This window comes from Pelophylax lessonae, assembly GCF_965119305.1.
Source record: "Pelophylax lessonae genome assembly, chromosome: 9".
NCBI lineage: Eukaryota > Metazoa > Chordata > Amphibia > Anura > Ranidae > Pelophylax > Pelophylax lessonae.
Genome location: NC_138776.1, coordinates 272044858 through 272147150, shown reverse-complemented (window position 1 = coordinate 272147150; position 102293 = coordinate 272044858). Strand labels below are relative to the sequence as shown.

Here is a 102293-nt window from a genome sequence, read left to right as displayed (position 1 = left end):
TTGTGGGTTTCTGATGGCGTTGCTCCCACTGGGCTTGATGATGGGAGTTCAGGTGCCTTCTTAAGACGGTCATCCCTAGGTGAGTGTTGGGCTTACCGCGACTTATGCGCTGACTGCAAAGGCTGCAGATGCAACACTGTTGTCAGCAGAGAACACATTAAAAAAAGCCTACACTGCGGAGCCATGTGCCGGCGTCCTGGGAGCGCCAGATGTTACTGTACATGGTTGATGGCTCGCTCCTGATACATTTGCAGTCTGCTTTGTACCTCTAGTGCAATGCAAGTTCGGCCTGCCTCTCCTCCCTATCTGCTGGTCCGTCTCTCCCTCTGAACTCCCCTCCTCTTCCTCTCTTGTGGCCACCCACGTGACGTCCATAGACACGTCATCATCCACGTCACCTTCCCCACCACTAACATTCGAGATCTCGGTGTAGGCAGCAACAGCGGGGACCAACCTCCTTGGGCTGATCTGGGTACTGTCGTCAGACTGCTGAGTGGCGGCTGTTGCTACCTCCTCTTCCTGATCCGATGCCAACAATGGCTGCGCATCGCAAATGTCTTGTGATGGATCGGAAAATAATTCCAGTGACTCCAAGCGGAGGGTATATGGTGGTGGTGGTGTTGTGGTGGTGTATTTGGGGGTGCACACAGCAGAGAGTGAAGAGGGTGCAGATTGAGAGGATGAGGAGGGTGCAGAAGAGGAAGGCTGAGTGAGCCACTCAACCAAGTCTGGTGCGTCCTTTGACGTAATCGAATGCACCTTCTGAAACTTCACACTTTGGCTCCGGCCTACTGCTCCTGCCCTACCCCTACCACCCCTATATAGTGCACTGCACACCTATACCAAATAGCAGCCCTTAAAATGACTTTTGTGGACCTTAACAGAGCGATTTGTGTCACTGGCAATCTGTCCCTGGTGCACACAGCATACCTGTCCCTTCACTGAAAAGAGACTGTACACCTATACCAAATAACAGCCCTGAAAAGGACTTTTGTGGATCTTAACAGAGCTATTTGTGTCACTGGCAATCTGTCCCTGATACACTCGCCAACCTCTCCCTAGGCTGACAAAAAGCAGAATGTGAAATGGCCGCCAGCTCTGATCTATTTATAAGGTAGGGGGCATGTCCATGTGCTGAAATGTTTCAATTGGCTGTCCCATTCCACCTGACGGCTGTGTCATGGGTCAAAGTTCTCCCCAATGTAAACTAATATGGCCGCTGAGAACAACACCATGTGTTCGCAAGATTGCAAACAAGAAAAATTAGCCGCAAACCGACCGCCGGGTGAACCGCAGGGCCATCCCTAGTAGAGGGTGGAACCAAGGAATAGTACTGGGAGGTGGGTAGAGAGTGGAACCAAGGAATGGTGCTCGGAGGTGGGTAGAGAGTGGAACCAAGGAATGGTGCTCGGAGGTGGAACCAAGGAATGGTGCTCGGAGGTAGGTAGAGGGTGGAACCAAGGAATGGTGCTCGGAGGTGGGTAGAGGGAGAGAAAAGGTGAGTTCCTGTACCTATTCTCTGAGAAAACAAGCCCTGATAATGAGCCACCTATTTGCTTGTCGTGGTCTTCATGAGCTTAGCCATATGAGTTGTCATTGGAGCATGTGTGAGGTCAACCGGGAAATAAACACCAAACTGTTAATCTGAGGGGGGGATGAGCGTGTGATGGTATTAGGCAGTAATATACTTAGCCCCCCCCCCCCCCCCCCTGGTAGGAGTGGAGATAGCCCCATCTATAAAGATATACAGTACATACACACACAGCACAAGGCCGTGTTCACACTATGAGACGTTTCTCGGGGCTGCAGTTCCTCTGAGCTCCACAAGATGGTGATCTCACTTCTACCCAGACAGGAAGACAAGAAGTGATGTCAGGTATTAATAGGAAGCTCCGGGTGAAAGGTGAGTAAGGAGGAAATAGAGAGTAGATGTTGCTGGAGTGGCAGAAGAGGAGGTAATAAGATCTTATTCTCTATTTACATCCAGTAATCCCCCCCATCATGTCCGTCCTCTTCCTCCATAGTCACCGTGATGTCTTTTATCTCCAGCAGATGATACACACATATATAGTGTGGAAACCTAGATTAACCCCTTCAGGGTGAGAACATTCCTCTTACATACATATTTTTATCCTTACCTGTCTAGACAGAAACCTGTATAGATCGAGTGACAGAACGAATGAGGATGGAGGAGGACCGGAGTCACATGACTGAGAAGATACTAAACCTCACCCTGGAGATCATCTACCTGCTGACCGGAGAGGTGAGGAGGATTCTGGGAGGTCACATGACATCACTGTTATCTCTATTAATAAAACAAAGACCTGACCGGAGAGGTGAGGAGGATTCTGGGATTCTAACATGATATTCCTATTGGTTCTCCAATACAGAGATTTCCTCTGGTGAAGTCAGGTGATCATATGACCATCACAGTGCCTCCATGTGACTCCCTAAAACCTGAGAGACACAACATGCAGAAGATTCTAGAAGTCGCCAAGAAGATGATGGAGCTGCTGACAGGAGAGGTGAGCGGTGCTGGGAATTCTGGGACATTATCCAGTAACAGACAAGGGATGTGTCTGGATGGTGACTGTATCATTGTGTGTGTCAGGTTCCTATAAGGTGTCAGGATGTCACTGTCTATTTCTCCATGGAGGAGTGGGAGTATTTAGAAGGACACAAGGATCTCTACAAGGACGTCATGATGGAGAATCAGCCGCCCCTCACATCACCGGGTAAGAGGAGACTTTATTGTAAAGGAGAGAGCAATACAGAGGGTCCACCTAGATCCCCCATCATCTGATAAACACATAGAAACAATGTATTCAGTCAGGGTTGGGCTCCTGCCACTTAATGAGCAGCTTTTTTCTTTCAGAGCTCAGAAGTTGCTTAGCTGTTGGTAAATTACCAGCCGCTCGTTACCACAGTGACTCACCTGGTTACCTTTACCTACCTCATTAGTCCAGCCTACAGCCAGCCCCGTTTAGCTATTAAAGTAGCTTAGCTCATTTCCTCCTGGCCCTTGCGTGGTCTATGCTCTCCAGTGTGTTCCTGTGTATGACTTGCCGTGGCTGACTTCTCTTCCGAAACCTGTTCCTGATTTGTTTCGCCTGACTACATTGACTTATGGTTTCCTGATCCTTGCTCCTCTGATTACCTGTTCTGGCATCCAAACCCCGGCTTCTGTTTTTCACTACGTTCCTGAACTGTTATTTTTGCTATTTACTTAAAGGTGTGATTTTAACTGCACTTTCTGTTGAAGCACTCAATACCACTGCAGCCTCGTGCCTCCCCACTTACCATTGAGGCTTTTGATGGGAAACCTCTACAGCCTGCCCATGTGACCCATGAAACCACTCCATTGACCATGGCTGTAGGGGCTCTTCACCATGAAATAATTCGAATTCCTAGTGATTTCCTTACCTCATTACCCAGTTGTCATTGGTCATCCTTGGTTACAGAGGCCCAATCCCTCTTTTAATTGCCATAATGCTGAGGTTTTGTCATGGTCCCCACAATGCACTAATACATCTTTTTAGAGAGTGATTAAGATCATGTGCACGTCTTCAGTCTCTTTATTGCCAGAAGAGTACCATGAATTCTGTGATGTCTTTGACAAAGGTCAGGTCGCTACTTTGGCACATCGGCCTTTTGAGTGCACAGTTGACCTTCAACCCCGGTGCCATTCCTCCTCGTGGCCGGGTTTACCCTCTGTCTGTCTCAGAGGAGAAGGCAATGGAGAAGAATGTTGTGATTTAACTATCCCAGGGGTTCATCCGCAAATCCTCTTCTGCCGGTGCTGGCTTTTTATTTGTGAAAAATAAATGTGGTGAACTGAGTCTCTGTATCGATTATAGGGGGTCTTATTTACATTACTGTTAAAAATACTTATCCAATCCAATTGATAACGGAATTATTTGACTGCCTCAAGGGAACAACGGTCTTCACTAAGCTCGATTTGCGAGGGAAATACAATCTTGTGAGGATTAATGAGGGCCACGAATGGAAATTTAATACTAGGACCGGACACTGCGAATACCTCGTAATGCCCTTTGGTCTCTGCAACGCTCCTGCAGTTTTCCAGGATGATGTCCTCGGAGATATGCTGCCGTAATGTGTGGTAATTTACCTTGATGATATTCTCATATATTCTAAGTCCATAGAGAACCTCCACACAGATGTCTCTCCCGTGTGCTACAGAGGTTGAGAGAAAGCAACCTCTATTGCAAGTTGGAAAAATGCGAGTTCCATGAACAGGTTTAATTTTTGGGTTATGTAATTTGTGCTGCCAGGTTATCGATGGACCCAGAGAAGCCATCTGCAGTCTTAAAGTGGCTTCAGCCTATAGGTCTACGTGCACTAGAACATTTTCTTGGCTTTGCCAATTATTATCAGGAATTGGTAACTTCTCTTTTCTGGTCAAACCCCTTCATTGATACTGTATGACCAGAAAAGAGGGCAACCCACAGAATTGGTCCCTGGAATCCATTAAAGCCTTTAAATCCCTCAGGGCCACTTTTGCTGCAGTTCCAGTGCTGGAACATCCTGATCCCATGTTACCCGTCATTCTTGAAGTTGATGCGTCTGAGACTGGATTAGGCGCTTTCCTGTCTCAACCTCCTACCCCTGAGAGTTCTATCCATCCTTGTGGCTACTTTTCTAAAAAATTGTCTCTAGCAGAATGAAATTTGCAGTGAAGAGAGGCCTTGGATCCACTTGTCTATTGATTTTATTATGGATTTACGCAAGTCCCATAGCAACACAGTTATTCTTATGGCAGTTGACCGTTTTTCAAAATGTCACATTGCATTCCGCTAAAGAAGTTGCCTGTGTCCAAGGAACTGGCATCCATTTTCACTGGAGAGTTCTTTCAGTTACATGGGTTACCTAAAGTTATCATCTCGGACAGGGGTAGCCAGTTGGTGTCCAAGTTTTGGGGAGCCTTTTGTGCACAGTCGGGAGTTCCGCTTTCCTTCTCCTCTGGATATCACCCACAGTCCAATGGGGCTGCAGAATGGGCCGACCAAGCCTGGGAGCAGTTCTTACGTTGCAATATTTCTGACCCCTATAACACTGGTGGGACCTGTTACCTTGGGTGGAGTTTGCTCACAATAGCACAATAAATGCCGCCTCCTGATTATCTCAGTTTATGGTGAACTATGAGTTCCAGCCATCCATGTTGCCTGATACATCTGTTCCACAAGGAATTTCTGCGTTAGAGCAACATCTTCAGGAACTCTGTTCCACTTGGGTGCAGGTCCAGGAATCCTTGCAACACTCCAGAGAGAGTTACAAACCATGCTGGCCGCCGATGCCTACCTTCACCCTTCTACCAAGTGGGGGAGAGGGTCTGGCTGTATTCCCATTAACTCTGATTCTGTGTTCCCTCACTAAAACTGGCACCTCGGTATATCGGGCCTTTCCGCATACTCTATCAGGTTAACATGGTGGCCTACGCCTTAGATCTTCCTTCCAACGTTCGTATTTACAACGTATTCCATGTTTCCTTACGTGTTATTGCTATACCACCTCAGTACCACGCCTTCGCCCGATTAAGGTTGACAACCACGTGGAATATGAGATACAATCTATCATTGACTCCCGTAGGGTTAGTTGACACATAAGATATCCAGTTCACAGAGGGGTTACGGTCCAGGGGAACGCTCTTGGGTCTCATCCTCGGACATAAAAGTTCCTGCCCTGTTCCAGGCTTTCCATATACGTTTTTCCCTCAAGTCTGGTGCTCCCCGAAGGGGGAGGGATTGTTGGGGAAGAGGGTACTGTCAGGGCTGGGCTACTGATAGTTAGCGAGCTGCTCTTTTCTTTCAGTGTTCAGAAGCTGCTTAGCTGTCAGGTAACTACCAGCCGCTTGTTACCACAGTGACTCACCTGGTTACCATTTCCTGCCTCATTAGTCCAGCCTACAGCCAGCCCCTTTTTTGCTTTTGAAGCAGCTGAGCTCATTTCCTCCTTGCCCTTGCTTGGTCTATGATCTCCAGTGTGTTCCTGTGTGTTACTTGCCCTGGCTGACTTCTCTTCCTATTCCTGTTCCTGGTTTTTGCTTCAGACTATGCTGACTTCTGGTTTCTTGACCCTGGCTCCTCCGATTACCTGCTCTGGCATCCAAACCCCGGCTTCTGTTTTTGACTACATTCCTGAACTGTGTTATTTTTTTTCTATTTCATTAAAAGTGTCATTTTTTTTTTTAACTGTACTTTCTGTCTTCGCCTGGTTTATGGTCCCCGACAGTGTGTGTGTGTTTTCTACAGATGGATCCAGTAATGAGAACCCACCAGAGAGATGTCCCCATCCTCTGTATTCCCGGGATTCCACACAGGAAGGTCACACCATCCCTCACCATCATCAGGTAGATGAGGAACAATCACTGATAGTATCATTAGGATCTGTACATTATCTGCATTGTTACCATTGATGTCATTTTTATTATATATTCAGAGTGGAAACCTGAGAGATTCTAAAGATGAGGTTAAAGACAAAATAAAAGAGGAGGATGATGAGGATGGGGCCATAGAGGAAGTACACAAAGATCTGTACCAGGACACCATGGTGGAGTCATCCAGCTACAGAAACCCACCAGAGAGATGTCCCCGTCCTCTGTATTCCCGGGATTCCACACAGGAAGGTCACACCATCCCTCACTATTACAAGGTTGGTGGGATGGAGTATGTAGAACATGGACTTGTGGAGGGGATGTGTGTATTTTTTATGTAAGCTTATATCTTCCAGATGATATTCTCTCTCATTTTCTTGGTTTAGAGTGGAGATCCAATCGATATAGAATTTGAGCTTAAAGCAGAAGAAGAGACGTATGTGAGGGATGATCAGCAGTCTATGGAGGAGGATGGAATAATGAGGACATTTATAGAGGAGGACACTCCTACAGAGATCAGCACAGGTGGGTCATTAACACTAAATGCATTCCTCCACCCATACTGCTCACTGATTGGTCCAGAGTAGGGGGGGGGGGACTGGGTGATATCAGCCTGTAATCTCCTGGTCACTTTCCTGAGCTGTGTTCCCTGTCCTGTATTCCTGTATTTCTCTCGGATAATCTTCCTTCTCTGTGCTGCAGACACAATTTATGTCTCTAGACTGGGTTTATTGAGATTTTGGGGTTCAGCTGGTAGTAAAATGTTGATGTTCACCATAGATGTTGCTCAGCCTAGACCCCTGGGGTATGTACCTTGGGTCTTCTGCCCCATGTCCGGGTCTAGCAAGATCTCTGACAGAAGAATTCTCCCGGGGTTACTTGCTCTGTTATTTGCTGGCTGTGCCGGGTGGAGGGATATGTCTGTATAGTCTCACACCCAAGTCACTGAGTTCCTTTCATTTTATTGAGCCGTGTATATTCTATCTATACAATGCACACACTGTTACACATAAACACACAAAAACTTGAAGAAAAGACATGAAAAGACACGCACACTGGTGAACAGTCGCAAACAGTTTTACAATCCACAGTAAACATGAATGAGCCACAAATCCACCCTTCTGGTGTCACGGAGAATAAGCTGACAGTGCGCCACTCTGCAATTCCAGGTGTACTCTCACCTCTTCAGATGGACCCCATTGCTCCATACCAAGAGGACACACCCAGCATGAAATCACACACCTTCAGGTACATGTAGGCGGAGCCTCCTCTTTAGGTAGACAGCTCCTGCTACTAGAGATAAAGAGACTCCATAGTGCTCACTGTTATATTTATTACATGGATAAGAAAAGCACTCACAAGGTTAAAAAAGCATCCAGCATTGAATACACACAATCACTGCAGATTCCCCAAGCATCAGTCTCAGTGTAACTTGAGGGCACTCCGCCTAATGTGATGATGTCCTCAAACCACTCCCATCTGATGCGTTGCATCCTGATTGGACTTCCCCAGAGATATATACGGTCTTCAGGATCTGTCCAGTCTTCATCTTGGTTGTTCTCCCCCATCCTCACTCTCTGACCTCTGGTGGGGCTCAGCCCCGCTGTTATTCATGACTAAATCATGGACTAAATAAGGAAGTGCGGGACTTCTTGTGTTGGGAAGATGGCAATGAGTGATAGAGGGGGAGGGGACACTCGTCCTATAATCCCCTCATCACTGTCACTCCTATAAAAGACAGTTCTCGTTTTTTCCTCACTCTCTGACTAAAGTCCATGAATAAAGAAATGAACTGGTAGGAGATCAGAGGACCCATTTACTAGTTACCTTGAGGGGGGAATTGTAAGATCCTCAGACACAAAGCTGCCTGATGTGGGCGGAGTCCTGGTTTAGGGGAACCAATCTGCTGATGTCTAGTAATAATCTTTGTATTTCTATTTTAGTAGATGGACGGGAGATGAGGAAAACCTCAGAGGATTGTCTCACTTTGTCTCCAGACTGTAAAGTAGAAGATGAGGACATCACACAGTATAGTCTAGGAGAAAACCCGGCTACCTCAAATGTCCATTCAGCACTACACAGTGTAGATGGAGCATCGTATTCCTCTTATCCTGAGGAACCTCAGACCGTGAGGGACAGTGCCGGACCATCGTATTCCTCTTATCCTGAGGAACCTCAGACTGTGAGGGACAGTGCCCGACCATCGTATTCCTCTTATCCTGAGGAACCTAAGACTGTGAGGGACAGTGCCGGACCATCGTATTCCTCTTATCCTGAGGAACCTCAGACTGTGAGGGATGGTGCCGTCCTTACAACAGATAAGAGGTTCTCCTGTTCTGAATGCGGGAAGAGTTTCAGTGTGAAATGTAATCTTAATGTGCATAAAAGATCGCACACTGGTGAGAAGCCGTATTCCTGTTCTGAGTGCGGGAAATGTTTTGCACAGGCGTCCGCTCTTTCTGCACATCGGAGATCGCACACTGGTGAGAAGCCGCATTCCTGTCCTGAGTGCGGTAAATGTTTTTTAAATAAGTCCTATCTTTCCGCACATCAGAGATTGCACACGGGTGAGAAGCCGTATTCCTGTCCTGAGTGTGGGAAATGTTTTTCATTCAAGTCTGGTCTTTCCAAACATCAGAAATTTCACACAGGTGAGAATCTGTATTCCTGTCCTGAGTGCGGGAAATGTTTTGCACAGAAGTCCGATCTTTCCACACATCAGAGATCGCACACTGGTGAGAAGCCGTATTCCTGTCCTGAGTGCGGGAAATGTTTTTCACAGAAGTCCAGTCTTTCCACACATCAGAGATCGCACATGGGGGAAAAGCCGTATTCCTGTCCTGAGTGCGGGAAATGTTTTTCACAGAAGTCCAGTCTTTCCACACATCAGTGCGAGAAATGTTTTTCAGGCAAGTCTGCTCTTTCCAGGCATCAGAGATCGCACGCGGGGGAAAAGCCGTATTCCTGTCCTGAGTGCGGGAAATGTTTTTTACTGAAATCCTATCTTACCACACATCAGAGATCGCACACTGGTGAGAAGCCGTATTCCTGTCCTGAGTGCGGCAAATGTTTTACACAGAAGTCCGCTCTTTCCACACATCAGAGATTACACACTGGTGAGAAGCCGTATTCCTGTCCTGATTGCGGGAAATGTTTTGCACAGAAGTCCAATCTTTACACACATCAGAGATCGCACACAGGTGAGAAACCGTATTCCTGTCCTGAGTGTGGGAAATGTTTTTCAGTGAAGTCCAATCTTTCTACACATCAGAAATTGCACACGGGGGAGAAGCCGTATTCCTGGTCTGAGTGAGAGAAATGTTCCTGACTGAAGTCCTGTCTTCCTGTACATCAGGGGTCCCACACAACCCTGGAGGTGTATTAGTGCATTGAGTGCGGGAAATGTCTTGTATATGAATGCTGGTGGACATGTGGGGAAGAAGCACACCCTGGAATGAAAAACACCAAGGAATAAATGCAAAAGAAGAGCTGCGCTAAATTGATACAATGATATTCAAATCAAACAAAATATAATAATGACAATGAATTTGCTATTCAATTATACCATAATGTCCAATAAAAAATCATGGCAGTGAGACAATCAAACCATGTAATGTCCATAAAGTAAGAATTAGAAAAGTCCAAATAAATGGGTGCCAAGTGCAAGAAAGGAATCCTTCACCAAATATCGTGACTTCCTCCACAATCAGTGCTGCATGCTGAGGGCACACTAAATGCTTACCGGAGGGAAGGCAAAGGCAAGCATTAAATATAGAATGGAAGCTCCAACAGGATCCTGTATGTGGCGTGATTCCTCTCTCTACCACATCCAACAAGGAGCTGTGATCCTAAACCAGCCACCGCACTGAAAAAGTCCGGGTCCGACACTCCCCAATGGAATATGAAAGAAAGGGGCCACAGATAGTGTAGTACGTAGGGGATAGTTTATTTAACCACTTGCCTACAGTGCACTTTCACCCCCTTCCTGCCCAGACCGATTTTCAGCTTTCAGCGCTCTCACACTTTGACTGAGAATTACTCAGTCATGCAACTCTGTACCCATACAAAAATTGTGTCCTTTTTTTCACACAAATAGAGCTTTCTTTTGATGGTATTTGATCAATACTGGATTTTTTATTTTTTGTGCTATAAATAAAAAAAGACTGAAAATATCGTGAAAAAACGCATTTTTCTTTGTTTCTGTCATAAAATTTTGCAAATTAGTCATTTTTCTTCACAAATTTTGGCCAAAATTTATACTGCTACTTATCTTTGGTAAAAATAACCTAAGTTAGTGTATATTATTTGGTCTTTGTGAAAGTTATAGAGTCCACAAGCTATGGTGCGAATCATAGAAAATTGATCACACTTGCTCACACCTGATGTACTGAAGGCCTATCTAAATTCTTGAGACACTAAAAAGTCAGGAAAGTACAAATACCCCCCAAATGACCCCTTTTTGGAAAGTAGACATTCCAATGTATTTAATAAGGGGCATGGTGAGTTTTTTTCAGTTGTAATTTTTTCCCACAATGCTTTGCAAAATGAAGATTTTTTTTTTTTTTTTTTTTTTACAAATTGCCGTATTAACAGGTTATTTCTCTCACACAGCACATGTATACTTGCAACTACACCCCAAAACACATTCTACTACTCCTCCTGAGTATGGCGATACCACATGTGTGAGACTTTTTCACAGCCTGGCCACATACAGAGGCCTAACATCCAAGTAGCAGCGTCCGGCATTCTAGGAGCACAAATTACACATATAATTTCCTGACAACCTATCGCACTTTTGAAGGCCCTGGAGCACCAGGACAATGGAAACCCCCATAAAATGACCCCATTTTGGAAAGCAAACAGCCCAACGTATAATTTTTGAGGCATAATGAGTCTTTTGAATATGTCATTTTTTTCCACAAGTTTTTGGAAAATGTGGAAAGAAAATGAAAACACATTTTTTTTTACACAAAGCTGTCCATTTATGCAATATTTCTAACACATAGCATGTACATAGCAAAAATTGCACCCCAAAATACATTCTGCTATTCCTCCTGAGTATGGCGATACCACATGTGTAACACTTTTTCGCAGCCTGGCCACATACAGAGGCCTAACATCCAAGTTGCGCTTTACACAAAGTTGTCCATTTATCCACTTTAAGATTGGGCCTATTTTTGACACTTGGTGTTTACAAGCTAAAATCATTTTTTTTGCTAGAAAATTACTTGGAACCCCCAAACATTATATATTTTTTTTTAGCAGAGACCCTAGAGAATAAAATGGAGATCGTTGCAATATTTTTTATCACACCATATTTGCGCAGCAGTCTTCCAGATGCGATTTTTTTGAAAAAAATTCACTTTTTTTAACTAAAAAATAAGAAAACAGTAAATTTAGCACAATTTTTTTCCATAATGTGAAAGATAATGTTACGCCGAGTAATTAGATACCCAACATGTCATGCTTAAAAATTGCGCACGCTCACAGAATGGCGCCAAACATTGGTACTTAAAAATCCCCATAGGCAAGATTTTAAAAATTTCTGCAGGTTACTAGCTTAGAGTTACAGAGGAGGTCTAGGGCTCAAATTATTGCTCTCGCTCTAACGATCGCGGTGATACCTCACATGTATGGTTTGAACACCGTTTACATATGTGGGCGGGACTTGCGTATGCCTTTGCTTCTGCGCGCGAGCTAACTTATTTTTACACAGTTTAAAAAAAAAAAAAGTTTTGATCATTTTTATTCCTATTACAAGGAATGTAAACATCCCTTGTAATAGAAATAGGCATGACAGGTCCTCTTTATTGTGAGATCTGGGGTCAAAAAGACCTCACACCTACACTAAAAAAGAAAAGAAAAAAAAAAATTGTTGAAAGAGGAAAAAAAAAAAGAAAAAAAAAAAGCGGCCCTTTAAACCGGTTGCTAGGCAACGTCTTTTGACGTAGCTCCGGTCCTCCAAGACCATAGAGTCGAGTGAGGGCCATCTTGCCCTCACTCGACTTCCTGTCTCTGAGGATCCGGGACAGGATAGTTTTCCCCGCTGCCGGCGGGTCCGGTAAGCTGGGAAAACGTCTGGGACGCGGCAGGAGGGGGGGGCACCTCTTCCCCTGCACTGCGCTCACATGTGAACGTTATGGGTGTCAATTTCTGGGCACTGATGAGGTGACTGTTGGGTGACAGGTGACATTGGGGGGGGCTGAGGACTGTGTGGGGGGACCTTTATTAGTGTGATTTTACTTTTGCAGGTACACAGAGCAGTAACTCACTGTTTCTAGTTCTTCTCCCCTCATACTGGAAACTGTATGAGGAGAGAAGAGCTAGTAACACTGAGTTACTGCTCTTTGTTTACGTTTTCTGATCGGCTGTGAATGGATTCACAGCCGATCACTTAGTAAACAGTCACTGTCAGTGACTGTTTACTACCGCCGGTGACAGCTGTGTTCCTACGGAACACAGTGCCACCGACATGACCGCGCTGCGCGCTCCCGATCGCGCATGCGCGGTCATCTCCCGGCCGCCTCCATTGTGATCGGCTGTGTCATTGGAACACAGCCGATCACGTGGGAAACAGCCACGCCCAGTGGCTGTTTCCCCCCTGCCGGTGACCGGCTGTGTCCCGGGGACACGCCGACACCGGCAGTGCACGGCGGCGCGCCCGCGATCGCGCACCTGCCGTGCATTTCCTGCGGACGTCATATGACGTCCGCCCAGGATAATAGCCGCACCGTCCCGCCGTCATATGACGGCGGGCGGGCGGTAAGTGGTTAAAATAAGGTAAAACACTCACATGTAAAAGAAGAAAAATAGCGCTATAATCGGCAGAATCCAACAGAACACAGCCGCCCGACTTCCGGGTATCACGTGGTGACGTCAGCACTCCTTCCCAACGCGTTTCATCATAGATGACTTCTTTCTGGGGACACGGTGCTGACTCACCACTTCAGTACCCAGACGAACGAGCGTAACTCCTGCCCCCGTCCGAGTCAACCCGGAAGTGGCCAGCGCCATCTTTAACTAGGGAAAGATGCCAGTACCCATCGCTATTTGCCAGCAAACATTCTGACATAGAAAATCTAGGCTCCACCCCTGTCTGAGCCGCCCCAAATAGGGCCAATGCCATCATCGTTTATGGAAAATGACAATAACAATCGGCTACACCGATAAACAGAAAAAGGGTGGGTGTACAAATTAACTTGTAAAGCGTCACATCATTATTAAAAATGACCCAGCACCATCTATGTTATATAAAATAAAAACTATGAAATATGCGTACAATATAATTATAACTGCCTGTCTAAACAGACCAATAAAGTGCTGCAGAAATAAACAAGTACTGCACAAAGATGTGTATATATAAATAAATTCCAATTCAACGAGTCGAATGGAAAATAAATAAAAATATGTATTCAATAAATTGATTAATTAAGATATCTATTGTATCAGTTAAGCAATGAATATTAAATTCTAAATGAATTGTCTCATGTCCAATAAATATTATTAAAAACAATATATTTGATGAACCTATTCAAAAACCTTTTAAAAAACTGTCAATAAAATTAACCTTGGTCCTTATTGAGATGCAGTACATTTTGTGCGGGAAGATTTCACAAACACTTACAGGTCTGGTTGTTATAAATGTGTTGATGAAATGTGACCCACATCCCCCCAGTCATGGTGAATTGGGATTTCCTAAAATGGTCAGTTCCATCTAGTGGCCATAATGTGCTTTCCTGACAGATGTCCATAGCAGCATACGTTTGGGTAGCTCCGCCCTCGTTCCTGCCCCCATAAGACACCACCCCCAAAAATGTTCAGGATAAGCCAATGGCTGGGTTCCTTTTTTCTCCTCCTCACTTATAGGACCATTTTTGTATGAAGTTTTCCTACCTATTGGAAGTATTGGTGGGTGGGTCTGGTGCTGGGCAGCTGTGCGGGACGTCAGGAGCTTCCTTTGGTATCCAGGATGTCCCGAGTGGTCATTGAGTCCCCAGCTATCATCGGGGTGGTGTTATGGCACACATATGTAGAGGATCCATGCCTGGAGAGTGGGCCCTGCCATCGGCGGGCATTTGCATTGGCTGGGAGCCCAGCTGTTAGCGGGTGGCCCTTAAGTGTTAGACACGTGAAATTTGTTTCGGTGCGAATACAAATTCCGACAAATTTTTGGGTAATCCTAGATTCCGATGTATCCAAATCTCCAAATGAAATTGTAATGAATTTAGTTGAAATCTGTTAAAATTTGTTTTGTTTATTCATTTTCTAACGAATTCCAACTTTTCAGAACGATTCGAATTCGGATCAGTAAAAAAAAACGATCGACCGATGCAATTTCTGTGTAAAGAAATAGCTGGTTGTTAAGCAGCAATCCGGGAAACCTGCCACCTGCATCCTTACCAACCATGACTCATCAGCTGTCAGCGGGCTTCCCCACTGACAGATGAATGGAAAAAAAAGAATGCCGGCAATAGAAAAAAAAACGGCATGGTCCCCCTCCCCCCCCAGTCCATACCAGGCCCTTCAGGGGCCAAAATGTAAATAAAAAAAAAACAGCATGGGTTCTCCCCTAAAATCCATACCAGACCCTTTATCCCAGCATGCAGCCCAGCAGGTCAGGAAAGTGGGAGGGACAATTGAGGGTCCCCCCTCCTTAACCATACCAGGCCACATGCCAACAACATAGGTGGGTGCTTTGGGGAAGCTCTGACACTACCCCACCCCAAAGCACCTTGTCCCCATGTTGATGGGGACAAGGGCCTCTTCCCCACAACAGTGGCCTGTGCTTGTGGGGGTCTGCAGGCAAGGAACTTCTCGTAATCTGAAAGCCCCTTTTACCAAGGGGCCCTCAGATCCCGCCCCACCCCCCCATATAAATGAGCATCAGGAACATATTACCCGTACCTATTCACCAAAAATTAATAAAAACACACAATTTTTGAAAAACCCTTTAATAAAAAATAACTACTGCAGGCTCCTCCTCCGTTTGACATTTCTTACAAAGGTAAAGGGCGGTAAGTATATCCAAGAGATATACCTAACCTACAGGTAGGCTGAAACCTACATTATTAAAGATAAGAGTACACTAACTATGAGTCATAAACAAGATGGGCTTTGATCATATACCTAGGTGACCCCTATAGAGAGAGACACCCACATATTATGGGAGTATAAACTCCATCCGGTGTATACCAACCTGCTATCCTCATAAGGTGATTATCCTTCCTCCTTTCTGTATGAATAGATATAGAATAGAGAATGTAATTACTCCTCACACTATTACACATATATATTTTATCTTGTACCTAGGATCATCAGGACCGATACCTATATATACAACACATTTTGGTCCGATTTTTTCCCCCCTGTGTCCGCCCCAGGTCGGGTTAGTTTGTTGGGGGTTGGAAGGAAGGCCGTGTGCTAGTAAGCCATGTTTGTATTTATTATGATGTATATAAATACAGATTATGTTCTATGTTTATGAAACACTAATATCGAGTCTGTATATAAGAGAAAACTGTCTGTACATCTTCATGGTCCTGAAGAAGCCTTGTGCGAAACCCGTAGACCAGTAAACATAGGAAATATCTATACCTACACGAACCTTATGATATATACCAACTTATCCTTATATATGTATGATGTACATGAGTGAAATTAGTAGGAGACATTGATCTCCTGTGTACGAGCTGAGCTCAGTTTGGGGCCAGTTTTGTCATTTTATTGAGATCTGGTTTTAGATAAATCAATAAATGTTATTTTAGGATAAATCCATGTAGTTGTTATCTGTCTCATGCTGTGCCCTTAAAGTCCACACATATGACAGTGGTTCCTTGTGATCATCTGTAGTTTCGCATTTTTTTTGGATAAGAGAAGGGATTTAGTAGGATTCTCCAAATAACTGTTCACAGGTGAGGACAACTCTCTCAATAGAACTGTATCGCAGATCATCTGCAGGACCATAAAGCACCTGTATGGGATGAATAAGGCCCTTTGTAGCTGAAGGAACTCAGTGAACCTTACCTATTCAATACACTATCCAGTGTCTCCTTTAGCTTGCACCCAGTAACTGACTTCTAGCACCCAGAGGAGGATCTAACAGCACAAGTCCCAAGAATCCCCTGTGGGGGGGTCTATACTCACAAGGCTCCAGGAGCACACACAACAGCCTTCCTCAGTGGTACCAGACAGGATCCACAGACATCCTCCCTCAGTCAGCCCTCGTAAGAACCAATGGGGTTGCAACTTCAATGTTTTAGGCCCTCAGGTCGCCCACCAAAGGCTGCGTGGCAGCCTCTGCAAGGGAGAGGCAGCATCCCCCTCCCCACTTAGACCTCTCTCCCTAGAGGTAGACTGGACTGGACTACGAGCCCATGTGCTCTTCATATATAAATGCAGGTACCCAGCATGCCTTGGGGCACATCCCCTTCTAATTGGCCAGAGCTGTACAGACATCCATGCTCTCATCTGCCAGGACTCCACCCACTGGCCAATATACTCCATGGCTATTGGATCAGTGTGAAACATCAAGACAGCATGAGCTGTGTCCCTGTTAGGCAGAGAAACCAAAAACTATATCCACTCATTCTAGCACCTACCTAGGAGGGCTCTACATCTGTATGGCAGGGTCTGTTTGATTATTCACCTGCTGGGACGGTGCTCTGATGTGAGAAGCTGCAGTGTCAGTATTCCTTTAGCAGTAATTAACCCCTTACGGGTTTTTCTCTCCCACCAATCAAACAACTGTTACACTGTCTTTTTTGACAGCTTAGGAGACTTTAGCAGCCGTAGTTTGAATTGCGATTTTTTTTTTTAAAATAAATTACTACATAGCTAAGCAATTATATATGGTATAATATTTTTTTTCCTAACAATATGGAGTTCTCCCTTGCACTGTGTCTGTTTATCATGGATTTATTTCTTACTGTGACAGGTCTTTGTGCCGCTGCAGCCTAATCCCTCTATGATGTGGCTGCTCTATACAGGTTATAGCTGGAGGGGGCAGCGTCTTCCTTACTGATACTGTTCCTGGATTGTCAGCCCTTCTGCAGGCCTCATAAAGCTGGTGTATGGGAAGCTGACTAATGGACACTTTCTATTAAACCTCTCCAGATCTGCATGTACAAGGAGTCTCAACTCTGATGATGTCAAGCTTTTCCCTTGCAGAATCAGTCAAGTGACCAGTTTAATCATCTTCAAACAATTCCTAATAGGAAGATGAGGATGGTCTATAAGCAGGTTTTTGTACTTCTCTTCCTGCAGAGGTACCTGCAATGCAAGTATTTTTAGCACTTAAAAAGGAGTGCGTTGTATTTTTCCCTATGATGTTTAATCTAGAACCTCTTGCTAGAAGAGTGGTGCAAATTTAACAGAAGGACAGAGCAGCAGAATGTCTTAGTAGTCATCACCTTGCAGCACTGGGTTGCTCAGTTCAAACCCCAACCAGAACACTTCTACTTGTACTGCAGGATGTCAGATTAGGCACTTGAAGAGGTTTTCCAGCATAATGAGTCACCTAATTGGTTGACGTGGCCTTCATGAGCTTAGCCATATACATGGAGTTGCCATTGGGGGATGCTGTGTCCTTCAGGGGTATACTCATTAATGATGATTAGGTGGGTCCTTTGGGGGGTTTAGGGTCTTCTGGTGGTAACTTTGTGTTGGACTTGTCCATAAGGGGTATATCTGTCTGCAGTTGTAGCCTGTGAATCTGCCTTAACCCTTGCCTCTCTTCCAATGCAATGGAAGTTGGTATGAAGAATATTGATTCTATCCTAAAGAATAATTCTACAAGTTGGACATTCTTTTCTACATTGCAAGAGTTTAAACTGTATCCTTTAAGGGCTAGCCTCCTTTGATAGCAATGAGCTGCATTTAGTCCGGCCTCCTGCTTTAGAGTAAATGTCTGCCGAATGAAAGAAAACTGCAGTTCTAGAGTCAGTGTCTAATTCCAAAGAGGTTTGCTCCTGCAGTTCTGACTCGGAGTCCAGAAAGCATTGAAGAAAGAAAGAGAGTCCTCAGCCAAAAAGGCAGGAAAGAGCTTGAATTCTGGGGGAGAGATTGCTTACTGGTCTTTTTCTGATTGTGCCACCCATTCCTCCGAGGACCAAGGAATTAGTACTCAGAGGTGGGTAGAGGTTGGAAGCAAGGAATGGTGCTTGGAGGTAGGTAGGAGGTGGAACCAAGAAATGGTGCTCGGATGTGGGTAGAGGGTAGGGATGGACGAACATTGGCTGGGGCGGGAGGCGAACTTTAAAAACCTTTAGGTCATATTTGCAGCCACAAAAGACTTACTAGCTGCACATGGACAATGTCATAACAGCAGTATTGCAATTGGAAAAGTTGCCCTAAAAATTTTTTTTTTTTTCATAAATCAGCCAGAACTGACAGCAGCCAGTAAATACATGTCAAATACATACGGTATAGGGTCCATTCACACATCTGTAAAATGGGTCCGCATCCATTCCATAATTTAGCGGAACGTTTACAGACCCATTGATTTTCAATTCCAGTCTGAAAAATTAGGCATTCACACGATAAAGAAGTAAGTGTCGGCCAGTATAGGCCCCAAAAATTAGTCCACATGGGTTTACCTGACAGCAAAGAACATAGTATTTGGTGGCTGGAGGTACATTAGGCATTCACAGGATAAAAAAGTAAGTGTCGGCCAGTACAGGCCCGAAAAATTAGCCCACATGGGTTTACCTGACAGCAAAGAATGTTGTATTCTGTGACTGAAGGTTCATTAGGCATTGACAGAAAAAATAATTGTCGGCCATGAAAGGCCCCAAAAATTAGGCATTCAATGGACATGAAATGCCTTTTATGCCGCTGTATGTAGCGAAGCCAAGGACCAGGAATTGTTGTGGGTGGATGGAGGTCTGGCGGATATTTGTGGCCTGTCATGAGGAATTTCAATGAAACATGGTCTGCTGGTCACATGTGTTGAATTCCTCTGAGATCCATGCCTCATTCATTTTTATAAATGTGAGGTAGTCTACACTGTCATGAGCTAGGCGAGTGTGCTTATCAGACATGATCCCCCCTGCTGCACTGTGCGTCCTTTTGGACAGGACACTGGACGAGAGGCAAGCCAACAGTTACATTGCAAATTGTGCAAGCTCTGGCCAGAGGTCAAGCCCGCCCACTCAGTAGTCCAGGGGTTCATCACTCCTCAGAGTGTCCACATCGGCCGTTAAACCAATGTAGTCGGACACCTGTCGGTCTAGGCGTTCCCTGATGCTGGATCCGGAGTACAGCTGTCGATGGGTCGGCTTAAAGAAGGATCTCATATCTGAAGTGACCAAGACATCTTCAAACCGCCCTCTTCTTGCAGGCGCTGTTGGATTGCTACCCGCAACTGTCTCTCTGTGACTGGAAATTCCTCTGCCAGCGCACGGAAAAGCAGAATGCAGCATTTCTCGCAGCTAGGCCTGGAAGTGCTGCATTCTGACCGCCCTCTGTGATGGTGGTAACATTTCCGCCATTTTTTGTTTGTACCGGGGGGTCTAAGTATGTTGCCAGTCAGTACTGGTCCTTGCCCATTATGCTTTTTATACGGGTGTCCCCCTTAAAACACTGGAGCATGAATGCCCCCATTCGCACTAAACTGGAAGCGGTGTAGTGGCCTGGCTCCAGCTCATCATCCAGGATAATGTCGTTCTCGTTCTCCTCCACCATCCACGGATAACACCAGGGATCCCAGAAAGATTTAAAGCATGCTCTTCTTGCTCCTCCTCATCAACCCCGGCACCATCCTCCTCTGACTCTTCTTAAGACTCCTGTTGTTGACTTGTCTCAGATGGAGTAGCACCCCCTGGGAATTCATCCAACATTGCAACTTCCTCATCTTCCTGCTCCTGCTCCTCGACGGCTTGATCAATGACACCACGCAATGCACGCTCCAGAAAGAAGGCGTAAGGTACGATGTCACTGATGGCGCCCTTGCCGTGACTGACCAGTTTGGTGATCTCATCGAATGGCCGCAGAAGTCTGCATGCATCCTGCATGAGCAGCCACTGGCAAGGTGAAAAAAACCCAAGCTCCCCAGAACCTGTCCTGCCGCAGAGTTCGTACAGGTAGTCGTTAACTGCATGTTTCTGCTGGAGCAGCCTATCGAGCATATGCAATGTTGAGTTCCATCAGGTAGTCACAAATAAGATGCCTGACGGGCAGGTTGTGTCGCCGCTGAATGGCAGCAAGGCGAGCCATGGCTGTGTAAGATCTTCTGAAATGGTCCTGGTCCTGAGATTTTCCTGGCCTGCTGCAAGATGTCCTGGACCCAAGGGTATTTGGCAACGAATTACCAAGTTCAGGACATGTGCCATGCATGGCACGTGTGTTATTTTGCCCTGTTTCAGCGCGCTCAGCAGATTAGCGCCTTTGTCGCACACCAATTTACCTACTGTCAAATTCAGCGGTGTCAGACACTGATCTGCCTGTGAACACAAAGCTGAAAGGAGTGCAGGACCAGTGTGGCTCTTGGCTTCCAGGCACAACAGACACAGCACAGCATGGCAAAGTCTCGCCTGGCATGTGGAATAGGTTCTGGGGAACTTGGACGGCGCAGCGGAAGAGACGGTAGCAGCGGAAAAGGAGGAGTCAGCCGAGGAGGAGAGGGAGGATGGAGGAGGAGGAGGAGAAGAGGCAGGCCTGCATGCAATCCGTGGCGGTACAACTAAATCTACACGGGTGCCACAGGTTACATGCTTGACGGCCGTCAGAAGGTTCACCCACTGGGCAGTAAAAGTGATATAACTTCCCTGCCTGTGTTTGCTAGACCATGTGTCTGTGGTCAGATGTATCTTGGCATCAACACTGTGTGCCAGAGATACATTCACTTGCCGCTGAACACGGCCATACAGCTCTGGAATGCCCTTCTGCGAGAAATATTGCCTGGGACCTTCCATTGTGGTGTTCCAATGGCCACAAATTTACGAAAGGCCTCCAGGTCCACCAGTTGATATGGTAGTAGTTGGCGGGCTATCAGTTCCAACAAGCCAGCAGTCAAACGTTGGGCATGAGGGTTATCCAGCGTCATCATTTTTTCCTGCTCCAACATTTGGTCCACAGAAGCCTGCCTTTTTCCAGAACAACGTGACGACGACATCATGGAAGGTGGAGTGGAGGACAATTGTGAGGAGAAGGAGAAGAGGCTGGATGGTGAGAGCCTGGAGTTTGGCTTTGTGGGTTCTGACGGTGTTGCTCCCACTGGGCTTGATGATGGGAGTTCAGGTGCCTTCTTAAGACGGTCATCCCTAGGTGAGTGTTGGGCTTACCGCGACGTATGTGCTGACTGCAAAGGCTGCAGATGGCAACACTGTTGTCAGCAGCGAACACATTAAAAAAAGCACACACTGCGGAGCCATGTGTCGGCATCCTGGGAGCGCCCGATGTGACTGTACATGGTTGATGGCTCGCTCCTGATACATTTGCAGTCTGCTTTGTACCTCTAGTGCAATACAAGTTCCGCCTGCCTCTCCTCCCTATCCGCTGGTCTGTCTCTCCCTCTGAACTCCCCTCCTCTTCCTCTCTTGTGGCCACCCACGTGATGTCCATAGACACGTCATCATCCACGTCACCTTCTCCACCACTAACATTCGAGATCTCGGAGTAGGCAGCAACAGCGGGGACCAACCTCCTTGGTCTGATCTGGGAACTGTCGTCAGACTGCTGAGTGGCGGCTGTTGCTACCAACTCTTCCTGATCCGATGCCAACAATGGCTGCGCATCGCAAATGTCTTGTGATGGATCGGAAAAATATTCCAGTGACTCAAGCGGAGGGTATATGGTGGTGGTGGGGGTGTTTGTGGTGGTGTCTTTGGGGTGCACACAGCAGAGAGTGAAGAGGGTGCAGATAGAGAGGATGAGGAGGGTGCAGAAGAGGAAGGCTGAGTGAGCCACTCAACCAAGTCTGGTGCGTCCTTTGTCATAATTGAACGCATCTTCTGAAACTTCACACTTTGGCTCTGGCCTACTGCTCCTTCCCTACCCCTACCACCCCTGCGTAAGGGCCTGCCTCTTCCTCTGCCTGTCATTTTTTAAATTACCCTGTGACAAAAGTCTCTAGAGAATCGCAGTATATCTGGAAAAAAGTATATAACACCCCGCTTCAATCTGTGGTATTGGGGGGCCACAGGTTTATCACACCAGTTCTACAAAGAATTGGCCAGTAACTGTTGTCACTGTGTGTAGCACAGTTAACACAGCAAAAGAGGCCACATTTTTGCAGGACTACAATACACTCTTAGAAAAGTATACTGTTCAATAACACCCCACTTCAATATGTGGTATTGGGGGGCCACTGGTCTATCACACCAGTTATAATACATTAAAAGTGCTTTTGTCACTGTTTGTAGTATTGCTGCAGCAACGCTCAGTCACCACACCAGTCACAATGCTGCACAGTGCACAATACAAATCCACTATAATATGTTTTCTATATTACAAAGTATATTATACGTGGATTACACCCCTATATAGTGCACTGTACACCTATACCATATAGCAGCCCTTAAAATGACTTTTGTGGACCTTAACAGAGCGATTTGTGTCACTGACGATCTGTCCCTGGTGCACACAGCAAACCTCTCGCTACGCTGAAAAAAGACTGTACACCTATACCAAATACCAGCCCTGAAAAGGACTTTTGTGGATCTTAACAGAGCTATTTGTGTCACTGGCAATCTGACCCTGATGCACTCGCCAACCTCTCCCTACGCTGACAAAAAGCAGAATGTGAAATGGCCGCCAGCTCTGATCTATTTATATGGTAGGGTGCATGTCCATGTGCTGAAATGTTTCAATTGGCTGTCCCGTTCCACCTGACGGCTGTGTCATGGGTCAAAGTTCTCCCCAATGTAAACTAATATGGCTGCTGAGAACAACGCCATGTGTTCACAAAATTGGCGGACTGCGAACAAGAAAAATTAGCCGCAAACCGACCGCCGGGTGAACCGCAGGGCCATCCCTAGTAGAGGGTGGAACCAAGGAATGGTACTGGGAGGTGGGTGGAGAGTGGAACCAAGCAATGGTTCTCGGAGGTGGGTAGAGGTTGGAACCAAGGAATGGTGCTCGGAGGTGGAACCAAGGAATGGTGCTCGGAGGTGGGTAGGGGGTTGAACCGAAGAATGGTGCTCGGAGGTAGGTAGGGGGTGGAACCAAGGAATGGTACTGGGAGGTGGGTAGAGGGTGGAACCAAGGAATGGTGCTCGGAGGTGGAACCAAGAAATGGTGCTCAAAGGTGGGTAAAGAGTGGAAACAAGGAATGGTGCTAGGAGGTGGGTAGAGGGTGGAACCAAGGAATGGTGCTTGGAGGTGGAACCAAGGAATGGTGCTCGGAGGTAGGTAGGGGGTGGAACCAAGGAATGGTGCTCAGAGGTGGGTAGAGGGAGAGAAAGGGGGAGTTTCTGTACCTATTCTCTGAGAAAACAAACCCTGATAATGAGCCACCTATTTGCTTGTCGTAGTCTTCATGAGCTTAGCCATATGAGTTGTCATTGGAGCATGTGTGAGGTCAACCGGGAAATAAAAATCAAACTGTTAATCTGAGGGGGGGATGAGCGTGTGATGGCAATAGGCAGTAATATACTCCACCGCTTCCCCCCCCCCCGCCCCCCGCCCCCCTGGTGGGAGTGGAGATAGCCCCATCTATAAAGATATACAGTACAAACACACAGAGCACAAGGCCGTGTTCACACTATGAGACGTTTCTCGTGGCTGCAGTTCCTCTGAGCTCCACAAGATGGTGATCTCACTTCTACCCAGACAGGAAGTGATGTCAGGTATTAATAGGAAGTTCCGGGTGAAAGGTGAGTAAGGAGGAAATAGAGAGGAGAAGTTGCTGGAAGAGGCAGAAGATGAGGTAATAAGATCTTATTCTCTATTTACATCCAGTAACCCCCGTCCCCCCGTCATGTCCATCCTCTTCCTCCATAGTCACTGTGACCTCTTTTATCTCCAGCAGATGATGATACACACATATATAGTGTGGAAACCTAGATTAACCCATTCAGGGTCAGAAAATTCCTGCACTTACATATATATTTTTATCCTTACCTGTCTAGACAGAAACCTGTATAGATCGAGTGACAGAACGAATGAGGATGAAGGAGGTCCGGAGTCACATGACTGAGAAGATACTAAACCTCACCCTGGAGATCATCTACCTGCTGACCGGAGAGGTGAGGAGGATTCTGGGAGGTCACATGACATCACTCTTATCTCTATTAATAAAACACAGACCTGGCCTGAGAGATGAGGAGGATTCTGGGATTCTAACATGATATTCCTATTGGTTCTCCAATACAGAGATTTCCTCTTCTGAAGTCAGGTGATCATATGACCATCACAGTGCCTCCATGTGACTCCCTAAAACCTGAGAGACACAACATGGAGAAGATTCTAGAAGTCACCAAGAAGATGATGGAGCTGCTGACAGGAGAGGTGAGCGGTGCTGGGAATTCTGGGACATTATCCAGTAACAGACAAGGGATGTGTCTGGATGGTGACTGTATCATTGTGTGTGTCAGGTTCCTATAAGGTGTCAGGATGTCACTGTCTATTTCTCCATGGAGGAGTGGGAGTATTTAGAAGGACACAAGAATCTCTACAAGGACGTCATGATGGAGAATCAGCCGCCCCTCACATCACCGGGTAAGAGGAGACTTTATTGTAAAGGAGAGAGCAGTACGGAGGGTCCACCTAGATCCCCCATCATCTGACAAACACATAGAAACAATGTATTCAGTCAGTGTGTGTCAGGGCTGGGCTCCTGCAGCTCTTTTCTTTCAGAGCTCAGAACTTGCTTGGCTGTCGATTTAATTACCAGACGCTCATTACCACAGTGACTCACCTGGTTACCATTACCTGCTTCATTAGTCCAGCCTACAGCCAGCCCCGTTTTGCTATTTAAGTAGCTTAGCTCATTTCCTCCTTGCCCTTGCGTGGTCTATGCTCTCCAGTGTGTTCCTGTGTATGACTTGCCGTGGCTGACTTCTTTTCCGATACCTGTTCCTGATTTGTTTCGCCTGACTTCACTGACTTATGGTTTCCTGATCCTTGCTCCTCTGATTACCTGTTCTGGCATTCAAACCCCAGCTTCTGTTTTTGACTACGTTCCTGAACTACTTAAAGGTGTGATTTTAACTGCACTTTCTGTTGAAGCGCTCAATACCACTGCAGCCTCGTGCCTCCCCACTTACCATTGAGGATTTGATGGGAGACCTCTACAGCCTGCCCATGTGACCCATGAAACCACTCCATTGACCATGGGTGTAGGGGCTCTTCTCCATGAGATATTTCAAATTCCTAGTCATTTCCTTACCTCATTACCCAGTTGTCATTGGTTATCCTTGGTTACAGAGGCCCAATCCCTCTTTTAATTGCCGTAATGCTGAGGTTTTGTCATGGTCCCCACAATGCACTAATACATCTTTTTAGAAAGTGATTAAGATCATGTGCATGTCTTCAGTCTCTTTATTGCCAGAAGAGTACCATGAATTCTGTGATGTCTTTGACAAAGGTCAGGCCGCTATTTTGGCACATCGGCCTTTTGAGTGCACAGTTGACCTTCAACCCCGGTGCCATTCCTCTTCGTGGCCGGGTTTACCTGCTGTCTGTCTCAGAGGAGAAGGCAATGGAGAAGTATGCTGCGATTTAACTATCCCAGGGGTTTATCCTCAAATCCTCTTCTCCTTCCAGTGCCGACTTTTTCTTTGGGGGGAAAAAAAAGAGTGGTGAACTGAGTCTCTGTATCGATTATAGGCGTCTCATTCGCATTACTGTTAAAAATACTTATCCAATCCCATTGATAATGGAATTATTTGACTGCCTCAAGGGAACAACGGTCTTCACTAAGCTCGATTTGCGAGGGACATACAATCTTGTGAGGATTAATGAGGGCCACAAATGGAAATTTAATACTAGGACCGGACACTACGAATACCTCGTAATGCCTTTTTGGTCTCTGCAACGCTCCTGCAGTTTTCCAGGACTTTATTAACGATGTCCCCTGAGATATGCTGCCATAATGTGTGGTGGTTTACCTGGGTGATATTCTCATATATTCTAAATCCCTAGAGAACCTCCACACAGATGTCTCTTCCGTGTGCTACAGAGGTTGAGAGAAAGCAACCTCTATTGCAAGTTGGAAAAGTGCGAGTTCCATGAACAGGTTAAATGTTTGGGTTATGTCATTTGTGCTGCCAGGTTTTCGATGGACCTAGAGAAGCCATCTGCAGTCTTAAAGTGGCTTTGGCCTATAGGTCTACGTGCGCTACAACATTTTCTTGGCTTTGTCAATTATTATCAGAAATTTATGAGTAATTTCTCTTTTCTGGTCAAACCCCTTCATTGATACTGTATGACCAGAAAAGAGGGCAACCCACAGAATTGGTCCCCGGAATCCATTAAAGCCTTTGAATCCCTCAAGGCCACTTTTGCTGCAGTTCCAGTACTGGAACATCCCAATCCCATGTTACCCTTCATTCTTGAATTTGATGAATCTGAGACTGGAGTAGGCGCTTTCCTGTCTCAACCTCCTACTCCTGAGAGTTCTATCCATCCTTGTGGCTACTTTTCTTAAAAAATTGTCTCTAGCAGAATGAAATTCTGAAACTGGGGATAGAGAATTCTTAGCCATAATTTTAACTCTTAAAGAAGGGAGGCATCTCATCAAGGGTACTACTGTGCTGGTCCTCATTTTACATAGTTACATAGTAGTTGAGGTTGAATAAAGACAATAGTCCATCCAGTTCAACCTGTGTAGGTGTGTGTGGCCGTAATCATCTCACATTCCCCTGAATGTTCTGATCCTTGAGATGTACTTCTAAGAGTCTTTTGAAAGCCACCATACTTCTCGCAGAAACCACCTCTTGTGGTAGAGAATTCCACAATCTTGTAGCTCTAACAGTAAAGAACCCCCCTCGTTGCCTGAGGTTAAAACGCTTCTCCTCTAATTGCAATGTATGTCCTCGAGTCCTCATGCACACTTTACTACTGAATAGCTTTTTTTCTATGCTGAGATCACCATTGAGATATTTATAAATGGCTATCATGGCCCCCTTTCAGGCGTCTCTTCTCCAGGGAGAATAAATCAAGCGATTGCAGACGCTCTTCATAATTAAGGTCCTCCAATCCCCTAATCAGTTTAGTTGCCCTTCTCTGGATCCTCTCCAGCTCCAACACATCCCTCCTGAGGACTGGCTACCAGAACTGGACAGAATACTCCAGATGAGGTCGGACCAGAGTTTTATAAAGTGGAAGGATTATAGTCTTATCTCTGGGATACATCCCTTTCTTTATGCATGCTAATATTCTGCTGGCTTTGGCAGCTGCCGCTTGATATTGCATGCTATTGCCTAGTCTATCCTCTACCAAGACTCCCAGATCTTTCTCCATTTTTGATTCCCCCAAGGGTTCCCCCCCTAGCGTGTATTGTGCTTTTATGTTTTTAGTCCCCAAGTGCAAAACCTTACACTTCTCCACATTAAACCTCATTTGCCAAGTCGTTGCCCACTCTGTAATTTTGTCCAGGTCATTTTGTAGGATATCTGCTTCATGCTGTGCAGTTATTGCCCTGCCCAATTTTGTGTCATCTGGAAAAACTGATATAGAACTACTGATCCCGTCCTCAATGCTGTTTATGAATAAATCGAACAAGGTTGGTCCCAGGACTGAGCCTTGGGAGACCCCACTTACCACCTCAGACCAGTCTAAGTACAGTCTGAGTATGCGCTATTTATTACCACCCTTTGGACACGCCCTTTTAGCCAATTCCGTATCCAAGAGCAAACCCTGCGGTCGATACCTGCAGACCTTATTTTATTAATTAGGCGCTTGTGGGGAACTGTATCAAACGCCTTAGCAAAATCCAAGTACACCACATCCACTGGTCTGCCCCTATCTAGCTCACAGCTCACCTCCTCGTAGAATGTTAAGAGATTGGTTTGACAAGAACGCCCATTTGTAAACCCGTGCTGATTACTGCTGATGATGTTGTTGTCTTTAGCATACTCTACGATATAGTCCCTTATCATCCCCTCCAGAAGTTTACATACTATCGATGTCAGACTGACAGGCCTATAATTACCTGGGACATGCCTCTGCCCTTTTTGAATATCGGTATCACGTTAGCTTTCCTCCAATCCCCTGGTACATCTCCTGTCCTAATACTATCAGCAAAGATCAGGAACAGTGGTCTAGATATTTCCTTGAGTACTCTCGGATGTACGCCATCCGGGCCTGGTGATTTGTTTGTGTTCAGTTTATCCAGCCTTTCCCTGATTTCACCCTCTGTTAGCCATAGCGGCAAGTCCTGTGTATTACTACTAACCATACAGTCATGGTCAGTGTACCCCATACAGTCATGGTCAGTGTACCCCTCCTTTTTATGTGTAAAAACTGATGAGAAAAAAGCATTCAGCACGGTTGCTTTTTCAGTGTCCTCTGTAACCATCCTCCCATCTTCGTTAATTATGTGTGCAATATGCTCTGCCCTAGTTTTTTTGCTGTTGATATATTTAAAGAATTTCTTTGGGTTCTTTTTACTATCCTCCGCTATTTGTCTCTCAAAGTTGATTTTAGCCATTTTGATTTCGTATTTACTTTTCTTATTTGCCCTCTTGTATTGCTCGAAATCCGATACTGTGCCCTCTGATTTATATTTCTTGAAGGCCATTTAACGCTACGGTTTAGCCAACCAAGTATGGCTTTGTCTCTTCTAAATTTATTTCCCACAGGAATGCACTGCAGGATGCATTTGTTTAATATGTTCCTAAAGCATTCCCATTTTTCCTCTGTGGTCAGGGATCCCAGGGTTTGGTCCCAGTTTACCCTTTCCATCAATGAGTACAATTTTGGAAAGTTTGCCCTTCTGAAGTCTAGGGTTCTTATGTTCCCCACTTGCCTTGTTATATTGTTATTTATACTAAATGTGTTCATCCTGTGATCGCTAGAGCCCAGGTAGTCCTGGACTCCTACCTCCGAGATTAGGTCTGGGTCATTAGTAATCAATAGATCCAGGACTGCGTTTTCCCTAGTCGGAGAATCCACCAACTGTGACATGTAGTTGTCCTGTAAGGTTTCCATGAATAGACGGGCCTTCTGTGAGTGTGTAGTCCCCTCTTCCCAGTCAATGTCGGGATAATTGAAGTCCCCCAATATGATGACTGATCCCAGTTTTGACTGACCATAAGAATCTTTCATTCTTGTCTGAGGCTAGACGTTTATCTCCTGGAAGGGCTCAGTGGGACCTTTTTATGTCAAGCTTCAATTACATAGTCTCATTCTTACCTGATACAAAGAATATAAGAGCAGATGCCTTATTGCCACAGTTTTCCTCCTCTTCCAAAATGGAGTCTGTTCCCACTCCTGTGATACCTTCGGACTGCATTTTGTCTTTTTTTTTCTAGTCTCACTTCACCTTTGGGTGAGAGAATGATGCCCTCTCGGATCCATTTTCCTCCTGGAAAACCTCATGACTGCTGCTTTGTCCCCGAGAATCTCCGCACGATTTTCCTCCAGACCTACCATTCACCTAAGACAGCTGGGCACCCAGGAAAAAATCAATGGCGTATGGACATATTGTTGAGACCTAAGGCCTATGTCTCAACAATGCTGGTGGCCTAGTCTCCGTGCTCATGAAACCAGCTTTGTAGCCGCTTGTCCTGTGTGTGCTCAGAATAAAACACCACGACACCTTCCAGTGGGCCTCCTTCAACCCATACGCAGTGCAGAGAGGCCTTGGATCCACTTGTCTATTGATTTTATTATGGATTTACGCAACTCGCATAGCAACACAGTTATTCTTATGGTGGTTGACCGTTTTTTCAAAATGTCACATTGCATTCCGCTAAAGAAGTTGCCTGTGTCCAAGGAACTGGCATCCATTTTCACTGGAGAGTTCTTTCAGTTACATGGGTTACCTAAAGTTATCATCTCGGACAGGGGTAGCCAGATGGTGTCATGCAAGTTTTGGTGAGCCTTTTGTACACAGTTGGGAGTTCCGCTTTCCTTCTCCTCTGCATATCACCCACAGTCCAATGGGGTCGCAGAATGGGCCGACCAAGCCTGGGAGCAATTCTTACGTTGCTATATTTCTGACCACCATAACATCTGGTGGGACCTGTTACCTTGGGTGGAGTTTGCTCACAATAGCACAATCAATGCCGCCTCCTGATTATCTCAGTTTATGGTGAACTATGAGTTCCAGCCATCCATGTTGCCTGATACATCTGTTCCGCAAGGCATTTCTGCGTTAGAGCAACATCTTCAGGAACTCTGTTCCACTTGGGTGCAGGTCCAAGAATCCTTGCAACACTCCAGAGAGAGGTACAAACCATGCTGACCGCCTATGCCTACCTTCACCCTCCTACCAAGTGGGGGAGAGGGTCTGGCTGTCTTCCCATTACCTCTGATTCTGTGTTCCCTCACTAAAACTGGCACCTCGGTATATTGGGCTTTTCCGCATACTCTATAAGGTTAACATGGTGGCCTACGCATTCGATCTTCCTTCCAACGTTCGTATTTACAACGTATTCCATGTTTCCTTACGTGTTATTGCTATACCACCTCAGTACCACGCCTTCGCCCGATTAAGGTTGACAACTACGTGATGAGATACAATGTATCCTTGACTCCCGCAGGATTTGTGGACACATAGGATATCCAGTTCACAGAGGGGTTACGGTCCAGGGGAACGCTCTTGGGTTTCATCCTCGGACGTAAATGCTCCTGCCCTGCTCCAGGCTTTCCATATACGTTTTTCCTTCAAGTCTGGTGCTCCCCCAAGGGGGAGGGATTGTTGGGGAAGAGGGTACTGTCAGGGCTTGGCTCCTGCTAGTTAGCGAGCTGCTCTATTCTTTCAGTGTTCAGAAGCTGCTTAGCTGTCGGGTAACTACCAGCCACTTGTTACCACAATGACTCACCTGGTTACCATTTCCTGCCTCATTAGTCCAGCCTACAGCCAGCCCCTTTTTTTGCTTTTGAAGCAGCTGAGCTCATTTCCTCCTTGCCCTTTCTTGGTCTATGATCTCCAGTGTGTTCCTGTGTATTACTTGCCCTGGCTGACTTCTCTTCCTATTCCTGTTCCTGATTTTTGCTTCCGACTATGCAGACTTCTAGTTTCTTGACCCCGGCTCCTCTGATTACCTGCTCTGGAATCCAAATCCCGGCTTCTGTTTTTGACTACATTCCTGAACTGTTATTTTTTTCTATTTCATTAAAGGTGTGATTTTTTTTTTAACTGTATTTTCTGTCTTCACCTGGTTTATGGTCCCCGACAGTGTGTGTGTGTTTCCTACAGATGGTTCCAGTAATGGGAACCCACCAGAGAGATGTCCCCGTCCTCTGTATTCCCGGGATTCCACACAGGAAGGTCACACCATCCCTCACCATCATCAGGTAGATGAGGAACAATCACTGATAGTATCATTAGGATCTGTACTGCAGATCTGTACAGATCTGTACTGTTATGCATCTGTATCTGCATTGTTACCATTGATGTCATTTTTATTATATATTCAGAGTGGAAACCTGAGAGATTCTAAAGTTGAGGTTAAAGACGAAATAAAAGAGGAGGATGATGAGGATGGGGTCATAGAGGAAGTACACAAAGATCTGTATCAGGACACCATGGTGGAGTCATCCAGCTACAGAAACCCACCAGAGAGATGTCCCCGTCCTCTGTATTCCCAGGATTCCACACAGGAAGGTCACACCATCCCTCACCATCATCAGGTAGATGTCTGATAATTATTGGTATTTATGGTTTATAAGCAATCGTGTTTTTTTACAATTAATATTTTATTATATTTTTCAGAATGAAAACCCCAAGGATAATATTGTCGTAAAAGAAGAGTATAAAGAGGAGGATGAGGAGTATGGAGTGATGGAGGAGGTTTCAGAAGGACACAAGGATATGATGGAGACACCTAATACCAGGAACCCACCAGAGAGATGTCCCCGTCCTCTGTATTCCCGGGATTCCACACAGGAAGGTCACACCATCCCTCAGTGTTACAAGGTTGGTGGAACAGAGTATTTAGAGAATGGATTCATGGAGATGATGTGTGGATTTCTTATATTAAAGCTTATATTTTACAGATGATATTCTCTCTCATTCTCTTGGTTTAGGGTGAAGATCTGATAGATATAAAAGTTGAGGTTAAATCAGAAGAAGAAGAGACGTATGTGAGGGATGATCAGCAGTCTATGGAGGAGGATGGAATAACGGGGACATTTATAGAGGAGGACACTCCTACAGAGATCAGCACAGGTGGGTCATTAACACTAAATGCATTCCTGCACCCATACTGCTCACTGATTGGCCCAGAGTAGGGCGGGGATTGGGTGATATCAGCCTGTAATCCCCTGGTTACTTTCCTGAGCTGTGTCCCCGTCCTGTATTCCTGTATTTCTCTCGGATAATCTTCCTTCTCTGTGCTGCAGACACAATTTATGTCTCTAGACTGGATTTATGGAGATTCTGGGGTTCAGCTGGCAGTAAAATGTTGATGTTCACCATAGACGTTGCTCAGCCTAGACCCCTGGGGTATGTACCTTGGGTCTTCTGCCCCATGTCCGGGTCTAGCAAGATCTCTGACAGAAGAATTCTCCCGGGGTTACTTGCTCTGTTATTTGCTGGCTGTGCCGGGTGGAGGGATATGTCTGTATAGTCTCACACCCAAGTCACAGAGTTCCTTTCATTTTATTGAGCCGTGTATATTCTATCTATACAATGCACACACTGTTACACACAAACACACAAAAACTTGAAGAAAAGACATGAAAAGACACGCACACTGGTGAACAGTCGCAAACAGTTTTACAATCCACAGTAAACATGAATGAGCCACAAATCCACCCTTCTGGTGTCACGGAGAATAAGCTGACAGTGCGCCACTCTGCAATTCCAGGTGTACTCTCACCTCTTCAGATGGACCCCATTGCTCCATACCAAGAGGACACACCCAGCATGAAATCACACACCTTCAGGTACATGTAGGCGGAGCCTCCTCTTTAGGTAGCCAGCTCCTGCTACTAGAGATAAAGAGACTCCATAGTGCTCACTGTTATATTTATTACATGGATAAGAAAAGCACTCACAAGGTTAAAAAAGCAATCCAGCATTGAATACACACAATCACTGCAGATTCCCCAAGCATCAGTCTCAGTGTAACATGAGGGGACTCCGCCCAACGTGATGATGTCCTCAAGCCACTCCCATCTGATGCGTTGCATCCTGATTGGACTTCCCCAGAGATATATATGGTCTTCAGGATCAGTCCAGTCTTCATCTTAGTTGTTCTCCCCCCATCCTCACTCTCTGACCTCTGGTGGGGCTCAGCCCCGCTGTTATTCATGACTAAATCATGGACTAAATAAGGAAGTGCGGGACTTCTTGTGTTGGGATGATGGCAATGAGTGATAGAGGGGGAGGGGACACTCTTCCTATAATCCCCTCATCACTGTCACTCCTATAAAAGACAGTTCTCGTTGTTTCCTCACTCTCTGACTAAGGTTCATGAATAAAGAAATGAACTGGTAGGAGATCAGAGGACCCATTTACTAGTTACCTTAAGGGGGGAATTGTAAGATCCTCAGAGACAAAGCTGCCTGATGTGGGCGGAGTCCTGGTTTTGGGGAACCAATCTGCTGATGTCTAGTAATAATCTTTGTATTTCTCTTTTAGTACATGGACGGGAGATGAGGAAAACCTCAGAGGATTGTCTCACTTTGTCTCCAGACTGTAAAGTAGAAGATGAGGACATCACACAGTATAGTCCAGGAGAAAACCCGGCTACCTCAAATGTCCATCCGGCACCACACAGTGTAGATGGACCATCGTATTCCTCTTATCCTGAGGAACCCCAGACTGTGAGAGACAGTGCGGGACCATCGTATTCCTCTTATCCTGAGGAACCTCAGACTGTGAGGGACAGTGCCGGACCATCATATTCCTCTTATCCTGAGGAACCTCAGACTGTAAGGGACGGTGCCGGACCATCGTATTCCTCTTATCCTGAGGAACCTCAGACTGTGAGGGACGGTGCCGGACCATCGTATTCCTCTTATCCTGAGGAACCTCAGACTGTGAGGGACAGTGCCGTCCTTACAACAGATAAGAAGTTCTCCTGTTCTGAGTGCGGGAAGAGTTTCAGTTTGAAAGGCAATCTTAATGTGCATAAAAGAACGCACACTGGTGAGAAGTCGTATTCCTGTTCTGAGTGCGGGAAATGTTTTTCAAAGAAGTCCTATCTTTCCACACATCAGAGATTGCACACAGGGGAGAAGCCGTATTCCTGTCCTGAGTGCGGGAAATGGTTTTCATGCAAGTCCGCTCTTTCCACACATCAGAAATTTCACACAGGTGAGAAGCCGTATTCCTGTCCTGAGTGCGGGAAATGTTTTACACTGAAGTCCACTCTTTCTGCGCATCAGAGATTGCACACGGGTGAGAAGCCATATCCCTGTCCTGAGTGTGAGAAATGGTTTTCATTCAAGTCCGCTCTTTCCACACATCAGAAATTTCACACAGGTGAGAAGCCGTATTCCTGTCCTGAGTGCGGGAAATGTTTTACACTGAAGTCCACTCTTTCCGCGCATCAGAGATTGCACACGGGTGAGAAGCCGTATTCCTGTACTGAGTGCGGGAAATGTTTTGCACTGAAGTTCTATCTTTCCACACATCAGAGATCGCACACAGGTGAGAAGCCGTATTCCTGTCCTGAGTGCGGGAAATGTTTTACACTGAAGTCCCATCTTTCCGCGCATCAGAGATTGCACACGGGTGAGAAGTACGGGAATTGTCAGTCACAGAAGTCCTCTGTTTACAGTCATCTGAGATTGGACACGGAGGAGAATGAACTTTGCTGGTCTGAGTGAGGAAATTGTTCCTCACTGAAGTCCTGTCTTCCTGTACATCAGGGGTCCCACACAACCCTGGAGGTGTATTAGTGTCTTGAGTGCGGGAAATGTCTTCTATATGAATGTTGGTGGACATGTGGGGAAGAAGCACACCCTGATATATACCTCAGATATACTCCATGGCTGATCTTCATCATGTAAGAAACACTTCATAAGGAGATCAGAGATCACCAAAGACATGGATGAAGTGTTGTCCCGTGTTGGCCATAGATAGCGGGAGAAAAATAAAAATGGAGTCCTTACCTTTCATTGTCTGAGTACATTTTGTGTGGGAAGATTTCACAAACACTTACAGGTCTGGTTGTTATAAATGTGTTGATGAAATGTGACCCACATTCCCCCAGTCATGGTGAATTGGGATTTCCTATAATGGTCAGCTCCATCTAGTGTCCATAATGTGCTTTCCTGACAGATGTCCATGGCAGCATACGTTTGGGTAGCCCCGCCCTCGTTCCTTCCCCCATAAGACCCCACCCCAATAAATGTTCGGGATAAGCAAATGGCTGCGTTCCTTTTTTTTCCCCACTTATAGGACCATTTTTGTATGAAGTTTTCCTACCTATTGGAAGTATTGGTGGGCGGGTCTGGTGCTGGGCAGCTGTGCGGGATGTCAGGAGCTTCCTTTGGTATTCAGAAGTCTTCCAGGATGTCCCGAGTGGTCATTGAGTCCCCAGCTATCAGCGGGGTGGTGTTATGGCACACATATGTAGAGGATCCATGCCTGGAGAGTGGGCCCTGCCATCGGTGGCCATTTGTATTGGCTGGGAGCCCAGCTGTTAGTGGGTGGCCATTAAGTGTTAGACACGTAAAATTTGTTTCAGTGCGAATACAAATTCCGTCAAATTTTTGGTTATTCCTAGATTCGGATGTATCCAAATCTCCAAATCAAATTGTAATAAATTTTGTTGAAATCTGTTAAAATTTGTTTCGTTTATTCAATTTCTAACGAATTCCAACTTTTCAGAACGATTCGAATTCGGATCAGTCAAAAAAAACGATCGACCGATGCAAATTCTGTGTGAAGAAATAGCTGGTTGTTAAGCAGCAAGCCAGGAAGCCGGCTGTCCACATCCTTACCAACCATGACTCATCAGCTGTCAGCGGGCTTCCACACTGACTTATGAATGGAAAGAAAAGAATGCCGGCATTGCCCGGCAATAGAAGAAAACGGCGTGGTCCCCCTCCCCCCCCAGTCCATACCAGGCCCTTCGGTGGCCAAAATGTAAAAAAATAAAAACCAGCATGGCTTCTACCCTAAAATCCATACCAGACCCTTTATCCCGGCATGCAGCCTGACAGGTCAGGAAAGTGGGAGGGACGAGTGAGGGCCCCCCCTCCTTAACCATACCAGGCCACATGTCCTCCATCATAGGTGGGTGGGTGCTTTGGGGAAGCTCTGCCCCCCCCCCCACCCTAAAGCACCTTGTCCCCATGTTGATGGAGACAAGGGCCTCTTCCCCACAACCGCGGCCTGTGCTTGTGGGGGTCTGCAGGCAGGGGACTTGTCGTAATCTGAAAGCCCCTTTTACCAAGGGGGCCCCCAGATACCTCCCCCCCCCCATGTGAATGAGTATCTGGGACATATTACCCGTACCTATTCAACAAAAAAGTGTCAAAAAGTAATAACACACACACCATTTTTGAAAAATCCTTTATTAAAAGATAACTACTGCAGGCTCCTCCTCCATTTGTCATTTCTTACATAGGTAAGGGGCGGTAAGTATATCCAAGAGATATACCTAACCTACAGTTAGGCTGAAACCTACATTATTAAAGATAAGAGTACACTAACTATGAGTCATAAACAAGATGGGCTTTGATCATATACCTAGGTGACCCCTATAGAGAGAGACACCCACATATTATGGGAGTATAAACTCCATCCGGTGTATACCAACCTGCTATCCTCATAAGGTGATTATCCTTCCCCCTTTCTGTATGAATAGTGTGAGGGGATTAACTCGGTGGAGGGTGTGGATGACCCCTTTGGGGGGTTAGTTACACAGGGAGATAGCCGAGAAGTGGTTGCAAACAACAGTTTGGTTTATTCATGCAATTATTCTTCACACAAGTGCAAGCGTCAAAAACATCCAAAATAAAATAAAAGACAAAATAAATCCTTGCCACTGTGGGCAGCTACCTTCACACACTGGAACCTACCTACGGAGTCTGTCCTCAACCTACTGTTAGGCAGACTTGGCTGATCATACAGCAGACTATCAATAGTCCATTTATTATCTCTTCACATAGAGAATGTCCCTTTTCTCTTCACACAGCACATGTTCATTGGACTTTCATACATACATTGCTTTTTCTCTTCACATAGAAATAGTTCAATTTCTCACTTTGAGAAGTCTTCACACTTTTTACCCTCCTCAGCGCACATCGCTCCAGGAGGTCTTCCCCATGCTCACACAGCTTCAGGGGGCATTCCTTCTCCCATCCTCACACAGCGTCGGGAGGCACACATCTGACTGTCCTCCTCTCCCCAGCTCACACAGCGTCAGGAGGCAGCAATCAATAGACTTCCTTTGGACAAATTATAGAGGCCTTAATTTCCTCATTCTGAATAGCTGAATGGCTTTCAACTTCTTTACACCTTCCTGCTGCCTTTGCAGCCGACACCCTATAGTAATTGGTGAATTGTCTAAACCATAGGTCTGCAACCCACGGCTCCAGAGCCGCATGCGGGTCTTTTAAACCTTTGCCGCGGCTCTGGGGCGGATGATAGCGAGGGGAGGAGGCGCACTGTGCGCCCCGACACTCCCCCAACACTCCCCACTGTGGTGCTGTCCTGGCTGTGACATTGCGTGGGGGGCGGTGCGTGCGTTAGTCACGCACTGTCCCGACATCACCTTCCCGTCTGCTGTCGGAGAGGAGGCGCGCATGCAGGACGAAGAAGACTTCAGCAGCAGCACGCCAGGCACCAGTGTGAGGCAAGTGAAGTGATGCCTCGGGGGGGGGGGACCCACACACTGCTTTGAAGGGGGCATGCACGCACGCTGGTCTCTGCATTGAAAGAGGGCATGTATGCTGGTCACTGCATTGTAAGGGGGCATGTATGCTGGTCACTACATTGAAAGGGGCATGTACGCTGGTCACTGCATTGAAAGAAGGCATGTATGCTGGTCACTGCATTGAAAGGGGGCATGTATGCTGGTCTCTGCATTGGGGTATGATCATTGGGCATAGCAAATTTTGCTATGGGGCCCTGTGATTTCTAATTACGTCCCTGTTTTCGACCCCCCAGTAGGTTTTTGTAGGTTTTGCGGCTCCCAGTTTTTTTTTTCCTTCGGAAACGGGTCCAAGGGGCTCTTTATGTCTTAAAGGTTGCAGACCCCTGGTCTAAACCAAGCAGACATGTATCTCCTGTCTGTGACAACATCCATAGATTTACCTGACTTCCGGGCACAATATATATAGAATAGAGAATGTAATTACTCCTCACACTACTACACATATACATTCTATCTTGTACCTAGGATCATCAGGACAGATACATATATATATATATATATATATATATATATATTGTAAGGGATTAGCTCGGTGGTAGGCGTATGGGTGACCCCTTTGGGGGTGCGTTTTCACAGAGATAGCCGATTAGAGGTTGAAAAACAAGACTGATTTATTCATGCAATTTACTTAACACAATTGCAAGCATCAAAACAGCCAAAATAAAATAAAAGACAAAATAAATCCTTGCCTCTGTGGGCGGCTACCTTCTCACAGCTGGAACCTACCTAAGAAGTCTTTCCAACCTACTGTTGGACCGACACTGCTGATCCTACAGCAGACACTCAAATGTCCATTTGTTTGCTTTTCACACAGCACAAACATTGTCCATTGAACATGTCCCTTTGTTTTCTTTCACACAGCACATGTTCATTTATAACAGGATCCTTTACTCTTCAGATTCTTCACATTGAACACAGTTCATTTAACAGGTCCCTTTACTCTTCACACTCTTCACATGGAACACTTTGTCTTCTCACCTTTGAGACGTCTTCACTCTTGGTTACCCTCCTTAGCTTCACATCGCTTTAGGGGGTCTTCTCCCATGCTCACCAGCTTGTCGGGAGGCACACATCCGACTGTCCCCCTCTCCCAGCCCACACGGCGACAGGCGGCAGCAGTCCTTCTCCCATGCCCACACGGCGTCGGGAGGTACACATATGTCTGTCCTCCTCTTCCCAGCTCACACAGCGACAGGAGGCAGCACTCAATAGATTTTCTCTGGACAAATTATAGAGTCCTTGATCTCCTCATTCTGAACAGCTGAATGGTTTTCAACTTCCTGCTGGCTCTCTCTGCAGCCAACACCCTATAGTATCAGTGAATTTTCAAAGCAGGTGGGAATGTGTCTCCTCTCAGTGACTACATTCCCAGATTTACCTGACTTCCTGTCACATACCCCCCCCTCTTGTTTCAACCCTAGGGTTGGGACACATATTTCCAGGCACGCATGTGTCAGGCACTGCTGACTCACTGATAAGCCTCCTATTATCCTCAAGCTTCCGGATGAAACTGTTTTGTCATCTTCATTGACAGATTTCTCATAAATGCCACACAGTTTGTCTCTCATCTCATATACACATTCTTCAACTGCATTTTTGGCATCATTTTGCTCCTTCTCGTTTCTGTCATCTTCATTGACAGCTTTCTCATAAATGTCAGACAGCTTGTCCCTCATAACCGTCTGTCCAATCCACCATGGAGGTCCGTGATCCATAGGCAACTCAATTTTGCTAGTCTTAAAGTCTTCAACATTCTTAAGACGCCTCTCTCTGCAATCAACAAATGATTTCCACAACACTTTGAGAACCTCTGCTTCACTTAGCTTTGTTCCAGGAAACGTCTGTACTTTATCAACTTTCCTTCCATCATCATATGGGTCAAAGGCAACAACACAGTTGAACCCAGCGATCTGGGTGGTATCCATTATAGACCTCCTCTCTGCATCAGTGAAGAAGCATGGAACTGCAACACATTCTTTTACAGGTTTCTTCAATGCACTTTCTGCTGAACTATTTGACCGCTCAAAGTCACCTAGTTCTTTTTCTCTATCTGAATTCCACATGGAATGCATCTCAAGATCACGATCAAACTTCTGCCACCCGTCTTTCACCAGTTCCATTTTGGAAACACTCCCTGAAAGGCACTTATTCATTTGCTTCACGTTTTCACCAACAGCCTTAGTTTTCTCCACTAGGTTTTCAGCCTGAACTGAGAAATCACCACATTTCTTACTCAGCTCCTTTGTTTGCTGAAGCTCTAATGATACATTTTCCAATGCTTGAAGTTTTTGAAGGAACGGTTTATTCCAAAGGGGTGATTCAAGCCACATGTCGTCCCATTTCTGAGGCTCACTCAGGACAGACCCCAAAACACTGATCCTTTTAAAAACTGCATCAGGCACACTATCCCCTCTTTGGGACAGATCCTCTGTTGCCTGGAATTCCTCTTCCAGTTCCTGCAACGGAATCTTCATCTCTTCTAGTTGCTGTTCTAAGGCTCGCTTAGACTTTTCTAGCTCCTGAACGCTTTTCACAACATCATCCTTGGAGCTGACCAATTCTTCCATTTCTGTACGCAGCTGTTTAACACTTTCTAGTTCAGCCTTACACTCTAGAGCTTCCTCCAAAGAGCGAGCCAAGAACAGGGCTTTGCTCTCGTTATCACGCGCCTCCGTTTCTGCACGTGCGCGTTCTTCTGCATATTTTGCAGACACATTCTTCTCTTCACCAAGCATCTGATCAAACTTCTTTTTCACATCTTCAACACACTGTAATGAACCAACGCTTTCTTCCATGCGTTTTTTCATAACCGCTATCTGAGCTTGCAATGTTGCGACTTGCTCTGATAGGTTTTTCTTTGCTTCCGCCTCCTCTTTTAATTGTTCCAGGAAGCCATTTTTCTCATCTTCCATTTGTTTGAGCTTTGTGCTAAAACTCAGCCTTTGACACCTCTCTTCCTGTAAGAGTTCCTGCGTGTCTTGCAGCTGCGATTCCAAGATAGAAAAATCTTCCGCAATTTCTCTAGATTTGCTGTCTGCTTGAGAAAGCTGATTTGTAACATTGTCCAACTCAACCTGCAGTCGGTTTGCCTTCTCTGACAGCTTAGCACACAATCGGTCACCTTCTGACACCTTGACTTGCGATTCCAGAAGCTGTGCCTCTACTTTTTCCCTCTTATGTTCACAATCTCCTTTTCCCTGCATAAGAGCCTTCACCTCATTGGCTAGCATCTGGGAATAAGAATGTAATTCTGCCACACAGGCTTCTTTCTCCTTTAACTGCTGCTGGACACGTTGGGCTTCCCCTTTCCAACTTTCACAGTCTGCACGTAATTCATCTACCACATTGCTCAAAGTGGTGAGCTTATACACAGTACTCAGTAATTTAGCCTCTCTTTCACTTTTCTCTTTGTCGCTGAGAGACAATGTCGCTTTCAGAGCAACATTCTGTTCCTGCGACTCCTGCAGGTCTATTTTTGTAGCTCCCAAAGACTGAAGACTTTTTTCCAGCTGATTACGCAACTCCAACATATCAGCCATACTTTGCTTCTGCAAAGTCTGAATTTCACTTTCCTTTTCCATGAGGATGGTATCTTTCTCCATTATAGTCTCTCTGCGTTTTTGCAACTCGACCAAAAGAAGAGCAGTGGATTCTTCCCACTGTAACACATGAGACTTGAGTAGTTCATTCATTTCCTGCAAGTTTCTATGCTCCATTTTAAGCAATTCCAAGGCTTGTTCCTTTTCTTCCATTTTCCGTTGCAAGGCATCCAACTCAGCCCTGCACACATACTCGGTTTCCTCCAAACCGATGGCCTCCATTGGCTGCTGGCGTCTCTGTTTCCAGCCTGCCATGCTCTCTTGATGAGCCTTTTGTTGAGCTGCAAAGCTCTGCTGAAAATCCGCATTTGCCTGCTGTTGAGCTGCATTTGCTTGCTGTTGAGCTGCATTTGATATAATCAGATGTTTCAACATCTCCTCCATTTTGAGTTTACTTTTCATCTGAGCACACTGCGTCTCCATAGCAGTTTCATCAGTGTTGCTAGGGACAACAACCTTCCTCTTTAGTAGACTCTCTTTAGGCATGGATGGGGCTGGTTCAGACGGCAACATCCCCTCCATCCATAGAATCCGGTCTCTCATTTCATCTATCTTTGCATTCTTCAGGCGTTTTGAACGCCCCATCTTCAATAACTCCACAAACAAATTTTTCACAGTCCAGCAAAAATTTTTCAGACCACTGTCTCTTTAACACATGTAGTTTTTCTCTCTCTCTTGCAAGATCTCTTTTCCTGCACACACAGTTTGTGCAGTCACTTGCACCAGACACAACAAAGTTCATCAAATAATTTTGAGACCGCTGTCTCTTTAAAACACTTTTTTTTTTTTTTTTGTCAGGATCTTCTCTCCTGCACACATAGATTGTGCAATCTCATGCACCAGATAAAGTTCATCAAACATTTGCACTTCCTTGCAGGGATCTCTGCTTATGCCCACTGCATACCTCCACCATATGTAAGGGATTAGCTCGGTGGTAGGCGTATGGGTGACCCCTTTGGGGGTGCGTTTTCACAGAGATAGCCGATTAGAGGTTGAAAAACAAGACTGATTTATTCATGCAATTTACTTAACACAATTGCAAGCATCAAAACAGCCAAAATAAAATAAAAGACAAAATAAATCCTTGCCTCTGTGGGCGGCTACCTTCTCACAGCTGGAACCTACCTAAGAAGTCTTTCCAACCTACTGTTGGGCCGACACTGCTGATCCTACAGCGGACACTCAAATGTCCATTTGTTTGCTTTTCACACAGCACAAACATTGTCCATTGAACATGTCCCTTTGTTTTCTTTCACACAGCACATGTTCATTTATAACAGGATCCTTTACTCTTCAGATTCTTCACATTGAACACAGTTCATTTAACAGGTCCCTTTACTCTTCACACTCTTCACATGGAACACTTTGTCTTCTCACCTTTGAGACGTCTTCACTCTTGGTTACCCTCCTTAGCTTCACATCGCTTTAGGGGGTCTTCTCCCATGCTCACCAGCTTGTCGGGAGGCACACATCCGACTGTCCCCCTCTCCCAGCCCACACGGCGACAGGCGGCAGCAGTCCTTCTCCCATGCCCACACGGCGTCGGGAGGTACACATATGTCTGTCCTCCTCTTCCCAGCTCACACAGCGACAGGAGGCAGCACTCAATAGATTTTCTCTGGACAAATTATAGAGTCCTTGATCTCCTCATTCTGAACAGCTGAATGGTTTTCAACTTCCTGCTGGCTCTCTCTGCAGCCAACACCCTATAGTATCAGTGAATTTTCAAAGCAGGTGGGAATGTGTCTCCTCTCAGTGACTACATTCCCAGATTTACCTGACTTCCTGTCACAATATATATATATATATATACAACACATTTTGTATATAGGGTTAACTTGTTGGGGGTTGGAAGGAAGGCCGTGTGCTAGTAAGTCATGTTTGTATTTATTATGATGTACATAAATACAGATGTGTATGAAACACTAATATCGAGTCTGTTTATAAGAGAAAACTGTCTGTACATCTTCATGGTCCTGAAGAAGCCTTGTACGAAACGCATTGACCAATGAACAGAGGAAATATCTATACCTACACAAACCTTATGATATATACCAACTTATCCTTATATATGTATGATGTACATGAGTGAAATTAGTAGGAGACATTGATCTCCTGTGTACGAGTTGAGCTCAGTTTGGGGCCAGTTTCCTCATTTTATTGAGATCTGGTTTTAGATAAATCAATAAATGTTATTTTAGGATAAATCCATGTAGTTGTTATCTGTCTCATGCTGTGCCCTTAAAGTCCACACATATGACAGTGGTTCCTTGTGATCATCTGTAGTTTCACATTTTTTTGGATAAGAGAAGGGATTTAGTAGGATACTCCAAATAACTGTTCACAGGTAAGGACAACTCTTTCAATAGAACTGTATCGCAGATCATCTGCAGGACCATAAAGCACCTGTATGGGATGAACAAGTCCCTTTGTAGCTGAAGGAACTCAGTGAACCTTGCCTCTTCAAGACACTAGCCAGTGTCTCCTTTAGCTTGCACCCAGTAACTGACTTCTAGCACCCAGAGGAGGATCTAACAGCACAAGTCCCAAGGATCCCCTGTGGGGGGTCTATACTCACAAGGCTCCGGGAGCCCACACACCAGTCTTCCTCAGTAGTACCAGACAGGATCCGCAGACATCCTCCTTCAGTCAGCCCTCATAAGAACCAATGGGGTTACAACTTCAATGTTTTAGGCCCTCAGGTCACCCACCCGAGTCCGCATGACAGCCTCTGCAAGGGAGAGGCAGCAGCTCCCTCCCGACCTAGACCTCTCTCCCTAGAGTTAGACTGGGCTGGACTATGAGCCCATGTGCTCTTCAGATATAAATGCAGATACCCAGCATACCTTAGGGCACATCACCTTCTAATTGGCCAGGGCTGTACAGACATCCATGATCTTATCTACCAGGTTTCCACCCACAGTCCAATATACTCCATGGCTATTGGATCAGTATGAATCATCAAGAAAGCATGAGCTGTGTCCCTGTTAGGCAGAGAAACCAAAAACTATATCCACTCATTCTAGCACCTACCTAGGAGGGCTCTACATCTGTATGGCAGGGTCTGTTTGATTATTCACCTGCTGGGACGGTGCTCTGATGTGAGAAGCTGCAGTGTCAGTATTCCTTTAGCGGTAATTAACCCCTTACGGGTTTTTCTCACCCAGCAATCAAACAACTGTTACACTGTCTTTTCTGACCGCTTAGGAGACTTTAGCAGCCGTAGTTTGAATTGCGATTTAAAAAAAAAAGAAATTACTACATAGCTTGAGTAGCAATTATATATGGTATAATATTCCTAATAATATGGAGTTCTCCTTTGCACCGTGTCTGTTTATCATGGATTTATTTCTTACTGTGACAGGTCCTTGTGCCTCTGCAGCCTAATCCCTCTATGCTGTGGCTGCTCTATGCAGGTCATAGCTGGAGGGGGGCAGCGTCTTCCTTATTGATACTGTTCCTGGATTGTCAGCCCTTCTGCAGGCCTTATAAAGCTGGTGTATGGGAAGCTGACTAATGGACACTTTCTATTAAACCTCTCCAGATGTCACGTACCTGGTAGAAGAGCCTGATACGATGAGGAAAGCCTCTCTTACACCTCTGACTCGGGGGGTCCTCTGGCAGACGGATCAGGTGCAGATGTACAGGCAGAAGCGTGGTCAAAGACAAGCTGGGGTCAATGCAGGCAGAGTTCAGGAGAAGTCAAGGCAAGCCGGGTCGATAACAGTAATCAGATGCTGGTTTACAGGTAGCAGGTATACACAGAAACGCTGTAGACAAGACAGCACTGAAGCACAGCACAGGCTCAGTTTAAATAGCCCCCTTGATGACCATACAAGTAACAGGCGCACGCACTTGTGCAATGGGCATAGCCTATGCACAGCAAGCTGTCTAGAAGAGCCATTCTGTCTATGGGAATGCCCTTCCTGACACCAGATATGCGTGTATTAGGCACACCGTAGACTGGGCCTTTGGTGCTTGAAAGGCAAAACCCTGTATACATTTCCTGCTTTGTTCAGACATCCAGGGAGGAAGATGACCCCTACCAACAGGTTGCAACAGGTAGTCAAGACACTGTAAAGGAGTCTGTTACATCTCTCCCTGTGCAAGGAGTCTCAACTCTGACCATGTCAAGCTTTTCCCTTACAGGACCGGTCAACTGACCAATTTAACCCTCTTCAAACAATTCCTAAAAGGAAGATGAGGATGGCCTATAAGCAGGTTTTTGTACCTCCCTTCCTGCAGAGGTACCTGCAATGCAAGCATTTTTAACACTTCCAAAGGAGTGCGTTGCCTTTTTCCCTATGATGTTTAATCTAGAAGTTCATGCTAGAAGAGTGGTGCAAATTGAACAGAAGACAGAGCAGCAGAATGTCTTAGTGGTCATCACCTTGCAGCACTGGGTTGTTCAGTTCAAACCCCAACCAAAACACTTCTACCTGCACTGCAGGATGTCAGATTAGGCACTTGTGAAGAGGAAGAGGTTTTCCAGCATGCTGAGTCACCTATTTGGTTGACGTGGCCTTCATGAGCTTAGCCATATACTTTGTACATGGAGTTGCCATTGGGGGATGCTGTGTCCTTCAGGGGTATACTCATTAATGATGATTAGGTGGGTCCTGGGGGGTTTAGGGTCTTCTGGGGGTAACTTTATGTATTGGACTTGTCCCGAAGGGGGTATATCTGTCTGCAGTTGTAGCCTGTGAACCTGCCTTAACCTTTGCCTCTCTTCCAATGCATTGAAAGTTGGGGTGAAGAATATTGATTCTATCCTAAAGAATAATTCTACAAGTTGTACAATCTTGTCTGCTTCATTTGATAACAATGAGCTGCATTTAGTCCGGCCTCCTGCTTTAGAGTAAATGTCTGCGGAATGAAAGAAAACTGCAGTTCTAAAGTCAGTGTTTTTTTTTTTTTAATTAAAAGTTTTATTAGTTTTTCATAGAAAGAATAACAAACAAGCATTACAGGTTCAGCAAACAATTAACAGGTGCATGGCCATACAATGATAAAGATTTTGTGTTCAAGGGAGCAAATATAAACCAAAACGGGAACACTCGGGCATCCCTTGCCTGAAACTTGCATCATCAAACGTAGTTAGGTCAGAGCCTGATCATGCCTGGTTCTGCCCCCCGAAGAGACGCACTTTAACACACCACGATAATAAACAACAGGTTTACAGGCAGGTGGAAAGATACCCTCCCACAGGGAGGACAAAGGTAAAATGAAAAAGCAGTAAAGCTAGAAGCAGAGCGGGTGAAAAAAGGGGAAAAGTAGAGGAAAAAGGGAAGAGGGGCCAGGGCAAGGCTGCCGGGGCAGAACCTCAAAGAATTGCCAAAAGGCACAATATGATCAGCCGGGTTCTTACAGATAGGCGTCAGTGCCAGAAAAATTTACCCATGGTCTCCACAGAGTCCTAGTGGTTTCTTCAGTATTTTTAATGGTGTATCATCGTTCCCCCCTCGGCGCCGCATCTCCAGCAACAATCTGGGGTCCCGGCATCCATCTTATGAAGCACAAATGGAACTCTGTACCATCTTGTCAGGATCTTATATCCCACTTCCTGGTATTTATTCGCCATGGAGGTATGTGAAACAGTCTCAATATCTTATCAGCTTGTGTAGGGGAAAACGAGATACCCAAGTCACGCTCCCATTGACGGAAGAAGGGGAAATGAAGACCCTCCATCGCGTCAGAGAGAAGAGTGTACATAAAAGACAGGGAGTGTCTAGAAGGGTCACCCCTCTTGCACACTGTTTCGAACGGCATCAACGGCCGAGGGGCGAACCCTGACCAGTGGAGAGAAAATTGTCTCTAGCCTCCCGGGATGGAATAAAGCCTACCTTATCGTAGTGGACTAATTGGGGGCAGGAGTCGATTGGCCAGCACCTTGGCAAAGAGTTTAAGATTGGTATTAAGGAGGGCAATAGGACGATAACTCCCGCAAGCCATTGGGTCCTTGCCATCCTTATAAATGAGAGTGATATATGCCCTCAGGGAGTCTGGGGGCACCGCAGTACCATCGCGGAGCGCATTGAAAAAGGAGAGTAAGGGTTGGCCAAGACGGGCAGCAAATGTCTTATAATAGGGCAGAGTAAGCCCGTCGGGGCCAGGAGCCTTATGAGGCTTCGCCTGAGCCAACGCCACCGCCAATTCCTCCTTCGTAATTTCACCCTCAAGGGCAAGGCTCTGTGCCCGCGTAAGGGAGGGCATACTAGAAAACTGGATGTATTCCTCCGCCCCACCTTGACCATCTGATCCAAGGGATGGTGAATTGGGAGAGGGAAGATTGTATAGGGCCCGTTAATATGAATAAAATTCCCCTGCAATGGTGGACGAAGAATGGACCTTCTGACCACCTGATGTTTAAATTTGTGAGATGAAGGTGCTCTTTCTCGGACCCCGAAGGGCACGAGCCAGCATTGTCCCCGGCCTGTCTGAGAATTCATAGAAATGTCATCTGGCCCAAGCCATGCCCCCCATCACTTTCTGGAAGAGTATGTTCAATTCCTCCCTAGCTCAAGTCAGGGGGGCAGATGTTCGGACGCAATGGAATGCTTGTGTTTCATGCTCAGCTCCTCAATACTGGTGAGCAAGGCCTCAATCACCCCCTCCCTCTCCCTCTTCCGTCGCGATCCGGCTCTAAATAGAGCCCCCCGTATCACACATTTGTGAGCCCCCCAAACAATCGGGGGTGAAAGAGATATGTCTGAATTTTCGATAAAATAGTTAGATAGAACCTCGTCTAGTTCATTCCGTATATCAGGGAGCTGCAGGGATGACTCATTAAGACGCTAAGTGAGCGGCCTACCGGGTCTAGAGTCCCAGTTGATCAGGATGTGTATGGGAGCATGATCTGAAAAGGAGAAGGATCCAATTTGGGCGGAGGTGACCAAGGGGAGATCATTTTGGGGGACCAGGAAGAAGTCGATCCTTGTGTAAACATTATGCATCGCAGAATAATAGGTGTAGTCTCGCTCACCTTGGTCCATCACGCGCCAGGGTTCCACAAGGTCGAGGAGGGAAAGTTCCTTTTTCAGCCTGCGTAATAACGCATATGCCAGGTGAGAGGACCCGCGGGAAGTATTAAGGAGTGGTTCAGGAGCAAAGTTAAAGTCCCCGCCCATGACAAGGAATCCCTCACGAAAGCCCAGGACTGCTGGAGTCAAACGCTGCAAAAAAGACAAGTGGTCAGTATAAGGCAAGTACACATTTAACAAAGTGATGGTCAATTGGCCCACCTTCCCCTTCACCAAAAGATATCTGACGCGGGGGTCAGCCTGCGCAGCTATGAAAGACCAGGGTATACATTTAGAAACGACTATACTCACCCCTTTCGATTTTGAAATTGGAGAAGGGAGCATGATACACCCAGGGGAAATCCCGATTATAGAACCTTGCAATAGAGTCTAGGCGAAAATAGGTCTCCTGGAGAAAAGCAAAGTGAGAGCGGCTACGGCGTAAATCGGATAGCAACCGGGCGCGTTTCTCCGGAGTGGACAGCCTCCCCATATTAAGTGAGGTCAATGTATAACCTACGGGTCCCTGGCACTCCCGGGGAGGCATGACAGCCGAAGCAACCCCGCCCCGGCCCAGGGGAAAGGGAAGGAAATGGAAGAGAAAGAGGAAGAAAGCAAAAAGGTGTAACGCTCCTGCGTTTCTTATATGGTGTGGATTTTCAGCTGCAGAAATAGTTCCACGTCAGTAGTCATGTAAGAGATATGCTGAGATACCATTCCCAATCTCAATGACTCATCATGTGTGGAAGGTCTTATTTCAGCCAGTAAATACACACAATTAGCAAGCTGGTTCCTAGAATGACTTTATGTATGTGGTAACACAATGATGAAGGTTGAGGGATAGGTTGAGTGGAGGTGGTAGGTGATAGACACTTGAAGGTGAGACAGTAGCAGATGGATGCAGGAAGGTTTAGCAATGTTGTATGATAGCAGATGACAGAATAGCAGGTGGACATACAAAAGAGATCAACCCAGTGCAGAAAAGTAGCAGTAGTCTCAAGAGCTAGCAATCTAGTTATGCAGATGTGATAAACAGTCTTTACTATGCAGAGCTAGATAGTGTAAGCTTAGTATAAGTTTATAGAGAATTCCCCTGCGGGGTACTTAGCACTATTAGCGATACAGCTGAAGGGTGGTTCAGGTGAGGCGGATGATCCAGTAGCGGGATACAGGGATCAGCGCGGCGAGGTTCCGTCAGCGAGGTAAGCTTGCAAGCATGGAAGCTTCAAGCAAGGTTAGCATCCAGATAAGGGTGTTTGAACGAACACATGTGAGTGAGAACCGGCGCTTTAAATAGCCATCTAGTCCGGCGCTGGGTGATGACAGCTCCAGTCTTAAAGGTGTATGCGCACCTTTCCAAAAGTAAATGGTGGGGCGCATACACTTGTGGAAAGTGTAATTTAGGGTACCAAAGGTACCGGAACATTACAATACCCCCCCCTTAAGGCCTGCTCCTGAAGGCCTCTGGAGCTGGTTTGTCTGGGTATCTCGCATGAAAATTGCGGATTAATCTAGGGGCATGTATGTCAGAGGTGTTTAGCCAGGTGTCGTCTTGGGGCCCATAGTTCTTCCATCTAACCAAGTACTGAAGTCTTCTTCTGTAGATACGAGAATCCAGAATCTCTTTTATCTCGTATTCTTCTCCACCTTCAACTTGTACAGGAGGGGGAGGTGGAATATTAGGCCTTATTCCTTGGTCCGGAACATGGGGTTTTAGTAGCGACACATGGAAAATGGGATGGATTTTTAGGTCCATTGGCAATGTAAGCTGCACTGCAGCTTTTCCAATAAGTTTCTTGATTGGGAAAGGTCCCAAGAACAGAGGTCCAAGCTTTTTGCTAGGGATCTTCAGTCTCAAGTTTTTTGTTGAGAGCCAAACGAGGTCCCCGATAGTATACTGTGGAGAAGGTCTTCTACGAAGATCATAGTACTTCTTTTGTTGACTGTGAGCGTGTGCAATGGTAGTATTTAGTAAACCCAGAGAATCCTTTATTTGGGTAAGATAGTCTGAGGCTACTGGGTTATTTGAAGGAAGGATGCGTGGAGGGAGAATAGAGGGATGGAACCCATAGTTCAAGTAGAACGGACTCTGCTTGGTTGTACTGTGAGTTGCGTTGTTGTAGGCAAATTCTGCCAGGGGGAGAAGATCCAACCAATCATCCTGTTGGTAAGAAGTGTAACAACGTAAATATTGCTCGATGCATTGGTTGACTCTTTCAGTCTGTCCGTTGGTCTGCGGATGGTAAGGAGAAGTGAGCTTCCGCTCAATCCGTAGTATGTGACATAGTTCTTGCCAGAATTTAGAAATAAATTGGGATCCACGGTCAGACAGAAGAGTTTTTGGGATACCATGTAATCTGAAGACATGTTTCATCAGGAGTTCTGCCGTTTGTTTGGACGAAGGTAGTCTGCGAATAGCAATGAAATGTGCCATCTTTGTCAGATGGTCCACTGACACCAAGATGGTATTAAATCCTTTGGAAGGAGGCAATTCTACGATGAAGTCCAATGACAAAACCTCCCATGGAGTTTGGGGTATTGGTAGACTGCATAGTAGACCGGATGGTCTCGTAGTGTCAATCTTGGACCTGGCACAGACATTGCATGAAGAGACGAATTTTTGTATAGATGTTTTCATGTCAGGCCACCAGAATTGTCGAGAAATCAAATTGAAAGTCTTTGTCATACCCATATGTCCTGCCATAGGCACATCATGCGATAATTCCAAGATCTTGGTGCGTAGGGTAGGTGGTATGTAAAGTTTGTCGTTGTAGTAGAGGAAGCCTTCTGCATCAGTATTTAGTTGTGGTGGGGGTGAATCCAAACTTATACCATGCAGAACCTCTTCCTTTAAGGAACGGACAACTCCAATAATGCGTTTGTGAGGTATTATAGGAACGGAAGGGATTTCAAAGTAGTTTTCTCCAGTTAGTCGTGATAGTGCATCCGCCTTTTTGTTCTTATCTGCAGGTGTGTAGGTCACAAGGAAGTTAAACCTTAGAAAGAATAGTGACCATCGTACCTGTCGATGCGAGAGAGTTTTGCTAGTCTGAAGATATTGGAGGTTTTTATGGTCCGTGTATATAATTATTGGTAATTGGGTGCCTTCGAGTAGATGTCGCCAATTCTCCAGAGCCAATTTTATAGCAAGCAGTTCCTTTTCACCCACGGGGTAATTTATCTCGGGACTGCTCAGGGATTTAGAAAAAAAAGCGACTGGATGAAGTGGTGAAGTGTGGGTAGGTCGTTGGAAGAGTATTGCTCCTACTGCCATGTTTGACGCATCTACCTCCAGAATGTATTGGAGGGATGGGCCTGGATGGCGTAATATGGGAGCGGAAGTAAACCTTGTCTTTAACAAGTGGAAAGCCTTATTTGCTTCTTCTGACCATTTAAATGGTATTTTTATGCTAGTGAGCTGTGTGAGGGGTCTCACAATAGCAGAAAAGTTTTTTATGAACTTCCTGTAGAAATTTGAAAATCCAAGGAATCGCTGTAGCGCCTTGCGTGTAGTTGGTGTAGGCCAATCCTGAATGCAGGATATTTTACTCATGTCCATCTCGATTCCTGTTTTGGATATGATGTAGCCTAGAAAGAGTACCTCATCTTTATGGAACAAGCATTTCTTCAGCTTCACATAAAGATTATGTGCAAGCAATCTCGATAATACAAGTCTTACATGTCTTATGTGTTCAGACAAGGATCGTGAATATATAAGTATATCGTCCAGATATACCACAACACAGACATCTAGTAAGTCTTTAAAAATATCGTTTATAAATCGTTGGAAAACTGCAGGGGCATTGCATAGGCCGAATGGCATCACAAGATATTCGAACAATCCGTATCTAGTTCTGAATGCAGTCTTTCACTCGTGTCCATCACGGATTCGAATGAGATTGTATGCTCCTTTCAGGTCTAATTTTGAAAAATAGGTAGCTCCACGCACCTGCTCAATGAGCTCAGGGATAAGCGGTAGAGGATAGCGATCTTTTATTGTGATAGCATTCAATTTCCTGTAGTCGATGATAGGTCTGAGACTTGAATCTTTATTGCGAACAAAAAAGAGTCCTGCTGCTGTGGAAGAAGTGGAAGGTCTAATAAAACCTTTTTCCAAGTTCTCATCCAAATAGGTTTTGAGATGGGCAAGTTCATCCTGTGAAAGAGGATAAACATGACCGAACGGCAATTTGCTATTTTGGAGTAGATCAATGCTACAATCATAGTCTCGATGAGGAGGTAATGCTTGAGCATTTTTCTCAAGAAAAACCTCAGAAAGATCCTGATAACATAGTGGTGCAATCTCATCTGTCACCACAGACAGAATCTTCCCGGAAAACGGGAGGTTACACGTTTCCTCGCAATAACAAGAAGGGAAGGTCAAGGACCGTTTCTTCCAATCTATGGTTGGTTGGTGTGTGTGCAACCAGGGAAGTCCCAACACAATGGGAAAGTGGGGTGATGGTATTAAATCGAAGGTAGAAGTCTCCCTATGAGACTCGTTAATAGTGACTAGAAGTGCTTGTGTCTGATCGGTGATCGGACCAGAGGATAACGGAACACCGGTAATAAGACTTACTGAGACAGGTTTAAGTTTAGAAATAATAGGAATTTTATTTAAAGCAGCAAAACATATATCCATATAATTTCCACAAGATCCTGTGTCAATCATGGCCTTAGTAGTAATCCTGTTCTGGTCCCACTGTAATGTCAAAAAAACAGAAATGTAGGGGTTAGTGAATGAAGTTGTCAATCCTCCTAGAGAGACATGTGAACACTCACCCTTCTTTTTGTTGACTAGGGGACAGACATTTATCTTGTGATCCGGGGATGCACAGTACAAGCAGAGATTTTCATTTCGTCTTTTGGCTTTTTCCATAGTTGATAGCGGTGGGCGTATGGTTCCTACCTTCATAGGAACGGCCAGACTCCGAGAGGAAACGGATAATGGCATTCCCATCTTTTCAGCCTTTCTTTCTCGTAGTCTTCTATCTATGGTAATACTGAGTTGCAGAGGCGTAACTACAACCTTCAGGGCCCTGGTGCAAGAAACCATGATGGGCCCCCCCCGGTCAGGGCCCTTCCCATTGATCCCGGGCGTGAGGGCAGCAGGACCTGTATAAGAGGGGTGGCGTAGGGGGATATATAGAGGAACAAATCCCCTCCATTTTCCTCCTGCAGTCTCCGAATGCCTATGGGATGGAGAGGAGGAGAAGCTGGCTTTTAGCAGCTGCAGTAGAAAAATGGAGGGGATTTTTCCTCTATATTCTGCCTCCCCCCCCCATCCAGGTGTACAGGGGCAACACATTGGCCAATTGTGACCCCTGTAGTTACGCCCCTGAGATGAGTGGCAGCAGTGGTGGTGTGGGGGGGGGTATCAGTGGCAGCAGTGGTGGTGGTGTGGGGGGGTCAGTGGTAGCAGTGTGGGGGGAAGTGGTAGCAGTGGTGGTGGTGTGGGGGGTCAGTGGCAGCAGTGGTGGTGGTGGGGGGGGGTCAGTGGCGACAGTGGTGGTGGTGTGGGGGGGGGGGTCAGTGGCAGCAGTGATGGTGGTGTGGGGGGTCAGTGGCAGCAGTGGTGGTGGAGTGGGGGGGTCAGTGGTAGCAGTGGTGGTGGTGTGGGGGGGGGGGGTCAGTGGCAGCAGTGATGGTGGTGTGGGGGGTCAGTGGCAGCAGTGGTGGTGGAGTGGGGGGGGGGTCAGTGGCAGCAGTGATGGTGGTCTGGGGGGTCAGTGGCAGCAGTGGTGGTGGAGTGGGGGGTCAGTGGTAGCAGTGGTGGTGGTGTGGGGGGTCAGTGGTAGCAGTGGTGGTGGTGTGGGGGGTCAGTGGCAGCAGTGGTGGTGGTGTGGGGGGGGTCAGTGGCAGCAGCGATGGTGGTGTGGGGGGTCAGTGGCAGCAGTGGTGGTGGAGTGGGGGGTCAGTGGTAGCAGTGGTGGTGGTGTGGGGGGTCAGTGGTAGCAGTGGTGGTGGTGTGGGGGGTCAGTGGCAGCAGTGGTGGTGGTGTGGGGGGGGGTCAGTGGCAGCAGTGATGGTGGTGTGGGGGGTCAGTGGCAGCAGTGGTGGTGGAGTGGGGGGTCAGTGGTAGCAGTGGTGGTGGAGTGGGGGGTCAGTGGTAGCAGTGGTGGTGGTGTGGGGGGTCAGTGGTAGCAGTGGTGGTGGTGTGGGGGGTCAGTGGTAGCAGTGGTGGTGGAGTGGGGGGTCAGTGGTAGCAGTGGTGGTGGTGTGGGGGGTCAGTGGTAGCAGTGGTGGTGGTGTGGGGGGTCAGTGGCAGCAGTGGTGGTGGTGTGGGGGGGTCAGTGGCAGCAGTGATGGTGGTGTGGGGGGTCAGTGGCAGCAGTGGTGGTGGAGTGGGGGGTCAGTGGTAGCAGTGGTGGTGGAGTGGGGGGTCAGTGGTAGCAGTGGTGGTGGTGTGGGGGGTCAGTGGCAGCAGTGGTGGTGGTGTGGGGGGCGGGGGGTCAGTGGCAGCAGTGATGGTGGTGGGTGTGGGGGGTCAGTGGCAGCAGTGGTGGTGGAGTGGGGGGTCAGTGGTAGCAGTGGTGGTGGTGTGGGGGGTCAGTGGTAGCAGTGGTGGTGGTGTGGGGGGTCAGTGGTAGCAGTGGTGGTGGTGTGGGGGGTCAGTGGTAGCAGTGGTGGTGTTGTGGGGGGTCAGTGGCATTAGTGGTGGTGGTGTGGGGGGGGTCAGTGGCAGCAGTGGTGGTGGTGTGGGGGGGGGGTCAGTGGCAACAGTGGGGGGGGGGGGTTAGTGGCAGCAGTGGTGGTGGTGTGGGGGGTCAGTGGCAGCAGTGGTGGTGGTGTGGGGGGGGGTGTCAGTGGCAGCAGTGATGGTGGTGTGGGGGGTCAGTGGCAGCAGTGGTGGTGGAGTGGGGGGTCAGTGGTAGCAGTGGTGGTGGTGTGAGGGGTCAGTGGTAGCAGTGGTGGTGGTGTGGGGGGTCAGTGGTAGCAGTGGTGGTGGTGTGGGGGGTCAGTGGTAGCAGAGGTGGTGTTGTGGGGGGTCAGTGGCATTAGTGGTGGTGGTGTGGGGGGGGGGGTCAGTGGCAACAGTGGGGGGGGGTTAGTGGCAGCAGTGGTGGTGGTGTGGGGGGTCAGTGGCAACAGTGGTGGTGGTGTGGGGTGGGGGGGTCAGTGGCAGCAGTGGTGGTGGTGTGGGGGGGCAGTGGCAGCGGTGGGGGGGAGGTCAGTGGCAGCAGTGGTGGTGGCGTGGGGGGGGCAGTGGCACCAGTGGTGGTGGTGTGGGGGGGGGGGGGTCAGTGGCAGCAGTGGGGGGTGGTGTGGGGGAATCAGTGGCAGTGCTAGTAGAGGGATGGGATCAGTGTCACTGACAGTCACTCAATTGCAGATCACTCTGTTCCAGCTCCTTCACTTCACTGGGCCGGCCCGGGTCAGCTGATTTTCTGTTGCCCTGAGTTTCCCGAGTCCCGACATTGCATCTCTCTGCTCCAGGGAACTCAATGGGCGGGGCCGTGTGAATGTCAGTGCCCGTGAGTGCGGGCTGAGGAGATGGGCTGGAAGAGGCAGGGCGGAGACGATGGGCGGAGCGGGGAGTGTGTGCCTGGGAGTGCAGACAGTGCACTCAGCGGAGCGGGACGGGACAGGACAGGACGGGGCGGGGAGTGAGTGCCTGCCTGGGACTCGGAGTGCAGACAGTGCACTCAGCGCCGGTACGGTACGGGGCGGGAGTGTGTGCCTGGGACTCGGAAGTGCAGACAGTGCACTCAGCGGGACAGGGCGGGGAGTGTATGCAGACAGTGCAATGCCCATCTCCCGGGAGGCGGCGGGCCCCCCTACAGTGGTGAAACGCCAGGGCCCCGTCGCAACTGCGACTGCTGCGACCCTGGTAGTTCCGCCACTGCTGAGTTGTATTAATGCATCCAGGGTTTTTCGCAGATCCGCTCGGGCGAGCTCGTCCTTAACGGCTTCTGATAGGCCAGGCCTAAATTGGGTTTTCAGAGATGCATCATTCCATTCTGAATCAAGGGTCCATCTCTTGAACTCTGCGACAAAGTCTTCTACAGGCCTCCTTCCTTGTTTCAAGGATCTTAACTGAAGATCAGCAGTACTCTGCCTATTGGGGTCATCATATAGGCTAGTGAGCTCTGCCAGGAACAAGGCATAGGAGTTGAGAAGCTGGTCGTTTTTCTCAAAAAGAGAATCTGCCCAGGCTCGAGGATCGCTTGATAGGTAAGAAATAATAGTACAAACCTTAATGTGATCAGTAAGGTAGGTACGAGGTTTTAGCAAAAAAAGTAACTCACATGCGTTTTTAACCACTTACCGACCGAGTACGGTAATAGTACTGCGGCAAAGTGGCTCGTTATCGTCTGACGACGTAGTACTACGTCGTCAGACACTCCCCCTTCTGGGCGGCGCTTGCGCGCCGCCGGAGGCTCGCTCCCGCTGTTTTCATTCACAGCGGGAGTCGGGCCAGGGGAGGAGCAGCGGCGATTGCCGCTGCTCTGCCCCGATCGCCGGGGATCTAGTGTGGAGATCCGCCCGCTGTGTGTAAACACAGCGGGCGGATCTCCATAGTGACAGGGAGTGACAGATCGGACTGTTCAGCATAGCTGGACATCCGATCTGTCCATGACTCACTCAGTCACCTCCCCCCACACACGTCAGTAAGCACCAGGCATACATTAACCCCTCCCTCTCCAATAAAATTAACCCCTTCCCTGCCAGTGTCATTTTTACAGTAACAGTGCATATATATAGCACTGATTACTGCAGTAATGTCACTGGTAACCCCAAAAGTGTCAAAAATGTCAGTCAAGGGTCCGATCTGTCCGCCGCAATGTCGCAGTCCCACAAAAAAAAAATCGCAGATCGCCGCCATTACGCGTTAAAAAAAAACACCAAAAATGACAGAAATCTTTCCCTTTGTTAGTAAACGCAATAACTTTTGCGCAAACCAATCAAAATACGCTTATTGTGATTTTTTTTACCAAACATAGGTAGCATAAAACAAATTGGCCAAAAATTTTTTAAAAAATTGGTTTTTACATCTTTTTTGGGGGGAATTTCATATAAAAAAATGTTAAAAATATTGTTATTTTTTCAAAATAAACGCTCTTTTTTTGTTTATAGCGCAAAAAGTAAAAATCGCACAGGTGATCAAATACCACCAAAAGAAAGCTCTGTTTGTGGGAAAAAAAGGACGTAAATTTCGTTTGGGTACGGCGTCGCACGACCGCGCAATTGTCAGTTGAAGTCGCACAGTGCCGAATCGCAAAAAGTGGCCTGGACGGAAGACAGCAAAATCCTCCGGTGGTAAAGTGGTTAAATTCGCGAAATTTTTTGCGATCGCCTGTAAATACCAAAGGGGGATTTATCTTGGGTTCAGGGGACTGAGCAGAGGTAAGTTGTGTCAGTCTAATTACCTGCTGCGACAGAGCCTGATTGTCTTCTTTTAATTCAGCAAGTGCGTGTATTAACGCAGATACTTGCTGTTTTAATTGTGTCACCTGAGTGGTTATTTCTGCTGAATCCATTTTTTGGTTCGTTCAATCTGTAACGCTCCTGCGTTTCTTATATGGTGTGGATTTTCAGCTGCAGAAATAGTTCCACAGCAGTAGTCATGTAAGAGATATGCTGAGATACCATTCCCAACCTCAATGACTCATCATGTGTGGAAGGTCTTATTTCAGCCAGTAAATACACACAGTTAGCAAGCTGGTTCCTAGAGTGACTTTATGTATGTGGTAACACAATGATGAAGGTTGAGGGATAGGTGATAGGTGATAGACACTTGAAGGTGAGACAGTAGCAGATGGATGCAGGAAGGTTTAGCAATGTTGTATGATAGCAGATGATAGAATAGCAGGTGGACATACAAAAGAGATCAACCCAGTGCAGAAAAGTAGCAGTAGTCTCAAGAGCTAGCAATCTAGTTATGCAGATGTGATAAACAGTCTTTACTATGCAGAGCTAGATAGTGTAAGCTTAGTATAAGTTTATAGAGAATTCCCCTGCGGGGTACTTAGCACTATTAGCGATACAGCCGAAGGGTGGTTCAGGAGAGGCGGATGATCCAGTAGCGGGATACAGGGATCAGCGCGGCGAGGTTCCGTCAGCGAGGTAAGCTTGCAAGCATGGAAGCTTCAAGCAAGGTTAGCATCCAGGTAAGGGTGTTTGAACGAACACATGTGAGTGAGAACCGGCGCTTTAAATAGCCATCTAGTCCGGCGCTGAGTGATGACAGCTCCAGTCTTAAAGGTGTATGCGCACCTTTCCAAAAGTAAATGGTGGGGCGCATACACTTGTGGAAAGTGTAATTTAGGGTACCAAAGGTACCGGAACATTACAAAAGGGGACAAAAAAAAGAACGGGCGGGGGAAAAAGAAGAGGAGAAGGAGCAGGAGAGAAAAAGGAGGGGGTAGGCACAGCAAGAAGAAAAAAAAAAGGGAGGAAGATGGGAGGGAACAGAGGAGTGGCAAAAGACTACCAGGCCAGGACCTAGTTGCTGGGAAAGTAAGAGATAAAAGGACTCAGGAAGAAAAAGAGAATGTGAAAGAGAAGACCACCGATAAACAAAGACAATATGTCGGGATAATATCTAAATATGGTCAAAATAAACCTAGCGCAACCAGGCACTACCTAGTATGGGGAAATGGAGTTTGACTCTGTGAGAGTGACAGGAGGCGTGTCCCGCGGTCTCCAGCCACAAAACTAACATCCCACAGACTGGAACCTCGAGGTACTAAGCCGCCATGAACTAGTAGGCGAATATATGAATTAGCAACAAATGCCAGCAAAAGACAAGAAACATACTAAAGACAATAACTACATTAACCACTACCGCCCACCCCCAACCCCCCTGCCCCAGAGCAACCCTTCAAGAGAACCATGGGGACAAAAGAAAAACACACACATCCAAGAAAAGGGGAGAGTGACATTATTAACCTCATGTGAATAAAAGTAAATAATTAATATTGTTTAAATAACATATGCTAAAAAACTGTTTTTAAAGGTGTATAAGTGACATTGTGAACAACTATGTGATGCACAAAAATAAAATAAAAATTTCAATCCATGAAAATCCTCCTTTAAAACACGATGAAAGTGAAAAGTGCCTAAAAAGTGATAAGTACTGTGAGCCATTACACAAAAATGTGTTTAATAGTGAAATGCCCCGAACATAAATATGTGAAAAAATTCTGTGAGTAAAACACCTAAAAACAAAAAAAAACAAAAAGGTGGGGGGGGGGGGGGGCAAGTGCAGCAGAAAAATGTCAAAAACTAAACCCAAAAAGGAATTCAGAGAGCCTCCAGGGGGCCGTGGTAGGGTTCGTGAGAGGCAGAGGTATTTGCTGAACCCCGTTGCATCACAGATCTGGACCGCCGTCTTCGCTGATGTTGGGACCTCAGAAAGGCCTGATCGGGGGTGTCATGACTCCAGGAATTGGGCAACCAGCCAGGAATAGACACTGCAGGGGTATCCAAGAAGGATAAAAGATCCGATAGTTGCTCCGGCCAGCGGAGAGCAAAAGAGTGAACACCTCTGAGTACAATAAGATGAAACGGCTGACCCCAGTGATAGGCGGCCCCTACATTGGGTATAATCTCCAGTAAGGGTTTCAACAAGGCCCTCATCCTCAGTGTCAGACGGGAGAGGTCTGGAAAAAGGCGCACCGTGGCTCCATCGATGTCCAGTGGTCCCTTAGACCAGGCCCTTCGCATAATTTCTTCTTTAAGAGAGTAAAAATTAACACGAGCTAATACATCCCTTGGTTGATCAGAGTCAAAACTGTGGGGGCCTCGGACCCTATGAACCCGGTCAATTTCAATGGCCTCAGTAGGAGGCCTATCCAGGTGCTCGGAGGTGGGTAGAGGGTGGAACAAAGGAATGGTACTGGGAGGTGGGTAGAGGGTGGAACCTAAGAATGGTGCTCTGAGGTGGAACCAAGGAATGGTGCTCGAAGGTAGGTAGGAGGTGGAACCAAGAAATGGTGCTCGGAGGTAGGTAGAGGGTGGAACCAAGGAATGGTCCTCGGAGGTGGAACCAAGGAATGGTGCTCGGAGGTAGGTAAGGGGGGTTGAACCAAGGAATGGTGCTCTGAGGTGGAACCAAGGAATGGTGCTCAAAGGTAGGTAGGAGGTGGAACCAAGAAATGGTGCTCGGAGGTAGGTAGAGGGTGGAACCAAGGAATGGTGCTCGGAGGTGGAACCAAGGAATGGTGCTCGGAGGTGGGTAGAGGGTGGAACCAAGGAATGGTGCTTGGAGGTGGAACCAAGGAATGGTGCTTGGAGGTGGGTAGGGGGGTTGAACCAAGGAATGGCGCTCGGAGGTAGGTAGGGGGTGGAATCAAGGAATGATGCTCAGAGGTGGGTAGAGGGAGAGAAAGGGGGAGTTTCTGCACCTATTCTCTGAGAAAACAAGCCCTGATAATGAGCCACCTATTTGCTTGTCGTGGTCTTCATGAGCTTAGCCATATGAGTTGTCATTGGAGCATGTGTGAGGAAATAAACACCAAACTGTTAATCTCAGGGGGGGATGAGCGTGTGATGGTATTAGGCAGTAATATACCCCCCCCCCCCCCTTGATGGGAGTGGAGATAGCCCCATCTATAAAGATATACAGTACATACACACACAGCACAAGGCCGTGTTCACACTATGAGATGTTTCTCTGGGCTGCAGTTCCTCTGAGCTCCACAAGATGGTGATCTCACTTCTACCCAGACAGGAAGACAGGAAGTGATGTCAGATATAAATAGGAAGTTGCAGGTGAGAGGTGAGTAAGGAGGAAGTAGAGTGGAGACGTTGCTGGGAGAGGCAGCAGAGGAGGTAATAAGATCTTATTTTCTATTTACACCCAGTAACCCCCCCCTCCCCCCCGTCATGTCCGTCCTCTTCCTCCATAGTCACTGTGACCTCTTTTATCTCCAGCAGATGATGATACACACATATATAGTGTGGAAACCTAGATTAACCCCTTCAGGGTCAGAACATTCCTCCTCTTACATATATATTTTTATCCTTACCTGTCTAGACAGAAACCTGTATAGATCGAGTGACAGAACGAATGAGGATGAAGGAGGACTGGAGTCACATGACTGAGAAGATACTAAACCTCACCCTGGAGATCATCTACCTGCTGACCGGAGAGGTGAGGGGGATTCTGAGAGGTCACATGACATCACTCTTATCTCTATTAATAAAACACAGACCTGACCGGAGAGGTGAGGAGGATTCTGGGATTCTAACATGATATTCCTATTGGTTCTCCAATACAGAGATTTCCTCTTCTGAAGTCAGGTGATCCTATGACCATCACAGTGCCTCCATGTGACTCCCTAAAACCTGAGAGACACAACATGGAGAAGATTCTAGAAGTCACCAAGAAGATGATGGAGCTGCTGACAGGAGAGGTGAGCGGTGCTGGGAATTCTGGGACATTATCCAGTAACAGACAAGGGATGTGTCTGGATGGTGACTGTATCATTGTGTGTGTCAGGTTCCTATAAGGTGTCAGGATGTCACTGTCTATTTCTCCATGGAGGAGTGGGAGTATTTAGAAGGACACAAGGATCTCTACAAGGACGTCATGATGGAGAATCAGCCGCCCCTCACATCACCGGGTAAGAGGAGACTTTATTGTAAAGAAGAGAGCAGTACGGAGGCTCCACCTAGATCCCCCATCATCTGATAAACACATAGAAACAATGTATTCAGTCAGTGTGTGTCAGGGCTGGGCTCCTGCAGCTCTTTTCTTTAAGAGCTCAGAAGTTGCTTAGCTGTCGGTTAATTACCAGCCGCTCGCTACCACAGTGACTCACCTGGTTACCATTACCTGCCTCATTAGTCCAGCCTACAGCCAGCCCCATTTTGCTATTTAAGTAGCTTAGCTCATTTCCTCCTTGCCCTTGCGTGGTCTATGCTCTCCAGTGTGTTCCTGTGTAGGACTTGCCGTGGTTGACTTCTCTTCCGATACCTGATTTGTTTCGCCCGACTACGCTGACTTATGGTTTCCTGATCCTTGCTACTCTGATTACCTGTTCTGGCATCCAAACCCTGGCTTCTGTTTTTGACTACGTTCCTGAACTGTTATTTTTGCTATTTACTTAAAGGTGTGATTTTAACTGCACTTTCTGTTGAAGTACTCAATACCACTGCAGCCTTGTGCCTCCCCACTTACCATTGAGGCTTTTGATACAAAGGTCAGGCCGGTATTTTGGCACATCGGCCTTTTGTGTGCACAGCTGACCTTCAACCCCGATGCCATTCCTCCTCATGGCCGGGTTTACCCGCTGTCTGTCTCAGAGGAGAAAGCAATGGAGAAGTATGCTGCAATTTAACTATCCCAGGGGTTCACCCGCAAATCCTCTTCTCCTTCCAGTGCCGACTTTTTCTTTGTGGGAAAAAAAGAGTGGGGAATTGAGTCTCTGTATCGATTATAGGGGTCTCATTCACATTACTGTTAAAAATACTTACCCAATCCCATTGATAACGGAATTATTTGACTGCCTCAAGGGAACAACGGTCTTCACTAAGCTCGATTTGCGAGGGAAATACAATCTTGTGAGGATTAATGAGGGCCACGAATGGAAATTTAATACTAGGGACCAGACACTACAAATACCTCGTAATGCCCATTGGTCTTTGCAACGCTCCTGCAGTTTTCCAAGACTTTATTAATGATGTCCTCTGAGATATGCTGCCATAATGTCTGGTAAATTACCTGGATGATATTCTCATATATTCTAAGTCCCTACAGAACCACCACACAGATGTCTCTCCCGTGTGCTACAGAGGTTGAGAGAAAGCAACCTCTATTGCAAGTTGGAAAAATGAGAGTTCCATGTACAGGTTTAATTTTTGGGTTATGTCATTTGTACTGCCAGGTTTTCGATGGACCTAGAGAAGCCATCTGCAGTTCTAAAGTGGCTTTGGCCTATAGGTCTACGTGCGCTACAACATTTTCTTGGTTTTGCCAATTATTAGCAGGAATTTATGAGTAACTTCTCTTTTCTGGTCAAACCCCTTCATTGATACTGTATGACCAGAAAAGAGGGCAACCCACAGAATTGGTCCCTGGAATCCATTAAAGCCTTTAAATCCCTCAAGGCCACTTTTGCTGCAGTTCCAGTGCTGGAACATCCTGATCCCATGTTACCCGTCATTCTTGAAGTTGATGCGTCTGAGACTGGAGTAGGCGCTTTCCTGTCTCAACCTCCTACCCCTGAGAGTTCTATCCATCCCTGTGGCTACTTTTCTAAAAAAAATTGTCTCTAGCAGAATGAAATTTGCAGTGAAGAGAGGCCTTGGATCCACTTGTCTATTGATTTTATTATGGATTTACGCAAGTCCCATAGCAACACAGTTATTCTTATGGCAGTTGACCGTTTTTCAAAATGTCACATTGCATTCCGCTAAAGAAGTTGCCTGTGTCCAAGGAACTGGCATCCATTTCACTGGAGAGTTCTTTCAGTTACATGGGTTACCTAAAGTTATCATCTCGGACAGGGGTAACCAGTTGGTGTCCAAGTTTTGGGGAGCCTTTTGTGCACAGTTGGGAGTTCCGCTTTCCTTCTCCTCTGCATATCACCCACAGTCCAATGGGGCTGCAGAATGGGCCGACCAAGCCTGGGAGCAGCTCTTACGTTGCAATATTTCTGACCACCATAACACTGGTGGGACCTGTTACCTTGGGTGGAGTTTGCTCACAATAGCACAATCAATGCCACCTCCTGATTATCTCAGTTTATGGTGAACTATGAGTTCCAGCCATCCATGTTGCCTGATACATCTGTTCCGCAAGGAATTTCTGCGTTAGAGCAACATCTTCAGGAACTCTGTTCCACTTGGGTGCAGGTCCAGGAATCCTTGCAACACTCCAGAGAGAGTTACAAAGCATGCTGGCCGCCGATGCCTACCTTCACCCTCCTACCAAGTGGGGGAGAAGGTCTGGCTGTATTCGCATTAACTCTGATTCTGTGTTCCCTCACTAAAACTGGCACCTCTGTATATTGGGCCTTTCCGCATACTCTATCAGGTTAACATGGTGGCCTATGCCTTAGATCTTCCTTCCAACGTTCGTATTTACAACGTATTCCATGTTTCCTTACGTGTTATTGCTATACCACCTCAGTACCACGCTTTCGCCTGATTAAGGTTGACAACCACATGGAATATGAGATACAATCTATCATTGACTCCCGTAGGTTTCGTGGACATATAAGATATCCAGTTCACAGAGGGGTTACGGTCCAGGGGAATGCTCTTGGGTCTCATCCTCTGACGTAAATGCTCCTGCCCTGCTCCAGGCTTTCCATATACGTTTTCCCCTCAAGTCTGGTGCTCCCCCAAGGGGGAGGGATTGTTGGGGAAGAGGTTACGGTTAGGGCTGGGCTCCTGATAGTTAGCGAGTTGCTCTTTTCTTTCAGTGTTTAGAAGCTGCTTAGCTGTTGGGTAACTACCAGCCACTTGTTACCACAGCGACTCACCTGGTTACCATTTCCTGCCTCATTAGTCCAGCCTACAGCCAGCCCCTTTTTTGCTTTTGAAGCAGCTGAGCTCATTTCCTCCTTGCCCTTGCTTGGTCTATGATCTCCAGTGTGTTCCTGTGTGTTTTTTGCCCTTGCTTATTTCTCTTCCTATTCCTGTTCCTGATTTTTGCTTCAGATTATGCTGACTTATGGTTTCTTGACCCCCGCTCCTCCGATTACCTGCTCTGGAATCCAAATACCGGCTTCTGTTTTTGACTACATTCCTGAACTGTTATTTTTTTCTATTTCATTAAAGGTGTGATTTTTTTTTTAACTGTATTTTCTGTCTTCACCTGGTTTATGGTCCCCGACAGTGTGTGTGTGTTTCCTACAGATGGTTCCAGTAATGGGAACCCAACAGAGAGATGTCCCTGTCCTCTGTATTCCCGGGATTCCACACAGGAAGGTCACACCATCCCTCACCATCATCAGGTAGATGAGGAACAATCACTGATAGTATCATTAGGATCTGTACATTATCTGCATTGTTACCATTGATGTCATTTTTATTATATATTCAGAGTGGAAACCTGAGAGATTCCAAAGATGAGGTTAAAGACAAAATAAAAGAGGAGGATGATGAGGATGGGGTCAAAGAGGAAATACACAAAGATCTGTACCAGGACACCATGGTGGAGTCATCCAGCTACAGAAACCCACCAGAGCAATATCCCCGTCCTCTGTGTTCCCGGGATTCCACACAGGGAGGTCTCACCATCCCTCAATGTTACAAGGTTGGTGGGATGGAGTATCTAGATTATGTACTTGTGGAGGGGATGTGTGTGTTTTTGTATGTAAGCTTATATCTTCCAGATGATATTCTCTCTTATTCTCTTGGTTTAGAGTGGAGATCCAATCGATATAGAATTTGAGGTTAAAGCAGAAGAAGAAGAGACGTTTGTGAGGGATGATCAGCAGTCTATGGAGGAGGATGGAATAACGGGGACATTTATAGAGGAGGACACTCCTACAGAGATCAGCACAGGTGGGTCATTAACACTAAATACATTCCGGCACCCATACTGCTCGCTGATTGGTCCAGAGTAGAGGGGGGGGGGGGCTGGGTGATATAAGCCTGTAATCCCCTGGTCACTTTCCTGAGCTGTGTTCACCGTCCTGTATTCCTGTATTTCTCTCGGATAATCTTCCTTCTCTGTGCTGCAGACACAATTTATGTCTCTAGACTGGATTTATGGAGATTCTGGGGTTCAGCTGGCAGTAAAATGTTGATGTTCACCATAGATGTTGCGCAGCCTAGACACCTGGGGTATGTACCTTGGGTCTTCTGCCCCATGTCCGGGTCTAGCAAAATCTCTGACAGAAGAATTCTCCCGGGGTTACTTGCTCTGTTATTTGCTGGCTGTGCCGGGTGGAGGGATATGTCTGTATAGTCTCACACCCAAGTCACTGAGTTCCTTTCATTTTATTGAGCCGTGTATATTCTATCTATACAATGCACACACTGTTACACACAAACACACAAAAACTTGAAGAAAAGACATGAAAAGACACGCACACTGGTGAACAGTCGCAAACAGTTTTAAAATCCACAGTAAACATGAATGAGCCACAAATCCACCCTTCTGGTGTCACGGAGAATAAGCTGACAGTGCGCCACTCTGCAATTCCAGGTGTACTCTCACCTCTTCAGATGGACCCCATTGCTCCATACCAAGAGGACACACCCAGCATGAAATCACACACCTTCAGGTACATGTAGGCGGAGCCTCCTCTTTAGGTAGCCAGCTCCTGCTACTAGAGATAAAGAGACTCCATAGTGCTCACTGTTATATTTATTACATGGATAAGAAAAGCACTCACAAGGTTAAAAAAGCAATCCAGCATTGAATACACACAATCACTGCAGATTCCCCAAGCATCAGTCTCAGTGTAACTTGAGGGCACTCCGCCTAACGTGATGATGTCCTCAAACCACTCCCATTTGATGTGTTGCATCCTGATTGGACTTCCCCAGAGATATATATGGTCTTCAGGATCAGTCCAGTCTTCATCTTGGTTGTTCTCCCCCCATCCTCACTCTCTGACCTCTGGTGGAGCTCACCCCACTGTTATTCATGACTAAATCATGGACTTAATAAGGAAGTGCGGGACTTTTTGTGTTGGGAAGATGGCAATGAGTGATAGAGGGGGAGGGGGCACTCGTCCTATAATCCCCTCATCACTGTCACTCCTATAAAAGACAGTTCTCGTTGTTTCCTCACTCTCTGACTAAGGTCCATGAATAAAGAAATTAACTGGTAGGAGATCAGAGGACCCATTTATTAGTTACCTTGAGGGGGGGGGGGGGACTGTAAGATCCTCAGAGACAAAGCTGTCTGATTTGGGCGGAGTCCTGGTTTAGGGGAACCAATCTGCTGATGTCTATGTAATAATCTTTGTATTTCTATTTTAGTAGATGGACGGGAGATGAGGAAAACCTCAGAGGATTGTCTCACTTTGTCTCCAGACTGTAAAGTAGAAGATGAGGACATCACACAGTATAGTCCAGGAGAAAACTCGGCTACCTCAAATGTCCATCCGGGACCACACAGTGTAGATGGACCATTGTATTCCTCTTATCCTGAGGAACCTCAGACTGTGAGGGACAGTGCCGGACCATCGTATTCCTCTTATCCTGAGAAACCTCAGACTGTGAGGGACGGTGCCGGACCATCGTATTCCTCTTATCCTGAGGAACCTCAGACTGTGAGGGACGGTGCCGGACCATCGTATTCCTCTTATCCTGAGGAACCTCAGACTGTGAGGGACAGTGCCGGACCATCGTATTCCTCTTATCCTGAGGAACCTCAGACTGTGAGGGACGGTGTTGGACCATCGTATTCCTCTTATCCTGAGGAACCTCAGACTGTGAGGGACAGTGCCGGACCATCGTATTCCTCTTATCCTGAGGAACCTCAGACTGTGAGGGACAGTGCTGGACCATCGTATTCCTCTTATCCTGAGGAACCTCAGACTGTGAGGGATGGTGCCGTCCTTACAACAGATAAGAGGTTCTCCTGTTCTGAATGCGGGAAGAGTTTCAGTGTGAAATGTAATCTTAATGTGCATAAAAGATTGCACACTGGTGAGAAGCCGTATTCCTGTTCTGAGTGCGGGAAATGTTTTGTACAGGCGTCCGCTCTTTCTGCACATCGGAGATTGCACACTGGTGAGAAGCCGTATTCCTGTCCTGAGTGCGGTAAATGTTTTTTAAATAAGTCCTATCTTTCCAAACATCAGAGATCGCACACGGGTGAGAAGCCGCATTCCTGTCCTGAGTGTGGGAAATGTTTTTCATTCAAGGGCGATCTTTCCACACATCAGAGATCGCACACTGGTGTGAAGCCGTATTCCTGTCCTGAGTGCGGGAAATGTTTTTCACAGAAGTCCAGTCTTTCCACACATCAGAGATTGCACACGGGGGAAAAGCCGTATTCCTGTCCTGAGTGCGGGAAATGTTTTTCAGAGAAGTCCAGTCTTTCCACACATCAGTGCGAGAAATGTTTTTCAGGCAAGTCTTCTCTTTCCAGGCATCAGAGATCGCACATGGAGGAAAAGCCGTATTCCTGTCCTGAGTGCGGGAAATGTTTTTCACTGAAATTCTATCTTTCCACACATCAGAGATCGCACACTGGTGAGAAGCCGTATTCCTGTCCTGAGTGCGGCAAATGTTTTACACAGAAGTCCGCTCTTTCCACACATCAGAGATCGCACACAGGTGAGAAACCGTATTCCTGTCCTGAGTGTGGGAAATGTTTTTCAGTGAAGTCCAATCTTTCCACACATCAGAAATTGCACACAGGGGAGAAGCCGTATTCCTGGTCTGAGTGAGAGAAATGTTCCTGACTGAAGTCTTCCTGTACATCAGGGGTCCCACACAACCCTGGAGGTGTATTAGTGCCTTGAGTGCGGGAAATGTCTTGTATATGAATGTTGATGGACATGTGGGGAAGAAGTACACCCTGATATACACCTCAGATATACTCCATGGCTGATCTTCATCATGTAAGAAACACTTCATAAGGAGATCAGAGATGGAGTCCTTACCTTTCATTGGCTGAGTACATTTTGTGTATAAAAATAACCGCGCTAAGCACAAACGTAAAAAATGAATAAACCAATATGAATGGTTGCAAAATCAATATAAATGTGAAAAGCTGCAGCTGTAGTGGGAAAACACCAAGGAATAAATGCAAAAGAAGAGCTGCGCCAAATTGATACAATGATATTCAAATCAAACAAAATATAATAATGACAATGAATGTGCTATTCAATTATTCCATAATGTCCAATAAAAAATCATGGCAGTGAGACAATCAAACAATGTAATGTCCATAAAGTAAGAATTAGAAAAGTCCAAATAAATGGGTGCCAAGTGCAAGAAAGGAATCCTTCACCAAATAGCGTGACTTCCTCCACAATCAGTGCTGCATGCTGAGGGTACACTAAACGCTTACCGGAGGGAAGGCAAAGGCAAGCATTCAATATAGAATGGAAGCTCCAACAGGATCCTGTATGTGGCGTGATTCCTCTCTCTACCACGTCCAACAAGGAGCTGTGATCCTAAACCAGCCACCTCACTGAAAAAGCCCGGGTCCGACACTCCCCAATGGAATATGAAAGAAAGGGGCCACAGATAGTGTAGTACGTAGGGGATAGTTTATTTAAAATAAGGTAAAACACTCACATGTAAAAGAAGAAAAATATCGCTATAATCGGCAGAATCCAACAGAACAAAGCCGCCCGACTTCCAGGTATCACGTGGTGACGTCAGCCAGCCTTCCCAACGTGTTTAGTCATAGATGACGTCTTCCTGGGGACACGGGCGGCTTGCTGACTCACCACTTAAGTACCCAGACGAACGAGCGTAACTCCTGCCCCCGTCCGAGTCAACCCGGAAGTGGCCATCGCCATCTTTAACTAGGGAAAGATGCCAGTACCCATCGCTATTTGCCAGCAAATATTCTGACATAGAAAATCTAGACTCCACCCCTGTCTGAGCTGCCCCCAAATAGGGCCAATGCCATCATCGTTTACGGAAAATGACAATAACAATCGGCTACACCGATAAACAGAAAAAGGGTGGGTGTACAAATTAACTCGTAAAGCGCCACATCATTATTAAAAATGACCCAGCACCATCTATGTTATATAAAAAAAAAAACTATGAAATATGCGTACAATATAATAATAACTGCCTGTCTAAACAGACCAATAAAGTGCTGCAGAAATAAATAAGTACTGCACAAAGATGTGTATATATAAATAAATTCCAATTCAACGAGTCGAATGGAAAATAAATAAAAATATGTATTCAATAAATTGATTAATTAAGATATCTATTGTATCAGTTAAGCAATGAATATTGTTATATTAAATTCTAAATGAATTGTCTCATGTCCAATAAATATTATTAAAAAACAATATATTTGATGAACCTATTCAAAAACTGTCAATAAAATTAACCTTGGTCCTTATTGAGATGCAGTACATTTTGTGCGGGAAGATTTCACAAACACTTACAGATCTGGTTGTTATAAATATGTTGCCATCCTTATAAATGAGAGTGATATATGCCCTCAGGGAGTCCGGGGGCATCGCAGTACTGTCGCAGAGCACATTGAAAAAAGGAGAGTAAGGGTTGGCCAAGACGGGCAGCAAATGTCTTATAATAGGGCAGAGAAAGCCTTATGAGAGAAGGCTTATGAGGCTTCGTCTGAGCCAACTCCGCTGCCAATTCCTCCTTCGTAATTTCACCCTCAAGGACAAGGCTCTGTGCCCTCGTAAGGGAGGGCATACCAGAAGACCGGATGTATTCCTATGCCCCACCTTGACCACCTGATCCAAGGGATGGTGAATTGGGAGAGGGAAGATTGTATAGGGCCCCTTAATACGAATAAAATTCCCCTGCAATGGCGGACGAAGAATGGACCTTCTGACCACCTGATGTTTAAATTTGTGAGATGAAGGTGCTCTTTCTTGGACCCCGAAGGGCACGAGCCAGCATTGTGCCCGGCCTGTCTGAGAATTCATAGAAATGTCATCTGACCCAAGCCATGCCCCCCATCACTTTCTGGAAGAGTATGTTGTTCAATTCCTCCCTAGCTCAAGTCAGGGGGGCAGATGTTCGGACGCAATGGAATGCTTGTGTTTCATGCTCCGCTCCTTAATACTGGTGAGAAAGACCTCAATCACGCCCTCCCTCTCCTTCTTCCGTTGCGATCCGGCTCTAAATAGAGCCCCCCGTATAACACATTTGTTAGCCATCCAAACAATCGGGGGTGAAAGAGATATGTCTGAATTTTCGGTAAAATAGTTAGATAGAACCTCGTCCAGTTCATTCTGTATATCAGGGAGCTGCAGGAATGACTCATTAAGACGCCAAGTGAGCGGCCTACTGGGTCCCAGTTGATCAGGATGTGTATGGGAGCATGATCTGAAAAGGAGAAGGATACAATTTGGGTGGAGGTGACCAAGGGGAGATCATTTTGGGGGACCAGGAAGAAGTCGATCCTTGTGTAAACATTATGCATCGCAGAATAATAGGTGTAATCTCGCTCACCTGGGTCCATCACGCGCAAGGGGTCCACAAGGTCGAGGAGGGAAAGTTCCTCAGCCTGCGTAATAATGCATATGCCAGGTGAGAGGACCCGTGGGAAGTATCAAGGAGTGGTTCAGGGGCAAAGTTAAAGTCCCCGCCCGTGACAAGGAAGCCCTCACGAAAGCCCAGGACTGCTGGAGTCAAATGCTGCAAAAAAGACAAGTGGTCAGTATTAGGCAAGTACACATTTAACAAATTGGCCCACCTTCCCCTTCACCAAAAGATATCTGCCGAGGGGGTCAGCCTGCGCAGCTATGAAAGACCAGGGTATACATTTAGAAATTACTATACTCACCCCTTTTGATTTTGAAATTGGAGAAGGGGGCATGATACACCCAGGGGAAATCCCGATTATAGAACCTTGCAATAGAGTCTAGCAAAGTGAGAGCGGCTACGGCGTAAATCGGATAGCAACCGGGCGCGTTTCTCCGGAGTTGACAGCCTCCTCACATTCAGTGAGGTCAATGTATAACCTACAGGTCCCTGGTGCTCGCGGGGAGGCATGACAGCCGAAGCAACCCCGCCCCGGCCAGAGGAAAGAGAAGGAAATGGAAGAGAAAGAGGAAGAAAGCATAGAGGGGACAAAAAAAGAACGGGCGGGGGAAAAAGAAGAGGAGAAGGAGCAGGAGAGAAAAAGGAGGGGGGAGGCACAGCAAGAAGAAAAAAAAAAGGGGAGGAAGATGGGAGGGAACAGAGGAGTGGCAAAAGACTACCAGGCCAGGATCCAGGAGCTGGGAAAGTAAGGGATAAAAGGACTCAGGAAGAAAAAGAGAATGTGAAAGAGAAGACCACCGACAAACAAAGACAATATGTTGGGATAATATCTAAATTTGGTCAAAATAAACCTAGTGCAACCAGGCGCAACCTAGTATGGGGAAATGGAGTTTGACTCTGTGAGAGTGACAGAAGGCGTGTCCTGCGGTCTCCAGCCACAAAACTAACATCCCACAGACTGGAACCTCGAGGTACTAAGCCGCCATGAACTAGTAGGCGAATATATATGAAATAGCAACAAATGCCAGCAAAAGACAAGAAACATACTAAAGACAATAACTACATTAGCCACTACCGCCCAGTACTGTGAACCATTACACAAAAATGTGTTATTTAGTGAAATGCCCAAACATAAATACGTGACAAAATACTGTGAGTGAAACACCTACAAAAAAAAAAAAGTGGGGAAGGGGGGAAGCAAATGCAGCAGAAAAAATGTCAAAAACCAAACCCGAAAAGGGAATTCAGGGAGCCTCCAGGGGCCGTGGTAGGGTTTGTGAGAGGCAGAGGTATCGGCCGAACCCCGCTGCATCACAAATCTGGACCACCGTCTTCGCTGACGTTGGGACCTCGAGAAAGTCTTGACTCCAGGAATTGGGCAACCAGCCAGGAATAGACACTACAGGGGTATCCAAGAAGGAGAAAAGATCAGATAGTTGCTCCGACCAGTGGAGAGCAAAAGAGTGAACACCTCTCATAAGTAGGGATGATCGAACTTTTGAAAAGTTTGGTTCGGCCAGAACACCCGAACTTCCCGAAAGTTCGGCCCGGATTTCAAAACCCCATTGAAATCAATGGGACCCGAACTTCGGTAATCAAAAAACATAATTTTGAAGCCCTAAAACCCAATAAATGCCCCTAAAAAGTCCCTGTATAACAATGCTAGGAATTTAGCGGGGCTATCTTATATACTGGGGGGGCGTATTCACTAATGATTGGCCTCTGGACCCCCTAGTCACTCCAATCACATTCCTAGCATTCTCCTGCCCCCTCAATTGGCTTTTACTAATGGTTCTGGTCCAATCACGGGCTTTTAAAGCCCATTTCCTGTCCCATTGCATTTTGGTCGGTTCTGGTTGCCGAATTCCGAACTTTTTCAGCAAAAAGTTCGGAATTCGGCCGAACCTCGAACAGCCAATGTTCAGGTCGAACCGATGGTCGACCCGAACCGTTCGATCATCCCTACTCATAAGATGAAACGGGTGACCCCAATGATAGGAGGCCCCTCCATTGTGTATAATCTCCAGTAAGGGTTTCAACAAGGCCCTCATCCTCAGTGTCAGACGGGAGACGTCTGGAAAAAAGCATACCGTGCCATCCATCGAAGTCAAGTGGTACCTTAGACCAGGCCCTCCGCATAATTTCTTCTTTAAGAGAGTAAAAATGAACACGAGCTAATACATCTCTTGTTTGATCAGAGTCAAAACTGCGGGGGCCTCGGACCCTATGAACCTGGTCAATTTCAATGGCCTCAGTAGGGGGCCTATCCAGGTGCTCGGAGGTAGGTAGAGGGTGGAACCAAGGAATGGTACTCGGAGGTGGCTAGGGGGTTGAACCAAAGAATGGTGCTTGGAGGAGGTGGGTAAGGGGTGGAACCAAGGAATGACGCTCAGAGGTGGGTAGGGGCAGAGAAAGCGGGAGTTCCTGCACCTATTCTCTGAGAAAACAAGCCCTAATAATGAGCCACCTATTTGCTTGTTGTGGTCTTCATGAGCTTAGCCATATGAGTTGTCATTGGAGAATGTGTGAGGTCAACCAAGAAATAAACACCAAACTGTTAACCTGAGCATGCAGCCTGCCTGGCCAAGAAAGGGTGGGATGAGCGTGTGATGGTATTAGGCAGTGATATATTTCTCTCCCCCTTGGTGGGAGTGGAGATGACCCCATCTATAAGGATATACAGTACATACACACACTGCACAAGGCCATGGTCACACTACGAGACGTTTCTCGGGGCTGCAGTTCCTCTGAGCTCCACAAGTTGGTGATCTCACTTCTACCCAGACAGGAAGTCTCTATAGAAGACAGGAAATGATGTCTGGTATAAATAGGAAGTTCCGGGTGAGTAAGGAGGAAGTAGAGCGGAGACGTTCCTGGAAGAGGCAGCAGAGGAGGTAATAAGATCTTTTTTTCTATTTACACCCAGTAATCCCCCCAATCATGTCCGTCCTCTTCCTCCATAGTCACTGTGATGTCTTTTATCTCCAGCAGATGATTATACACACATATATAGTGCGGAAACCTAGAACAACACCTTCAGGGTCAGAACATTCCTCCTCTTACATATATATTTTTATCCTTACCTGTCTAGAAACATAGAAACATAGAATGTGTCGGCAGATAAGAACCATTTGGCCCATCTAGTCTGCCCAATATATCTGAATCCTATGAATAGTCCCTGGCCCTATCTTGTATGAAGGATAGCCTTATGCCTATCCCATGCATGCTTAAACTCCTTCACTGTATTTGCAGCTACCACTTCTGCAGGAAGGTTATTCCATGCATCCACTACTCTCTCAGTAAAGTAATACTTCCTCATATTACTTTTAAACCTTTGCCCCTCTAATTTAAAACTGTGTCCTCTTGTGGTAGTTTTTCTTCTTTTAAATATGCTCTCCTCCTTTACCGAGTTGATTCCCTTTATGTATTTAAATGTTTCTATCATATCCCCTCTGTCTCTTCTTTCTTCCAAGCTATACATGTTAAGGTCCTTTATCCTTTCCTGGTAAGTTTTTTCCTGCAATCCATGTACTAGTTTAGTAGCTCTTCTCTGAACTCTCTCTAGAGTATCTATATCCTTCTGGAGATATGGCCTCCAGTACTGCGCACAATACTCCAAGTGAGGTCTCACCAGTGTTCTGTACAGCGGCATAAGCACTTCTCTCTTTCTACTGCTTATACCTCTCCCTATACATCCAAGCATTCTGCTGGCATTTCGTGCTGCTCTATTACATTGTCTTCCCACCTTTAAGTCTTCTGAAATAATTACTCCTAAATCCCTTTCCTCAGATACTGAGGTCAGGACTGTGTCAAATATTCTATATTCTGCCCTTGGGTTTTTACGCCCCAGGTGCATTATCTTGCACTTATCCACATTAAATTTCAGTTGCCAGAGTTCTGACCATTCTTCTAGTTTTCCTAAATCCTTTTCCATTTGGCGTTTCCCTCCAGGAACATCAACCCTGTTACATATCTTTGTGTCATCAGCAAAAAGACAAACCTTACCATCGAGGCCTTTTGCAATATCACTTATGAAGATATTAAACAAAATTGGTCCCAGTACAGATCCCTGAGGTACCCCACTGGTAACATGACCTTGTTCTGAATGTTCTCCATTGACTACAACCCTCTGTTGTCTGTCACTCAGCCACTGCCTAATCCACTCAACAATATGGGAGTCCATGCTCAATGACTGCAGTTTATTGATAAGTCTTCTATGTGGGACAGTGTCAAAAGCCTTACTAAAATCTAGATATGCAATGTCTACTGCACCTCCACCGTCTATTATTTTAGTCACCCAGTCAAAAAAATCTATAAGATTTGTTTGACATGATCTCCCTGAAGTAAACCCATGTTGTTTTTCATCTTGCAATCCATGGGATTTAAGATGTTCCACAATCCTATCCTTTAATAGGGTTTCCATTAATTTGCCTACTATTGATGTCAGACTCACTGGTCTATAGTTGCTCGATTCCTCCCTACTACCTTTCTTGTGAATGGGCACGACATTTGCCAATTTCCAGTCTTCCGGGACGACTCCTGTTACTAATGATTGGTTAAATAGATCTGTTAATGGTTTTGCCAGCTCACCACTAAGCTCTTTTAATAATCTTGGGTGTATCCCATCAGGACCCTGTGACTTATTTGTCTTCACTTTAGACAGCAATCTTAGAATGTCTTCCTCTGTAAAGACACATGCATCAAATGATTCATTAGTCATCCTTTCAAGTGGAGGTCCTTCTCCTTCTTTTTCTTCTGTAAAAACTGAACAGAAGTATTCATTAAGGCAGTCAGCTAGCCCTTTATTTTCTTCTACATACCTTCCGTCCTTTGTTTTTAATTTAGTTATTCCTTGTTTTAATTTCCTTTTTTCATTTATATATCTGAAGAATGTCTTATCCCCCTTTTTCATAGACTGAGCTAGTTTTTCTTCTGCCTGCGCTTTAGAAGTTCTTATAACTTGCTTGGCCTCTTTCTGCCTAATCTTGTAGATTTCCTTATCTTCATTGCTCTGGGTTTTTTTATAATTACAAAATGCTAGCTTTTTATTTTTAATGATTTGGGCCACTTCTGCTGAGTACCACAGTGGTCTCTTCCTTTTTTTGCTTTTACTGACAAGTCTAATGCAATTTTCTGTTGCCTTCAATAATGCACCTTTTAAGTAGTCCCATTTCTCCTGGACTCCATGTAATCCGTTCCAGTCTGATAAGGACTCATTTATGACTAATTTCATTTTTGAAAAGTCTGTTTTTCTAAAATCTAAAACTTTTGTTTTTGTGTGGTGTGACTCTTTCACAGTTCTTATATTAAACCACACTGACTGGTGATCACTAGATCCCAAGGTTTCGCCTACAATGACATCATATACCGAATCCCCATTTGTGAATACCAGATCCAAAATGGCCTCCCTCCGGGTTGGCTCCTCAACCACTTGTTGCAGAGACAACTCCAGTAGGGAATTTAGAATATCTGTACTCCTGGTAGAACTTGCTATTTTGGTTTTCCAGTTTATATCTGGAAGATTGAAATCTCCCATAATGATAACTTCTCCTTTCATTGTCATTTTAGCTATTTCTTCAACTAGTAGATCATCTAGTTCTTTAACTTGACCAGGTGGTCTATATATCACACCTACACGAGTTACTGCATGATTAGCAAACTGCAACGTAACCCAAACTGACTCTATGTTGGCCTCACCAACTTGTATTAGGTTAGATTTAATGCTATCTTTCACATACAGGGCCACTCCTCCTCCTTTCTTGCCTACTCTGTCTCTTCTGTATAAAGAGTACCCTGGTATGGTTATGTCCCAGTCATTTCTTTCATTAAACCATGTCTCCGTAACAGCCACTAAATCTACATTCTCAGATTCCATTATTGACCCAAGTTCATTGATTTTTTTACCTAAACTGCGAGCATTTGTAGACAGGACTCTGAGCTTATCATTTCTTAACCTCTGTGCTTCTGACCTGTTCTGGCATCTGTCTAGACAGAAACCTGTATAGATCGAGTGACAGAACGAATGAGGATGATGGAGGACCAGAGTCACATGACTGAGAAGATACTAAACTTCACCCTGGAGATCATCTACCTGCTGACCGGAGAGGTGAGGGGGATTCTGGGAGGTCATATGACATCACTCTTATCTCTATTAATAAAACACAGACCTGACCGGAGAGGTGAGGAGGATTCTGGGATTCTAACATGATATTCCTATGGGTTCTCCAATACAGAGATTTCCTCTTCTGAAGTCAGGTGATCATATGACCATCACAGTGCCTCCATGTGACTCCCTAAAACCTGAGAGACACAACATGGAGAAGATTCTAGAAGTCACCAAGAAGATGATGGAGCTGCTGACAGGAGAGGTGAGCGGTGCTGGGAATTCTGGGACATTATCCAGTAACAGACAAGGGATGTGTCTGGATGGTGACTGTATCATTGTGTGTGTCAGGTTCCTATAAGGTGTCAGGATGTCACTGTCTATTTCTCCATGGAGGAGTGGGAGTATTTAGAAGGACACAAGGATCTCTACAAGGACGTCATGATGGAGAATCAGCCGCCCCTCACATCACCGGGTAAGAGGAGACTTTATTGTAAAGGAGAGAGCAGTACGGAGGGACCACCTAGATCCCCCATCATCTGATAAACACATAAGCCCCATACACACGTAGCGATCGTCGGCCGAACGATCGGCCGTCTTTTGTCCAGGGCTGTCGTGTCTGTTGAAAACTGCAAAAGACTGCACACGAATTTTGTCGGCCAACAACAGCCGACTGTAGAAGTGATGTCATGTGATGGTTAACTTTCCTTGTCTTTTTTCTTTTCTGAGCATGCCCAGTCTTGCTAATCTGCTGTCTGTCGGCCGAAATCTGTACTGACTGGCGAACAATCGGCTGTTCTGTTGTCGGCCTACAAAAATTTTAATGCCTGCACGACAGATTCTGTTCGGCCGAAAATGCGCTATCGGCTGTCGGAAGCATCATACTAACAAGCCTACAATCGGCCGATCGGTCGGCGGCCGAATATTTGCGGCCGACAATCGCTACGTGTGTACGGGGCTTTAGAAACAATGTATTCAGTCAGTGTGTGTCAGGGCTGGGCTCCTGCTACTTAACGAGCAGCTCTTTTCTTTCAGAGCTCAGAAGTTGCTTAGCTGTCGATTCATTACCAGCCGCACGTTACCACAGTGACTCACCTGGTTACCATTTCCTGCCTCATTAGTCCAGTCTACAGCCAGCCCCATTTTGCTATTTAAGTAGCTTAGCTCATTTCCTCCTTGCCCTTGCGTGGTCTATGCTCTCCAGTGTGTTCCTGTGTATGACTCAGTCTCTTTATTGCCAGAAGAGTACCATGAATTCTGTGATGTCTTTGACAAAGGTCAGGCCGCTATTTTGGCACATCGGCCTTTTGAGTGCACAGTTGACCTTCAACCCCGGTGCCATTCTTCCTCGTGGCCGGGTTTACCTGCTGTCTTTCTCAGAGGATAAGGCAGTGGAGAAGTATGCTGCGATTTAACTATCCCAGGGGTTCACCCGCAAATCCTCTTCTCCTTCCAGTGCCAACTTTTTCTTGATGGGAAAAAAAAGAGTGGTGAACTGAGTCTCTGTATCGATTATAGGGGTCTCATTCGCATTACTGTTAAAAATACTTATCCGATCCCATTGATAACAGAATTATTTGACTGCCTCAAGGGAACAAAGGTCTTCACTAAGCTCGATTTGCGAGGGGCATACAATCTTGTGAGGATTAATGAGGGCCACGAATGGAAATTTAATACTAGGACCGTACACTACGAATACCTCGTAATGCCCTTTTGGTCTCTGCAACGCTCCTGCAGTTTTCCAGGACTTTATTAACAATGTCCTCTGAGATATGCTGCCATAATGTGTGGTGGTTTACCCGGATGATATTCTCATATATTCTAAATCCCTAGAGAACCTCCACACAGATGTCTCTCCCGTGTGCTACAGAGGTTGAGAGAAAGCAACCTCTATTGCAAGTTGGAAAAGTGCGAGTTCCATGAACAGGTTCAATTTTTGTGTTATGTCATTTGTGCTGCCAGGTTTTCGATGGACCCAGGGAAGCCATCTGCAGTCTTAAAGTGGCTTTGGCCCATAGGTCTACGTCCTCTACAACATTTTCTTGGTTTTGCCAATTATTATCAGAAATTTATGAGTAATTTCTCTTTTCTGGTCAAACCCCTTCATTGATACTTTATGACCAGAAAAGAGGGCAACCCACAGAATTGGGCAACCCACAGAATTGGTCCCCGGAATCCATTAAAGCCTTTGAATCCCTCAAGGCCACTTTTGCTGCAGTTCCAGTGCTGGAACATCCTGATCCCATGTTACCCATCATTCTTGAAGTTGATGCATCTGAGTCTGGAGTAGGCGCTGTCCTGTCTCAACCTCCTACCCCTGAGAGTTCTATCCATCCTTGTGGCTACTTTTCTAAAAAATTGTCTCTAGCAGAATGAAATTCTGAAACTGGGGATAGAGAATTATCAGCCATAATTTTAACTCTTAAAGAAGGGAGGCATCTCATCAAGGGTACTACTGTGCTGGTCCTCATTTTGACTGACCATAAGAATCTTTCATTCTTGTCTGAGGCTAGACGTTTATCTCCTGGAAAGGCTGAGTGGGACCTTTTCCTGTCAAGCTTCAATTACATAGTCTCATTCATACCTGATACAAAGAATATAAGAGCAGATGCCTTATTGCCGCAGTTTTCCTCCTCTTCCAAAATGGAGTCTGTTCCCACTCCTGTGATACCTTCGGACTGAATTTTGGCTATTTTTTTTCTAGTCTCACTTCACCTTTGGGTGAGAGAATGATGCCCTCTCAGATCCATTCTCCTCCTGGACCGCTGCTTTGTCCCCGAGAATCTCCGCACCATTTTCCTCCAGACCTACCATTCACCTAAGACAGCTGGGCACCCAGGAAAAAAATCAACAGCGTATGGACATATTGTTGAGACATATGGCCTATATCTCAACACTGCTGGTGGCCTATTCTCCGTGCTCATGAAACCAGCTTTGTAGCCGCTTGTCCTGTGTGTGCTCAGAATAAAACACCACGACACCTTCCAGTGGGCCTCCTTCAACCCATACGCAGTGAAGAGAGGCCTTGGATCCACTTGTCTATTGATTTTATTATGGATTTACGCAACTCCCATAGCAACACAGTTATTCTTATGGTGGTTGACCGTTTTTCAAAATGTCACATTGCATTCCGCTAAAGAAGTTGCCTGTGTCCAAGGAACTGGCATCCATTTTCACTGGAGAGTTCTCTCAGTTACATGGGTTACCTACAGTTATCATCTCAGACAGGGGTAGCCAGTTGGTGTCCAAGTTTTGGGGAGCCTTTTGTGCACATTTGGGAGTTCAGCTTTCCTTCTCCTCTGCATATCACCCACAGTCCAATGGGGCCGGCCAATTCTGACCAAGCCTTGAAGCAGCTCTTAAGTTGCTATATTTCTGACCACCATAATAACTGGGGGGACCTGTCAATGTCACCTCCTGATTATCTCAGTTTAGAATCTTTGCAACACTCCAGAGAGAGGTACAATCCATGCTGACCGCCGATGTCTACCTGCACCCTCCTACTAAGTTGGGGAGAGGGTCTGGCTGTCTTCCCATTAACTCTAATTCCGCGTTCCCTCACTGAAACTGGCACCTCAGTATATTGGGCCTTTCGGCATACTCTATAAGGTTAACACGGTGGCCTATGCATTAGATCTTTATTCCAACGTTCGTATTTACAATGTATTCCATGTTTCCTTAAGTGTTATTGCTATACCAACTCAGTACCACGCCTTCGCTCGCTTAAGGTTGACAACCACTTGGAATATGAGATACAATCTATCATTGACTCCCATAGGTTTAGTGGACACATAGGATATCCAGTTCACAGAGGGGTTACGGTCCAGGGGAACGCTCTTGGGTCTCATCCTCGGACGTAAATGCTCCTGCCCTGCTCCAGGCTTTCCATATACGTTTTCCCCTCAAGAATGGTGCTCCCCCAAGGGGGAGGGATTGTTGGGGAAGAGGGTACTGTCAGGGCTTGGCTCCTGATCGTTAGCGAGCTGCTTTTTTCTTTCAGTGTTCAGAAGCTGCTTAACCGCTTGCCGACCGCCGCACGACTATTTACTGCGGCGGTCAGCCCCGTACAGGCAGAGTGACGTAGGACTATGTCGCTAGCCTGTGAGCCTCTAGAGGGCGAGCACGCGCCGCCTGAGGCGCGCTCCCGCCCCCGCTCGTTCCCTAACAAGTTCACGCGTGTGACTGGTGGACCCGATGTCCCCCGGTCACTTGCGATCTCCCCGTGGAGAGGGGGAAAGGCAGGCGGCTGATGTAAACAAAGCCGCCTGTCATTCTCCCTGGTGTAACAGCAGAGACTATACGATCCTGCTATGTAGGATCGTATGTCTCTGTGGTTACATCACAAGCCATGCCCCTTTACAATTAGAAGCACGCCCCTAGGGACACACTTAACCTTTGCATCACCAATAAAGTTAACCCTTTCCCTGCCAGTGTAATTTTTACAGTAACAGTGCATATGTATAGCACTGATTACTGTAGTAATGTCACTGGTAACCCCAAAAGTGTCAAAAATGTCAGTCAAGGGTCCGATCTGTCCACCGCAATGTCGCAGTCCCGCAAAAAAAATCACAGATCGCCGCCATTACTCGTTAAAAAAAAAAAAACACCAAAAATGACAGAAATCTTTCCCTTAGTTAGTAAACGCAATAACTTTTGCGCAAACCAACCAAAATACGCTTTTTTTTAACCAAACATATGTAGCAGAAAACAAATTGGCCAAAAATGTTAAAAAAATTTGATTTTTAAATTTTGGGGGGGGGGGGGGATTTCATATAAAAAAATGTGAAAAATATTGTTATTTTTTCAAAATTGTCGCTCTTTTTTTGTTTATAGCGCAAAAAGTAAAAATCGCACAGGTGATCAAATACCACCAAAAGAAAGCTCTATTTGTGGGAAAAAAGGACATGAATTTCTTTTGGGTACAGTGTCGCATGACCGTGCAATTGTCTGTTAAAGTCACGCAGTGTCGAATCGCAAAATAGGGCCTGGTCAGGAAGGGGGTAAAATCTTCCGGGGCTTAAGTGGTTAACTGTCAGGTAACTACCAGCCACTTGTTACCACAATGACTCACCTGGTTACCATTTCCTGTCTCATTAGTCCAGCCTACAGCCAGCCCCTTTTTTGGTTTTGAAGCAGCTGAGCTCATTTCCTCCTTGCCCTTTCTTGGTCTATGATCTCCAGTGTGTTCCTGTGTGTTACTTGCCCTGGCTGACTTCTCTTCCTATTCCTGTTCCTGATATTTGCTCCTGACTATGCTGACTTCTGGTTTCTTGACCCCGGCTCCTCTGATTACCTGTTCTGGCATCCAAATCCCGGCTTCTGTTTTGACTACATTTCTGAACTGTGTTATTTTTTTTCTATTTCATTAAAGGTGTGATTTTTTTTTTTTAACTGTACTTTCTGTCTTCGCCTGGTTTATGGTCCCCGACAGTGTGTGTGTGTTTCCTACAGATGGATCCAGTAATGGGAACCCCCCAGAGAGATGTCCCCATCCTCTGTATTCCTGGGATTCCACACAGGAAGGTCACACCATCCCCCACCATCATCAGGTAGATGAGGAACAATCACTGATAGTATCATTAGGATCTGTACATTATCTGCATTGTTACCATTGATGTCATTTTTATTATATATTCAGAGTGGAAACCTGAGAGATTCTGAAGTTGAGATAAAAGACGAAATAAAAGAGGAGGATGATGAGGATGCGGTCATAGAGGAAGTACACAAAGATCTGTACCAGGACACCATGGTGGAGTCATCCAGCTACAGAAACCCACCAGAGAGATGTCCCCGTCCTCTGTATTCCCGGGATTCCACACAGGAAGGTCACACCATCCCTCAATGTTACAAGGTTGGTGGGATGGAGTATCTAGAACATGGACTTGTGGAGGGGATGTGTGTGTTTTTTATGTAAGCTTATATCTTCCAGATGATATTCTCTCTCATTTTCTTGGTTTAGAGTGGAGATCCAATCGATATAGAATTTGAGGTTAAAGCAGAAGAAGAAGAGACGTATGTGAGGGATGATCAGCAGTCTATGGAGGAGGATGGAATAACGGGGACATTTATAGAGGAGGACACTCCTACAGAGATCAGCACAGGTGAGTCATTAACACTAAATACATTCCTCCACCCATACTGCTCACTGATTGGTCCAGAGTAGGGGAGGGAGGGCTGGGTGATATCAGCCTGTAATACCCTGGTCACTCTCCTGAGCTGTGTTCCCCGTCCTGTATTCCTGTATTTCTCTCGGATAATCTTCCTTCTCTGTGCTGCAGACACAATTTATGTCTCTAGACTGGATTTATGGAGATTCTGGGGTTCAGCTGGCAGTAAAATGTTGATGTTCACCATAGGCGTTGCTCAGCCTAGACACCTGGGGTATGAACCTTGGGTCTTCTGCCCCATGCCTGGGTCTAGCAAAATCTCTGACAGAACAATTCTCCCAGGGTTACTTGCTCTGTTATTTGCTGGCTGTGCCGGGTGGAGGGATATGTCTGTATAGTCTCACACCCAAGTCACTGAGTTCCTTTCATTTTTATTGAGCCGTGTATATTCTATCTATACAATGCACACACTGTTACACACAAACACACAAAAACTTGAAGAAAAGACATGAAAAGACACGCACACTGGTGAACAGTCGCAAACAGTTTTACAATCCACAGTAAACATGAATGAGCCACAAATCCACCCTTCTGGTGTCACGCAGAATAAGCTGACAGTGCGCCACTCTGCAATTCCAGGTGTACTCTCACCTCTTCAGATGGACCCCATTGCTCCATACCAAGAGGACACACCCAGCATGAAATCACACACCTTCAGGTACATGTAGGCGGAGCCTCCTCTTTAGGTAGCCAGCTCCTGCTACTAGAGATAAAGATAATAATAATAAAAAGTAAGTTGCGCTAAATATTAAGTATCACCCTTATGACCAGTGAAAAATAGTGCTATATATATGAATATTGTGATTCATGAACCGTGTACCAATAAAGTTCAAAATAGAAGAAACTTGTATAATTATGAGCAACAAGTCCAAAAAGTCTCTGTATGTGCAATCCTTTAGTGAATACAGATGTGCCTCTATTGGATCTGGGAGAAGACCATTAGCTGTACAAACTTCTTACCAGAATGTATAACATCAAGTGCCCAATTCTAAAGTAGACTTCCTTCACAGCAGGACCAATTGGGAAGCTCCTTTGGACCAGGAAACTCAGCAAACTCGGCCCAAATGCATGAAAAATAAAATGACAGACCCCATAGCATAATACTGTATATAGAGTTGTGAATATACACCCATGTGCAGTTCCTCTAGAAAAAGTGCTGTCAGAGAAACCTCCACCAAATCCTACCAAAAAAATATATGCAACCAAAAAGAGAAGGGGTGTGTGAAGAGGAATAGATGACCATCCCCCATAAGCACAATCTGCTTACCAGATATAAAATAATTCATGCAGGTAATATCATAAAAGGTGACCAACAGGATAACAGCCTGAATCAACCAAACTTGAAAGAGCCACCACCAACACCACTGCTGCTTACCAGAAGCATGTAATAATGAGCCAAAGATCAGTCATCCGATTCCTGTAAGGTTGATCCGATGCCAGATAGCTCCAAAGGAATCCCCACATAGGTTCAATCATGTATTATGTGGAAACAACAAAAAAGTGCCCCATAGTGTAAAACCATCAACGTATTGTAGATAAAAGAGAGCAACTTACAGAAATAAATGAGTCAAGATCGTCTGTGTTTAGTGAGCCGCCGGCCGACTCTTCCGCCCGTCCTGAACTCGTAGTGGTGACGTCAGCACGCCGCGACCGGCGTACGTTTCGTCCAATCAGACGTTTTCAAGGTACCTGCAGGACGGAGGCGGCACGGTCAGAGCAGTCAAACCGGAGGACCCGCTCCAGATCCGACTGCACCGCCCCCACCCCCCCAGCGGGAACTGGGCTCTGAAGGCATGGGACAACTGTAAGTAGCGGAATAGATGTGAAGGAGGCACCCTGTGAGACTCTAGGAGGTTGGTGAATGTAGGAAGGGAGAGGTCCGAGGATAAATCCGAGATCTTTTTTATACCAAATTTGGTCCAGGCGGCCGGATCCGGAAGGGAGTAGAGGTGGGGTAAGGTAGGATTAATCCACAGTGGTGCACTAGGGGAGACCGCGGTGTCTGGGTAAGCCTCCAGTGCCAGGCCCTGGCGCCAGGCCCTGAGCGTCGTCTTCATGGAGGAAGTCAAGGCATATGGAGCTCTGGGGCCCCTGAACAGCAAGTGCGTCAACGCCTCTACAGACCCCAACACTGCCGCCTCCGTCACCACCGCGGAATTGGAGGCGTCAGGAGACAACCACCACCCCGCAGAGACCAATTGGGAGGCTAAAAAGTATTTATGGCAATCCGGGAAGGCCAAACCCCCCTGAGACTGAGGTCTCATCAGCGTGGAAAATTTATATGGGGGGGGGGGGGGGGGGCGGGAACCCCATAGGAAGGAGGAGAAGAGTTTGTTGAGATTAGTGAAAAAGGCCTTGGGGATCCATTATGGCGAGTGGCGGAAGGGGTAGGTCAATTTGGGGAGGATCTTCATTTTCACTAGGTTCACCCGCCCCAGCAGGGATAGGGGAAGGTTCTCCCATGCCTTCAGTCTAACCCTAAAGTCCCGCACCACTGGGTCCAAATTTAGGGAGATAAAGGCCGTAGGGTCTTTGGAAACTCTTATCCCCAAATACATAAAGCTGTCGACCCACTGTAACACGAGATCCGAAGGGGCGGCACTACGGGCCGCCTCGTCAATCGCCAGCAGTTGGGATTTGGTCCAGTTCACCCTCAGGCCCGTTACCCTGGAGAAATCATCCAGGATATTCAGAGCCCCCCGGAGGGAGGGACTTGCATCGTGTAAAAATAAGAGGAGGTCGTCCGCGTACAACGCCACCCTCTCCTCCAGCCATGCCACCCGCAGCCCCCGAACCTCCGGGGAAGTCCGGAGCGCCTCAGCCAGCGGCACCATGGCGATGGCGAACAGGGCCGGAGAGAGAGGGCAGCCCTGCCGCGTGCCTCTGGACAATGGGAAGGGGGGGGATAGCCTACCCCCCAAGGCGGATCGCCGCCACCGGAGATCTATATATAGTCTGTAGCCACCTGATAAACAGGAGAGGGAACCCCATCCTTCTAAGGACCTCCCACAGAAAGAGCCATTCCACTGAATCGAATGCCTTCTCTATATCTAGAGAGGCTACCACCCTCGTACCGGAGTTCAAGTGCTGTGTTTGCAAATTAGTAAATAACCTGCGCAGATTGATGTCAGTGGACCTGCGGGCCATAAACCCGGTCTGATCCAGTTTGATCACGGAGGGGAGGACAGGGCGGAGTCTGGAGGCCAGTATCTTGGTGAGAATTTTAAGGTCATTATTGAGTAATGCGATCGAGCGGTAAGAAGCACACAATTTAGGGTCCTTCGGGGGTTTATGAATCAGGATAACATGAGCTTCCGCCATAGAGGGTGGCAACGAGCCCATCTCCAGACAGTCGTTGTACAGTGCTGCCAAGAGAGGGGCCAGGACACCCGAATGTGTTCTATAGAATTCTATGGGCAGCCCATCGGGACCCGGGGCCTTGCCCCCCAAGAATGGACCTAATCACAACCTCCACCTCCTCCTCCGTGACCGGCCGAACCAGTCCCGAGCGCTCAGAGTCCGATAACCAGCCCAGAGCCACAGGGTCAAGGAGCCTCTGTAGGTCCTCCGGCCGGAGATCAGCGGGCAGGGTAGTTGCATACAATTGAGAATAGAAAACCCGGAATGCTGCCAAGATCTCCGTCGGAGAGGTGACAGCCTCTCCCGTGGGGGAGGTGAGCTCCGGCACCAAGGTGAGGGGAGCATCATGGTGAGACATGACACCCAGCAGCTTCCCATTCCAGTCCCCATGCTCAAAAAACCGCTGTTTAGAGTGATACATAGACAGCCTGGCAATCTCAGACAGGTGGAGATGCAGATCCCGTTTGGCCGCCTGCATCCCTTCAAAGTTGACAGCCGAGGGGTCCCGAATATAACAGTCGAAGGCCGCCTAGGCCGCCGTCTCAAGGGCAGACACCGCCGCCGCCTGTTGCACCCTGACAGCCTTATGGCCGAAACGTAGTGACCCCTAGTGACCACCTGAAGGCATTCCACACCATCCCGGTAGAGGACGTACCCGCATTCAGGTCCCAGTACTCTCGTATCACGGACGGGGTCTGAGCCGCGATTTCAGGGTGGTCAATCCATTGGGCGCCGAGACGCCACATGGAGCCGTCGCGATCACACCCCGCCCGTACAACGACCTGCAGGGGACTATGGTCCGACAAGCCGCTGGGGAGGTACGAGACCCCCTCCACATCCGACAACATGGACGGGTTGGCAAAACCATAGTCTATCCTGGAGGATGTTTTGTGGGTAGCAGAAAAACAAGAGTAGGCCCTCTCCTGGGGGTGTTTCCAATGCCACACCTCCTGAAGCCCGGCAGCCTCAGACCAGTGAAGAAGGTCCCCTGAGAAAGCCTTGGGTGGCGTGGGTCTATCTAGATCCGGGGAGAGGATGGCGTTGAAATCCCCCAGGAGAAGCACTTTGGCGGGACAATACTTGGAGACCCTCTCCAGAATGGTGTAAAGGACTTCAGCTTTAAAAGGTGGGGACACGTAAATGCTCGCCACCACATACCGTTGTCGCCACATCGAGAGCACCAGCACGACATATCTACCAGAAGGGTCTGTGTGTACCGCCTCCACCACGCAAGGCAGGGACTTCCGGAGTAAGATGGTAACACCCCTGGCATACGTGGAATAGGAGGCATGGAAGGACTTTTGTACCCAAGATTTTTTCAAGGAGAAAAGCTTGCTGCCCACCAGGTGGGTCTCCTGCAGAATTAAAATTGAGGGGCTGTAACGTTGCACATATTGAAAGAGCAGTGCCCATTTAAATCTAGAGTTGAGACCCCGCACGTTCCATGATAGCACGGAAAAGGTGGATGCTCTAGGTGATGCCATCATGGAAGGCAAGAAATATGGACACCCCGGAGGGATCCCAAGCAAGGGTAGACACCCAGGGAGCAGCAAGGCAAAGCAAACCTATGCACCAAACAAACATACACATAAACAATGTAAGCCCTCCAGGAGGGAGAGCACAACACCCCAAATACATAGTTCTTACCCTACCGTACCCACATCACCCCCCAAAAACATAAAAAAACCGGTGCGAGTGGGCTCCGGCCGTTAACCAACCAGGCCCCTCGTGGGAGCAAGTTTGGTAGCAGAGGCCTGGGCCAGAGCTCTGGAGAGGCCGGCCTCGCGGCAGGTCAGCCGAGGAACCCCCAAACAGCAACCACAAAAGAATTTAGCCAAGAGCAATCCGCAGGAAGGCGCCAAGTTCAGTGCACAGGGTGGGGTCTCGAGGTACTAGTTCCGAGGCTCGGCTCCGATCCAGATGAGTGTCCAGAGTATGTGGAAATTTGGTCGGCCAAGGGGAGATGAGGAGTGGGACAACCGGGGAGGGGGTAGGGCCGATCCAGAGGGAAGAGAGCAGCAATAACAGGGACGGTCAACAGAGAGCTACAGCCCTTGGCGGGGACAGGGAGGGGGAAGGCAGAGGGCAGGGGGCCCAGTCTCAAACCAGGATGATGCGGGCAAAAGGGGAGAACAGCCAAACCTTTAGGTGCGGGAAAACAGGAAAGGATCTGGAGCGTTGCAATGCTGGAACCGTGCATGTAAAGCAGGGAAGGGAAACAGGCAGGCGGAACGGTTAGCGGACATCAAGCCAGGCGGCCGCCGCCTCAGGATCTTCAAAGAAGCGGGTGCGATCACCGTCAATCACCCACAGTCTGCTGGGGTATAGCAAGCTGAATTTAATGCCCTTCTCGCGCAGCCTCTTGCGGATGTCGGTGAAAAGACGCCTTTTTTGCTGGACCTCCGGGGAATAGTCGGGAAACAGCATGATCTTGGCGTTCTCGTAGCGGAGATCCTGCTTCATCCTGGCGGAAGAGAGGATGAGGTCCCGGTAGTTAAGGAGCCGGAGCAGAAACGGTCGGGGTGGGGCGCCCGGAATCGGAGGCGCCGGGAGAACCCTGTGTGCCCGCTCCACCACAAATGTAGGGGGCATATCCTTCAGATCCAGCAAGGAAGTGAGGAACTGCTCCGAAGTCCGCGGGCCGGGAACCCTCCGCCCCTTTTCGGGAGGCCCAGGATCCGGATATTGTTCCTCCGCAGCCAGTTTTCGGTGTCCACCGCCCGATCCTGCAATGCCCGGACCTGTAGTTGGAGGGCATGAAGATCCCTGGAATCCACCCGTGAGGAATCTTCCAACTGGGAGATGCGATCCTCCGCCTCCGACATCCTGGACCAGAATTTATCCAGGTCGTGACGAATCAAGCTGATATCCGTCGCCAAGTAGTCCATCTTAACGGTGAGAGTGTCCTTACATGCTTTGATGGCCTGCAGGATGTCGGATGGGGACTGATCCTTGGCGTCCCCAGGGCCGTGAGCTTGCTGAGATCCCGCAGACATCGCGGATGTGATAAGCCTCGTGGACAAGATGGCCGCGCTCGGAGCAGGGCCTGAGGCGCCCGATTTTTTACCGGAGCGGAGCTTCCCTGGAGACAACGGAGGAATCCGCGAAGATGCCCCCCGCCTTCTGGAACCCAGGATGCAGGTGAGTGGGGTGCCGAAGTGGAAGAATGGAGCTGGAAGAAGGTAAGAGATCAGCGTAGGATCGGAGCTCGAGCACCGTGCGACCGCTCAGCTTCACATCCCGGCCACGCACCCACCCCTTCTCTTTTTGGCTGCATATATTTTTTTGGTAGGATTTGGTGGAGGTTTCTCTGACAGCACTTTTTCTAGAGGAACTGCACATGGGTGTATATTCACAACTCTATATACAGTATTATGCTATGGGATCTGTCATTTTATTTTTCATGCATTTGGGCCGAGTTTGCTGAGTTTCCTGGTCCAAAGGAGCTTCCCAATTGGTCCTGCTGTGAAGGAAGTCTACTTTAGAATTGGGCACTTGATGTTATACATTCTGGTAAGAAGTTTGTACAGCTAATGGTCTTCTCCCAGATCCAATAGAGGCACATCTGTATTCACTAAAGGATTGCACATACAGAGACTTTTTGCACTTGTTGCTCATAATTATTCAAGTTTCTTCTATTTTGAACTTTATTGGGACACTATTCATGAATCACCATATTCATATATATAGCACTATTTTTCACTGGTCATAAGGGTGATACTTAATATTTAGCGCAACTTACTTTTTATTATTTCTATCACGTGTTTGTCACACTTTAAGCTGCTGCTCGTTTTTTTGGAGCCTAGCGCGATTAATATCTATTTCTCTATACACTAGAGATAAAGAGACTCCATAGTGCTCACTGTTATATTTATTACATGGATAAGAAAAGCACTCGCAAGGTTAAAAAAGCAATCCAGCATTGAATACACCCAATCACTGCAGATTCCCCAAGCATCAGTCTCAGTGTAACTTGAGGGCACTCTGCCCAACGTGATGATGTCCTCAAAGCACTCCCATCTGATGCGTTGCATCCTGATTGGACTTCCCCAGAGATATATATGGTCTTCAGGATCAGTCCAGTCTTCATCTTGGTTGTTCTCCCCTCATCCTCACTCTCTGACCTCTGGTGGGGCTCAGCCCTGCTGTTATTCATGACTAAATCATGGACTAAATAAGGAAGTGCGGGACTTCTTGTGTAGGAAGATGGCAATGAGTGATAGAGGGGGAGGGGACACTCGTCCTATAATCCCCTCATCATTGTCACTCCTATAAAATACAGTTCTCGTTGTTTCCTCACTCTCTAAGGTCCATGAATAAAGAAATGAACTGGTAGGAGATCAGAGGACCCATTTACTAGTTACCTTGAGGGGGGAATTGTAAGATCCTCAGAGACAAAGCTGTCTGATGTGGGCGGGTCCAGGTTTAGGGGAACCAATCTGCTGATGTCAAGTAATAATCTTTGTATTTCTATTTTAGTACATGGATGGGAGATGAGGAAAACCTCAGAGGATTGTCTCACTTTGTCTCCAGACTGTAAAGTAGAAGATGAGGACATCACACAGTATAGTCCAGGAGAAAACCCGGCTACCTCAAATGTCCATCCGGGACCACACAGTGTAGATGGACCATCGTATTCCTCTTATCCTGAGGAACCTCAGACTGTGAGGGACAGTGCCGGACCATCGTATTCCTCTTATCCTGAGGAACCTCAGACTGTGAGGGACAGTGCCGGACCATCGTATTCCTCTTATCCTGAGGAACCTCAGACTGTGAGGGACAGTGCCGGACCATCGTATTCCTCTTATCCTGAGGAACCTCAGACTGTGAGGGACAGTGTCGGACCATTGTATTCCTCTTATCCTGAGGAACCTCAGACTGTGAGGGACGGTGCCGTGCTTACAACAGATAAGAGGTTCTCCTGTTCTGAGTGCGGAAAGAGTTTCAGTTTGAAAGGCCATCTTAATGTGCATAAAAGATCTCACACCTGTGAGAAGCCGTATTCCTGTCCTGAGTGCGGGAAATGTTTTTCACGCAAGTCATATCTTTCCACACATCAGAGATCGCACACTGGTGAGAAGCCGTACTCCTGTCCTGAGTGCGGGAAATGTTTTTCATACAAGTCATATCTTTCCACGCATCAGAGATCGCACACTGGTGAGAAGCCGTACTCCTGTCCTGAGTGCAGGATATGTTTTACACAGAAATCTGCTCTTTCCACACATCAGAGATTGCACACTGGTGAGAAGCCATATTCCTGTCCTGAGTGTGGGAAATGTTTTACACAGAAGTCTGCTCTTTCCACACATCAGAGATTGCACACTGGTGAGAAGCCGTATTCCTGTCCTGAGTACAGGAAATGTTTTGCAGAGATGTCCGCTCTTTCTACACATCAGAGATTGCACACGGGGGAAAAGCCATATCCCTGTCCTGAGTGCGGGAAATGTTTTTCATACAAGTCTGCTCTTTCCACACATCAGAGATTGCACACTGGTGAGAAGCCATATTCCTGTCCTGAGTGCGGGAAATGTTTTGCACAGAAGTCCTATCTTTCCACACATCAGAGATTTCACACCGGTGAGAAGCCGTATTCCTGTCCTGAGTGTGGGAAATGTTTTTCAGTGAAGTCCCATCTTTCCACACATCAGAAATTTCACACAGGTGATATGCCGTATTCCTGTCCTGAGTGCGGGAAATGTTTTGCACAGAAGTCCCATCTTTACACACATCAGAGATTGCACACTGGTGAGAAGCCGCATTCCTGTCCTGAGTGCGGGAAATGTTTTGCAGAGAAGTCCGCTCTTTCCACACATCAGAGATTGCACACTGGTCAGAAGCCGTATTCCTGTCCTGAGTGCGGGAAATGTTTTGCACAGAAGTCCCATCTTTCCACACATCAGAGATCGCACACTGGTGAGAAGCCTTATTCCTGTACTGAGTGCGGGAAATGTTTTTCATCCAAGTACTATCTTTGCACACATCAGAAATTTCATACGGGTGAGAAGCCGTATTACTGTCCTGAGTGTGGGAAATGTTTTTCATGCAAGTCCTCTCTTTCCACACATAAGAAATTTCACACAGGTAAGAAGCCGTATTCCTGTCCTGAGTGCGGGAAATGTTTTGCACTGAAGTCCTATCTTTCCACACATCAGAGATCGCACTCTGGTGAGAAGCCATATTCCTGTCCTGAGTGTGGGAAATGTTTTTCAAAGAAGTCCGCTCTTTCCACACATCAGAGATTGCACACTGGTGAGAAGCCGTATTCCTGTCCTGAGTGTGGGAAATGTTTTACACAGAAGTCTGCTCTTTCCACACATCAGAGATTGCACACTGGTGAGAAGCCGTATTCCTGTCCTGAGTACAGGAAATGTTTTGCAGAGATGTCCGCTCTTTCTACACATCAGAGATTGCACACGGGGGAAAAGCCATATCCCTGTCCTGAGTGCGGGAAATGTTTTTCATACAAGTCTGCTCTTTCCACACATCAGAGATTGCACACTGGTGAGAAGCCATATTCCTGTCCTGAGTGCGGGAAATGTTTTGCACAGAAGTCCTATCTTTCCACACATCAGAGATTTCACACCGGTGAGAAGCCGTATTCCTGTCCTGAGTGTGGGAAATGTTTTTCAGTGAAGTCCCATCTTTCCACACATCAGAAATTTCACACAGGTGATATGCCGTATTCCTGTCCTGAGTGCGGGAAATGTTTTGCACAGAAGTCCCATCTTTACACACATCAGAGATTGCACACTGGTGAGAAGCCGCATTCCTGTCCTGAGTGCGGGAAATGTTTTGCAGAGAAGTCCGCTCTTTCCACACATCAGAGATTGCACACTGGTCAGAAGCCGTATTCCTGTCCTGAGTGCGGGAAATGTTTTGCACAGAAGTCCCATCTTTCCACACATCAGAGATCGCACACTGGTGAGAAGCCTTATTCCTGTACTGAGTGCGGGAAATGTTTTTCATCCAAGTACTATCTTTGCACACATCAGAAATTTCATACGGGTGAGAAGCCGTATTACTGTCCTGAGTGTGGGAAATGTTTTTCATGCAAGTCCTCTCTTTCCACACATAAGAAATTTCACACAGGTAAGAAGCCGTATTCCTGTCCTGAGTGCGGGAAATGTTTTGCACTGAAGTCCTATCTTTCCACACATCAGAGATCGCACTCTGGTGAGAAGCCATATTCCTGTCCTGAGTGTGGGAAATGTTTTTCAAAGAAGTCCGCTCTTTCCACACATCAGAGATTGCACACTGGTGAGAAGCCGTATTCCTGTCCGGAGTGCGGGAAAAGTTTTTCATGCAAGTACAATCTTTCCACACATCAGAGATCTCACACGGGTGAGAAACCGTATTCCTGTCCTAAGTGCGGGAAATGTTTTTCAAAGAAGTCCGCTCTTTCCACACATCAGAGATTGCACACTGGTGAGAAGCCGTATTCCTGTCCTGAGTGCGGGAAATGTTTTTCACGGAAGTCCCATCTTTCCACACATCAGAGATTGCACACTGGTGAGAAGCCGTATTCCTGTCCTGAGTGCGGGAAATGTTTTTCAGATAAGTCCAATCTTTCCTCACATCAGAGATCTCACACGGGGGAGAAGCCGTATTCCTGTCCTGAATGAGGGAATCGTTCCTCACTGAAGTCCTGTCTGCTGTACATCAAGGGTCCCACACAACCCTGGAGGTGTATTAGTGCCTTGAGTGTGGGAAATGTCTTCTATATGAATGTTGGTGGACATGTGGTGAAGAAGCACACCCTGATATACACCTCAGATATACTCCATGGCTGATCTTCATCATGTAAGAAACACTTTATAAGGAGATCAGAGATCACCAAAGACATGGATGAAGTGTTGTCCCGTGTTGGCCATTGATAGCAGGAGAAAAATAAAAATGGAGTCCTTACCTTTCATTGGCTGAGTACATTTTGTGTGGGAAGATTTCACAAACACTTACAGATCTGGTTGTTATAAATGTGTTGATGAAATGTGACCAACATTCCCCCAGTCATGGTGAATTGGGATTTCCTATAATGGTCAGTTCCCTCTAGTGGCCATAATGTGCTTTCCTGACAGATGTCCATGGCATACGTTTGGGTAGCCCCGCCCTCGTTCCTCCCCCATAAGACCCCACCCCCATAAATGTTCAGGATAAGCCAATGGCTGCGTTCCTTTTTTGTCCTCATCACTTATAGGACCATTTTTGTATGAAGTTTTCCTACCTATTGGAAGTATTGGTGGGCGGGTCTGGTGCTGGGCAGCTGTGCGGGATGTCAGGAGCTTCCTTTGGTATCCAGAAGTCTTCCAGGATGTCCCGAGTGGTCATTGAGTCCCCAGCTATCAGCGGGGTGGTGTTATGGCACACGTGTAGAGGATCCATGCCTGGAGAGTGGGCCCTGCCATCGGCTGCCATTTGCATTGGCTGGGAGCCCAGCTGTTAGTGGGTGGCCATTAAGTGTTAGACACGTAAAATTTGTTTCGGTGCGAATACAAATTCCGACAAATTTTTGGTTATTCCTAGATTCCGATGTATCCAAATCTCCAAATGAAATTGTAATGAATTTTGTTGAAATCTGTGAAAATTTGTTTTGTTTATTCATTTTCTAACGAATTCCAACTTTTCAAAACGATTCGAATTCGGATCAGTCAAAAAAATGATCGACCGATGTGAAGAAATAGCTGGTTGTTAGGCAGCAAGCCGGGAAGCCGGGAAGCCCGCATCCTTACCAACCATGACTCATCAGCTGTCAGCGGGCTTCCCCACTGACAGATGAAAGTAAAGAAAAGAATGCCGGCAATAGAAAAAAACAGCGTGCTCCCCCTCCCCCCCAGTCCATACCGGGCCCGTCGGGGGCCAAAATGACCAGACCCTTTATCCCAGCATGCAGCCCGGCAGGTCAGGAAAGTGGGAGGGATGAGTGAGGGCCCCCCCTCCTTAACAATACCAGGCCACATGTCCTCCAACATAGGTGGGTGGGTGCTTTGGGGAAGCTCTGCCCCCACCCCCCCCCCCCCCACCTTAAAGCACCTTGTCCCCATGTTGATGGAGACAAGGGCATCTACCCCACAACCGTGGACTGTGCTTGTGGGGGTTTGCAGGCAGGGGACTTGTCGTAATCTGAAAGCCCCTTTTACCAAGGGGACCCCCAGATCCCGCCCCCTCCATGTGAATGAGTATCTGGAACATATTACCCGTACCTATTCACCAAAAAAGTGTCAAAAATTCATAAAAACACACAATTTTTGAAAAATCCTTTAGTAAAAAATACTGCAGGCTCCTCCTCCATTTGACATTTCTTTCATAGGTAAGGGGCGGTAAGTATATCCAAGAGATATACCTAACCTACAGGTAGGCTGAAACCTACATTATATATATATATATATATATATATAATATATTTTTTATCTTGTACCTAGGATCATCAGGACTGATACCTATATATACAACACATTTTGGTCCAATCTCCCCCCCTGTGTCCGCCCCAGGTCGGGTTAATTTGTTGGTGGTTGGAAGGAAGGTCGTGTGCTAGTAAGCCATGTTTGTATTTATTATGATGTACATAAATACAGATGTGTATGAAACACTAATATCGAGTCTGTTTATAAGAGAAAACTGTCTGTACATCTTCATAGTCCTGAAGAAGCCTTGTGCGAAACGCGTAGACCAGTGAACAGAGGAAATATCTATACCTACACGAACCTTATGATATATACTTACTTATCCTTATACATGTATGATGTACATGAGTGAAATTAGTAGGAGACATTGCTCTCCTGTGTACGAGCTGAGCTCAGTTTGGGGCCGGTTTCCTCATTTTATTGAGATCTGGTTTTAGATAAATCAATAAATGTTATTTTAGGATAAATCCATGTAGTTATTATCTGTCTCATGCTGTGCCCTTAAAGTCCACACATATGACAGTGGTTCCTTGTGAACATCTGTAGTTTCGCATTTTTTTGGATAAGAGAAGGGATTTAGTAGGATACTCCAAATAACTGTTCACAGGTAAGGACAACTCTCTCAATAGAACTGTAATGCAGATCATCTACAGGACCATAAATCACCTGTATGGGATGAACAAGTCCCTTTGTAGCTGAAGGAACTCAGTGAACCTTGCCTCTTCAAGACACTAGCCAGTGTCTCCTTTAGCTTGCACCCAGTAACTGACTTCTAGCACCCAGAGGAGGATCTAACAGCACAAGTCCCAAGGATCCCCTGTGGGGGGGGGGGGGTCTATACTTACAAGGCTCTTGGAGCACACACGCCAGTCTTCCTCAGTAGTACCAGACAGGATCTGCAGAAATCCTCTCTCAGTCAGCCCTTGTAAGGACCAATGGGGTTGAAAGTTCAATGTTTTAGGCCCTCATGTCGCCCACCCGAGGCTGCCTGGAGGCCTCTGCAAGGGAGAGGCAGCAGCCCCCTCCACACTTAGACCTCTCTCCCTAGAGGTAGACTGGACTGGACTACGAGCCCATGTGCTCTTCAGATATAAATGCAGGTACCCAGCATGCCTTGGGGCACATCCCCTTCTAATTGGCCAGGGCTGTACAGACATCCATGCTCTCATCTGCCAGGACTCCGCCCACTGTCCAATATACTCCATGGCTATTGGATCAGTATGAATGAAGACAGCATGAGCTGTGTCCCTGTTAGGCAGAGAAAGCAAAAACTATATCCACTCATTCTAGCACCTACCTAGGAGGGCTCTACATCTGTATGGCAGGGTCTGTTTGATTATTCACCTGCTGGGATGGTGCTCTGATGTGAGAAGCTGCAGTGTCAGTATTCCTTTAGCAGTAATTAACCCCTTACGGGTTTTTCTCACCCAGCAAACAAACAACTGTTACACTGTCTTTTTTGACAGCTTAGGAGACTTTAGCAGCCGTAGTTTGAATTGCGATTAAAAAAAAAAAATGACTACATAGCTCGAGTAGCAATTATATATGGTATAATATTCCTAATAATATGGAGTTCTCCTTTGCACCGTGTCTGTTTATCATGGATTTATTTCTTACTGCGACAGGTCTTTGTGCCGCTGCAGCCTAATCCCTCTATGCTGTGGCTGCTCTATGCAGGTTATAGCTGGAGGGGGGCAGCGTCTTCCTTACTGATACTGTTCCTGGATTGTCAGCTCTTCTGCAGGCCTCATAAAGCTGGTGTATGGGAAGCTGACTAATGGACACTTTCTATTAAGCCTCTCCAGATCTGCATGTACAAGGAGTCTCAACTCTGATGATGTCAAGCTTTTCCCTTGCAGGATCACTCAACTGACCAATTTAATCCTCTTCAAACAATTCCTAAAAGGAAGATGAGGATGGTCTATAAGCAGGTTTTTGTACCTCCCTTCCTGCAGAGGTACCTGCAATGCAAGCATTTTTAGCACTTCCAAAGGAATGCATTGTCTTTTTCCCCTATGATGTTTAAGCTAGAAGCTCATGCTAGAAGAGTGATGCAAACTAAACAGAAGGACAGAGCAGCGGAATGTCTTAGGGCTCTTTCACACAGGCGGACCGTTCAGATCCGCCTGTCCGTTTTTTTGGCGGATCTGAACGATCCCCCCATGCATTCCTATGGGGCATCGGATGGCAGCGGAGACATGTCCGCTGACATCCGACCTGATCCGATCCGTCAAATCTGGACGGATGGAAACCCTATTTTCCATCCGTCCAGCGGATCGGATCGGATGGCATCGGATGAGAATGGACCGACGGTCCGTTCCCATCAGATTTCCCCCATAGGGATGCATGGGGAACTGACAGCTGTGTCTCCACACACAGCACGGAGACACAGCTGTCATCCTCCTGCTCAGCGGGGGATCGGCGGCTCGATCCCCCGCTGAGAACAACGGACGGAGTGTGTGAAAGGAGCCTTAGTGGTCATCACCTTGCAGCACTGGGTTGCTCAGTTCATACCCAAACCAGAACACTTCTACCTGCACTGCAGGATGTCAGATTAGGCAATTGAAGAGGTTTTCCAGCATAATGAGTCACCCATTTGGTTGACGTGGCCTTCATGAGCTTAGCCATATACATGGAATTACCATTGGGGGATGCTGTGTTCTTCAGGGGTATACTCATTAATGATGATTAGGTGGGTCGTTTGGGGGGTTTAGGGTCTTCTGGTGGTAACTTTGTGTTGGACTTGTCCATTAGGGGTATATCTGTCTGCAGTTGTAGCCTTTGAATCTGCCTTAACCCTTGCCTCTCTTCCAAAGCAATGGAAGTTGGTATGAAGAATATTGATTCTATCCTAAAGAATAATTCTACAAGTTGGACAATCTTGTCTGCATTGCAAGAGTTTAAACTGTATCCTTTAACCTTCCTAGCGGTATTCCCGAGTGTGGCTCGGGGTTAAATTTCAGTGCCAAAAGCGGTAACCCTGAGCCACACTCGGGGTACCGCTAGGAAGATCGCTGGATCCTGGTAGAGGGGTTACTTACCTTGTCACCGGGATCCAGCGATGTATCTTGGTGGTGTGCGGCGGCGGAGCTTCCTCCCGATCCTCTGTGTGCCCTGGCTTCTGTCTCCTGCGAAGTGACGTTCGCAGGGGGGGGTGGAACCGGCGGCAAATTCAAATGTAAAACACACTGATACAATTCAAAATAAAATAAATTCACATTTATTACACTTCCTGCAGTTTTACTGTACTTTTTATGTATATATATATATACTTTCACTTATTTATAGTTTTTTATTATATTATAATTTATGATTTTGTGTTTCAAACTTTATCATACCCGAGATGTTATGAAGAAGAACAGAAAAAGAAATCATATGTAAATAGTTGGTTTGAGCTGCTCATTCTTAAGAATTACATGCAAAATAATGATACCGTTTTCAGCACCTAAAATCCGAAAGAATCATACCGCCAGGGAGGTTAAGGGCTAGCCTCCTTTGATAGCAATGAGCTGCATTTAGTCCGGACTCCTGCTTTAGAGCAAATGTCTGCCGAATGACAGAAAACTGCAGTTCTAGAGTCAGTGTCTAATTCCAAAGAGGTTTGCTCCTGCAGTTCTGACTCAGAGTCCAGAAAGCATTGAAGAGAGAAAGAGAGTCCTCATCCAAAAAGGCAGGAAAGAGCTTGAATTCTGGGGGGAGAGGTTGCTTACTGGTCTTTTTCAGATTGTGCCATCCATTCCAAGGAATTGGTGCTCAGAGGTGGATAGATGTTGGAACCAAGGAATGGGGCTTGGCAGTAGGTAGGAGGTGGAACCAAGAAATGGGGCTCGGAGGTGGGTAGAGGGTGGAACCAAGGAATGGTGCTCGGAGGTCGGTAGAGGGTGGAACCAAGGAATGGTGCTCGGAGGTTGAACCAAGGAATGGTGCTCGGAGGTGGGTAGGGGTGTGGAACCAAGGAATGGTGCTCGGAGGTATGTAGGGGGTGGAACCAAGGAATGGTGCTCGGAGGTGGGTAGTGGGTGGAACCAAGGAATGATGCTCAGAGGTGGGTAGGGGCAGAGAAAGGGGCAGTTCCTGCACCTATTCTCTGAGAAAACAAGCCCTGATAATGAGCCACCTATTTGCTTGTTGTGGTCTTCATGAGCGTAGCCATATGAGTTGTCATTGGAGGATGTGTGAGGTCAATCAGGAAATAAACACCAAACTGTTAATTGGAGCATGCAGCCTGCCTGGCCAGGAAAGGGGGGGATGAGCGTGTGATGGAATTAGGCAGTAGTTTACCCCCACCCCTTGGTGGGAGTGGAGATGGCCCCATCTATAAAGATATACAGTACATCAGGGGTCAAGTCCTGGGAAAAAAAGTGTGGGAACTCACCCAGGATCCCCCCCCTCGACATTGCAAAAAAGTACCTAAAATGCCCGTATTTTGTGGTAAACAGTGCAAATATCAATATTTTAAACTATAAACATGTAGATAGCGCTATTAGAAATGTGTTTAAGTTAAACTAAAGTCAAAAGCCATCTTGCTCTATTTACACGAAGATCAGGTTAATATAACCCTGCCAGCAAAGAGTTCCTCCTTACATCAGAGTCTGCAGGATTCCCCCTTACAGTGCAAGGGAACTCTGACATAAAGAGGAATTCTGCAGATCATGTTCTAAAGGGGAACTCTGATATAAGGGGGGGGGGGGGGCTCTGGTGACCAGAGACCACCTTATATCAGAGTCCACTGCATTCCTTTTTACATCAGAGGTCCCACTTACATCAGAGTCTGCAGCATTGCCCTTTACATCAGAGCTCCCCTTCACATCAGCGTGCACAGAGTTCCCCCTTGCACTGTAAGGGGGAATCCTGCAGACTGATGTAAAGGGGAATACCGGGAACTCTGATGTTGGGGGGACTCTGGTGACCAGAGACCACCTTCCGCTGAGTGAATCCGCTGAGTGAATGCACTAAGGAAGGGGGGGGAGTCCTGATTTAAGGAGGAACCTTTGTAGGTGGTGCAGGTTTTTAAGGATTAAATTAGATGGTGAGGAGGCATCATAATGCTTCCTTGCCACCTAGCAAACACCCTCTGATCCATTGTGGTTCACTCTTCAGAGGGCAAAACTAGTGTACCCTAATTTACATTAATGCCCCTCAGATGTGTCACTCCACACATGCTTGGTATTAGTCCCAGTTCACATATATGCGATGCGGGAACCCTACAAATCCACTGCGGGTTCCCGCATCGCATTCAA

At 46.6% G+C, this 102293-nt stretch overlaps 4 protein-coding genes across 4 annotated transcripts in view; all 4 read left to right on the top strand.

The window, feature by feature from the left end:
• Positions 1-5444: 5444 nt before the first annotated feature.
• On the top strand, positions 5445-9704 carry LOC309564468 (uncharacterized protein; the record flags this gene model as incomplete). Its single annotated transcript, XM_082269098.1, has 3 exons — positions 5445-5603; positions 8679-9260; positions 9309-9704. The coding sequence occupies 3 exons, from the start codon at positions 5445-5447 to the stop codon at positions 9702-9704; spliced, it is 1137 nt and encodes a 378-aa protein (XP_082125224.1).
• A 14785-nt stretch (positions 9705-24489) lies between these two features.
• On the top strand, positions 24490-69261 carry LOC309564467 (uncharacterized protein; the record flags this gene model as incomplete). The annotated part of the gene is made up of 9 exons (XM_082269097.1): positions 24490-24573; positions 24701-24835; positions 32211-32414; positions 32525-32666; positions 34560-34844; positions 34929-35180; positions 68435-68769; positions 68983-69148; positions 69233-69261. 9 exons carry the CDS (start codon positions 24490-24492, stop codon positions 69259-69261), a joined length of 1632 nt encoding a protein of 543 aa, XP_082125223.1.
• Positions 69262-78047: 8786 nt separating this feature from the next.
• Positions 78048-87538, top strand: LOC309564466 (uncharacterized protein; the record flags this gene model as incomplete). Its single annotated transcript, XM_082269096.1, has 6 exons — positions 78048-78131; positions 78259-78393; positions 78480-78603; positions 83580-83677; positions 83767-83847; positions 87416-87538. The coding sequence occupies 6 exons, from the start codon at positions 78048-78050 to the stop codon at positions 87536-87538; spliced, it is 645 nt and encodes a 214-aa protein (XP_082125222.1).
• Positions 87539-92751: 5213 nt separating this feature from the next.
• LOC309564465 (uncharacterized protein) overlaps positions 92752-102293 on the top strand; it is a gene marked incomplete at both ends in the record, with an annotated part of 1172539 nt that continues 1162997 nt past the window's right edge. The window contains 2 exon segments of the mRNA XM_082269095.1: positions 92752-93232; positions 93317-95211. Coding sequence (XP_082125221.1) covers positions 92752-93232; positions 93317-95211 — 2376 coding nt within the window.